At 38.5% G+C, this 121171-nt stretch overlaps 1 protein-coding gene and 1 non-coding gene across 4 annotated transcripts; both read right to left on the bottom strand.

Annotated features, from left to right (window-relative positions):
- Positions 1–5200: 5200 nt before the first annotated feature.
- MAP3K1 (mitogen-activated protein kinase kinase kinase 1) lies at positions 5201–86625 on the bottom strand. Of its 3 annotated transcripts, none has more exons than XM_012457288.2 (20): positions 86119–86625; positions 43351–43501; positions 39980–40180; positions 34893–35093; positions 34381–34497; positions 33858–34006; positions 28632–28753; positions 27950–28031; positions 27657–27840; positions 25398–25676; positions 21775–21896; positions 20059–20150; positions 19594–19783; positions 18011–19292; positions 17193–17345; positions 16085–16247; positions 14846–14977; positions 12679–12821; positions 11860–11991; positions 5201–7767 (listed from the first exon to the last, which is right to left on the bottom strand). In XM_012457288.2, exons 1-20 carry the CDS (start codon positions 86598–86600, stop codon positions 7618–7620), a joined length of 4527 nt encoding a protein of 1508 aa, XP_012312711.2. In that variant the 5' UTR covers positions 86601–86625; the 3' UTR covers positions 5201–7617. The 3 variants fall into 3 exon arrangements, with proteins under 3 accessions (XP_012312711.2, XP_012312713.2, XP_012312712.2); XM_012457290.2 differs by lacking the exon at positions 86119–86625 and adding an exon at positions 85056–85105; XM_012457289.3 differs by lacking the exon at positions 86119–86625 and adding an exon at positions 45375–46817.
- LOC135275050 (small nucleolar RNA U13) lies at positions 42841–42948 on the bottom strand. Its single transcript, XR_010342768.1, has one exon. It is a non-coding gene; the product is annotated as a small nucleolar RNA U13 (small nucleolar RNA).
- Positions 86626–121171: the final 34546 nt, after the last annotated feature.

Raw genomic sequence — 121171 nt, 5'->3', positions numbered from 1 at the left:
TCCATCAATAAACAGGATGGATGGTGCATGTTCTTCAGCAACTTTAAACAGTTCCCATATGAGTTTGGGCCCCTCACCTAGGTACTTCTGAATGAGTTCAGAGCCAACCACTCTCAAGAAAGTGGCTGAGGTTTAGTTTGCTACTGCTTTGGCTAACAAGGTTTTACCTGTGCCAGGTGGACCATAGAGAATGATCCTCTTAGGAGGCTTTATACCTATCTCTTTGTAATATTCAGGATGGGTGAGAGGAAGCTCCACAGACTCCTTAATTTCCTGAATTTGGTTGTCCAACCCCCCAATATTGGCATAGGTTTTCTTCTTTTTCTCCACTCTAGTTTCTTGTCCTTGTCATCCTCCTTGCCACCTCCAGGACCATGACTACCACTCTTTGACCCATCTTGCCTTGGCACAAAGTAGGTTATGCACATCATCTCCATGACCATGCTTGCCCAGCTGCGATCATGTTTCCTTCCAGTCTGCTTCACTGGAATGCTCCTTGCCATTCACCTTCTGAGACTTCAGTTCTTATCCTACCTGATGTTTGTGGCTTTTAAAATCACTGACTTTTCTTTAAAACATTCCCCTCTCTTGCTCTCCCTGACGCTGTGCATTTCTAGTTTCTGAAGATGAGCTCTTGTCTCCTTTATCTATTTTGCTTCTTGTCTATGCCTTAAATCTTGGTGTTCATTGGGGCTCTGGTCTTGGTTATATTTTCTCACTAAACAAGAATTCTCCTGAGTATTCTTCCCGTTAGCCTTGTTACTCATTGTGGTAGATGCTATAAAGTTGCCTGCTTGATGTCCATTCTTCTCAGACTTCCTTACAGCTAGGGAGTTCTAGCCAAATGAGATGTGAGTGAAAATTTCCTAAGGATTTTTAGGAAAGTTTGTGTCTTCCTGATATAGGCAATGCCTTTTGATTCTCCTTTTTCTTTCCCTGATTGTAGATTGGAGACCAGAGTTGGAGCCTGAGGATAAAAGCCTCGTGCTAAGAAGAGTGAAGTGGAAAGGTAAAGCATGACAACATTGATGATACCCTAGGCCTAATACACTGGCCCTGACCTGCTTACTTTCTCTCATTTGTAGACTATGTAGTTCAGTCACTTTTACATGCAGCTGAGTACAACCCTACATGATATATCAGTGGCTTCAATTACCATTTATATGTCGATAGCTTCCACATTTATTATTTGCAACCAAAGTACCTCTGGAGGTACTGATGTGCATATACAATATTACTGGAAACTTCTACTTGGCTATCCTCCAGGCAACTGAAATTTAACATGTCCAAAGCACATTTTGTCCTCCAATCTACTCCACCTGTGATTTCCTGTATCAGTAACAGCACCAGCATTCACACAGGTGACCAAGCCTGGATAGCAGACACATCCTCGATGTTATTCTCCATCCTCCTCATACCCTTCCTCCAAGATCATTTCTACAGTCTTTAAGTTCTGCTGTTTAATATCACTCAGATTCATCTCTTCCTCCTCATTCCCATAATGCTACCTTTACCTAGGCCCTCATAATTTCTCATCTGGATACTGCAATTGCCTTTTGACTTTCTCCCTGCCTTTTGTATTGCCCCATGCAAGTTTTCTTCAAGATGCTGTAAGGGTGCTCTTTCTAACGTACAAATATAGTCATGCCACTTTCTGCCAAAGATTTTTCAGTATCTCCCCATCTCTTATTTTTTCTCCTCCTATCCTTTCTCTCCATTTCACTCTAGCTACAATCCTCATCCTCTCAGTATGTCTACATAGGTGTTGAGAAATCTTATTAAGCAAATTGAACTTAAGGGAAGTGATCGCTTAGTTATCTCAAAAATAAACTCTAACAGGAATCTCAGCATTGTGGGAAAAAGAATTTTGGGGCATGAAGGATTTGTCTTTGCCATTTCAGCTTAGGCTAGTTTTACTTCTACAGATCTGATAAAAGCTATGAACTGAGAGCCATGAGGCATGGGGTATAGGGATGTCAGGTTGCATACTAACTAATGAAACTGGCTTCAGTCATTGATGGAGTTCTTTTGGTAACAGATTTTGCACACAGTTATCTATTGCAAAATAAAACCTACAAAGTTAACTCTAACACTGACAGCATATTTGAATGCTACATATGCATATTAATATTTTGTAGCATGATACTTAAGCTGTAGTGGTAAGCATTTCACATTAGTGGGTACAGTTAAGACATTAATTTTCTCTTCAGAGGTAAGCTCTCTAGCATCTGTAATCAGCATCTCCAATGTCATTCATCTCATATCTTAGAAGACAAAAGTTTTGGCTAGGCACGGTGGCTCACACCTATAATCCCAGGATTTTAGGGGGCCGAGGCAGACAGATCATGAGGTTAGGTGATTGAGACCATCCTGGCCAACATGGTGAAACTCTGTCTCTACTAAAAATACAAAAAATTTAGCTGGCCATAGTGGTGCGTGCCTGATATCCCAGCTACTTGAGAGGCTGAGGCAGGAGAATCACTTGATCCAGGGAGTCAGAGGTTGCCGTGAGCCGAGATCATGCCACTGCATTCCAGCCTGGCAAGAGAGCGAGACTCCGTCTCAAAAAAAAAGATGACAAAAGTCTTACATCCAATTTCCCAAAGCTGAGATTCCCCTCTAATTTTCTACTTCTTTCGTTTTCTAAGCCTGGACACAGGTCAGAGGTCAAAAGGTAGTCAGCCACAGGCCAGTCTAAGGAATTTTGTTTACAGTTCTTAATAAGGATTTAGTTTTTAATGTTTAAACATCAGGAAATTGCACCTAAAATCCAGATTTCCAGCTTTTCTTGAAAATTTAGAGGATTTGACAATACAGGGCTTTCATTCTGACATGGTAACTGTGGCCTCCCTTGTACATGAAATTGACACAAACTTTTAGATTTGCCACAAGCCTTCCTGGGGATCTAGTCCCATGGGTGTTTTGAGTCTGTGACCTTTGGGTCATTCATTCATAATAACACGTATCGTGCATTCACTACATGCCAGGTACTATTCTAGGCCATTTAAATAGGTTCTCTTCTCACAACACTGTCATTTTCATTTCATAGATGCAGAAATGGAGGTTCAGAAAGTCAAAATGGGGGTTACATAGCAGGTAAGTGGCAGAACCAGACTTAACCCAGGTTGTATCTCAGGTCCTGTAGTCACCACATCCATCATTACCTACTTTAAGAGGCCCATCCTTTCCTTTATGCCAACTTAACCTGGCATTTATGCTTATAGCATAATTTAAAACGGACAAACCATGTCATGACATAGAAAGACAGCTATTTGTGTAAGTTTCTGTTTGTCACTGTTTTCCTTGATGACTGTAGTTATTCATGCACTGTCTTGTAACAAATGACTTACATCAGCTCATAAATGCAAGCATCGGCATTTCCATATGAGCACAATACCCCAACATTTTTCTGGATTATGACCCGAAGACATTTTATAAAATTATCAGTATCATTTAAATAGAACTAAGGAGCAATAGAATTGATTCTATTCATCTGAAGCAAAAACTTTTCTTCAAGTTAATATTTTTCTGAAGTGACAGAAATGTACCCTTTTGCAAAAATATCCAGAACCTATTTAAAAGATGTACATTTAAAATCAAATTATACTTAGGGAGGCCAAGGCGGGTGGTTCACCTGAGGTCAGGAGTTCGAGACCAGCCTGGCCAACATGGTGAAACCTCGTCTCTACTAAAAATACAAAAATTAGCCAGGCATGGTGGTGTCCTCCTGTAATCCCAGCTACTCAGGAGGCTGAGACAGGAGAATTCTTTGAACCTGGGAGATGGAGGCTGTAGTGGGTTGAGATTATGCCACTGCACTTCAGCCTGGGCAACAGAGCGAGACTGTCTCTAAAAAAAAAAAAATTATACAGAAACAACTTGAAACCAATGTAGAGGAACAAAATGGCTTCTGAACTCAGCAACATTAACCATCTTGCACAGAGATTGGTTACATGGGGGAGGGAGGTGGGGAAGAATTAAGCAAGTAAGTCATTATATTGGGAATAATCGGAGCCACGATTCTCACTGCCTGAGAAGGAAGTTACAAATTTGGAAAGAGGGAAAGCTTGCATGAACCCTGTTGGTGTTAGATTGCAATTGGAAGGTTGGTTTGAGCTCATGGTTTTTGTAAGTGTATGTATGTAGGTATATGTATGCATATTTTGCAAGTGTGTGCCAAACTGTGTATTCTAGCTCTACCAAGCAGCAGTTGATACCCAGTAGCATTCAGCCTATCTAGCAGCTAGATCTTGGTTTTAAAATACCATTCTCCATCAAAGGAATCAGGGCTGTTTGGGAAAATGGCTGGCCCTTACATCGCACAAGATGGGGCTCAAAGTATGGAAGCGTTCAAAGAATAATGGTGGCTTGCCTATGATATAGAATCTAGCTCTCAGACATTCCCACTGAGCAAATCTGCAACAAGTTGAACAAATGTATGATAATACATGATAAATAAATGGGAGGGAAATAGACAAATAGAAGGGAAAGCTCTTCTTTGCAGCAAAATACTGCAAAGAAAAAAGTGAAGGCACTAGATCACCATTTGGCAACCATCAGAGTAATATATTCAAGCAAAAAAGCTAAGAGCAGAGTGTTAAAATTGGGCAAGAAACATCACATTTATGTAGTCTCAAATATTGCCCCCAAAGAATACTTCTTTTAATTATAAAAAAGTAACTATAGTGCTACTATCACAGTTATCACCAGTGATGGGACAAACCACCTCTGTGCCTCCTGACATGATACATCAAGAGGAGCACTGCATTACCTCTGTGATGTTCCTGCAAAAAGTGCATATTCTGAATCTAATCAAGAGGCAGCATCAGACAAACTCAATTTGAGGGGCTTCTATAAAACAATAATCTGAAATCTTTTAAAAAATTAAGGCCATTAAGGTCAAGGAAGAACTAAGGAATGGCCCTGGATTGAATGAGACTGAAGAAACATGACAACTGAGAGCAACTCGTGATCCTGGTTTGGATCGTCTTGCTATATAAAGGACATAAATAGGCACCTGGTAAAACCTGACTGGGGTCTTCGTGTGAAGGGTATACAGAAGTTCTCTGTGGTATTCTTGCAACTTTTATATGAGTATGAAATTATTTCAAAATAAATAAAAGTAACAACATTTGTTTAAAAACTTTTATTTACTATAAAGACAAAAACATCAAAATAGGTACAAATACTATAAAATCGGTTCAATGGGGTAAAAATTTTAATTAAAATATCTCAATATATTTAAAATAACAAAGGATACATTTAAGCCAAATTTTCTTAACCCAGAGATTTTTTTTTTCCTTTTTTTTTTTTTTTTGTAACATTTGCTTACACAGTAAGGTGCTAATAGAAGTTAGCCCTTAAGCCCTGGAAATCTTAGGAATCATAGTCACACAGCAAATATAATTTCATTGTGAAAGTGAACTTTGGTAGAAGAAAAATCTATAGGACACCTGAGGTAGTAGAAACTGGAATAAACAGTAGTAGACGTTATTTACAACTTGAGTACCAAATAACATTAAGAACACAAAAATAATTACATGATACAATTTCCAGTCCAGCTTTGATCCAAAGAAAATAAGAATATTACATCACATTTGCATTGAAAACAAAACAAAAGACAAAACACCACAATTACCAGCAAGCTGAGGGAACTGCAAACAAACTCAAACACAATGGATTTTGACATCTACAGATAGTTTGAGTTTGAAATGTGGTGGGCATGGTGATCTACAAAGTAATACTGATTAGCTGAGGTTCCTCAGTTTATACAGTTTACGTTTCTGTCAGACACAGTATTCATCTGACCAATGATCTTCCAGTACATAAAATGGCAAGAGTGCATCCTTTAAAGCTTGCACATGAGAGACTTGGAAACAATCTTATTAGAATTGTGAAAATTCTAAGTAGTCCAAAAAAAAAAAAAAACAAAAAACAAAAAAGAAAGTCAAGTACAACACATTTAGAGCTACCAAACTTCACATTTCTGTACTATTTTTAACTCTTCAAATATCGCCAATCTTCCAAAACAAAGGAATGTAAAATTTCACTAAGAAACATATTCACATAAAAAAACAAACTGCCTTTTAAAAATTATAAGCAATATACCCCTGTAAACTTATCTTGTAACTTATTTTATTTCCAATTTGTGTTGTACATTTTAAATGTACTCTATATAGCTTATTTAGTTTATCCTGAGTCTTTGAGAATAACCAATTCTATTTCACACTGGCTTCTGAAGAGTTAAAACTAAAAATCTCAAAGTTGTATTTAATAATCAGTACTTGATTTAAAAGACTCACACATACACAAAAAGATTTTTAAAAAGCTACCATTTTCCTTCAAGATTCCATGCATCTGAATTTAACTCCAGACTAAAACTGTTAGATAACTGTGCAAAATCCAAGGAATTAGTATATAAGCGAAATTCAATTCCACTTTTCTTTCTGAACACATTTTCCAAGTTCAAAGCAAATGTATTGTTTAAAAACATTATTGACTGGTAGTTGAGTAATTAAATTAATTTTTGTAAAAAAAAAATTGATCTGCTAGGCCTACTGTAAAGAGATGATGCATGGTAAAAGGAAAATGGCAGCTATATGTTATTACCAGTGGTGAAGGAGAATGGATTGTTACATGCAGAATAAGACTTAAATGTTGTGAAATGTCCTACAGTTTGACAAAAGAAACCAAAACATCTAAAAAAATCAAATAAATTTTAAGGTAATCTTGATCTTGGTTGTGAGCTTCATCACAGAGAACAGTTAATTTTTATTTAACTTATATTTAACCTGCACAATAAGAGTGGTGACTGTAAATGTAGGTAGCACTTTATTGTATTCCAATTTAAAAAACAAAATTAAGTCTGTACTTTAAAAAACTCTTACAATAGCAAGATATTTAATGAACTCTAGTTCACATCTAGTTTTTTTTTTTCTGGTTTGAAAAGATCACCTTTCCCTGAATATTAAACAAAAATAATTGTAAAAATGAAAATACAGAACCATAATTTCCAAAAACGAAATGAATGGGCCAACAGTAAAATGCACAATGAGCCACAATTGTCCAAGTATTTAAAAATAAAGGCCAACTGTGAGTCATAAAGAAGTTATCAACTTTTAAAAATATATGTATGTACTGCTACTCATAGCATACACTGACCTAAAAGAGGCAGATACTGATTTTATAGCCAGTGACAAAAAATTTGAACGGAATTGCAGAACCCCCTGCTTATGATCACTATATGAAATGGAAGAATAATCGAAATATTAAAATAGATCCTGAGCCCCTCAGCTGCTAATATTGCTGAAAAAGTGCTCCAAAAAAATAAAATTATGCTTCTGCCATTTAGTCATGCAAACTTGTTTTCCTGTTCACGTAGGGCCAGTTCTTTGAAAGGCACGGTTTATAGTTTCTGCACTAGTTGTGGGCTTTTGCATACTGAGCTTAGGTACAGATCATGATTTGTCAATCACATACTTAGGTAAGGGTTCCCCACTGGCCTTGTTCATAGCTGTTCAGTGGCATCATGGCCAGTAGAATATCGACGTGGTACCCCACAAGTTTTTTTCTCTTGTTGAGCATCCTGTTTCTACTGTAGTTGATTTGTGTAATTGGCTACCATGTAGTACGAAAGACTGGGTGCTTCAGTAGCTCTCTTGATGGAGGTCTGTCCTGAGGTTGAAGTTCTAAACAACGAAGAGCCACATCTCGTAAACCAGGAGACAGATGTGATGGGATCGATGGAGCAGTAGTTGCACTAGCAATCTGTGGAGAAAGAGCCAGAGTGTTAAAGCTTTGTGCAACTGGAACTTCTGATACAGAAACACATGTGCATATACCTCATCATCCTTATATTCATATCCTGAACAGAGAGGAATTGAAGCAGAAGTGGGAGGACTTTCTGCTATCAATGTTCAGGTAGAGAAAGTATTCACTCCTATGAATTCTGTTTTCATATTTGGCCTCCAAGATGGTTTGTTCTTATTGCACGTTTTCTATTTCTTCAGCATAGACAGCTATTTAGATTAAGAAAGACTAAACCTGAATAGCCAGTTTGTTACATAGAAAACACAAATGCATTGATTTTTTTTTCCTTCAATGTTGGACAAATTCTTAGTATCAAATGCACTATGAAGAATGACTTTTTAATAAATTTTACGTCTGAATACTTTAAACCCACCTACCCACTCCTAATCACAAGAAAACTCTTTCCTTTCCCTACCCCAATAATTTCATAAATGCTTTGGGTTAAAAAATGCAAAGTAATATAAAGAAAAATCCTATAAGGTCTGTGATCCTCTATGAAGATATACTCAGTTGATACATACACATCTTACACACCACAAAAAGGAAAAATACAAAACAAAAAATGAAATCCCTTTTCCTTTTCCCCAAATATAACCACTTAATGCTGACAATTTGTGTTTTTGGTTTTTTTGTGTATGTGGAGAAAAAAAGGCCAATATATTTCACAGACTTTAGATTTTCTAAAATGTCTACAAAAGAGAAAACTTAATTTAGAGACAGGTTCTCTCTCACTGTCACCCAAGCTGAAGTGCAGTGGTGTGAACATGGCTCACTGCAGCTTTGACCTCCTGGGCTCAAACGATCCTTCCACCTCATAGCCTCCTGAGTACCTGGGAACACAGGCAGGTGCTACTGTCCTCAGCTAATTTTTTTTTTTTTTTTTTTTTTGTAGAGACAGGGTCTCGCTATGCCCAGGCTGGTCTCCAACTCCTGGGCTCAAGCTATGTTCTCACTTCAGCCTCCCAAAGTGCTGGGATCACAGGCATGAGCCACTGTGCCTGGCCAGGATCACTTTATGTATCTTGCTCTTTTCACTTATTAATGTATCTTGTAGCACTTTCTAAACACCAACAGCTTTACACTCATTTAATTTCTGTATAGTTTTACATTGTGTGGATAATTTAATTACTTTCTTGAGTAGAGTGAATAATCCTGAACTTGGCACTTGGTACTTCTAGAGGTAATCTAGAGTAAATCCCTAACAATGGGCATAGCTGAGTCAAAGAATAAGTGCATTTAAATTCTCGCACTTATTTTTTTTGGGATTTTGCCAAAATCCAAATTTGGATTTGGATATTGCCAAATCATTCTCTTAAAAAAAATGTGCTATAGCAATTTTTACTACTATAAACAGGGTATGTAAGTGTTTGAGAAAGCCGTTTTTCTGTCTCTTTGGGGTGCTTCCAAAGACCTCAAAGTATTTACTCCAAATTAAGAAAACGGAGGCCGGGCGCGGTGGCTCATGCCTGTAATCCCAGCACTTTGGGAGGCCGAGGCGGGTGAATCACGAGGTCAAGAGATCGAGACCATCCTGGTCAACATGGTGAAACCCCGTCTCTACTAAAAATACAAAAAAAAAATTAGCTGGGCACAGTGGCACGTGCCTGTAATCCCAGCTACTCAGGAGGCTGAGGCAGGAGAATTGCCTGAACCCAGGAGGCGGAGGTTGCCATGAGCCGAGATCGCGCCATTGCGCTCCAGCCTGGGTAACAAGAGCGAAACTCCGTCTCAAAAAAAAAAAAAAAAAGAAAACGGAAAATATTGCAGTACAATTCTCTTTAAACTCTACCTATGAAGGAGAATGCAATGAAATCTGTTAAAATATGAATGGTGCCAATTTTAAAATCATTTCCATTTGTTTCCAGGGGCTCACCAAAACTCTGAAAATGACATCAAACTTTCAAATTGATCCTAGTTATGAGTATTTATTGAGCAACTTCTGTTTAAGACTCTGGAAGGAAAAAAATGAGGCAGATGTGAATGGACCTCAAGGAGACTTACTTTGAAAAAGGAGGCAATATAGGAACCTAACTAGGATACAAGAAACAAAGTGTCAGAAACAAGTACCTACTAAAGTGCTACAAGAATCTGTGGAAGGAGTAAGAGGGGGGTGGGTGCCCAAGCAGGAGGAGCACAGATGTGGGCCTTAAAGAGATTAAGAATTTGATCCATGTGGAAAAGGGACATGGGGAGTCTGAAAGAATAGAGGAAATGAGGTTATAAAACAAAACAGGTATTGTCAGAGAGGTGACTGAGGAGGTTACAGTAAGTGTGAGGAGGACTGGAGGAGGTGATGGCAGGTGGAGTTGACTATGTAGGCTGAGTGACTAAGGGTAGGCATAGTTTTGTTTATCTTCATGGTAATCCTATGAAGTATGTGCTTCATAGGATTCTTGCAGCAGTTTTACATATGAGAAAATGGAGGGTAGGCACAAAAAAAAAAATTTCCCTATGATCACACGGCCATTAAGGGGTAAATCCAGGGTTTAAAACTAGGTCAGGGTGACTCCAAAGCCCATGATTTCAACTATCACATGTCTACTGAAAAGCTAAAAATCTCAACCATTACCTATTCTATGGTGGAAAAGCAGAGAGTGGATTTGTGAGTTATAAAAAGGTAGGTAGAACAGGATTTGGCAACTGAACTGACTTGGGTGTGAATTTTAGGCCAGGTGCAGTCCCAGTACTTTGGGAGGCTGAGGTGGGCAGATCACTTGAGGTCAGGAGTTCAAGACCAACCTGGCCAATATGGTGAAACTCTGTTTCTACTATAATACAAAAATTAGCTGGGCGTGGTGGTGCGTGCCTGTAGTCCCAGCTACCTGGGAGGCTGAGGCAGGAGAATCACCTGAACTAGGGAAGCGGAGGCTGCAGTGAGCTAAGACTGCGTCATTGCACTCCAGCCTGGGCATTGTAGCAAGACTCTGTCTCAAAAACAAAACAAAAAACAAACAAACAAAAAGAAAATAGTAAATTAGATTTAAAAATTTTTGAATTATGTAAAAAAGAATTTCACTTTTTTTTTTTGAGATGGAGTCTCACTCTGTTGCCCAGTCTGGAGTACAATGGCATGTTCTTGGCTCACTGCAACCTCCGCCTCCTGGGTTCAAGCAATTCTCTGCCTCAGCCTCCTGAGTAGCTAGGATTACAGGTGCCTGCCACCATGCCTGGCTAATTTTTGTATTTTTAGAAGAGACACGGTTTCACCATATTGCCCAGGCTGGTCTTGAACTCCTGACCTCATGATCCACCCACCTTGGCCTCCCAAAGTGCTGGGATTACAGGCGTGAGCCACTGCACCCGGCCGAATCTCACGTTTTTAAAGTGATGGATGTATGTGTGTACACACACACATATAAATATATGCACTACATATTTCTTCTAGTACTGTTATAGTATTTGCTAATTAAGTGTTTATAGCAACTTAACAAAGCATAACTACCTCAAATAACAAGAAGTGACTATATATGTCACTAACATTGATAACACCATTGACAATACCAACTCCTGGAAATATACATATACACAGATACTCTTCCACTTATGCTGAGGTTATGTCATGATAAACCCCTTTTAAGTTGATGATATCATAAGTTGAAAATGCAGTTAATACACCTAACCTACCAAACATTATAGCTTAGTCTGGCCTACTTCAAATGTGCTTGTAATACCTACATTAGCCTACTGTTGAGCAAAATCATCTAACAGCACAGTACACTATAGAGTATTGGTTGTTTACTCTTGTGATTTTGTGGCTGACTGGGAGCTGTGGCTCACTGCCACTGCCTGGCATCATCAGAGTATATCATACCACATACTGCTAGCTCAGAAAAAAATCAAAATTCAACGTATGGTTTTTACTGAATTTGTATTGCTTTCATACCATCTTAAAATAAAAAAATTGTGTATCAAACCCTCTCTGAATAAATATACAGACTATTTATTTACCTTCATGCTAGACTGTTAGGGAGAACCCATCAGAATTTGCCTCCTGCTAAATTCTGCTGTACTCCTTTTAGCACAAAGAAGTAATTTTTATCTCACAATTACCTTAAATATCAAAGCAAGATGATTGGAGTGTTTTTCTGCATTCCATGGTGGTTTTGCACAAGCCATTTCTATAATAGCACAGCCAACACTCCATACATCACAGCTCCTTCCATACTGTTGACCTCTTAGTACCTAAAATAAATCAGAGTTAATTTGGAAATATGACTCATTTGAAAAAGAGAAGGCCATTTTGTAGTTACAGATTATACTTTTTTCACTTTAGGGATAAAACTGGTACAAAGAGCAATTATGTGGATTACCTAATATCTAATTTATTTCATCAATGAGCTTAATTTTCCAGGTAGCACAAAACTATTTTGGAGAATTGTGAGATTCTGAAGGAGAGTCACGTCACAGAATTTTGCTCTTAGTAAATGACAGGGCAAGAAGACAATAAATCATTACTACATATGAATACAACAATTAGAAGAGCAACATTTAAACTTCTTCTACTACTGACAGGACCTCTCTCTGTGTTTATCTCCTTTCAGAATAGAGAGACAGCATTTTTAAAAAGTTCTGTTATGTGCACTTTGAGTTTACTACAAAACAACTGCTATAAATTACCCCAAAATTCTTTATTAGGAACAGCCCTTAAGCAAATCTATTAAAAGCTATTTTTTGCATTTTGTCAAGACAAAGAAACGTCAGGAGTAAGGGTCTGAAATGAAAGATATTATTATTAAAACCATATTTTAAGGGCCATGGACTTCTAATTGGCAACTATATACTGGATACTACTGCAAGATAATTTAGTATAATGCTGTCACACAGAACTCCAAAATACTTTTTTTCATCATACTCAAAGCTGCTTCTCACCTCAGGTGCCATAAACGCAATTGTCCCCAGTAACTGTCCCTGAAACTCTCCTGCACCAGTTCCTTTTGAGGCCAACCTGGCTGCAGCTCCAAAATCTGCAATTCTTAGTCTCTGACCAGTGCTGTCAATTAGTAAATTGGCACCTGTCAACAAACACAGCAAATGACCTTGTATGTTAAAAACAAAAAAACACATTAAAAATATAGTAAAATACTAATGAAAGAGGACAATGACGAAAGAAAGAAGTGAACTACATGTCAGAGGTTCAGACGGTTATTCTCTTTTCCTTTCACTTCATTCTTGCTAAAGGTACACAGCTCTCTCTAGTGTAAGTAAAATCTAAAGCCTCAAAGGGAAAGTCTGAAACACAAGTATTAAAGCACAAGGGGATCAAAAAAGAGATTTAGTGAAACTTTAAAGAATAAGTGTTGAAAACCTTTAATATGGTTTCCAACAAAATCTTTCTCCAAAATTTACATTTTAGCCTAATTTACATTTGAAGACAGTTTTGTTGAAACATACTGATCTGGACCGATTCAAAGCATATGTGCTGAACTCATAATTACAGCTTAATAAAAAAAGTTATAAAATTACTTCAATACATTATGTCAAATACTAGCTAAAAAAACTGATGACAGAAAACCAAATTTCATCGAGAAAAATAAACTGAAGCCAGGCACAGTGGCTTGCGCCTGTAATCTCAGCACTGTGGGAGGCTGAGGCGAGAGGATTGCTTGAGCCCAGGAGTTCAAGATCAGTCTGGAGGCAACACGGCAAAACCCCATCTCTACAAAAAATATAAAAAATTAGCTAGGCATGGTGGTGCACACCAGTAGTCCTAGCTACTTGGGAGGCTGAGGTGGGAGGATCACATGAGCCCACGAAGCAAAGGTTGCAGTAAGCCAGGTTTGCAACAGTACACTCCATCCTGAGCAACAGAGACCCTGTCTCAAAAAAAAGAAAAGGAAAAGAAAAAGAAAGGGTACTACAAAAGACTTGAAGGAATTTTTCTTAAAAGAAGTTTATGATATCCCAATACCCCAATTATTCTAAATAAAACCAGGAAAAGGAACTTTGTGGGAGTCAGTGTATCATGAGGCCAAGAAAGGGAATCTGGAGACCTGCACCGCGTTCTTTTGTGCCATAGGTGGCTGGAACATGAGGTTAAGAGATCAAGACCATCCTGGCAAATATGATGAAATCCCAACTCTACTAAAAAAAATACAACAATTAGCTGGGTGTGGTGGTGCATGCCTGTAGTCCCAGCTACTTGGGAGGCTGAGGCAGGAGAACCTTGAACCCAGGAGGCAGAGGTTGCAGTGAGCCGAGATTGCGCCACTGCACTCCAGCCTGTTGACAGAGTGAGACTCCGTCTCAAAAAAAAGAAGAAAAGGCACAGGCTCTCTTGTATTCAATATACTTTTTTTTTTTTTGAGATGGAATTTTGCTCTTGTTACCCAGGCTGGAGTGCAATGGCGCGATCTCGGCTCACTGCAACCTCCGCCTCCTGGGTTCAGGCAATTCTCCTGCCTCAGCCTCTTGAGTAGCTGGGATTACAGGCACGTGCCACCATGTCCAGCTAATTTTTTGTATTTTTAGTAGAGACGGGGTTTCACCATGTTGACCAGGATGGTCTCGATCTCTTGACCTCGTGATCCACCTGCCTCGGCCTCCCAAAGTTCAATATACTTTTAGATTAAATGAGGAAGGCAGATTAAATGACCTCTAAGGCTTCTTTCACTTCTAATATTCTGAATTACTCAGAAGAAAAAAAAAATCCCATAGTTAGAAACTATCAACAAAGGTCCATTTTTTCTTTTTTTGAGACAGAGTCTCGCCCTGTCACCCAGGCTGGAGTGCAGTGGTATGATCTCAGCTCACTACAACCTCTGCCTTCTGGGTTGAAGCCACTGTCCTGCCTCAGCCTCCCAAATAGCCAGGAATATAGGCATGCACCACCTCACCCTGTTAATTTTTGTATTTTTAGTAGGGATGGGGTTTCACCATGTTGGCCAGGCTGATCTTGAACTCCTGACCTCGAGCAATCTGCCTGCCTTGGCCTACCCAATTACTGGAATTACAGGTTGAGCCACTTTGCCTTGCCCCAAATTTTAAAGTTACATTAATTTTTTTATTGTCACTAGATAATAATGAAAAGAATTCCTACCTTTGACATCTCTGTGAATGATCTGGTTTTCATGGAGATACGAAAGGCCACGAAGTAATTGTTCAGTATAGTTAATAACTACTGATTCTTTGAAAGCTCCATATTTACTCAGCAAATGAGCCACAGATCCCCCTATAAGACAATAGAAATAATTATCACAAACTTAAGCCAGAATTGGAAGTATTTATTACACAAAATTGTCTCTAAAGTTATCACTGCATGAATTCACATTCGCATCTGAAATAGAAGAAAAACACTTCAAAACTAACATGTTCCTGTATCATCTCAAAGACCTATTAATTAGGAGACATTTTCATGGAATCCTTGGGGAACTAGTTTACTGAAGGGCCAAGATTTCAGAAAGCTGTAAAAGTTAACAATTTTGGATGAAACTATTTCTGAAATGTACAATTCACTTCTCTGTCTTCTCAAAATATACAAAACTACTTTAATAATGACTAAAGTATACAATGTTAACATTATTTAGCAGATGGAGAATGCTAAATGGAGGAGGAACAGAAGAGTTAGGCTTCATATCCTACCATCTACTAGCTCTGACCTGAACATGTCACAAATCTAGCCTCTTTCAAAAGTGTTTATAAGTCAACCTATCTACTGCAGTGTAAATCTTTATGAAGACCAACAACAGATAACGTACTTAAGAACTGATTGTTAAACAGAAATGCACTCTTAAATACACACCCAAATTTAAGAAGTTAAACCAAACACTTAATCTGCTCAGCACATCAGGTCATTCATTTTATTGTATACATTTTATAATACAAAATAAAACTGTCTTCATTTATTTCAGCAGATGACAAGGTTCAACTTTATGCTTCCATGCTAGTTTACTTGTAGTAAGTTTTCAAGTTATATGTTAATTTTGTTTTTATATTATGTTAAAACACTTCCTCATCTGTCCAGTTTATCATGGCCACCTGGAAATATATAGATCTTATACATATCCGGTATTTTAAAAAAAACAAAAATGCTACAATATCATTTAAAAACACACTGGAAAAATTTAAAAGGTAGAGGTAGTTAATATTTCATTTATATTAAATGAAAGACAAAACAAAGTATTTGTGGTTCATAAAATATATTAGGGGTGATTTGTCTTTAGAAACCAACCCAAACTATTTGATAAAAATAAATGTTAACTAAAACAGCTTTTCCTAAATTTAATTGGAGAAAGTTAAATCCATGTACTAATATTTGTAATTTAAAACATTAACATACCTGCCATCCATTCGATAAAGAGATTGTAATTGCTCTTCTCACATGTGGCTCCCAACATCCTAATAATGTTTGGATGATTCAGATGGCTCATCATTCTTATCTCTTCTCTTAATGCTTCTACCACTTCTTCTTGCTCAGAAGATGTGTTTCTGACATACGTCACCTGTTTCAAATAAACATGTTCACAAAGTTTTGCATATTTTCACTAGCAATCTGATCTAAAATGAACAAATGCAAACTAGCATATATATTAGATGGCATTTATGCTCATGGATGCAGTGTACTTAAAAAAAAACAAGTCAAACTCTTTTAAACATTAAGAATCTAGCTTAAGCAGCAGTAAACATCAGAAAAATGATAAAAATGCTGGGATATAGTCAATATTCCAGTAGTCTCAGAATAAAAATGAGAAAAGCTCAAATATGGAAGAATCAACATGATTTAAAAATGAAAGTTAGGATAAGTATGCCCATTATAAAAAGTAAACCAATGAACCCCCAAGATGGCACTCTACCAGTACACAGCTGAAAGAAGTACCTGAAAACCACATCTCTAATACCTACAAAAAGCAAAACCAAAAAACATTTGTAAGGCCATCTTGATATTATAGTCTTACAATAATCATACTTCAACTTTTATTTATTTTTTTTGAGACAGAGTCTTGCTCTGTCGCTGAGGCTAGAGTACAGTGGTGCAATCTTGGCCCAATGCAACCTTCACCTCTCGGGTTCAAGCGATTCTCCTGCCTCAGCCTTCTGAATAGCTGTGACTACAGGCGCCCACCACCATGCCTGGCCAATTTTTGTATTTTTAGTAGAGGCAGGGTTTCACCATGTTGGCCAGACTGGTCCTGAACTGACCTCAAACGATGCAACCACCTTCGGCCTCCCAAAGTGCTGGCATTAGAGGCGTGAGCCACTGCGCCCGGCCTCAACTTTTAATAACAGAATTCATGATGTTTCTGGTACTTTGGAAACATCTACTTTGAAATTCAAGTTTCTCAAACTTTAAAGAACTGAAGTACACACACATGTGGACATATTTTTTGTTCCTTTTATTGAACATGCTTCATTTCATGATTTCATTTATATGCTCACTAGATATTTACCTGTTTAACAGCCATTAAAGTTCCAGTTCCCACATCTTGAGCCTGATAACAAGAAGAAAATGCTCCAAGGCCTATCTGCTGACCTTTCAGCCATTCAGTGTCTTCTCTATATGGTTGTTTTGCTTTGGTATGTCCTGGTAGAGTCTCTGGTGTCTACATATTAAATGAAAGCAATCTTTTTACTGTTAAAGGAGTAAGATTTTGTGAAATTAGTCTGGCAAGATATTATTATTGTTCAGTTTGGCCTCCCAAACCACCTATAAATGTGACCACTGAATAGAAAGTACTGGTGACCAATGCCAAATGCAAAAATGATCACCATTATAGAGTTAACTGTAAATGCCTTTTATATAGGCAAGATGTATTGCTAAACAGTACAAATGTTATTGTTGTATAATTAATAATTTTACGTGGAAAAACCTGCTTGCAATGATTAACTCATGTTAGAAGCAACATTTCTGAATTTGATTTTAGCATGGTCCAGGGAAACTCTCTTTTTGAGAGTTTGTTGCTCTGTCATTTAGGCTGGAGTACAGTGGTGTAATCACAGCTCACTGCAGCCTCAAATTCCCAAGTTCAAGTGACCCTCCCACCTCAGCCTCCTGAGTAGCTGGGACACCAGGCGTGCACTATCATGCCTAATTATTAAAACAATTTTTTTGTAGAGACAGGGTCTTGCTTTGTCACCCAGGCTGGTCTTAAACTCCTGTGCTCAAGCAATCCTTCCACCTTAGCCTCCCAAAGTGCTGGAATTACAGGTGTGAGTCACTGCCCAGCCCCAAGTAAGCTTTCTAACCTCTTAAAGAATCTATACTTACATCCTGTTGAATAATGATGATATCTTCTCCATTTTCAACCTGCAGCTGAGGAACTATGGGGAGGGCATCCTGAGACGCTGACATTGCCATGGCAATTGCTAAAGCTTCTTCTTCTTCAGCTTCCATCTTTTCTTTGCACTTTTGATTATGATTCACATCATCTTTGTAGGTATCATCATTTTCAGCCTTTTCAGGAGAGAGGACAGCAACTTCTGACTTAAAAGTTACTGTTGTATCACTTGAAGGCATAGATGCTTCAAGAAGGTCCTCAATACTGGAGTTGAGCTCTGTATTGACATCTAATCTGCATTTCTCCTCTACTGGGGTGAACACTGTCCCGTCACTGGGTATAACAGCATTACTACTATTGCTGCTACAGCCAAAGCTGTCATCACATTTGGAACTACTGTTCAGATCAAGTGTCATGCTATTTTTTGAGGGATCTCCCTGTTTACTTGTATTACCTGGGGTAGGTCGAGATGGCTTTGGCCTGTGTATGTTACTGGAGGGCAAGGGTCTTGACTGAGTAAAGACTGGGGAAAGTTTATCTGAGTCTTTGTTTTCAGGACAGTTTCTCTGGAACTGTAGAGAAAACTTGCGCTGTGTTTGAGGAGATGCAGAAGGTATTTTGCAGGGAACGAATCCCTGAAGTCTATGCTTAGAGACATCTGTTGCAGTGCCAGCTGGTACAGATGGGGCTGAAGAAGAAGGGGTTGACAAGGCTGGGAACATTAATTGGGAATGATGAGATAAAGGAGAGGAGTTCAAACACTGACTGTGGGGTCTGCCTTTTGTTTGAACCATTGGCTTTGGTTGCTCTGTTGTTGTTGAACTAGGAGGTCCCACTGAAATGCTGGCCAGTCTGTCAGAAATGTTCTCTGAACTGGCACTCAATTTTGTAGCACATAATCCTTTTCCAGTTTTGTCTAAATGGACTGTGCACTCAGGGGAACTGTTCTCTGTGGTTTCCGGATAGTTGTTGGGGACAGATGCCTGCAAAAAGCCATCCTGTTGACTATCCAAAGTGTCTTCTACGCCCAACTGGATGGCTTCAGCAATTTCCACCTCATCTGCAATAGCCATCAAACGACGACGCATCCTAGTGAAGTGAGTGGAACTGGAAACACTCAGCATTTCTAACAGTTTTGAAAACACATGGGGTACTGCAGTGACCATTCTTGCAGAACTCAAGTAGATCCTTCTGGAAAGTTTACCAACCATTGAGTGAGAATTATCAATGGACTGTAAAGCAAAGGTTAAGAGGGACAGCAGCTTCTTATACCTGAAAGAAAAAAACATTTATTACCATTTAAGTTCTGAATACTGAAAAGTATATGGAAACTTAAAAAACGGTAGTAATTTATAGGGTGTATACTTCAAAAACCATTTCAGCATAAAGTATCTATAAATTTTAAATACCTTAGACTTCAGGGTTTCATATGTCAACCAAATATTAAGGTATCAGCAACCTACTTATGCTCTGTAGTTTCTGAGTCTTTCATAAATCTAAAATGTCTCATTCTTGAGGAGGATGTAGGAAGGGTAGGAAGATACAAGTAATACATTTTCAGAAGAAAAATTACCTGATTTCAACAGGCTCAGCTTGTGAAACATCAGTACTGACAATATGAGGATAAAATTCAGCAGGAAATTCCAACAACAGTCTATCTATAAGACAAAGGCGGCCAAGGAGTTCTTGCCAGTTGTTTGATTCAGTTTGGTTTCCAAGAATACAATTTAAGACATAATCAACACCACCAATACCAATGGATCCTACAAAAAGGAGAGTAAAAATAAATGATTAAAAAATAGTGATATTAAAATCTAAAACAAGACACAAATGGTATAAAGCCAACAAAAATATTCTAAACTATTTTAAAGAATTTCTGTCTCAGATTAATTCACATATCTAACTGGAACACAATGAATCAATTTATAAAATTACTTCAAAAGCCTGTAACTGCCTCATGAGACATTATGAGATTAGACAAAGCTCCTCAGGAACATGATAAAATAAGTTATATTTATTTTAAGTGAAAAGTTATTACCAGCTTTTAGTATTTCTCTACCAACTGCCAACTCTCCTGCTTGGCCTTTGCACAACTCCAACAGTGTTGATATGGACAGCTGACTTGTGCGGCTAAAAGCAAAAGAAAAGCAATATCAATCCTGGATCTTGGATAAAATACTACTCAGTATTAGAGGAGTAATGCAGTGCCTTGTGAAAAAGTGGAGAAATAATGTTTTCAGAAGTGTTTACTTTTCCACCACTGAAATCACATTAACAGTGTCACCATAAATAGTAATATTCATTCATTAGGTCTAATTTCATAAATTTAACATATATCTACGTTAAGCACAGAATCTTCAACAATGGTTCTAAGTATTGATTTAAATACCAAATCAGATAAAAGTCTTATCATATTTTGTTTAAAAAAAAGGAAAAGAAAAAGGACCCTGACATTTTGATTTCTAAACTTTCACTAAGAATTTCTTGAATTAAAAACAAAATCTTCCCATCCGAAAATCTTACATTCCCTTATATTGCCAGAATGAGGTTCTGAATATTAGAAAATCTCTCTACAGTACTTCCTATGTTCAGTCATTCAGGTGACCAGGTAAACAACCAAACTTTGGAATTTCAGAAAGTGAGCAGCACAACAAACACCATGAGATCACTGAATTCTCAGAAAAATACCTATTCTAATATTGAAAACTGACATTTTCCTATGCACTTAGCAAATTGCTTGTTAATTTGCCCATTTTTTTTTATATTTACAATGTTTTCCCTAAGCGAAAAGAAAACATCCAACATTTTTAATCTATAGAGAAAACAACAGAGGCAAAAGACAGACTTCATTAGATGAGAAATTAGTTAAACGTAGGTACCTAATTTTGGAGATCCTGTGCAAACTAAGTCATTATGACTTGAAGAGGAAGAGAAAGGTACTGAGAGAACTCAAAATGGGTGAAATGGAAGAGGCAACATAAGGGAGATTCAACACTTCCTGCTAACCAAGATCTGCTGGGCTAGAAAGAAACAGGAACTACCAAACGACTGTTCATGGGAGCTGTGATTATTACATGAAAAGTGATCTTTTCTTCCTATTTTATGGAAGGGAAAAATAAAAGAGAACCATTGGTCTAAAAAAAGCATGGCTTGTACTCATTTTTACTGTCACTGTATCTCACTTCTCTACTTCATATTTTTCTTTCCAGTTAGGGTTATTCTTGATCCCTGACAATTTTCAAGGATATTGCAGGAATATAAAAAAAAATCCAAAAATTTTTTTGACAAAAACTGTCATAATTTAGAATAAAATTCCATTACACTGAAAATAATAAGATGCATTTGTTAATTTTTTTATCCTGATATTGAGGCATATGCAGCTGTAATGATCTTACTGGTTCCTATCCTGTGTAACCCATACTCTAAAATGAGATTATACCTTATGAATACAAATGTCGACTATCCTTCTTATCAACTGGACTTCAGATTATGAATGTTATTTAAGAGAATAAATCACAATACAATAATGTGGAGATCCATGCAGTTTGTCTGCCTGGCTTCTACTTGCTGGCAGTTCTTTTCCCCAGTCCTTAAGAGCTTTAAGTGCTGCATTTTCATTTTAAATCTTGGATTAAAATACGATATTCAAAGACTCATTTAATAAAATGTATCAGACATTCACTAGGTGTGAGGCTTGCTGCAAGGCACTTTTAAAGACAAGATGGTTTGAAGTGGTTCATCAACAAAGCCTTACCTATTGGCATCTGCACATTTGACTAGGATGGTGTCTACAACTGGCCGGAGAAGTCTCTGAAGTTTGATTCTTTCTGCTAAACTGTGGCAAGGAGTATATACCAGCATGGCTCTCAATGTTTTCTGAGGAAAAAAATCTGAAGGTCAGTTTATGTACACTTAAAAAGCACCAGAGATAATGGCCTAATTTGAGACAATTTGAGCAACAAAATAAGTGAAGATAGGAATGAATTATAACCCACAGAATAAGAATCCTATGCGTCTGTAATGATACAAACAACTAACTAAATAAATGAATGGGGTAGGAAGGAATTTTCTGAACTCTTTTCTCTGCAATTTTTAAAAGTCTGAATTCATTTCAAGATGAAAAGTTACAAAATTATTTTTAAAAAGAAAATGAGAACAGGAGCCAACCTGAAAGAGCTCCCAATGGTCAAGGCTGGAATAATTAGAGCTACAACACAAACGATGGTAGTACTGGGTTGCAACCCACAGAACAAAATGAATACCCAGGAGCCTACGCTGATGTAAATTAAAAATTGAATAGTACATAAACAGAGAAGCTCTTCTTTATAGCATAATTTCAATTAATTAATGTAGAAGGAATGAGGAAAACAGAAAATCACCATTAGAACACCATTTTTAATGGTGTAGTAATAAATGCTGCAGGTAAGATCCACAAATGCTTTCAAAATCAGTGGACAGAACTTTGAGGTGAAATAGGACATCTGCATAATCTCAAAGTATCTCTCACAAGATATTTATGAATATTAACTTTACAGCAGGGAAACTTGGTAGACATTCCCTTAACTGACAGCATCACCAATAATAAAAAGCCATGGACATATGTACCCACTGATATGAGGCACCAAGAAGGGCCTACCACCTCTGTGGCATTCTTGTGATAAATATGTATCTTCCACCTAATCATGAGAAAACATCAGATAAACCCAAATTGAGGGATATTCTACAAAGTAACTGGCCAGTACACTTCGAAAGTATCTGTCAAGGTCATGAAAAACTAGGACAGTCTGAGGAACAGTCATGGATGAGAAGACATTAAGGGGACATGCTTACTAAATGCAATGTGGGATCCTGGATTGGATCCTGGAACAGAAAAAAAGACAACAGCAGAAAAACTGGTGGAATCTGAATAAAGTCTGCAGTTTAGTTATAAAGGGCACTGTTGGGCAATTGGAGAAATTTGAGTATAACCTTTATAGTACAAAACAATATTGTAATTAATGTTAATCACAGTTTTCCACTGTGCTGACTACATATAGAAGAATATATGGAAGAATGTATTTGGTTTTGAGAAACACATGTTTACATGTTTAAGTACTTGAGGAGAAAGTGTCATGATGCCTGCAAAATACTCTCAAATGGTTCAGCAAAAAAAAAAAAAAAAAAAAAAAATTACATATGGAAAGTGGGGAAGAGGAAAAACAAAGAGAAAGGAAGGAGAGATAGGTGAGAAGAAAGGGAAAGGGTAAGCTTTAACAGCAGGAGACATTTCTGTCTCCATGGAGCCTGGTATCTTTCATGTGGTCCTTGTGCTCTAGGAACTCATAAGCTAGTTGGGAAACAGTCTGAACTTAAGAAGAAACAACCATGACAGTGAGGCAGTTACGGTGTGTACAAAAAAGAGTTAACATGGCAAAGCCTTTGCAGGAAAGGAACTGGCAAAAAGAGGATTATATTTAGTCAAGTATGCCTGAAGGTTTGTGTTGGAAAATAGTAAGAGGCAAAATGTTGGGCCAATTGGTCTTTATTCTATAGTATGTTGGTCCCTCCAGATACTACATGAAAAAACAGGTCGTAGCAAAATAACTCTGGGAAACAATGCATTCTACCCTGATCTTTTAGGTTCACAATGTACACTAGCTTAGTGAAGGATGCTAGAAGCCTTTAAGTCAACAGACCTAGTTATCCTTGTGTCATCCAGTGTTCACCAATCTTAAGTGAATACAGGATTCTTTCTTCAGGGAACTTTTCAAACCCTGCCAAACGTCCACAGAATATGCTTTAGGAATGCAGCTGAAGAAACAGAAACCTCTAATGGTTTTTAAAGGAGTTAAGGGATAGTCAAACTTGTGTTTAAGAAATAGTAACTATTACATAATATTCAATGTTCTTACAATGTGCCAGGCATATGGTTGAAAGTTTCTACATAATCTCATTTCAAATCTAAGAGGTATTTTCCTTATTTTATGGGTGAGAAAAATGAAGTTTATTTAAGAGAGGTTAAGTAACCTTTGTAAAGTCACCGTGCTAACAATAAAGAGAACCGTAATTTGAATCAAGGTCTCTCTCTACAATCTTGATGTGTTGGGATTGCCTAGGCTAGTCCCACTTTAACCAGCACATTACGCAAGCATTGTAGTTGAAATGATAAATTATGAGATCACTCAATTGTGACTCCAAACCCATGTTCATAACTGTCAAGCTGTATTATCTCTCAAGAAGAAGATTCATTAGGCCCAACTGTTAGAGGATGGATTAGAAAAAGACTGAGGGAGGAACCTTACAGACTAATGACTTTAAAAAACAGACTAGGTAAGAATTATTTTAAAGTAGTGGTTCTGAATTGGGGGCAGTTTGGACCCCTGGACACATCTGGCAATGCCTGGAAGCATTCTTGGCTGTCATGACTGGGGGCATAAATGTGTGGGGGTGGGTTTGCTCCTGGTGATCTAATGGGTAGAGGCCAGGGATGCTGCCACAATACACACAGGACAACATCCCTGGCTCTCCCCTGATCATCCAACACGTAATTATCTAACAAATGTTAATAGTACTGAGGTTGAGAAGCCCTATTCTAAAGAGACATGCACTCAGAAAGGAGAAAGTCCAATTAGTCTCCTAAATTACCTCCTCATCACTCTAGCCCACCCATGAAAGAACTTTTAACAGGTTAAACTGGAAAAGCAACTCATGGAACCTTTTTCTTTGAAAAGGTTTTGAATCTCCACACAACAATGTTTATTAAAAATCAAGGAAAATGTTTATTAAAAACAAATCTTCCTGAATATCTGATAATTTTTTTTTTTAACAATCAGAATAACGTTGATGACTTTGCGCCATCCCCAAAAGCATTTTTAATTTGGTCATATACAAGGTATCTGCTCAGAAAAATGTAAAGATACGAACAGCAAAACATTAAAACTGTCTTTACAAATCAGCAAGCTGGTCCAACTCGCTTTATTTGTTGTTGTTCTGTTTTGTTTTAGGCTTTTAGCAGCCTGAAGTCATGGTTTTTAGTTTCTGTTTCTAGTGATAAGTGGAAAAGAAGGATGAGGAAGGAGCTTTACTGGTCCAACCAGAAACAGAAACTAAGAAACCATGACTGTATTCTCTCCCTTGGATACCCCTTCAAAGTCTTCAAAACATTAAAACTAAAAAAGTAAAACAGTACACTGGAAACCCTGAATATAATGAAATCAGCAACATTCAAATAAACAGAATAAAAGAAAAACTAATTTCCTGCGATTATGGAATAAAAATAAAATCTGGATTTCCCAAAAGTAGGTAAAGTAGCTTTACTGTGTCTTAAAAACACTATCTACTAACCGTCAAAAAAACCCTAAACCCATAATGATATGATTATGGAGTAAAGCTACTTACTAAAGCAGCAACGTACACTTTGTAGACAGGGTCGGCACAGACCATTGACAGAACGTTGCAGCACGCCTCCACCACATCTCCTGAGATACTGGTCTGGGAAGACCCACTGGTGGCTCCCCCGCTCGGGCTGCTTCCACTGCTGCCCCCAGAGTTTCCAGTGCTCTCCCCATTTGCCAACAGCAGGGCCCCACTGACATCATGGGAAAGACGCCTGAGGGCCATCTCTCTCACATTCCAGTTTCTAGAAAATAAGCAGCCAACGAGTTCCATTCCAAACACCTGTATCAAACACACACAGTGAATTCAATGTAAAGAAAAGTTCACGTATGCAGTTTTGAGTTAAGCATCATTTTGGATTACTACATAAAAACTAGACATTTCTTAAATCTTTACCATACTACACAATTTCAATTATGTCCAGCCACTTAAACATCATAAGGAAGAATTTTATACTCAAGTTTAACTGGTAATTATCCAAAGTCTTAAATACTTATTAGTTCAGGTAAAATTAATAAAAAATTCCATCAAGTCATTAGAGGGTTATACATACATTCTATGCCTGTATCATCCCCCATGCTTACCAAAAACCCAAAAAACTGAAAATCTCAACTCTAGATTCATATTAAAGTATTTAAAGAGAAAAACTGGAGCAAGATTAAGAAAAAAAAAAAAATCAAGAAAGGTACCAGGAGAAGGTTTCAAGAGATAACAGAGTATTTCCCTTACAGACAACAGCAATAAGCAAAAAGCATTTAATTGGTTTTTGTCTGTACAAAAAGGTTTAAAAAGCTAGACAAAACAGGTAGGACTGTAATGAATGAACTGAACAAATTAAACAACTGAAGAAAAAAATCCTTGTGTTAGAGGTAAGCAAAGTATAATGGTAGACCTAGAATTATGGTATATACTGTTACAGTTGTCAATATCATGCCAATGTGGCTTTTAGAGCCACAGAATCCCTATAGTAAGGAAAGGGTGAATGGTCTTGACATGGGCCAAAGCTAAAAGTAAGCTTAATACACAAGATAATTCATCATGTGAAAAATGTCTAAATATTAAAAATGAATAAACACAATTTTTGGAAAAACAGATCATGACATACTTATTTACATGTGTTTTGTTATAAAGGGATATTATGGGAGAATGAACCAACTAGAATATAGTGAGTTTCTGGTACTGTTAAGTAGTGTACCACTACCTGTGTTTTAATTCTGTCTTACCTAATATGCTTAATAAAAAACTAGGAATATAGAGCCTAGTCCAATCTAAAGCTTATGCAAAACAAACTCGACCATATCCTTGAAAGAATGGCATCTAATTGCTCAGAATCAACTTGAGAGTTCTTTGATGGGTCATGAACAGGCAGGTGAGGGCCTATTAACAGTTTACTAAATTTCATTAATGAACTAGATACAAGAATATGTGTTTAATTTTTTGCAGATTTTATTAGATTCATAAATGGGTTGTTAACATGCTAAGAGAATTCCAAAGCTGCAGGGCTGTAATGGTCACAAAAGAAAAAGGAAACAAATCCTAACGATATATAAGCTCAATGTGTTAATGCATCTGTTCACAAATTTAATAGTACTCAGTGGAATTTAACAGATTATTGAAAATAATTATTTTACTTCACTATTGTCTACTGGAGACCTGTCTGGTTTTAGATCCTACATTTAAAAAATAATAGACTAAGCATTCCACAACCAAGAATATCATTAAAAACCAACTGACAAAAAAGCCCTACTTACTGAGGACCACTCAAAAGAGATGGTAAAGGAATGGAAACTGTTCTCACAAATAAAAATGATGAACTCAAAGTAAACACCACTTTTTTTCTTATTCATCTGCTCAGCAGTTATTTATAACATTATGATATGGAAAGGAGTAACTGATTTTAAACGGTAGCAAATAAATATAAAAATTCTTGGCAGGAATGGGGATTAAACATTGGGAAAAGTTAGCATTGAAGGGCTCTGGTTTCCATTCTTCTATCCTTGAATAACCCTGTATGTCTGTTAGTTCAGAAAGAGATGTTTCTAGATAAGTGAAGTGAAACCATAAAGACTTTTTGAAGTTGAAGCTGTACAATAAGCAGTATAGTATTAATACTAAAAGTAACATTAAAATTTCCAACGGAATAGGGGTCATGATGGGAGCAAGCAAAAGTATTTTCTTAAATTATAAACAACTGAGGGAAGGGGACAAACACATTAACTGATCTACAAATATTTCTTTGAGAAATGAAAAATAACTACTTACCTGAATCCATGGCTCAGCTAAATCTTTGTAAGCAGGAGGGATTTGCTGAGTTCCATAATGAGTAAGGTTAAAATTGCTCTCTTGATTCCTTCTCTGTGATCCAGCCAAAGGCTGCTGCTGTAAGGTTTGCTGCTGTGCAGCTCTGAGGGAAGAAGGGGAATCCACAGGACTTGACAACTCATGGCTAAAATGAAAAATAACAAAACTTGCTTTAAAAAAATTAACAGACTTAAACCACACTTTGAGAATTTTTAAAAAATTAAACAGACATATCATTATTTCAAAATTATTACCTGTAGAAATCATGAGATCTCCACTTAGATCTACAAAGGGGACATATTAAAGGTTCTCTATTTCTTCTACACTCTTCTGCCCCTGAAAAATTATACAAACAAAATCTTAACAAAAACATAAATGCTTAACATTGTTTATATGTCATAATTACTGATAATAATTACTATAGGATTTATATAGAAGGAACCTCAAAAATGATCTGATTATTTATCTGAAAGCAAGTAAACACAGCAGGTCAAATCATTTTGATACACAAATGTTATTTTATTTGTTCTGATAACACATACTCTGCTTACTATTTTTCAAAATGTTCTCCCCTATTTGATTACCAGGTAAAGTCCTTCCAAACCTTACTGTGATGCTAGCCTTTCTGTAATGCCTGCCCAGGTCCTCTTTCATCTCCTTCCCTTCATGTATACCTTCCAGATTGAAACTGTTTCTAATTCTATGCACTTCTCCCATTATCACAGATATCATACTTTATTGCATTTCTTTGCTCACACAGCTCATCTCCTAAAGATCCTACATTCCCATTTGTGGAAAACTTTTCACATACTTAGATATACTTTTTAAAAATTCTCTCACCAATCTCCCCTCAAGCAATGTTACAATCTTAAATAACACAGTTAGCTCAGAGAGCAACTGCGTTGAGTAAGCATAGGAAGCAAAAGAGCCACATACAAATTGACATGCAGTGATGGTGCAGCTTGTTCCTGCAGCCGTCTTCACACACTGTAAGACTTTCTTCATCGAGCATGCCCAATAAACAAATAGGACACATCTGTTCCTCTTCATCCTTTATGCTACAGAAAAGGGGAAGAAAAAGTATTAAGCATAAAAGAAAAAAAAAAAGCAGAATATGCTAAAAACACTCTCTGCTTGTTTAGAATATAAATAAATTAATTAGAAATTCTTGTTTAAGAGCATCTTATGTAACTAAGAGATATTTATGCTATATATACACTAATTTAAAATCAGATCAACACATAAGTATTTATAGATTGTAGGTATGAGTTACCTTCTTTGTTATGAAAACAATTCAATACGCAGACTGCAATCTTAGAAAGAACATTTGTATCCCTCAAATTCTGCTATTCTACCTTTTGAATAAACGAACAGGTTTGATTATGTACAAAAATATACTACATGGTACCAGTTTCAAAATTTTAAGTACTGGAGGACCTTAGACTCATCTATTCCACATCCTAAATTTAAATGCCTATTTCAGAAATTTCTGGTGGCAGTATGAACTGGTCCAACTTTCCTAGAAATGAATCTAGAAACATGTTACATTTTAAGTGTACACAATCTTTCACCTAGACCTCTAGGAATGTATCATAAGAAAACAGAAAGAGAAATTTAGAGAGATATATGTATGAAAATGTCCACCGCAGTACTATTTAGAATAATGAAAAAAATCAAAACAACCAAATGAAAAGCAAGAAGAGGTTTAACAAATTATGGCAAACCCAGGCACCTGTTAGTATTTCTTAAAATACTACAGGTATATATTCATGACCTAAAAATCCTATTTTCTAGGATGCTATCCCTACATATTTTAAGTATGTAAACCAAAATTTCAAGTGTACTTAATGTACATTAATTAAGGCAATGGCTAAATAAATTATGCTGTATCAATAAAATCTTATACAGCCATGAAAAGAAAAAAGTACGTGATTTGGTAATGACTTGGAAAAATATGCTAGATATATAAACTAAAAATAAAACAAAACTGCACACCAGAACATATGGTATGACTTTATATTTGTTTAAAAACAGAAAGTTGAGAGAAAGACGGATGGGGGAATTTGTGTGCATGTGTTTGTCTGCCAAAGTATGGATTGTGCAAAGAAGAGTTTCATTCCTTGATTTATATAATTTTTAAAAGTTGTATTAAATAGTTAACAGTAGTTATTTTGTGTGCAGCCAGGCTAGAAAAAGAGGGCTTCAGTTTTCTATTTCACAAATGTTTTTGTTTAAATCTTCGTGATTTGAGAAATGGCTTTTAAAATCAGTAACTGTATTTCCATTACAATATAAAGACAAGGCTCTGGGATGTTAAATAAGTTGCCTCAAATCATGATATCAGTTTGTGGCAGATCTATCATTATACTTTTATCCAACAAGAATATGCCATAACTTACAAAGTCTATAAATTCCAGAGTCCGCTAAGCTAGGCTTGCCCTTGGGCCCAATGCTGTACTTCTACTACCTTAAACTATTAGGCTGGTGCAAAAGTAGTTGCGGTTTTTGCCATTCTAATTTTTCCATTAGAAGTAATGGCAAAAACTGCAATTACTTTTCCTTGAAAAACAGATCTGAGTAACTAGCAGCAAAATAACAAGTTCCTCAAATGCACAAAAAGCTTTCCAAAAAGCTAATCAAACAAGTCAGCAAAGTCATAATGCGTGATTCCTGAGATGAAGGCGCATTTACTAGCCTCTCCCTCCTGATGGACCTGCCTCACCTCTTTTCCTAGTTATGGAGCTACTTAGGATGGGGAAAAACTGTCAGAATATGCATGCATTAGTAACAAAAAATTAACAGAAGCATTACAGAAATGACATATAGAACAATCTATAATACAAATGTTCATGGCAAAAATAATCCAAGGTCGACTAACTCTTCCAATAATTACACCAAAGTTAGCTTATTCATAAGAGGAAAATAAAGTTTCACAATTTAGTCAAATTATAAGTGAAACATTATTTTTCTTTTTGTAACTGGCTTATTTTGCTTAGTATAATATCCTAATGGTTCATCCACATTGTATCACATTTCCTTCCTTTGTAAAGCTGAATAATATTTCACCATGTGTATATACCACTTTTGTTTACCCATTCATCCGCTAATGGACACTTGTGTTGCTTCCACCACATAATTTTTAACGCCGTCATAATTTTCTATTGACCAGATAGATCATAACTGTTTTAAGCATCCATTAATGTTGGACATATGAGCTATTTCCATATTTTTACATCTTAAGAAACCACTACAAACATCTTTATTCTCATTTTTTTTTGACATTTCAGATTTTTTTTTTTTGCTCTGTCACCCAGGCTGGAGTGCAGTAGCATGACCTCAGCTCACTGTAGCCTCTGCCTCCTGGGTTCCAGCGATTCTCTTGCCTCAGCCTCCTGGGTATCTAGGATGACAGGCGCATGCCACCACACCCAGCTAATTTTTGTATTTTTAGTAGAGACAGTGTTTCACGATGTTGATTGACCAGGCTGGTCTGGAACTCCTGATCTCAGGTGATCCGCCCGGTCTGGCCTCCCAAAGTGCTGGAATTACAGGCATGAGCCACCGTGCCCAGTCTCAGGTATTTTTTTTTAGCACAGTTTCATTTTTTTCTGAAGTAAAATCACATGAGTATAGAGCAGGGAGTAACATACTTATAAGGAAAACAAATCAGCTTGTGGACTGCTCGTGTAAATACAGTTTTACTGGAACATGGCCATGTCCATTCACTTATATATTGTCTATGGCTATTTTCAGGCTCTAATGGCAGAGCTGAGTAGTTTCAACAGAGACCCAATTGCCCACAAAAGTTTTTAAAAAGTTACCTATAATAACACCTCCTATTAATAACATTAAAGTTTTTATTCCTTCCAATTTTTACATACCTGTAATACATTTTCGATGTAAAACTGGGTTCCTGCATAATATATTATGACCTAGATTTGGTTTCACTTATCAACATTTTCCCAGGCTATTCAATGTTCTCCAAAAACATAATTTTAATGCCCAGATGACATTCATAACATGGGCATACTCTAATTTAAACATTCACTTCCTATTGGATACTTAAATTGTTTCTAATTTTTCACCATAATACTATAAGAAAGTTATATATGTAAGGCTTGTGCATTTCTCAAATTAAACTTAAGAAGAACATTTACTGGATCAATGAATGTAAATATTTTTAAAAGGCATATTACTTTTTTCTTCAAAAGGCTATACTGCTTTATATACAATCAAGCACATTCTTACAATAACTGAATTACATAATTTAAAAAGTCTCCATTATTTTGGTAAAAAAAAATTGGTATCTTTTTTAAAAAATGAGCCTTCTTTGGTTATTAGGTTGACTGAACAGTTTTCATGTTTGTTAGCCCCTTAAATTTCTTTTTTGGTGAATATTCTCTGTCTGCCTTTCATTTTCAATTTGTTTACCCTAATTGTTTTATTATTATTTCTGGCATACCATTTAAAATTGTATGTAATCAGTTCTCCAGATAAATTTCCTCTGTATTTTCTTTTTACTGACTATAGATATAAAAATATGTGGTTATAATGAAACAAAAATCTACCTATCTATATAGTACAATCTCAGTAATCAAGGCAACTTTTGTGGTTCCCCCCAGGGACATGAAAATCAAAATAAATCTTTTTTTTTTTTTTTTAACCTCAGAGAGAAACTTTTTAACTTTGGCTACTTAGTTTTAAACATTTGTTATTTTACTCCACAATAAAGTTACAGAATTGTCACTCAAAAGGAAAAAGGGGCCGGGTGTGGTGGCTCACACTTGTAATCCCAGCACTTTTGGACGCTGAGGTGGGAGGAATGAATGCTTGGGGCTAGGAGTTCCAGACCAGTCTGGGCAACACAGCAAGACTCTGTCTCTACAAAAACTAAAAACAATTAGGTGGGTGTGGTGGTGCCTGCAGTCTTGGCTCTTGGGAGATTGAAGCAGGATCGCTTATGCCCAGGAGTTCAAGGTTACAGTGAGCTATGATCACACCACTACACTCCAGCCTGGGCAACAGATCAAGGTTCTGTTTCTTTAAAAAAAAAAAAAAAAAAAAGGAGAACAGCTCTAGAATAAGTTTGGGTCGGGAAGCTGGAGAAATAAAGCTCATTTTTTTTTTCATTTTATTTAGAAGAGATAAGGGGTAAGAAAAAGATACCTAAGGTAATGTCTTTCTTCAAATAAGCTGCATAATCTCTTGGCTTCACTTACCACTGTGTCACTCAACCATGTAAATTAGAAAATCTTCAATGTCCCAAAACTCATAAAACTCTAAGATTCTAAAATTAATTCATTTAATCAAAATTAAGAAAATTCACACATTTACTTTTTCCACAGATGAAGAAAACCTCTCTTCTCCTCAATGGACCCTTGTTACAACCCCATCACTTTTCCATTTTTCATGAATTTTGAGGTAGTTACAATACTTAACAGATTGACAGGAAGAAGACAGGATTTAACCACTTTGACCAGTGCTTCTCAAAATGGGCACTTGGAGAATAATATAGGAAGTGCCCTGGTAAGAGGAGCAGTACTCCTTTCTGGAGTAATTTTTAAAAATCTAATTTTTACACTAAAACCAACAAAGAAACATATAGAAAGAAGATTCACATGAATACTGTAGTTTTTAGCACAAAATGTCTATATACATGCACACACTCTCATATAACCTTTAACAAGATACACACACACACACCCATACACACACACGCACACATTTTTTAAGAGAGAGGGTCTTGCTCTGTCATCCAGGCTGTAGTACAGTGGTGCGATCACAGCTCACTGGGGCCCTGAACTCCTGGGCTCAAGTGATCCTCCTGTCTTGGCCTCTCGAGTAGTTGGGACTACAGGTGTCACCACACCCAGCTAATTATTTTAATTCTGTAGAGATGGGATATCCTTATGTTGCCCAGGCTGGTCCTGAACTCCTGGGCTCAATCGATCTTTCTGCCTTGGTCTCCCAAGGTGCTGGGATTTTAGGCATGAGCCACCATGCTCAGAACTTTTAATATCTTCACCTTTGATTTTAACTTGAAAGTCAAGATTCAATAATTAAATCATTTTAGAGCAACTTAACAAGTAGATATAAAAAAATTACCCCTAAACTTAAAAGTAACACTGGATTAATGGTTTGAAATCCTTCGAAAGTACTAACCTGTTTTCTGAACTAGATGTAGAAGTACTAGATGATGACAATGTATGAGAATTTGACATGCGTGAAACAAACTTCTGGATGGTGTTACGAGATGGAGCTTTGATCCTTGAGCTACGCCTACTGTGATATTTCTGGAACAAACTCTCAACCTAACATTGGAAAAAGACAGTAACAATGATATTTGTGCAATAGTCATACATAAGAAGAGTTCTAGAGGCTGAATTATTTATCTTTTATTTGCATTTTTTTTCATAAAGAGCTTCAAAAATAAGAACACATTATATAATTCACTAAGGACAACATTCTTACAGCAGGTTAATTTTATTGTTTTTTTTTCCCAACCTGGAAGCAAAAGTTTAGTAAATATCTCATATGAGAACTATTTATAAGCATCAACTAATTTTTACATACCTTCACACCTTTAAAATGGTCACTGCCTAAATTTAACGCTGAAGGAGAAATTTTAAGAATATATCATAAGGATATGCTGACAATTTTACTCTAAGCATTTATTAAAAACTACCTCAAAATTCTTTAAAGTTTTTCTCCATAACATTGGGTCTGAAGGTTCTAGCTGAAACACCCGGAGCATCACAAATAGCAGATGAATACAGAATGTTCCACGCCCACAGCTGCAGTTCTGAAGAGTTAAAAAGAAAACCAATGGGTAAATAAGTCTGTGGTTCATTAGAACTGCTAAATTTATCACTTTTACAATATTTCCAACTTTTAAAAGTTTCTTCTAATTCATATTCTTCATTATTTTTGTATGTAAGAAAAATCTACAGCTATCTTCTCCATGATTTAATCTTTCATTTTCATTGAACTTATTAAACAGATCAAATTTCTATTCTATAGTATATTAAGACAGTCAAAACCTCATAAATATATTAAACAAAAACCTTAGTCTAAAATACATTTTAAGTTTTCTTTACTAAAGGGAATTGATCTAAATTTAAGAATATTATAATATATAAATTTGAAATAGTACCATTTACTACTAATAACAACATATAAAATGGAGACGAATCCTACCTGAGGTCCAATAAACACCCGGTATTTATTGTCTGGGCTATCTCCTCCAATCAGGAAAGAGTTGGGCCCTATCTGCTGCAGTAAGTACAATCTGGCCCGCATCACTTTGTTAACACGGCGATTTGTTTCCTCAGGGCTGTATGGTGAGAAGCCATCTGGTGAAGGGGCTCTTCGGGGTGGTGTGATTCTGCCACTCTGAAACTTCACAACATTTTTCTTTTATTAGGTATGTTTCTTATTTCTTAATTAGGAAACTATTATCCAAAAAAGGTCATACAAGACAGTTATGTGACAGATTATATTCTGAAAAAATGCCATATTTAAAACATTATGGGATAAAGGCTAAATGATTTTGTCTGACATAGTCATCTCAGGTAAACTTTTAAAATCTCAGTCATCTCCATAAATGATGATAAATATCTGGCTGACAGAGATAACCATGTGATAATTTTATAAATTATTCTATAAACATCTGAGTTCTTTGAAACATCTTATGTAAACCAAAACAAAAAGCATAAAAAGTACACATCATAAGCAGGCGGAATGCTGTGTCTAGTAATAAAAATTAAACATCCAACTTCCTGACATCTATTTAAGGCTTTATTAATCTTCTATAACTGGTAATTTACAAACACTGCCACAGAATGTCTCCCAAGGTACATTCTGCAGACTCTTCCTCAATGAAAACAAATTAGTGGAAGCTGACAAAAACTCTCCTATGGTGAGGGTAATATATAACACTCTCACTATACTAATTTTCCTAGAACTTGGTCTTTCCATCAATGTCCAGTGGAAATTCCAGGTTTTTTGGATCCCTAATAAAATAGTTAAAGGTAATAAATGTTGGTAAGACCACAAAGTAATTAGAATTCTCATATAGTGCTGGCAAGAATGTAAAACGTGCAGCTGCTTTGGAAAACAGTATAGCAGTTCCTCAAAATGTTACACATATTACCCACCAATTCCATTCCTAGGTATAAACTCCAGAGAAATGAGAACTTATGTCCACATAAAAACTTGTACACAAATGTTCACAATAGCATTATTCATAATAGCCAAAAAGTAGAAGCAGCTCAAATGTCCATCAACTGACAAACAGATAAAATGTGGTATATTCATACAATATTGTTCTGCAATTAAAAATGGAGTACTAACACATGCTACAGCATGGATGGACCTTGAAAATATGGTACTAAGCAAAAGAAGCCAGTCATAAAAAATCACCTATTAAATGATACCATTTATATGAAATGTCCAGTATAGGCAAGTTATGTATATAGAGAAAATAGATTAGTGGTTGCTTAGGGTTGGGAAAGACTATTGTTAAATGGAAAACTTCAGACAAAATAAATTTAACAGAGTTTATTTAAGTAAAGGATAATTCATGAACCAAGTGGTACTCATAACCACAAGAAGTTCAGAGATCTCTGATCTAGCACCTTGAATAGCCAGCTTTTATAGGCCGAACACAAAGCAAAGCAAAGCAATTGGCTGACTGGCTACAGCTAGGTGTTTGCCTTATTTGGGCATGGTGTTATGATAAGTCCCTAGTTATACAACAAACAGGCTGGTGGGCTGTTTGTGATTGGCTAAAGCTTGGTTTCAGTTCCAGGTGTAGAAACAATCCCAGGCTAATGGCCTCCTACCTATTTTGCTTTAATACTGCTAATAGGTCTGGAATTTCTTGTTAGAGTGATAAAGATGTTTAAAAACTGAGTATAATAATCGCTACACAACCCCGTGAATATACTAGAAAACACTGAATTCTACAATCTAAACAGGATTGTATACATTAATTATATGTCAATAAAGTCATTATTCTTTTAAAAAGCAGTTACAAAAGAGTAAAAATAAAAAAGCCAGTCATACACACATGTCATTTTGACCTGCTAGGTATCCAGCCTATGGATATGTTCACAGATAACAGGCTCACAGATGTACAAGATGATGTATGTATAAAAATACTTTTGAAGCACTGTTTTTAGTAACAAAAGATTAAAAGGATTATAAATGTTCATTAGTATATCATTCATTAAATAAACCATGATTTATCCAGCTAATGAAAGGCTATGTAACAGTTGTTAAAAAAGAATGAGGGGGTAACTTTGTCTAGCATATATGCCCAAAGTGGGTTTTTGGGTGGGGTGTGGGGAGGGAAGACACAGTTCTGTTCTGTTTATATTTGCAGTAAACTTTCACTTTGATGGCCCTCATGTATCATGCCACCCAGTATTTACATGACTGTGTAGTTCCTTATCACATCAATTCTGGGACTGAACATGTAATAACCAGCTTCGGGCAATAAGGCATTACCAAACACGATGCAAGTGGAGGCTTGAGAAGAGCTTGCATGTTGCGACCTCCTGAAACAATTCTTGTTGCGACTCAGCCTTCACTCTAGGAAGAGATGCCAACAGCCCCCCAAGTGTTCTAGTATCCCAGCTGAAGCAATAATGCTTGTGAGTGAAGAAGTAGTTTTGGGCAATCCAGCTTCAGCACATGTATGGAGAACAGAGATAAGCCACCCCTACTAACCCCTGACCAATCTGCAGATTCATGAGCTAACAACTGATTATTAAGTTTTAAAAAAATTAATAGCTAATTTAAAGGTGTTTCAACATAGAGCCAACAACTATTGTTGGGAATCAGGTTTTACTGTAAAATGTTTTTGCTTTAAATGTACTTTTCAATGTATTTATGTACCTTAATAACTCCAGATCTTAAAACCCAACTTTCCCTTGTGGTCACTATCTCTACCATTTTTCCATTCAATCATTTGTTCTTCAAAGTTAGAAAGTGAGTCTTAATATGCATTTCCACCACTAGAAGTCTCTCTCTCATATGAATTTACCACCTATCTTTTTGCAAATTTCTTTGATGTTTAGCTTAATATAGAAGACAGCTGGATTCTCATAGCTGTTTCTTCATTCTATCTACTGTGATATGATGTTCTGATAAGAAAGTTTGGCCTCACACAGATACGTATCTGTAAAAGAAAAATGTATTTTAATAGCCTTTTTTTTTTTTTTGAGAGGAGTCTCACTCTGTCACCCAGGCTGGGGTGCAGTGGCGTTATCTTGACTCAGTGCAACCTTGGCCTCCCTGCAACCTCTGCCTCCAGGGTTCAAGCAATTTCTCCCTGCCTCAGCCTCCCAAGTAGCTGGAATTACAGGTGCCTGCCACCATGCCTGGACAATTTTTATATTCTTAGTAGAGATGGGGTTTCACCATGTTGGCCAGGATGGTCTTGAACTCCTGACTTCAAGTGATCTGCCTGCCTCGGCTTCCCAAAGTGCTGGAATTACAGGTGTGAGCCATGGTGCCTGGTCGCCTTTTCAAAGAATGATGAATATTCTTTGGTACTATACCAAAGCTCGAAAAACAGTTTCTTAAAGGCAGCTGTAATATGGAATCTGAAACCATATAAACAAACTTTTCCTACTGGCACATTAAAAATCCAAATGGTGGGTCAGCCATGATGGCTCACGCCTGTAATCCTAGCACTTTGGAAGGCCAAGGTGGGTGGATCACCAGGTTAAGAGATTGAGACTAGCTTGGCCAACATGGTGAAACCTGTATCCACTAAAGATACAAAAATCAGCTGGGGGTGTTGGCACATAGGTGGATGATGAGGTCAAGAGACTGAGACCATCTGGCCAACATGGTAAAACTCTGTCTCTACTAAAATACAAAAAATTAGCCGGGCGTGGTAGTGTGTACCTGTAATCCCAGCTACTCGCAAGGCTGAGGCAGGGGAATAACTTGAACCCGGGAGGAAGAGGTTGCAGTGAGCTGAGATGGTGCCACTGCACTCCAGCCCGGCGACAGAGCAAGGCTCCATCTCAAAAACAAACCAAAAAGCTAAATGGTGTATTTTACACTTTGAATGGATCTTTTATCTATAAATGATTTTGTTATTATCATGCACTAATCATTTGGAAAATATTGGTTCTCTAACTTATACATATCTTCCAAATGTTCACATATTTCACTATATAACATGAAAAGAATCACATCTGTTGCCACCAATCTGATTAGAAAAGTCTAAGCACTGAGAAGCTGTTGAGCTCATAGTGGAGGATAATAGCTTTTGAAACTTCTAATTTTTGCTTTGACATCTCAACTTTTAACACTGCTGAAAAAATACTTAAGTTGCTTTTCTTTTCTTTTTATTTTTTTTTAAGATGGAGCTTTGCTGTTGTCGCCCAGGCTGGCGTTCAATGGCACAATCTCGGCTCACTGCAACCTCCGCTTCCCGGGTTCAAGCAATTCTCCTGCCTCAGCCTCCCGAGTAGTCTGGCTAATTTTTGTATTTTTAGAAGAGATTGGGTTTCACCATGTTAGCCAAGCTGTTCTTGAACTCCTGACCTCAGGTGATCCACCTGCCCCAGCCTCCCAAAGTGCTAGGATTATAGGTGCGAGGCACCACACTCAGCCTTAAATTGTTTTTCTTGAAGTGACAGTCTCATTTAATTCATCTTAAGAAAAATGTCTGCCAAATACTCAAATCTAAATAATCATAGTTTGTTGGTCACGCACTTCATGTTCCACGAAAAAAATGACTAGTTTGGCTTGCAACTCTTAACAATTGCACAAATACTTCTCCTTGAGAAACAATTGCATTTTGGTATGTAGAAATGCTTTATGCATGCAACCCATTTCATCACACACAATATTACAAAGGCATGCATTTAATAAAAGTCAAGATTTAATAAAATCAATTTCTATTTCCTTGTCAAAGGCATTATCAAGTGTAATTGGCATTTTTTTCTTTAATGGCTGATACATAGCAATAAAGAATACAGTTTCTACAGTCATAGCCTTAAACTGGGAAAAGGCACCAGCAGCTTTACTCACCATTCCAGATATCAATGCAGGGAAAGAGACAAACAACATCCAAGTTTTATTACAAAATTAGTTTGGACCTAATAGACCAAAGAAAGGGTCTCAGGAAACACCTCCCACCCTCAGGGGTCTGCAGATCGTATTTTGAAAACTGATGTTCTAACAGATGGCTGGCCAGTCTTTTCTTTGTTATAAATGAATCTAAAAATTATAAAAACATATTCATTGTAACATTAACTTACAGGCACTGGGGAAACTCTTTTTCGCCTTACTCCCGGAGATTCAGATTTCACTGGGCGACCTGATGGGGAGTTGCCAGGAGAAGGACTGCGTCGGCCTTTGGAAGCTGGTGAAGCCGCACTCGCCTGGGCCTCTCCTGGAGACTCAGCTGCCAAGTGATTCATTTCAGATCCATCTCCTTTAACTGGGATTGGTTTTACCACCTGAATCAAAGTATTCCGACATTTGATTACTTAAAAATATAAAAGGTAAGTCAATGTAAATATCATAGACTAGGAAATAAACAATGAGTTTTCATTGTGAAATACTGTACCAGTATACAAGACAACATATCAATTTTTATTTAGTATTACTTTAAGCTATTAATGTAAAAGACTGTTTTTACCTACATAAATTTCCGCCATTTAGGATTTAACACTAGTTAAAATGCAACCTCCTCCATTACAATTTTGTACTGCATAAAAAACTGTAGAAAGGGTATTATTTGTTATTATATACCCTAACTCATTTAATACTCAAAACCAATAGTCAAGGTTATTAAACAAATGTGAAAAATAAGCACTCATAACTTCTATAGTTTACTTATTCAACTACTAGACCAAAGATCTAGATATTTTCTTTTTTATTTGTTTTGACAAAATGTAGGATCTTGAAACAACACTGGGCGTAATTTCAAATAGTTTGGTGACTATGCAATCATTTTGCCCTGCTTTTGTGTGTGTGTGTGTGTGTGTGTGTGTGTGTGTGTGTGTGTGTGTTTTCACAATGTTATATTACAATAGGTCAGACATATATCTCAAAAAACTAAAAGAGGCTAGAAGTTTAAAGACCAATTTCTCAAGCAGAAATGCAGTTTACAAGACCTGCCTCTTTTTTTTTTTTTTTTTTTTTTTAATTAGGGCTCTCAGACCTAATCTAGCCACGACCAAAGGCCAAATTCCACAGCCTTGTACAACTGAAGCTCAGCAGACCTCTCTGGACTTTCTCCCACTGCTCCTGTTCCACAGCCAGTTGCTGTGTTCACCAAACTTGTCTGACCCTTCCTCCTCCTGTGTTTTCACTTACTCTCCTCCTAATTTAATACTAATCTCCAGCCTACAGCACTTCAGGCAGTATACCTTCACATGAGGAAAACTTACTCATCTTTTAAGGCTCAGTTAAAATTCTTCCTTTTATGAAACTTCCCTGAAGCCTACCAGCCTGACATTCTTTCTCTTTCCTAAGTCCCTATTGCTCTTCTGTCCATCCCACACATTTGGCACACCTGGTCACAAGTTGCTTTGTGATACTGCATATATTACTCTACTTATTATGTATAAGTCTTATTGTCCCATTTGGAGATATTTACACTTTATGTTTCAAGAAGGATTTGATGCAACTTACTTAAAGCATAAACACAAACAAAATCAGACCTTCCAAGTAGACTGTAAACTTCTTAAGGATAATATGAAATCTTTAAACCATAAAATGTAGGGTGGCATAAATAAGCTTAAGGACTGTGTTATGCATCTTATTCCACACATCTCCTCCCTCTTCACTCATGTCTATATACAGACAAGGCACTTAGGTATTTGCTAGAAAGTGAACAGTGAAAAAACCAAAATTTTGTCTTAGAGAACTAGATATTCTTAGCTCATATGTAACAAAGAACAAATGGCTGGCCCATTTTTAAAACATTGTGATTTATGCTCTATGGTATTCTCAAAAGATTTAGGCTCTGTTTGAACACCTCCAGCTCAAGGAGCTCAGAAAGCAGCACATTCAAATCTCAGATGGCTCTGCTTGTTCAAAGGTTCTTTATATTGATCGGGTAGAAATATGCCCTTTTAACTGCCAACCTTCTACAAGATGTTTCAATAGCACTTTCTCTTCTCTAAGATATATCCTTAATTTCTTCATATTTATCTTTTGGCATGAATAGCTAAAATGGAGAGGGGTTCCCACCATACCACCTCATGTGAGTAATAAATGGAAGAAATGTGGAAACTTAGCTGTAAAGACAGGACCCACAGCAACTTAAAGTACTGGTATGTAAAGGAACAATTTGATTTATTCTGTTTAATTTCATGGGTTAGAATTAGAACCAGTGGGTAGAATATTCCTGACAGACTGCAGCTCAGGGATGAGGATATCCAAAGCCGCAGGAATTATTAAGTCAGGGATTATTTAAGTCAGACATGAGTCAGTACTACACATCTAAGAGAGCTTTCTGAGGCAATGGAAATGTGCCAAACCTGCACTGCCCAAAAGGTAGCCATTGGCCACATGTGGTTAATGAGCATTTGAAATGTGCTTGGTGAGACTGAGGAACTACATTTTTACTTTTATTTACATCTAATTAATTTAAATGTAAACTTAAATAGGTATATGGGCAGACAATGATTTGGCAGGGGTGTACTTTAGACCCTTGCCAAAGTTTCAATAAATTTTAAGTTGCCATATCTGTTTTACAAGAACAAAATAAACAAAAACTTGCTTGTAGAGATTAGTGCTAGGATACTGTAATATTTCTTCCTTTTTGAGAATGAAGACACACATTTTATGATGGTATTCTTATAAGAATATATATTCTTGGTCGGGGCAGTGGCTCATTCCTGTAATCCCAGCTACTTGGGAGGCTGAGGCAGGAGAATCACTTGAAACAGGGAGGCAGAGGTTGCAGTGAGCCGAGATCGTGCCATTGTACTCCAGCCTGGGCTACAGAGTGAGACTCTGTCTCAAAAAAAAAAAAGTATTCGTATACCTATAGCAAAGGATGGAGTATCCCTGTTTTTTAAAATCTAGGATTCTAGATTTTCTTTCATCAAACCCCATACATTTTTAATTTATCTTAATCCCCATGGGTCTATTAAACTTTTTTTCATGTCAGATGAGGGTAATGTGCTGACATTGTAACAAAGCTGGGGAAAGGCACATCTCACGCATGCATGTGAAACCCCAATCATTATACTTATGAATTACTCTGCAGGATCAAGGGTCAATTGTTTTTTTCCTAGAAGATTTCTGAAATTAAGATCCTTAGATCCTGTCTTAGAGATAAACATCTAAAATAAACTGGAAAAATTCTTTTTTAAATTTACAAAGTACAGTATAAAATTCCAATGAAAGGATTTCAGTTACTGACGTGAGAGGGCAGTCTTGGTTTAAGCATTTACGCTTCCACCAAACACAACAGTTAAGTTCCCAGAACAGTTTAAGCTGTATAGTGAGCACAGTTTTAATTATGGTTTGTTCCAAATGACCATAATATCAAGTAAATAAAATACTACATTTAAAATGAAGAAGAAACGCTTACAAGAGGATCTATTTATGCTTAATTTTCCATTTCCTCCTATGCTTTCTTCCTTACAGCTGGTAACCCATAGCCACTTACCACAGGGCCTCGCCTATTTCTCCTTTCCAACCATTCGTGCTTCCAGGCTGGCATACAGGTTGCCTTCAGTTTCTCCCTGATCATTCGTTCCTCTGGGCGATCGTCCATCTTGTGCAACCCTTTGAGAGTTTCTTTATTCTCCATCTCACGACTAAAATGGAGGGAGAAGCAAAGAAAATGAGAAATGTATGTATGAAAAATAATTTCCAAGAACAAACAGAACGGATAGCTGTATTTTATACTTCCAATGGACATGTAATAAAAAAAGACAACTGCTGAAAACCCCAAATGACTTAAAGCATGAAAATATTCTGAATTATATACTACTGGCATATATAAAGCAGACCTTTGTTCCAATGTAGTTAACAAAATGAAAGCCAAGACATTAAGCACTGTATTAACAAATATATTCACTGAGACTGCATTGTTTTTAATTCTACCACCCAAGTATATAACAAATATTTAGAAGGGTGTATCACTACACTTTATCCCAGGATTTCCAATAACTTAAGTCAATACAGATAGAATCTGGTGGATATGCTCATTTTTCTGAAATAAGCTCAATATATATTTAATAAGTGAAGTGAAACTTAACTACATTGTCTATGATCCCAAAACAATTTTTCAAAGCCTACATGATTAAATTTGTATTTTCACAGAACAGTAATTTCATGACAAAGCACTTGGGGTACTCTACACTTAAAGAATAAAAATTATCCAGTACAAACATTTGATCTTTACTTCATAAAATGATGTGGATTTGCCAGAAGAAAACAATCTCTAAACTAAGAACTTTTGAGAATTAACTAGATCTACAGAGTCTAACAGGCAATGTATCAAGCTCACAAAAATCACTAATTTTAAAATATATCCACATCCACTTGAGCATACATGAACACAGGATACGCATAGATTTGAAAACCTGATTCATAAGAATGCAGTTAAAGCAACTACACCTTGGGATTAGTAACAACTTAAAAAATATGAGGCAAATTTGAATGACTATTTTGAAAAGTCTACAAAGCTAGAGAACAGTAGTTTTTATACACTCATAGGAAAAGGAAATACTCAAGGAAATACCAGAGACAACAACCTCAAGTTTACTAAAAAGACAAATTCAAACTCTTCTAGGAATTTTCCAGCTTAAAAAAAAAAAAAAAAAAAAAAGGAAAAGAAGAAACTATGAAACTACTTAAAAATAAATATTTACTAGAAAGAAAATGGTTAACTGGTTTCACTGAAGCATCAAGACTGTGAGGGAAGTAGAAACCAACATATTAACACCTCTGTATCAGGGACTGGCCTAGATATTTTTAGAAATACAAAGAATACATAACATTTGGTTTTAAACTTGCAAATGGGTATTAAGACCACAGAGTAGGGCGAGAGTGCTGGCTGACACCTATAATCCCAACACTTTGGGAGACCAAGGCAGGAGGATCATGAGGTCAAGAGATTGAGACCATCTGGCCAACATGGTGAAACCCTGTCTCTACTAAAATACAAAAAATCAGCCAGAAGTGGTGGTGCACGGCTGTAGTCCCAGCTACTTGGGAGGCTGAGGCAGGAGGATCACTTGAACCCAGGAGGTGGAGGCTGCAGTGAGCCAAGATCACGCCACTGCACTCCAGCCTGGTGACAGAGTGAACTTCCATCTCAAAAAATAAATAAAATATTTCCAACACACACACGCACACATACATAAATACTGTTACACAGAAGCAATACGAGATTTTTTAAAAGTGTGAAAAAAAGGAGGATTATCTCATCTACTTCTATGTGTTTGGCTGCTTTTAATGCTCTGATTATAAAATATAAATATTGGGGTATTTGTAGAAGAAAGAGTAAGAGGGAAGAAGGAGAAAGAAGGAAAGAGGAAGGGGATGGAGGGAAGGGAAGAAGGCAGAGAAGAAAGGAGGATAAAAAGGAGGAAGGAGACGAAGGCAGAAAAAAAGAGGTAGGAGTGAAGAACACAGGGGATAACGTGTCTTCCAAAAAATCCATCCTGCTCAGTTGGTACTTACTCCAGGAGGCTCAGCTTTGTAGGGCAACTGAATTTATGTGGTGACTGCATATCAAAAATTCACTTCCAAGTCTTTAGTATGAAAAGTCCTTTCCCCTTCCAGTAACAATGTTGCAAGAGGTGGTTTGGTTCCCAGGCTAGTACTCAAAACAATGAGCTTCAGAGTGGAACTGCAGTGCATTTTTATACCAGAAACTCCTGCACTCTCAGACCAAGGTGCTTGATTGTCTTTAAGTCTCTCTCTTCCCTCAAATCTGTTTCAGGAGTATCTCTTCTCTGTTATGCATTTTCAGTTTCTGTTCCTGGTCCCTAGTCAAACAAACAAAGGACGTTTCTTGTCTAAACAAATCTTCCTGGATGGCGTGGCCTCCCTAAAGTCTAATTTGTCTCTTTCCATTTGTTTGAAAATACTATAATCTTTTTGACCAATTTTTATTAAAAATAACAGGGATGAGCATTCTAGTACCTGAACTTTAATACACATCTGAGATTTTTAAAATTTCTTTTTACCTTATTAATGTTTAAGTACTACGAGATTTCTTTTTTCTTTTGAGATGGAGTTTCACTCTTGTTCCCCAGGCTGGAGTGCAATGGTGCAATTGGCCCACTTTAACCTCTGCCTCCCAGGTTCAAGTGATTCTCCTGCCTTCCAAGTAGCTGGGATTACAGGCATGTGCCACCACACCTAGCTAACTTTGTGCTTTTAGTAGAGATGAGCGTTCACCATGTTGGTCAGGCTGGTCTCAAACTCCTGACCTCAGGTGATCCACCCACCTCAGCCTCCCAAAGTGCTGAGATTACAGGCATGAGCCACGATATCCGGCTGAGATTATTTCTTTAGAATAAACACCCAGAAATGGAAATGCTTGGTTAAAAAATGTAGACAAATTAAGACTTCTGATAATATTGGCAAATAATCTTCTAAAAAACATGTCTTCTATCCACACCCCCACCCAGGTCAAGGTGCTAACTTAACCTGGTCTGAACTAGCAACAGGCTCCTAACTGAGCTTCTTCAACTTTGAATCTTACCCAGATTTCACAGTGTAGCCAGGGTTACTTCCTCCATTAAAATCCTCTAGTGGTTTCCACCTGAGCTTAGACTAAAATCCAAAATGTTTAGCCCAGCCTAAGTGGCCCTGTATTATGTGGTCTCACCTCAATTCCTGTCACCAGACCTGCACCTCCCCTTCTTCACTGCCTCAATAACCCCAAGATCTTTCCTACTCAGGGCTTCTGAACAGGCTGCTTCCTTTCCTGCTTACTTTTTACCTAATTTCTACCCTCTCTCTATGTTTTCCTCAATTTCTCAGAGACTTTCCCAATTTCTTTTTTTTTTTTTTTTTTATTGCATTTTAGGTTTTGGGGTACATGTGAAAAACATGCAAAGTTATTGCATAGGTGCATTCATGGCAGTGTGATTTGCTGCCTCCCTCCCCCTCACCCATATCTGGCATTTCTCCCCATGCTATCCCTCCCCAACTCCCCCCCCGCTGTCCCCCCAACTCCCCCGCAACAGACCCCCGTGTATAGTGCTCCCCTCCCTGTGTCCATGTGTTCGAACTCCCAGTTCCATTCTTTCACAGCACTTGTATTTTTCCTTTAACATGGTTAATGCAGTTTGCTAACTGTTCCTCTCTTATGAACTGTAAGCTCCATGAGTGAGGGGACTACATGTTATATCCATCTATATATTGAATATCTAACCATGTCTGGCTCATAAGTATGAACATATATTAAGTGAATGAGTATTTATTAACTCTGGCAGTGCTACAGCCTTCCTACCTTTACATTTTAACGACTAGTCTTGTTATTAACTTTTTTAATAACTGTTTTTAAGACTAAATTTGCAATTTAGATGTTATTCAGAACAATTTTCAGTGTTCCTAAATTAATCTGCAAATATAAGCCGAAGTATTTTTCCTAGTCTCTTTGTAATAATTATATCATTAATTCTAGAATGTGTATTTTTTTCACATTTTAATATCTGAAATCTGAATGCCTTTTGTAATCAAATGTTACTGTAATTTAACTGGCAGGTTTTTTTACCTTCATAGTATATAAAATGATGTTACAACTTATAACTACTGGGATCTTAGAATCAATGAAATATACAGTAAATCCTATTCTATTTGCCAGGAATAAATCATATCTACTCTGTTTAATTTCTCTCTGAAATGGAAACCAAAGTGTGAAATTTTTTTTTACATACTTGTTTTTGTTATAATCCTAACATATACTCTTCCATAAACCAGGCATATTTAGGGTTTTTATTTTTACCAGATGAGTGTGTGTATGTATGTATGTATACAGCAGTGATTTGTCATCCAGTTAAATATCACAGCCATAGCAGGAAAAAAATATTTTTTTAACCGAAGCTAATTTAAACAGATAGCTATGAAGTCACTGGGAAAGCCATCTCCAATTCATGTTAGTTAAACATGAATGCTTTGAGGAGTTATTTTTGCCAAATCCATCACCTAGAAATATACCTATTTTAAATAAAATAATGGCTTATATACTTTTGACCTTAAAAGAAAATAGATTTTAGCAAAACAATGTATTTTGAGAAACTACCTTGAAGACTTAAACAAAACTGTGGTCAGAAAAATATGAGAAATTTAAGCATTGTTGCAGATCAAGCTTTTATCTTCATTTCCAGTTTATTTAGGAAACATGAGGTTTCTTGGTTTTGGTTTCTAGATTCCTAACAATGAATTTGTGACTGACACAGAACTTCAAAGAACCCTTACTCCCTGACGTTAGGTTTCTAGTCCTACAAAACTCACCTGCTAAAAACCAAGATGCTTCAAGGGTCCTTTCTCAGGGAAACTTGAGTCAGTCCTCCCTTTATAATGTGGTGTCAGCCACTGTTGATTGTGCTCTGTGGTAGATCTCTCCTCTAGTTTTGTGTCTAATCATCTTCATCAGTACTGTAAATTAGACCTTCTTCCTGGAGCCTCTTAAATGCCAACTATGGCCCTCTTCTCATAGCACAAAAAAACTTCATAAATACACTAAGATATATATATTTTTTTGAGATGGAGTTTTGCTCTGTCGCCCAGGCTGGAGTGCGGTGGCGCGATCTCAGCTCACTGCAACCTCTACCGCCCAGGTTCAAGCAATTCCCCCGCCTCAGACTCCTGAGTAGCTGGGACTACAGGTGCCCACCACCACGCCCGGCTAATTTTTTGCATTTTAGTAGAGACAGGGTTTCACCATGTTGGCCAGAATGGTCTTGATCTTCTGACCTCGTGATCCGTCCACCTCGACCTCCCAAAGTGCTGGGATTACAGGCGTGAGCCACCGCACTAGGCACACTAAGATATTTTATACCTGTCTCTGCAGATGATTTTTTTTTCCTTCCAGGAATACCCTTTGCTATCTCAATATGGCTTCAATGAAGTATTTCCTACCACCATTCTATGGCAGTTAGCTGCTCTCTCCCTACATCATAAATATTAATTATATCATAAAATTCCCTACATGGTAAATATTAATTATATCATATCATAAAATTAAGTATATATTTAAGTATCTGCTTCCCTCTCCACACAGTGAGCTCTTCCAGGACAGGTTACCTCTTATTCATTGTTCTATCACACTGCCCAATGTCCTGGATGGGCCACAAAAGGTACCTGACACACTGCTCCTTCTGGGAAGCCAGAGGGTCTGCCCAGCCCTAAGGGTGGTGGCTAATGCTCAAGGTGCTTTATACATCTGAATCCATCCCGCAGTTCACAGCTGCCTAGTCCAGGAATGTTCCTTGGTCCAAAGACCCTCTATACTGAATGGTATTGTATGCCTGAGTCAGATCTCTCTCTCTGAGAGTGTGAAAGTAAAACACAAATAATGTCACTGCAGGAAGAGTGGCACTTATTGAGAAACAGAGCAAGGTAATAAGTAGAAACACTGAGACAGAAATAAGGGAGAGAGAAATTAGAAGAAAGACAAGGATGGAGAAGCAACAAAAGTTAACATAACAGTAGTATCTGGGTCCCTTGATAAGCTGTTAGATATGACAGCCACTTTGATACCACCCTGGATAATGAATGACTAATTCTCTAGGGGCCAAGTGTACATGCTGCAATGGAGGAAACTTCTTGGTGGATTCTTTCATTTGGAATGAAATAAATTTTAACCCATCTCTGTTCCCTGCAACCTCAAAGAGTCTGATTAAAACACTAGTTCTGCACAATGCCTGGCACACAGGGGACATTTAATAAACACTCAAAAGTATAATCCTACCAGTCTACTATAATGTTTAAGTTATTGAATAAATGGCTCATCTTTAGGAAGGAAATATTATGTCTGTCAACAACTAGTGATATGGAAAAATAACTGCCAGACTGTCATCACAGAAAAATTACATTGCATGCTGGACAATGCATTAGGTATGCTTTACACATATGAATTTACTGCACCCTTCCAGCAACCCTGTGGAGGTCTTTTCCATCGGAGGCTTGGGGAGGCTGGGTTATGCCCAAGGTGACACAGTTTATAACTGAGTAGCAGGGCCAGATTCAAACCCCCACAGGCTTGATTCAAGAGCCTGTGCTCTTCACTGCTGAGTGTTCACTGCCCAATCTGAGTTTGTTTTTACAAGAATTCAGCACCTGTGCTGACACCTATTTGATAATAATACAAACAAGTTTTATAATTTTTCACAACCGTGACTATTTGATTATAATGATTAACAAAGCATATAAAGCATATTAATTATCTTCATTATTAGAGCATTTCACTGCAATTGAGGCAATTAAGATTAATGATCGTAGAAAACCTTTCTAGAAATTAATGAGATTTAACTTTAAAATAATAAAGATTTTCATATCTTGATTCTCTTGGTGTCCAAGGAACATCAAAGAACCCTAGAAAATACATTAGATTATTTGGGACAGGTACAATTTAGAGCTACCTAATTAAGGTCCACTTGTGAAGCCTTCATAGCAGCAGAAATTCACACACTACCAAACTCATAAGCCATATTACTGAGGATAGAGGAGAGCAAGGGAGGAACCACCTTCCAAAACGATCTTGGTCCGCTGTGGGACCCTTAAAATGTAAGATTCCAGGTAAAGGACAAGAGCAGGAATGACTTAGGGGAGAACAGGGAGAGCCTAATGAAACAGAATGGCTGACAATTCCTTCCCACGGTTAGGGCTAACAGCCACATGGGTTACTCAATTCTCATGGGACACGGCTCTTACTACCCCATTTTACAGATGAGAAAAAGGATAAGAAGGGAGGATCAGTTACATGTTCAAGGTGATAAAGTCTAAATATAAAAAATACTATGACTTACACTCAGATGAGTGATTTCATAGTCTGTGTCTTCCAAGAACCAAAGGAAAATGAATATTTACAAGTACTTTTAATCTGTTGACCTAGATGTGAGACACTTGCAAACAAAACCAAAATATTTTTATCTTAATACTAGGACAATTCTAATTTTCAGTAAGCTAGTTTCTCCAGAGATATAAAGTCTTTGCCAACTGTTGGCCTACCCCTTCTTCTATGCAAGGAGGATTAAACAAAGATGGAAGGGCAAACTTTCCATCTTTATATAATGCAACATTTATAACATAGGTAGGTTGACATAAGAAGTAACAATGCATAAAATGGCTCACATTCTGAAAATTAGTTTCCACAAGATTTTATTTCAGGTTTGATTCAGTAAAGTTTGACCCTGAGAACTAAAGATGGCAAAACTTCTATTTATTTATAACCAGAAACAGGCACTACTACTCTTATCTCCCCATAGGGTAAATATCTTCTTTTTAGCACAACAAAGGATTCTTTCTTTTCTTTCTCTTTTTTTTTCCCCCCACAGGGAGGATTTGGCTCTGATGCCCACGCTGGACTGCAGTGGCAAAATCTTGCTGCAACCTCCACTTCCCAGTTCACGCAATCCTCCAGCCTCAGCCTCCCAAGTAGCTGGGACCACAGGCACAAGCCACCATGCCTGGCTCATTTTTTTGTATTTTTTGTAGGGATGGGGTTTCTCCATGTTGTCCAGGCTGGTCTTGAACTCCTGAGCTCAAAGCAATCCTCCCGCCATGGCCTTCCAAAGCGCTAGAATTACAGGCATGAGTCGTCGCACCCAGCTGATTATTTCTTAATATGGGTATGGCCATGGTCTAATCAGTTTTATAATTTGTTGAATCTGTATCAGAAACCTTTACCAGTGGAAAAACTATTTCAAGTATTGTGTGCAAACCTTCCTATTTAGGCCTTTGAAAGATATGTGCACAGAATTCACCCTCAAAAAGCTCATGTTCTGATTAACCACATCAACAGTTTAGTAATATGACAGTCAAGTAACAAAGACAATAATACAACTAATTATAAACAATGAATATAAGCAGTCTAATACCACCTTAGTGATTCTGACTGACTCATATTTATAAAATATTCTACATGGTCATGCACAGTAAATCCATTTACCTGAAATCATGGATTAGTTTCCATTAAAATACCACTCCCTTTGAGTTTTAAAAGTATTCTTCAGCATAAATTACAGGATTTTGAAAACTAGAACACAGTATAGAAACATAAATAACATGTATAAAATTAACCAAAATTAAAATAAGACAATGTATTAATAGATAATCATACTGTAAACACACCTTAACTAGACAAGGAAAGGGTAAATTCTTTGAGGGCAGGGCCTTTTCCCTGTCCTGCAGCTAGCAACAAAGAACTCAGAACAGATGTCATGGGCTTGATAAACACTCCCTGATTCAGAGTCAAGAATAGCTGGTTATCACTTCTAATTAACAAAGATCTAAGAAGTAACACCATGCAGATGTTATAACATCACTCATAATGGACACACATAGCCCTTAACAACTTCTACCATAAATTAGTGCCGCTAGGAACATGTAAATAACTTCAAAGAGAAAAGGTAAACAACTTCAATGAGAAAAGGAAGAATATTCAAAAGTTTTTACTACTTCCAAATTAGTACATTTGTAAGAGACTGGTTTAACAATCATCAGGCAACTATAATAACAGGGAATTTACAAAAGGCAGAGAGCTACTAGTCAGCATCAATTCATTCTTAAAAGTGACAACTCCATATGAATTTCTTTTGCAGTTGATTACCTTTGACTTAGTCTATGAAGTAAAGTACAAGCCCAAATCTCCCTTTAGACAAGTGAACTAAAAAGAAAAAATGTATATTAACTGTACAGTTCTCCTACATGAAAATGTTCTTATATGCTCAAAATGTATGCATATATTTAAAGCAACTGATCCTCTATGTAATACTGAATAAACTTGAAGGGATTTCTAAGTAAATTATTACTGGTAACTAAAACTCAGTGTACGATAAAATTTCAGACACCACTGGAACATATAAAATAATGTCTGCATAAAACACTAACAACTGTAGACCAGTTGTCACTATTATGAGTAGACAATACATTATTAAGTGAAAAAAGATTCTCATTTGTCTTCTGGCATGAGTACATTTTTTAAAACTCTACTCAAGATTATTTTATGATTAAAAGGCATCTTTCTTGACCACAAATAGTCATAAAAATATTCAAATATGAATTTGAGAAACTGCCTTGCAGGAAAAGTAAGTCTTTTTTACTTTTTTATTTGTTTTTTTGAGATAGAGTCTCATTCTGTCACCCAGGCTGGAGTGCAGTGACAGGATCTTGGCTCACTGCAACATCTGCCTCCCAGGTTGTTCAAGCTTCTCCAGCCTCAGCCTCCTGAGTATCTGGGATTACAGATGTCCACCACCATGCCTAGCTAATTTTTGTATTTTTAGTAGAGACAGGATTTCACCATGTTGGCCAGGCTGGTCTCGAACACTTGACCTCAAGTGATCCGCCCACCTTGGCCTCCCGAAGTACTGGGGTTATAGGCATGAACCACCATGCCTGGCCAAGTCCCTTTTAGGTTTAAGTTAACATACAAACATTTTGGATATGCTTCAACAGCCTCTGCAGTCATTGACATATTTAAGGTAAAACATTACGGCTAAACTTTCAGGTGGACATGTTTAAATATGGATAAGTATCATCAAATAAAAGGGGCTATATTCCCTTCAGCTGAAACCCAGATAAACACTAAGAAAAAGATACAATACAAAAAGATTTTCTAAATCATCTCTTTACACCTACCTAGTCCCAGACAGTAAATAAGGCAGCAGTGCAAAAGCTTAGTTATGGTGTTTCTTTGGTACACTCCTGTCTCTCAGAAATGTAGCTGGCAGATTCCATTAAAAGCTACCACATTCAAGTTACTAATGTACCACACACAATAAATCAATCCAATACACATTACTGATTATATCACTCAATAACAGAATTGAGATGTTCAATCCAAATTTGGAAAAAGAACAGTTCTTCCTTCTAAATGTATTAATAGATGAACAGAAAATCAACAAATGTATGTAATAATGACACTAAATACGTACATTTTGTTAAGCCATGGAAACAATCGTGAGCATTGACAAGTCAAGAAAATGTCAAACTGCAACAGAAGTCAAAACTTGCCAGGAGGAAATATAATCCAGACAAGATAGATAAATATACAACAGATTTTGGAGAAGGGGATGGTGGAGAAATAGCTGTGCAGAAACAATCAAGATTATGTAACGACTCTTAAAATTGATAAAGATTTTAAAGAAAACTAAAAGAGTTAAGACAAATCAAGTTAGTAAGCAAATTTACTTGGTAGCAAATGAAAATCCTAGACGACTAGCAATTTGAGTCAGGTACAATTATTTTTTAAAGAGCAGCTGAAGAGAAACTGCAGGAGGTGAAGGAAGGCATGTTTTCTAGCAAACACCCTTGGTGTGTAGGCATAAAAGAAAACAAATGGGACTAGAGTGAAATCAATATGTTGTTAGTTCCATTTCAACCTAAGACTCAAGTTCAATGAAATCCGCTGACATATCACAAATTATTAACTATAATGTATGGGTAATATTTACATAGACAAGTGAAAACTGTAAAAATAGTCAGATCTGAACAGAAATATGAGTTTGGTGATTCTGTATGATTCATCATCTAAGTAAATATATAAAAACCTTAGTGACAGAAAAACAACATTGTTTTGCAATTTAAGATAGACAAACTGTAAAGTTACTGGCTGTCTTGGGAATATTTACTACTTAGTCTAAATATTTATTAAAAACACTTCTATCACTCATCGGAGTAATCAGCTTTGTAACAGTACTTCTAAATACCATGACTCTTCCACCCATTTTCTTGGGGGAAGGAACTCAGAACATCAATCAGGCTTAATGTAAACTATTTTCTAAGCACCCAGTAGAGTGAGTTTAAGATCAATATGGTCCCATTTCTCATTTGTTCATTTCTAACAAAAACCCACAAAAGCTTGTATTCTTTTGATATTCTGTGCTAAAAATTCCATTGTTTATTCTTTCCTTTGTTGTGTCCTTGGTACTTGAGGAAAAACCTTTAGAAACCTTTGTTAAAAAAATGAAACACTGTGAGTACCCTCCTTCCTAATTGTTAAACACAGATCAGCAAGTAAGAAAAAGTATGTTTTTTTAAAAAAAAACAGTTTTTGGCTACATGTATATTTCAAGAACTCCCCCTTGCTACTTGACAAATAAGAGGGCTGGGAATGTCTACAAGACAAATGATGCATAAACCTAGAGAGATGTTACACTACACTAGAGAAATAAGTTGGAACTTCCTACACTACTACTGTGGAGGAGTTCTCAGCAAAGCAGTGGATCTTGCCCTTATCTGAGGACAGTGGTACAGAATCCATGACACAATGAAATGAAAACTTCTGTTCTTTCACCATTTGGGTTTTTGTCAAAAAGATCCCAAGTCAGTGTTACATGAAGGCTACAGTGTACGTTTCTCCTATGTTTACTAATTATCTTTGAGGAAATGTGACAGAGCAGTTTGAGTATACTTCTAAGTGGTCAACTGAACAGGGCTAGTACATACTTAGGAAAGTGGTCTGTTAGTATATGTAGGTTATGGCATAATACAACTTACTATAATTCTTAGCCCACTAACAAAATTTATAGCTTCTGTATTTTAAGAAGAGGTTTTAGATATGTAATATTTTGAGTGAATACCTTATATTTTTAAAAAGCCCTTAATTGGTTTTAATGCTCTGAGATTAATGGAGAAGAGGGGATAACCCGGAATTAGCACACAAAGCCCTCTTACAGTGCTTGCTAGGAGAAGGATTTCTTTCAGAATTCCACAGAACGGCTAGTACTATACTACTTCCTTCCAGCTGGTGGAAAGGCATGTTAACTGGGATGCTCAGAATGAGGACGAATGACTTCCTGACAAATGCAGCTTTTCTTCTTTATGCTTTGAATGCTAGCAAACCACTCCATTCAATGAATGTTGGCACACCTATCACGTGTAAGCACTGGCCAGGCAACAGAGAAGAAAAATTAAAAAACAAATCAATAAAACAGGATCTGTGTTCCTCCAATCATTTTGTCTTGCAGAAGCAAGAAAACACAGTGATCTCTGGTGTAATAAAAGTATTTAACATCTCATAAATAGTTCCAAGGGTGGAGTGATCTCTATCCTTAATTTTATCTAGGAGAGTCCTGAAAAGATCCACAAAGGAGGTGATGCCCAAATAATTTTAAAGAACAGAACTGGCAGGCATAGTTGGTGAAGGCCGAAAGATATTTTAAACAGAAGACATAGCTTTGGCAAAAATAATATCCTATAATACTAAACATCTCATGATTCTGCAGATTAGGGAATACTTGATAAAATGAAGTTAGTTGGCTTTATCACAGGATAGCACAGAGCCTCTACTAAGACCTCCATGTGTCACGAATCTCCTAGGTGAAAAAGAAGGTATGCAGCATTCATCATGTTCACTTGGCATAGAAGTCTTTTTTAGTAGAGCATCGCTGATAGCGCAGTGTTCCTTGAAACATACTCTAAGAAACCTGTACTGGGACATCCCTATAGAGCCTCTGGTTCCAGTAAGTCAGTATTTCTAAGAAGAAAATTGCAGAGAAAAAACACCAGCTATTTTAATGTCTTAATACTTCTTAAGCTATTACAAAATTTAGCATGTCTGTAGTGCAATTAAGGCTCCAAGAATGCAAAATTAATATGGGGAGAAAAGATTATTCGACAGCCAGTGAGATGGGTAGTCTCTTTGTATGAACCTACCCTAAGAGAAGGGAGCATCAGACATTCAAGCCTGGCCCAATCCAACCACTAGCAGAGGCCAGAGTCTGTCACAAAGATTTGCCCCTGGCACAGTCCACTCACTCTCTGACAAGCTCTCAGGTCTGGAGTGAAGGCAAAAAAGCCATGAGCAGAGCAAAACACACAACAGAACACAACACAACACAACACAACTAAGAAATCTTGATAATTTAATACTCTAAAGGTCTCTATATGGTTACAAGTAAGTCTCAAAATACAAAATAAAATAAATGGGCCTGGGGAATGGTTCTCATTTTATTGCAAGGACCCTGGAGCTCTGCAAAGTGGGAATGTTATGCATCTTCAGCACTGATGGTGGGGTTACTGGCAGGACTGGTGGGTGAAGCAGGTTAAGAGGGTATGAGGCCAATGTGGCTGAAGAAGGTGATGGCAATGGCCAGAAAGCAGTGCTGACCAAAGATGGCTACTGGGTAACTGGCCAAATTCAGCCTATAAGACCTACATTGGGCACTTCAGGAAGAATTGGTGGGTAGGGGGTGAAGAGCCTGTTAAAGGTACTTATGGAGCAATAGCCACCCAAATCAATCCAATCTGGGTAGCTTCTATCAAAATGACCCCATTTTAACAGGGTGGGGTCACATGAGGAAACATGTTGCATCCACAACAAAACCAGGAAGGATTTCTTAGTCAATAGAGTTCATACCACCTGAAAGATACATTCCTGGGATCGGGCAGAGAAGGACTTCTTACCTTTAAGAAGTCATACCACATATACAAGAAGTATGGCACAGCGATCAGGGGCATGAGCTCTGAAGCGTGACTACCTGGGTTCAGATGAGCTCTAATTAATTAACTGTGCAATCTTGGTAGAAGTGCTTCTTTGTGCCTCAATTTACTCACTATAAAATGGGGATAATAGTATCTACCATATAAAATGGCTATTAAGATTAAATGAAATTAATACATATGTAAAGTACTTAGAAGAAAGTTAACTTCTTAGAGTTCCTCCCATTAATTTATTCCACTGTAAAACAGGGACAACAATAATAGCTAATACTTATGATTCACCTATCTGCCATACTCTGTTCTAAGTCTTTCACATATAGTTAATTCTTACCTCGGTTTTTAAATGAAGATGAAGTACTTACGATGGCACCAAGTGCATGGTAGCACACAATAAACTGAATTACTAACATCGCTGCTGCTACTACTACTACTGCTATTAAAGCTAGCCGCTGCAGTGCCTCCTGTTCTAAGTACTATGCTAGGTATTGTCCATACGGTGGTTTTACATCTCATCAAGGCTAAAAGGTAAGACTCCTCATCTTCATAGGGCAGATAAAGAAACTTGCAGAAAGATTAAGGAGTTTACTAAGTGACAATTCTGAGTTTCAAAACCAGTTCTCTCTGGCTTCAAAGACCTGTCTTCCTCCTCCACTATGCTGTTTCATAACTTCTTTTAACAAGTTATTTGAAAAAAAGACAGTAGCAAAATAAAACTACTTTTTCTGGCTTCAGAATATGAAGATGGCTGTATAAGGCTGCTTCTGCTGGCAGGGAGGAAGGGAAGAAGGTCTAGCTGGAAGACAAAGGAGGCTTCAACTAGTTTCTTTAATATTGGTTCCTTTAAAAAATACACATCCAACTGCATTGCAGCAGGTACACTAAAATATTAACATTTACTAAATACAGGTGAAGGTTTTATGGCTGTTTATTATACTACTATCTAATATATTCCCTCTGTATTTTTCTGCATGCTTGAAATCTTTCCTTAAAAATAAACATGTACCACTGAACTACTACTATAAACTGTGGGAAGCTTCATGGAACTAAAGGAAAATGACAGGATTCAGGGGTTTAGAAATTCATAATCAAGTCCCGATTATGTCATTAGCATGACATGCTCTTAAGAAATTCACAACCATTTTGGAACTCAAGAACCTAGGAAATCAGATCACACTACAAGATGAGATAGCTCAGGGTCATTCCGTGTGAACATTACAACTCATTAATACTGATACACCACTGCTATATCAATATTACTCCTGTCAGGTAGACGGATACCATCAGTAGACAGAAAGCTGAATAGGACTCACAGACCGTTTTAACTGTTAAATCTGGAGAGTACCTTTCAACAGTTTTTTGAGTAAAACATTCTTTGTTTTTCTATAATCCAGTGGCTCTCAATGTTTTCAAATGTGAAAATCCTTCCTTAAGGTATCATCACCATCTACGCAGTAGATATGTAGATCAGCAGACCCCTTGTAACTAACTCAGGCAGTGTATCAGTATGGGGGACATACATCAGTATGGGGGACATACTGTTACGAACTTTTAGACTGCTTCAATATTCACTATCAGAGCAATTCAAACTTTACTGAGGGGCAGGTATTATGTAAAAGACTCTATCAAAGCTCTCAGAAAGTTCAGACAACTGTCAAGTAGAATGTTTGAGAAAGAGAAAGTAGAGGGCACAAAGATTTTAAGATTGTTTTACATGAAAAATATTAATCCCTCTAGTTTTTTTTTTGTTTTTGTTTTTGTTTTGTTTTGTTTTGTTTTTTAATGAATAAGCTACAAACTTCTCTTTCTTAAAAGACTTAACAATTCTGACCTCAGATGATCGGCCTGCCTTGGCCTTCCAAAGTGCTGGGATTACAGGCGTCAGACAGCATGCCTGGTCAACATGGTGGAAGCCCATCTCTACTAAAAATACAAAAATTAGCTGGGTGTGGTGGTGCATGCCTGTAATCCCAGCTACTCAGGAGGCTGGCGCAGAAGAATTGCTTGAACTTGGGAGGCAGAGGTTACAGTGAGCTGAGAACGTGCCATCAAGAAAAAAAAAAAAGACTTACCAATTTTGCATATTTAACTGCTGTAAGTCCAAAGGACGCAATGCAGTAGCCTGAAATCAGACATGAACATGGCGGCTCTGAGACCAAGTTTCAGTTCCAGTTGTTCTGATATCCCAATCTGAATTCTATTAATAACTACTTCAGACCAGAGCTCTCTGTAGTCACACAGCTGACTTTTCTCATAATGTGGAATAATGGTATCAGAAATGCTTAATCTGGATCAAGTTATAGAAGTTAGGGTTTTGTGTTTTTAAGAAGGAGAAAAGCTGCGACACAATATTAAAAGTCTTAATAGTTTTTTTGAGTGCTAATCTGAAAACACAGTTACTGCTAAAATATTTTTGCTTTTGTATTATTAAAAGATGTAATGTTTTCAGAGAATACTTGCTATTCAGCCAATTAACAGTCATTATTTGGCTGGGTGCGGTGGCTCACCCCTATAATCCCAGCACTTTAGGAGGCCGAGGTGGGTGGATCACCTGAAGTCAGGAGTTCGAGACCAGCCTGGCCAACATGGTAAAACCCTGTCTCTACTAAAAATACAAAAATTAGCTGTATGTGGTGGCACGTGCCTGTAATCCCAGCTATCTGGGAGGCTGAGGCAGAAAAATCACTTGAACTTGGGAGGCAGAGGTTGTAGTGAGCTGAGATCAGGCCACTGTACTCCAAGCCTGGGTGACAGAGCAAGACACTATCTCAAAAAAAACCCAACCAAACAAACAAAATCCCTAAAAACAAAAACAAACCTTATTATTTAAGTAACATGAGTAGATGCCAATGGCAAGTTACAAGAGAAACTCTGACTCTTTATAACTTGCCATTGACATCTACTCATGTGGCATATTTCTAGTAACAAAAACATTACCAAACTTCTAAAGACCCAAAACACTTCTAATGCTATACACTGAAAAAATGTGAGGTGTTACATACATTTTAGAAACATTCATTAACAAGTAAGATAATTACTTCCCTACTTAGTCCAGTTCAGGGTCACAGGTGTCCAGAGCCTGTCCCAACAGTTCAGGGTGCCAGACTTGAACCAGCCCTGGCTAGGATGCCATCCCATTGCAGGGTGCACTACCACACACCCACTTTCTCTCAGTCTGGGTCTGTGCAGACATGCTGATGAACCTAATGTGTGCATCTTTGGGATGTCGGGGGGAAACCGGAATACTTGGAGAAAATCCACCCAGACATGGGGGGAATGTACAAACTCCATACAGACAGTAGCCCCTGCTAGAGAGATTTTTTTTTCCCTCATCAACTTTTTAGCAATTGTTCAAAATGCTGAATTAAATAATGTTATTGAAGGACCTGCTATCCTTTTAACTAGGAAAAAAAAAGGCAACTAACCATTGGTTAATAACATCCAGTGTTCAGGACACAAACTTGATCTATTTGGCTTAGAAAGCATAAAATACTTCACATGGAATAAATGCTAATATCTGATACTATATTTTTTCACTTCAGGGTCTTAATATATCATCCCTCAGGGATTATAAAATTAATTGCTACACATAAGCAAGAATAAATCAATTTAGCATATAGTCCGCCTCCTTCAAATTTCACTCATTACTTGCACAATCCAATCTATAAGTGGAAAAAGCTGCAGATGACTGATGTCTTGCAGTAAATAAAGCCACATCATCAAAAATGTGCCAATATACAAAAACTTATGACTATATGAAATTCTCAAATGATGTCCTTTAATTCTGATACTGGTGTGTTTGCTGCTGTTCATGTTCTCAACCTTTCACTGATGAGATACTATGTTACTGTTGGGAACTACCAAAAGAGAACCATATGGATTACTCTGAGGAAGGCCTTTGGATTTGCAACTTGACCTCAGGAATCTCTCCACTGACCTACGGCCAAGTCGTGATCAAGCAATTTCTGTATTAATATTATCCCCTAGGCAAATGAAGTCTCCCCAGAAGATCTCGACCAATGTCATATGCTCCTCAATCAACTTCAATTATTTTTTGGAATAGTTCATTTCCTCCCAGCCATTTGCTCCTAGCTCAAAACAAAACCAAAAAAAAAAAAAAAAAAACTTTTGGCCCAGTGAGTACATTAACATGATGGGAAGGTTTTGAGACTTGCCAAGTACTGAATCATGTTTATGCTTAGGTTGTGTTTCTACACCTGGTTTGGGGGGCATAAACTCCCTCTAAGAATCCTAGCTACCTTAGTCAATCCACTGGAACATGGGATCACTGCCCAGCAAATGCCACCTACTAAGTATTCAAAGTCAAACAATATTCTTGGAACTGAATGGGAGAAAACAAAAGCTCTTCATTCAGTAGGTGGCACTCTTTCCTTAAAAATGTTAACTCAGGCAACTATTAATATCAAAGATGTCATCTGCCCACTAATCACTTGAAAGAGAAGGCACATTAACTCTAACATCCTGTCCTAAATATAGTCTGAATCATTAATGTCTTCCTAAATAATGTCGTCCTCATTTCAATGAGATCCTGAAGTTGTTCATAAATATGCCAATTTCTTTTCACTATAGCAAAAGCTACAATTTCATAGAACCAAATAATTGCATTTATTTTAAACTGGCAGGTTTTGACTTATGACTTTTCTTAGTATATGCTTCAAAAGACATTCATCATAACTGTTTTCTAATTTTAATGATTTCAGAGATAAAAGACAATTTGAACGGAAATGGGGCAAAGAACTGTACTTATAATACAGAAACTGTATTACTCCATTTTAAAACAAGACAGTAGCTCTTTTTTCATAAGCATGCATATGTATATTCTTTTTAAAAGCAGCTTTGACTCAATTTGTTATCACTCTGACTGATACTGGACTAAAGTTATCAACCTGAAAACTTTTAAACTGAAAAATGAAAACAAGACAGACAGCTAATAAAATGTGAGTTTGCTATTTTATTTGCTGTATAAAATGTGAGTCAATAAATATGTACCAAATAAAACCAAACACCAAAATTTGACTGGCTTCTAGTCAGGTGCACATGCTGACCAAGTTGAAATGCGATGCCTAGCCTACAGAAGAAGCAAAAAATAAAAATAAAACCTCCGATTTATCTAGTTTTCCTTAGGCATATTTCTTGGTGTCAGTACTCCGTAGGGTCCACCTCATTACTGAAGCTCTAGGTACCTCCTTGGAGAAACCATCCCAGGTGCTGCCTTCACCCTCTCCCACTGGCCACGTCCCCTAAAACTCAGTGTCAAGAAGTCTTCCTCAGTCCTCACTCAGCAAAGAGCACTGCTATAATAGCCTCTTATCTGTTTCCCATTCTTGACTGTGAGATCCTTGAGGACGGAAATGGGTTTCAAGTTTATGTCTCCTGCCGTAGCAGAAAGCTCGGCACAAGGGTGGTAGTCAATAAATATGTACTGAATAAAAGAATGGATTGATCTTTTCCCCTTGGACTTTTACTTGAGAACAAGGCCTTTGTCTTACTCATCTTTCATCCAGCCATACCGACTCCCAAATGCCCAGTATTGTACATAGAAGGCTGTGAGGAAGCAATGCCTTTCCAGTATGAGCCTAGATCTACACCAGAAAGATCTCCAAGATGTAAATAAGCTTCACTGAGGTCTTTTTGTATGCCAAGTATCTACTGTTAGTCCTGGGGCACTGCAGAAAGAGAGAATAGCTCTCACACCACTCTTGGGAAAAATGACAGCTTTCAACCCCAGGAAAAGACTAAGAGATGGTCAGTAAAGAAGCTAAGAACCGTGAGTCTAGATTCATACATATTTCAGTGAAAACATAACTTAGGAACTTACCCACGTCTATAATTTTGTTAATGGCTGTTGATTTTCCTGTGTTTAGTAGCAATAAAATGCCTTGAAAAAAACCCTTAGATTCAAAGATTTTGTGGCTGGGAGGGGAGACTCAGAAGCCATGAAGGGCATCCTATCAGGGAAGCAATCTGAGAGGAAGAAAGGGAATTAGCTGAGGGGGGTCAGTGAATGGGTATGTCTGGGAGGCAGTGCTGGAACTCTGAATCCAGATTCCTAACACACAGATTCTCCTAGCTTGGGGTGGGGGAATACTGCTGGCAGGATACATGTGAAACCAGAGCATAAGCATGAAAAATGGGGCATCTATTTTCTAGACTGGCAATTTTATTCCAAGATTTGTGAGAGGGGTACCCCGTGATGGTTTTATGCTAAAGATACAAAGGTGGCTAAAACACAAAATTCAAATGGATTAAGGTAAATCAAAAGACTTGAGACATGAATCAATTTTGTTCACTGTTCCAAGTAAGCATTACTAGGATGACAGTCTGCACAGACACTCCTGGGTCCCTTTCCTTCAGTCCTCTAAATGAAGTGTGCTGGGTGGCTGGGGCTAAAATGTTTGACAATAGGCTGAAGCAGTTGTTCTCGGCAACTCTGCCATCATAATATGACAGTCACATACACAAGACAAAACTTCAGTAAACTGTTTAGGGAGTGCCACAACAACTAGTCATATATAAGTAATGAGTCACCCCTAACCCAAAGCAGAAGCAAGATAAACTGCAAAAATGCCAAAGTATTAATCACATATCTACCACTTTCCATCCAAGAAAGCCTATCAGTATGCAAGAGAATAAGTAACATCTATATGGGTATTTCTAAATAGGTCTGAAATTAATTTTTCTAAAAACTAATCACTTTTAAAACTTTGACATTTCATTATTACCAAAAAAGTACTCTTCAATTACCTCCCCCAGTGCACTGCCACACCTATGTCATCAACACCAAAATCTGACTGGCTGCTAGTCAGGTACACATGCTGACCAAGTTGAAATATGGAGAGAGAGTATTTATGAGGCATTTAAAAGCAACAATTAGGAAGAGGGTAGATGAACACAAGAGCCACTCAGAGGGCTCGGACAGAAAACAATTCTCAGAACAACTCGCGATAGGGATGGTCTCTTAGAGGAACTGCTCACATCAACCTTGTAGTCGAGTCCACAAACCAAGCAGAAACCATGAAATGGGTTCTGAGCACACTTATAAACACGTTTTTGTTAAAATGCTATCTCTTTGAGAGCAGGGATTTTTGTCTGTTTCATCACTGCCATCTTCCTAGTGTCCTGCATATAGCCAATTCTTTATAAAATTTGTTGAATGTTTTGCTATATCACAAGCTATTCCTATCACAAACATTCCTATCAATAAATTTCCTATTTCAAAAGCATAGCAAGCTTTTCATTACAGACTGGCTTCCTATTAACCATCAATCAACCCCCTCCAAGCTGCCTTCTCCTTGAGAAATGACGACGACATTTCAGAAAACCATGCTCACTACTTAAACCACAAATAAAACTTTTTCCTCTCTGTGCCATCTCTTCAGCTTGTAAAATTCCCCCCCTTTTCACCTTAAAACAAAAAACCACCAAACCCCAAAATGCTTCATCTTTGCAAACACTCTGGCTTCTACTTCTCTCCCATCTCCCTCTTCCTCCAGGTTTCTCCAGAGTTGCCTATGCTTCCGCACCTCCCCTTCATCCCTTAATGAAGTACATCCTGCTCCCAGCATTTTACTAACCTGTCCTCTGTAGCCCTCAGCCAGCAGCATTGCTACTGCGGACCACTGGTTCCTTGGAAAAAGCCCTCTTCCCATCTTCCTGTCTCCTAACCAGCAGTGTCTCAGGCTCCTCTGTGGGATCCACTTCAGGTCTTTTCCAGGAAATACTGGCACTCCTCAGGGAGGAAGCTGAGCTAATATTTCCCTGCTACCCTTTCTAAGGTATGGATATGAGCCTGGACCTACCTATCAAGGAGTTAAGATTGCCAATAGAACTATCATTCACTTCTCAATCTTTAACATTCGTCCCAGATTCTAAGCCATCTAAGGTTCAACGGAGCAAAGGTATCACTGGAGAGAAACAATAGAGGTCATGAAATTTCAAGCCTGCACGCAGAATTACCATTAATAATTAACTTGTATAAAATAACTAAAATAATTACTTATAAGTATTATTACTTAGTATTACTTATAAGTAATAAGATATAAAATTAAGTATCTTAAAAGCTATAAATAAATAAAATATACATAACAAAATCATTTTCAGGAGTGCGACACCATCACCCTTGGTATTCTGGCTGGGGTGTCAACTCACGTTTTAATTTAAAAGGCTTTTATTAAAGCACAACAATATTTCTCTCATCTTTTTTCTTCTTCTTTTTTTTTTTTCTGAGACAGAGTCTCCACTCTGTTGCCCAGGCTGGAGTGCAGTGGCGCCATCTTGGCTCACTGCAACCTCCGCCTCCCAGGTTCAAGCCATTCTCCTGCCTCAGCCTCCGGAGTAGCTGGGATTACAGGTACCTGCCACCATGCCCGGCTAATTTTTTGTATTTTTAGTATAGATGGGGTTTAACCATGTTGGCCAGGCTGGTCTCAAACTCCTGACCTGATGATGATCTGCCCACAAGCACAATTAATAGGCACTATTCACCAAGCTGTCCTCATATCCAGCATACACATAGAATCCTGTCAAATCCAGGTAGAACCTACAACTACCCTTCAGTTTCCTCCAAGAGTTTCTTATGAAATTAGCTACAAGTAATTAATAACTAGCTACAGAACACAACAATTTAACTCTCTTTTTACCTTCCCTGGCTCCAGCATTTACCTGGGGCTCACTCAGTTCCTAGCACAGTACATACACATAGGAAAGTATGTCAGTAAACACATATTGAGCTGAAGTGATAGTGTTTTAAGTTTCCATCCATAAGCAGCTCACATAAAAGACTTGTGAGATAGCAAACTATGATTATTGAAGAAAAAATAATGGCTGGTCAGAGACACAGGTAAGGATAAAGATATTTATCTTGCCTTGAAGGAGATTTCAGTTTTACCTGAGTGACCTTTCTATAAACTAAAAGATAATCTCCTTTGTTGAGAAGGCATAGGAGTTAGGCAGATTACTGAATTCTCTCAGAGCCACTAAGCTCTTTTAATAATTATCAAAGAAGGTACCTGCTGAACCCAAAATAAAGGCCCCACATGTGACAGACAGGCATTTGTTAACTTATTTCACTAGTAAAGAACAACAACTAGTGAGACAATAAATGAACAGAAGTCCATCTAGTCATAACTTAATACTAGATGCTAGCCTTAGAGATCATCTTTACTCAAATTAATAAAAGGGCATTTTACCAACCAAGAATAATTACCAGGAATAATTATTTTAATTAAAACGCATTAATTAAAAGAATGCCGAAGTATGAAATAAGACTAAATTTAAAATAACTGGAAATGAAAACTAGCTCCCCGCCCAGACCCATTTGTAAAGAGCTTTAAGAAGTATGTCTTGTTGTAAAGACATACATTTCAAAATGCCCAAGGTACTGCAGGAAGCTCCCTGGAGGCATACACAGAGGTACTCAGGTGTGAGCTGAGGCGCTGAGGAGGAGGGAGTGTGTGCATAGACAGTAGCAGAAGTGTTTGCTCTCCCCTTACCACTGTGCAAGGCTACATAGGCCGCCTCAGTTTCTGAGATATTCCCACCAACTGTGAAGCAGGTAAGACAGTTTGGGCAGGCACTCTGTGAAGTACTCCAAAACTTAACAATTACTGCTTTTAATGAACGTGCACACCAAGCATATCTCCAATTTTGCTGGCAAAAAATGTATGTATTAACAAAATTCAACCATATTTTTGCCTGGAGCCTCATCTCTCCCCTGGCACAGTAAAAACACTGAAATTTAAATGTATTTGTGTTTGTAACTTGCCTTATTTTATATGAACTTCATATAAAAACAAAAGAATGCTAAAATGCTTCACTAATGTTTTCTATACTTTTGGAAGACCTAAAGAGATAATTTAAAAAGTCATCACAAGATATGATTTTGACTTCATCATACGCTATGTAAAGAATGAATAAAAGTTAAGACAAAGAAATATTTCCTCCAAGATAATAAAATTTGTGTTCTGATTAAACAAACATCTCTTAGTTTAAAAAAATGATTTAAAAATTATGCAAAGATAATCATAAAGAACACAGGCTTGAAGTCAAACTGCTAAGGTTCAGTTTCAGGCTTCACCGCCCACTAGCTGTGCTACCACCTTGCCAGGATACCTCACCTCTCATAATCTCTGACTTCTCATATGTAAAATGGGAATCAAAATTCACAAGGATGATGTAAGACTTAAATGAGACAACCCATATAAGGCATCCAGTGTACCAAGCACAGAGGAAGTTAACTATCATTGCTATTTCAGATAAGTACAGTAGGAGAGTGACAATGAACTAGGATGATTGAGGCTGGGTCCCAGACCTGGCACGGTACTGAAGCAGGAAACCTCTTCAGAATGGCTGATCCTCTTTTTCATGCCACTTGCATTGCTTAGAGTCAGGAGGCTGTCCTTTTGAATTCTAAAATATTATGACCATAAATCCTAGTATTCTACTTTCACCCTTCTGAAAGGGTAGGTTTATATATTCATCATCTCATTTGCTTTTCCCAAATTCTGTAAGTGGGAAGGGTATCATTATTTCTAATTTATAGATGAAGTAAAACTCAAAAGAGGTTAAATAAAGTAACTTTATTCAAAATCTTGCCAAAGTGTTAAGACAGTAATGGGGAAAGGTCTCACAAGCCTGAGCCAGTGCTAACACTTCATCTACCACAATAAGCAGGAGAGCAGGTTGAATATCTTTCCACTAAAGACACCTGGCAATTCTCTCTCCAAGAGCTAAAAGGGGAAAGAGGAAATCAAATCTGCCCACAAGGAATGTCTAGACTCTTGAATTTGAACTGCAATTCAATTAGGCTTTTCACTTTAACAGACACAGTAAACTGTTAGTATCAGAGTAATTTTGGTTTTCAAAGTATCATCTACAAAAACCTCACACACAGTAGGTCTCTTTAACTACTGTGAAGTCAAAAAAGAATTTTCGTGGAATTCATTTAATTTTTGCATTAGTCCTACATAAGCAATCATAAAGATCTTGACGTAAATGAGAATATTGAAAAGGACTGTTTAATGTTTAATGTTCTAAAAGAAAAAGGAAATGACTCTGAATATCATTTAATAAACACGTAAGTTTCCGTTTTCGAAAGTACAAACTAAATGCCTGCCTGATAGTTGGTCTGATTAAACTCGAATTACAAAGTGAACAAAGAGATCAACATTAGAAATCATGTAAAAAAATTAGGGCTAGGTATTCTGTGGTCTGTCTTCCTTCCTCAGAGTCTGCCTAGAAAGAAGCCTGATTAGGTTCTGGAGTTCACTGGTTTGAGATGGATTCTGTCACCTTCCCTCTTCTCCCCCAGTGCTCTCCCTTCCCATTCCTAATCCTGCAGGTGAGAATCGCAGGGGACACATATAATCACAGAGGAGAGATGTAGATGGCTTTCAGGTCTCGGCAGTGACTGCAGTCTCTGAACCTCAAATTCACACACATGATCCTAAAAAAATCCTACATTTTAACCCATTTTCATGGGTCAAAAAAAAAGAGGCTATTTTAATGCAAGAATACTGTACTTGAAGAGACCTGACACACATAGCTGCCTAAGCATATGGGAAAGAATGAATTAACATTTTAAATATATGATACTCCTTAAGCAGAAACTTCTTACAAAACATTTAAGTGCTGTTACCAATGCTTTTAATGTAGGCAATCTCTCATAGTGTATTACCAAAAAAAAAAAAAAAAAAAAAAAAAAAAAAAAAATCAATCCTAGATTAGGTATTAAAAAAAACCAGTAAATGACAGCATAAAATTTTCTGTGTCTTTGGGCTAAATTTTGTGACAGATTTTCAAACTCTTCGGCCAATATAAAATTTAACTTATGTGCTCTAAATACCCAATAGTGTGAGGACAGGAAGTCAGATTAGGAGTAAAAGGTACAGTACAGGTAATCCAAAGTATAAAGCAGATGGGTAATGTTCGATTATAAACACAAACCCTAGGCTCAATAAATGATTTATAAAATGTTTATTTTTAAATAAAGAACTGAGAAATTTACAGGAAAATGTGTGTGTACCAGCACTATAGCAACTTTTCTATAGCACAGAACCCAGTGTAAGTGGCTTATGGAAGATCCTGGAATACCAAGTCCCAAAACAGCTTGGCCATGTGGAATGAAAAGACAGTAATTTAGCAAGGCCTGTATACGTGTGGGGGTGGGAGAGGTAGTACGTCTATGTGTTTAAGACAGAAGCAGAGTGCTACGGGAAACAGAGACAGAACCTGGGAAAAAAACAATTTCATTTTGGATTAGGGTATGGCCAACCGAGTCTTCTACTTAGATAAGAAATGCCTACTAATTTATTTTTAGTAATTAAAATTTATGACATTTTAAATTTTAAATTCACAATTTAAATATGTAAAATCTGTGACATCTATCAGTATTTTGGGGGAATCTTCAACAAAAAGAAAGCATATTACACAATATAATTCTGATCACATTTCTTTAGAAGGCTGCTGGATTCAGAGGTACTTCAGACACTAATGGTTTTATATCTTATCATCAAAACTTGGTCCAAGAAGTAAGAGGAAGAAGAAAAAGCGAAACGTTCTTGAGCATAAATCACCTTTTCTCTATAATGCCAAAACTGGTTTTTTGGACCTTAGCCCAAAAACAGAGGCTTTGTTCTGATGTGTCTTCAGCACTATTTAAAACTCTCCCAGCAAATCCTCTTGCAGAGGAGGGAATGCCCTACTGTCCACTTAAAAAACTGCAGGAAGATTTGAGTTTGCATTGTGCAGATGACAGCCTAGCTGCCTTACATACTGATGATAAAACCTATGGCCAGTTATCACCATCAGTCACAACTAGCTAGAGAATGGTGCTGAGGTGACCAAGATTCAAAAGACTTTGCTCTATTCCTGACCACAGCCTTATCTGGAAATCACAGGCTAGCAGCACATAGTAAGTGCCCCAAATAAATATCTAATAACTCATCACAACGGTAAGAACTAGCATGGGTTGGGGTAGAAGGAGGTCAAGTATTCTTTACTACCAAGAATCTAAGACGGAAAGTAATTACTGCTGAATGTCTGTGTGTTCTGCAATGAATTATGAGCAGTTTCAGTTCTGTGTATAAAAAACAGCAATGGGGGCTTGGCATGGTGGCTCACACCTGTAATCCCAGCATTCTAGGAGGCCAAGGCGAGTGGATCGTTTGAGCCCAGGAGTTGGAGACTGGTCTGGGCAATATGGTGAAACCCCATCTCTACAAAAAAAAAAAAAAAATTAGGTGGGCATGGTGGCATGCGCCTGTGGTCCCAGCTACTCTGGAGGCAGAAGTGGGAAGATTACCTGAGCCCAGAAAGGCTGAAGCTGCAGTGAGTCATGACCATGCTACTGCACTTCAGCCTGAGTAAAGGAGTGAGACCTTGTTTCAAAAAAGAAAAGAAAAGAGAAAAGACAGCAATAGGCAAGAAGGTTTGTGTGACAATGCTTCAAGTTGGTCTAATTACAATGATTACATCAGTTAAAAGGTCTTATTCCAAGTCTATTTGAAAGTCATAATTTTTTAGAACTTGAGCCCAAAATTATTAAAGAAGAAAAACAAAAAGATTAATAGTGAAATGTATTTGCATTTTCCAGCAGCTGTCAACTCTGTCCAGATTATGTGAAAAGAGCCCCCAAAATATAATTAAATGTGAATTTTCACAATTAGGAAGCAATGTGATTGTTACCAAGAGATGCATTTTTAACTTAAAAAAAGATGCATATATATGTTTATTTACGAAAAAGTCTCTATAAACAAAGGAAGAAGTAAAAGGACTGTTTTTTTAAGAGGTTATATCCCAGAATGTCCCTTCTTTACACAATTAACGGTGAGAAGAAAAAGACAGCTTTTAATAGCAGTTGTCAAAAATTAAAGTTATTTTCAAAACTGCCCCAAGTAGTATTTGCTAAACACAAACATGCTAATGACTTTGATCTAATTTATTTTCTCCAATTTGCAAAATTATATTCTCCTGGCAGTTATAAACTTTTTTAAAAACATATTTTCTCATCACTTAATGTTGCTTAACAAATATGATTTCTTTTTTCTGAGCCTTTGTCGCTTTTCATTTGCATTTCTCTTTATAGTTGCTACCCAGGATTAAATTTTTAAGGGTTTGTAAGTTCAAAAACTAATTGTTATTTCAATAATTACAGCTAAATTCAGCCACAAGAAATAATTCCCAAGTTAAATCTTTGGAGAGTTGCTAGAGCTTGAAGGGAACCGAGAGATTATGTAAACCAACCTTTTCTTTTCACAGATGAGAAAACAAGACCAAGAAACCTGCATTAGGTTATAGAGATCATAACCCTAATGAGATGCTTTATCCCATATCACAGAATTTTGAAAGTTGCCATTTTCTATTTTTCTAGTAAATCGTTTCAAAATAACAGGGGAAAATGTATTGTTATCAAGATGATGCATAATCTACACAAACTGCTTTTGCTAACCTAGTGGTAAGTAGCATGGCAACCTTGAGGAAGGCTCTTAACCTCATCCTCATCTGTACAGTTAAAGGTTTAAGTAGTGAGCACAGATAATTACTTGCAGGTGTATTATCCATAGTTAGTATTCACTGAATACTTTTCTGGAACAAGACTGGTGCTTCATTATACCACAACAACCCCATTTTAGAGACAAGAAATTCAAGGTTCAGAGTAGTGACTTCCCGGGAGTCCAAGCAGCTAACAGATCTGATTTCTAGGGCCCATGTTTTCTTTTTTTTTTTTTGGAGACAGAATTTTGCTCTTGTCACTCAGGCTGGAGTACAGTGGGGCAATCTCAGCTTACTGCAACCTCCACCTTCCAGTTTCAAGCGATTCTCCTGCCTCGGCCTCCCGGGTAGCTGGGATTACAGGCACCCACCACTATGCTTGGCTAATTTTTGTATTTTTAATAGAAACAGGCTTTCAACATGGTTTCACCATGTAGGCCAGTCTGGTCTCGAACTCCTGACCTTGTGATCCGCCCACCTTGGCCTCCCAAAGTACTGGGATTACAGGCGTGAGCCACCGTGCCTGGCCGGGTCCAGGTTCTTAACACTACAGTGTACGATCTGAAATGGAAACATGCAGTTCCAAAACCAAATTCAGGACCACAGTGGATGGGATTCATTTTGCCATGAGGACACTTTCCAATCTGTGAACCTGTGAAACTACATGGAGCTAGTGAAGTGCAACAGCCACAGCTCCCAGACTTGTGACCCCAGACTGTCTTGTCCCAGCTCTGTTGGGGCCTCCTGACCCACTTCTTAATGTTCTGTGGTTACCTGTCAAATTACAAAGGCTTTTTTATTTTGTCCTAAGTGCTGAGATCCAAGGATTGGCCAGTGGGGGCAATACAAGGCAGAGAGCTCTTCCTGTCTCTCTGGCCACAGCCAGAAATCGTGTCCCAGCTTGGTCCCTGCACCCTGCCTCCACTCTAACTAAGTTACCTGAACTATACTTGCAGTTATCCATGCCGTTCCAAGACTCCTGATTTCTAGGTCTGTGTGTTCTCCACCCACCCTTAGGCCACAAAACCTCCTTGCAAGCTCCTTTCACCTGGTTTACTCCTCCACATTTATCGCAACTTAGCCTGGTGCTCCACCTCACATTTACCAGAAAAGCCTGCTAATGCCTCCCCTACTTACCAGAAAAGCCTGCTGATGCCTCCCCTACTCCCAGTGGACTGGGGCCTGCACTGTCTTTGTCATCAGGTAAGCTCCTCCACCGACAGTGACCGCAGGATGGAGATTTCCTTCCTGTTGTGTCCCCAGCATCTCAGTGCCTGGTTCACAGCTCGTACTGGGAGTGTTTCCTGAAGGCATGGACGTCTCCTCCTCAGAACTGATAGAAGGACTGAAGACACTCGCTCTAGCATGCTTACTACTCTGTCCTTTCATTTCTCAAGAAAGAACATCCATAGATTCAACAAAAAGGGATGTGAGTAACCTGCACATATAATATGCATGCTCACCTATAACCTGTCAGCTTGCTGGGACCCTGTCCCTGGAGGCTCATCATAAACCTTGTGATGCCTACACTGTAGGCAGAGAAGTATCTCTGTGAAGCAGAGATACTTCAAGCTCTCTGAGCATATCTGTTGTCTGACCTGTGAAGGCCTTGGATTATTCTCAAGGACAGCAATATGTGGGTTGCAGCAACATTTTTTTCCTGAGACCACACCTCTGAGCTTTTAACACAAAATAAGAAAATCTGATTCACTTTACAATAATGTGTGCTTTACAAACATCTCTTTGTAAACATCATTGTTCAGAAAGACCTGACTACATGTACAATGATACAAAAAAAACTAAAAAGGCTTAAAAGTAGCAAATCTAGCTCAGATAACGAGGAACACTGTAAACCAGAGTTCAGAATTCACAGTATAGCACTGACTTCTACAGAGCCACATTTATTTTTTAGTGGAATACCAATAATTCTTTATTACAAAGGGAATAAAAACAAAACTTCACCACGGAGATAGAAGGAGTATTTTAAGATAGAGGTAAGAGCACTGGGCACGCTGAGAAAGAAGGGTCAGCTGCAGGACGGAGGTGGAATTCAACTGGTCAAGAGTCCAACCAGAGACACCATTTCAAATGCCTTATCTATGCATTAATGCCAATACTTAAAAAAAATTGTTTTCTTTAAAAAGAAGGGTCAGTTGGGGAACTAAAACTATGAGCACGATACCAAATGACTGGAGCAGGCTGTTCTGAGGGGCTGCTGAGAGTCAGCAGAGGCCTGAGCGCTAGGGGTTTCTGAACTGCGTTTCGGAGTCTGGACTTTATTCTGAGGGTAAAGAAAAGGTTGACAGTGGCCTGACTTTGGGTTAGCAGCCATGGCAGTGGAGAAAGGTGGGTGTATTCTCAGGCTAGTAGGAGAGTGGTAACAAGAACTGGTGACTGACTGGAAGCTCAAGGTGTGAAAGCCCAAGAGTAAGAGCACAGCAATGAGAGACAGTGGAAGTATCTACCCTGACAGGCACCCTCCACCACATGGGGATCTGGATGCAAGGACAGAGAGGCTGAGCAGGGCTGGGATGCAGTTTGGACATTTGGTTGCCACGGTGCCTGGCAAGAGGGGTCCCTCCTGGAGGAACTATCCTGGAGAAAGTTGGATGCAGGATTCTGTCAGAAAACCAAGACGTCCTAGGCACCAAAATATCAATGAGTCAGCAAAGATACAGCTGATGATAATCTCCTGACAAATCCTTTTCTTTCTGGTTAAAGACTAGCTTTCCTCTAATCTTTGTACAAAACTTGGAATTTGGTTAAGAATCTAGACCCTTGGAGCATGAATAATATCTAAAATAAATGCATTTGAGAATTTTCAAATATATTGAAAATTTTGTATATGATAAATATTTTAACTCAATAAACAGTGCTGGGTTACCAAGCCAATCTGCTGAAGAAAATAAAATATGATCCCTAAGTCACCCCTTAAACTTCAGATGGACTTGAGATGAAAATACCTGTAAAAAAATGTAACAATACTATACAGTATTCTTATATAGTGTTTGGTATTTACCAAGCACTGTTTTAAGAACCACACAAACATGAATTCTTTCAGTCTTCACAACAACTCTAAAGTAGGTATTATAATTATCTTCATTTTACAGTCAAAGAAACCAAGGTGCAAGGAAGTTAAGTAACTACCCAGTTAGATGTCTTAATTATGGTGAAACTCTGAACAGAACCCAGGTACCTGCTCTCTTAATCACTACACAGCACTGTCTCTCTGGAAGGCCTTTCCATCTGACCTAAACACAGGAGTTGTAAAAGAAAGAACTGAAATTTGAAAACAAAAAATTAAAGCTTTTTAATGGAAAAAAATACTATAATCAAAGTCATAAATCATAACATAAAAGTGGAGGAAAATAACTGCAACAAATGTCATAACTTGTTCCTACTATACAAAGAGTTGTTTATATATCAATAAGGAAAAAACCTCTCCCATGTGTGGAAGGAAATACACAAAAGTAGTATGAAATCGTCAATAAATGTAAGATGCCCAACAATACTAAAAAACAAACAAACAAAAAAAAACAAAACCAAAAACTAAGAAACGCAAATTCAAATGAGAAACCATCTTCCATCCACCAGATTGGCAAAAATGAAAGACTGATGATATACAATGTTGGCAAGAATGTGGGCAATGGCACTCTCACATATTGTGAGATAAATGTCAACTGACACGGCGTTTTCCAGGGCAATTTGGCTATATGGTCAAATTTTAAAATATACATGCCCTTTGACTCAGCAATTTCACTTCTGAACATTTATTTTACAGAATTACACGCACGACTATATGAAAATCTACCAGAGCAGTCACTGAAGCATAATATAACAACCAAAAAGCAAACAATGTAAATGTCTACAAATAGAAAACTGGTTCATTAAAATTGTTTGCTTTCAAAAGGACTGTTCAATCATTTTATTAATGAAGTTTAATTCTGTAAATTCTGAATACCAGAAATACCCTGAGGACCTTGTAACAATATTGTCTAATAGCCTAGAGATGCCAGTGTACAGGAATACTTGAAACATATTTTTCAAAACTCAAAATAAATTTAGATTAAAACATTAAAACTTTTTCAGGAATATTAATATTTACATTAATCTGTCACTTAAAAAAAAAAAACAAACAAGATTCAATGAAAATAATCTGGCTTATTACCCAAGATGATTTTTTTTTTCTTGAGACAGAGTCTCGCTCTATTGCCCAGGCTGGAGTGCAGTGGCACAATCTCAGCTCATTGCAACCTCTGCCTCCTGTTACCCAAGAAGATTTTAAAAGTACCAACAGAAATCCATGAAGTATTTACATAACAGATATAGTCTTGATCCTTGAAGTGGTAAACTTCTAACTTACCTGTAAGATGTAGTTCTGTAACCTTGATGATACTGAATAAATAAGATGTATTTTAGAATTATATAAAATTAGATGCTGCAATTCTTTTAAATAAAAGAACAATCTTTAAAAATAAGAACAATCTCATTGCTTCCTAATTATGAAACTTGCTTCCTAACAAGTATCTTCATCACATCAAAGTATCTTGATGAAGATAAAGATACTTCCTAACAAATATCTTCATCAAAGTGTCTTGATGAAGATCAAAGTATCTTGATGAAGACATTTTGAGGGGGGAAAGAAAAGAATAAACTGTGAAATGCCTGTTTCAAAACACAAGTAAGTATCATCTAAGAACATGTAGACATTAAGAATGTTTTCCCAAGTAACTATCTCATTAAACCAAAAATCTTGCTGTAATTAAGTGACTTGGTCAATGCTACAAATGCTGGAGCTTAGTGCCCAGCTACCTGCAACATAAGAAAAAGTACCTCACACCTGTAATCCCAGCACTTTGGGAGGCTGAGGCAGGTGGATCACCTGAGGTCAGGTGTTCAAGACCAGCCTGGCCAACATGGCAAAATCCCATCTCTACTAAAAATATAAAAATTAGCCAGGCATGGTGGCAGATGCCTGTAATCCCAGGTACTCAGGAGGCTGAGGCAGGAGAATGGCTTGAACCCAGGAGGCGGAGGTTGCAATGAGCCAAGATGGCACCACTGCACTCCAGCCTAGGCAACAGAGCAAGACTCTGTCTCAAAAATAAAACAAAAAAAGGTAAAGATAAGTATATTTTAGTGGTAGTTGTGATTATTAAGCATTTTAAAGCAACTGCAGGGTATAAAGTGACTCAGGTCAACAATAACAAGAAAGATTTTTACACACAGATAATTGATAAGACTTGGTAAGCAGCATCTAGTTTTATGTAATTCTAAAGTACATATTTATTCAGTATCATCAAGGCTACAGAACTACATCTTACAGAAAAGTTAGAGGTTTACCACTTCAAAGATCAAGACACTTTCTATAACTACATTGGATAGTAATTTTCCTTAATCTGTATTACAAGCTTTCCAACTTTGCTTCACTGAGTATATTTTTAACTGGTAGAGGCTACCCAGTTGGAACTAATTGTACCAATGCCAGGTGGACCCCGATTGCAATGTTTTGACGTCCTCTTCTCCCTTTCTCCTCTGTCAGGTCTGCCAACACTGCAGCCTTTTGGCCACCTGCCTCTTGCAGGACTCATGCTGCCACACCTTCTAACTGGATGCTTCTAACTGCTGCATGTCAAGGACACCACATGAACAAGACTGCAAGAACAACATCTTAAGTGTCAGTGCTGAGCAAATGTCCTGGGAACTCTTCTAAGTGTAAAGTCAAAGAGCTTCAAAAGCACATATTTTGTTACAGGGCCTTTGGCTGCTTAGAGCATTTTTTCTTACTTCTTAGTGCTAACCCATGTTCTAGATAAGAGAGGCTGCTGGGTTTAGTTACCAACAGTAAACTTTAAAACGTTATCAGTTACACGGGTTCTTGGCTTCTGCAATCTCATGGAGTACTTGCCTAACAAATATTTTCTTCAATGCAAATGTGAACCTGTATTTATGCCAAGTTGAATTATGATCAAATTAATGAATTTTGGATGAAGTAGGGCTATCGAGACAAGAATTCTAAAAGTGGTATCTTAAGTTTAGATGACATTCTAAGAAATTTAAAAATAAGATTAACGCATGACACCTTTATATGTATATTACTCACACAGATGTGTGTGTGTATATATATATATAAATGCATATATATACACACACATTCTTAATTCCCTAGTAAGTACAGAATAATTATGTATACCTAGCAGACTCTTCTTCCCTATAACATTGTCATGCAGTATAGCTGTTTGCTGTCTACTACATTAAGCTGTCCTATTTCACTCGAGGTACTAGGCATGTCTACAAGTCCAGATAGCTCTCAATGAGTCTACCACAAATTTACAATGTGGAAACACCAATAATCTGGACTTTTGCCATTTAACATCTTTTCCAACTATGTCCTAAACTATGTCTGACTAAACAAGAAAAACTGTGAATCCACTAATTTGAACATGCCCATCCCATTATCCCTCTCGTTAATTTATTCAACAAACATTTACAGTGTCTACTCTATGTCAGGCATTTTGCTGGGTGCTAGGTCCCTACCCAACCACAAGCCCTGCCCACTCAGTCTTCGGTCTTCTGGGGGAAGGCAATCATTCATCAAATGAGGTAACACATGTAAAAGCACAACACTGACAGTAGAGACACTCTGCTACAAGGCCAATCTGGGCGATCAGGGAAAGCTTCCCCTAAGGAAGTGTCAATGAGTTAAGATTTTAACAATGAGGAGCTGACTTTATGGAGAAACAGTGTTCCTGGCAGAGGGAGCATGCAAGAACCCTATAGCAGGAGGCAGTGAGTGAGTCTGAGGAAATGAAAGCAGGCAACCCTGCCATGGAACAAGGGCAGGTGTGAGCTGAGACAGGCCTGGAGAAGCAGGCAGGGGTCTGACCAGGCAGGGGCTCGGTCAGGCATGTTAAAGATTTCCTGGTCTTTATCCAAATGGAAGGCATGTGAACATTTTAAAATTAAATTAAATTTAGTTTTCTGGAGGGAAGAAGTTATGATCAGATTTACATTCTGAAATGCTCACTCTGGCCACCTAATATAGAGAACAGATTGCAAAGGAGAAAGGACACAGGGAGCAGGCAAGGAGGCTACTCGATTAGAGGAAAGGAGAGACAGTGGGCACCTGGCTAGGGGTGTGGTAACAGGTCAAATCGCTAGCACCTAAGAATGGACCGAATTTGAGGAGGTGAAAGGAGGAGGTGTCAAAGGTGACTCCTGGGTTCTAGTTCTGCCATTTAATGAGCAGGGAACATGTTAAGAGAAGGTTTAGGGAAGGTCATGAATTTGGTTTTAGACACCTGACTGTGCAGGTGTCATGTAGCCAGGTATAGGTCTGCACTTTAGGAGAGGTCACGGTCAGTACAATAAACTCTGCAATCATTTGTAAATGGTCCATAACTGATCTAAGGGCATTAATGAGACGGGGGTGGGGGTGGAGGAGACAGAATGAAGGCCTAGGATCACCCTGGGAATCTTCTAGCATCAATGTTCAACAGGATGAAGACTGGCCGTCACAGAAGTGTCATGGTTAAGAAGAAAATCGGGAGGGCTTACCAATTAACTCAAATAACTAGACACTTTCAAATATCAGGAATTCAATTTTCTCAATATCTGACAGTTTGAGCATGGCTCCAATTATTTTGTAACTACACTTAGTCATTAAAACACGAATTATTACAATGCTCACATTATATATAATTGGTCAATATTATCAATGACTGCTTGCTAAATGCCAACTACTGCTACTAAACATCAAGCAATCGTCTGGGCACGGTGGCTCATTCCTGTAATCCCAGCACTTTGGGAAGTCAAGGTGGGTGGATCACTTGAGGTCAGGAGTTCAAGACCAGCATGGCCAACATGGTGAAACCTCTTCTCTACAAAAAAAAAAAAAAAAAAAAAAAAATTATATGGGAATGATGGTACATGCTGGATCTCAGCTACTAAGGAGGCTAGACAGAATTGCCTGAACCCAGGAGGCAGTGACTGCAGTGAGCAGAGATTGCACCACTGCACTCCAGCCTGAGCAACAGAGCAAGACTCCATTTCAAAAATACATAAATACATACATACATATATACATACATACCAAATGATGTACAAAAACTCCTAAAAAACAGCTCTTGCCTTCAAAATTTGTCTTAAGCCAGATCATGATTTAAATCACACTATAGTAAGTTATTTTAATCTTCAGATATGCTAATTTAACCACTTTGGGAAAATTAATTCATGTTAACCTTTCTGGGCACCTAATATTCATGGTTCCCAGACCCTAGTCTAGATGCTGGGAGATGGTGTAAAGAATCAGATAAAATTCCTGGTCTGTTAACAACTGATATTTAGTATTCAGAATACCGTAAGACCAGTTTGAAGATTATTTGACAACATATCACTTAAATTATTGTTTAGGCAATGAAGAAAAGTGAAGCCAGACACAGTGGCTTGCACCATAGTCTCAGCTATGTGGAAGGATCATCTGAGCCCAGGAGTTTGATCCAGCCTGGGTAACACAGTGAGAACCCATTTCTAATTTAAAAATAAAAAAAGAAAAGTAATGATAACATCTGTCCACAGCAAACCTTCCACCTACACCCCAGTATCGACCCTCTCCTCACTCCACATCTATCCATCATCATTATGCTTACATGATAAACTTAGTTAATGCACTAACTATAGTACCGTGTAGGCTGTACCATGTGGCTCCAGGGCCTGTTTCCCGTCTTCAAGAGGTCCGATGGCTTGCTTAGTAATTCCCAGGTAACAGATATATACTTTCAGAAATACATACTTGATAAGTTTTAACAATTCTACATCTCAGTCAAATTAACCAGCCTGGTTTTCCAAAGGACTCAATTACTAACAATACGGAACCTTCCATACCAAACATACCTAAATCAACTATGACACACCATAGAGTAAATAAAAACAAGGCTATCTTCTTGATCTCTTACGCCCCAGAGCATATTTTACATTTCCCCAGCTGTTTTCGTCACTAGTAGAGTTGCTGTTACTAATAATAAAGATTGAATTTTAAAACTAGCTATTAGCAGATGTTGAATTTCTTGCTCCCTCATCTCCTTTTTAATTTTCTCTTGCAAGAAAAAGAAATAATGCCTGAACATGCAGTTTTGTATATATTCCTCTTAGTAGGCAGAAATAGTTTGAAACTAATAGGCTGTATCCCTTCTGCATCCCATCTCTTACAGCACTTAACATGATATTGTGAAACATGTTCATACTACAACCTACAAACAAAAACAGCCTGTGTACTCATGATCTTTTTCTTCACCACCCAGACTACCACCTTGCATAAGTTCATAAATGTTGAATGGATGAAATCTAAAACAATAACAAGGGGTAGGGTCTAGCAATACTAAAAGTTTCTCTTCTGGGTGATTACCATGAATGAACCATGTTAATTTCAGCTTCTTTATCTCCTTTCACTTATCACTTAATACAACACAAATCAATAAATTTAAGAAATATTCAACACTAATGATTAATCCTCTTTGGCTGACATGATAGGGTGATCTAAATACAGTTTACTTGTATTACACATAGAAAGACAGGTTACAGAAACATACCTATTATACATATTAGCAGGAAAACGTAGCACAGGGTACAGACCTAGCTCATGGTCTATTAGAATGCCTGCAGAACAACTTTCTCCTTAAAAATAATCAATTAATTTGATTATTAATTTGAAAAAGAAAATGGAAGAAGCATAAAGCAGTGTAAAGAAATGGACTCTGCGGAGTCAGACTGACTGGGGATTGAATCCTAGCTCTGTCTTCTAGTTGTGTGATCATGAGGCTTTACCATCTCAGATGAGTTTGCCTCCACCAAACAGAAATTACACTATCTTAGGGAGCTGCAGTGATGATTAAATGAGATTATATATAAAGATGTATAATATACATATTATACACACAGAGAAGGCAAAAAAGTTGATTATATAAAAGGTATCTAGGCACATCTATACGCTCAATGAATATGTTTTAAGCCACAGATAAAATCCTAATACATTGGCAGGATACAGCGGCTCATGCCTGTAATCCCAGTACTTTGGGAGACCAAGGCAGGTGGATCACGAGGTCAGGAGTTCAAGACCAGCCTGGTCAAGATGGTGAAATGCTGTTTCTACTAAAAATACAAAAAGTTAGCCGGGCATGGTGGTGGGCACCATGTAATCTCAGTTACTTGGGAGGCTGAGGCAGAGAACTGCTTGAACTCGGGAGGAGGAGGCTGCAGGGAGCTGAGATCACACACTGCCCTTCTGCCTGGGTGAAGCAGTGAAACTGCATCTCAAAAAAATTAAATTAAATAATCCTAATACATTTTTGCAATTTGAAAAGAGTACCTGACTAATCTCATGCTTTGCAATGAACCATTTACTAATTCTGGCCCTGATTATTTATTTTGTGATGAAACATGTTCTTAAATATTAGAAAGACAATTTTGGGTTATTCCTAATCTTACACATTTCCTCACATTAATATTCTACCATTTGCATGTTTAAGTTGCTTTAGCTTTTGACTTAAGATATAAAAAGAGGCCAGAACTAAGGAAAACAAATAAGGAATATACTTGATATATCCGATAGCAGCAAAGAATTCCAAGATTGGAGGTGTAATTGCAGTTCCCAAGCAGCCACTAGAGACTATTACTCTTCCATGACACATTTCCCCATTGCCATCTGTGTAAGAGATAGCCCTCAACCCAAGAAGGTAACTTGGGCAAAAAATGCAAAAGTGGGAGAGCACTTCTGAATGCCCCATACTTTTCCTCAAGGTAATCCATCCCCCATTAACTACCTTGCCACCCCATCATTTCTACCTTTGGAATGCACACTGCCAGTGTCAAGGACTGATTAGCCAACCAGCCTAGGCAAGCTGTAGCTGGTTTTTTTTTGCTCTTGTTGAAAGCAAAAGAACACTCCTTTCTTCCCACATTTTGAAATCCGCAAGTTGACAAGTCAGTGGCCATTTCTAAAACATGCAACATGTTATGCTTGAGGTGCCATGGAAGTCATAAAAGAATATCAATGAACAGGGCTACTTCCTGTTTTTCGTATCTAACAAAATGGAGTTATTACAGTGTATTGGAAATCATATATTAAGGAATGTTGGTTAACCAGTCACTCTTGCCAAAATCAGATATGAAAAGAAAAGTTGGCAACAATTCTAGCTCTGATATTTCCCTTCTAGAATATTTAATAAGGTTAATCTTTGAAGAATGCATTAATTTTCTTACCTGATTTAAAATGAAACGGAGACCATTCCTAACTAAAAATGTACAAAATCATGGAAGACTAACTTATGTGACCACCTCTATTTTTTTTTTATAAAGTCACTAACTTAATATTTTAAGAATAATTTTTAGGTAATAATGCTCTTATACTTCCTCTTTAGTAAAAGGTTACTTAATTATATTTTTAGCCTATTAGTTTTAAAAAGGAAGTGAAATCTGAGAGTTATATGAGGATATAAAAGCAGCCTGTGAAATATCTTTAGTTTTAAACAAAAACTAACATTAACAAGTACAGCAAATCTTGTCCCTTCATGGGACCAGCAAATTGATAGTTTGGTTTTTTAAGTTACAAAAATAGGATGGGGTAATTATATCTACCAAACTCACAATAGCCTGTTCAATGGAGAGTAACACTGTAATTTTTCTTCAAAGTCAGTAAATAGGAAGAAAAAGCCCCTAAATTCTGTAATATAAGGAAAAATTCCAAACCCTTGGGCGCCACTTACAGTGATTTCAGCTATTAACCTGAACAAGAGGGACAAACTTAAAATCTTCCATTTTAATATGAGTATTATTTATATTACTTCTAATTCACAAGTGTATTTTCCACACCCAAATATCAGAAGGAAATTCTAAAATTAAAAAAAAATCACAGTACTCTCAATTATTTCAAAATCTCAGATTTTCCTCTTAGAAGTATGAATGTAACTTAACAACTGTTAAAAAAAAAAAAAAAGGAAAACATAAAATTCAACTGATATTTTATTGAGTTGGCTATAATCAATGTTTTTTTTCTAAAGTTTTAATTTGGAGGTAATTATGTATCATAAACAACATGCAGCATAAAATACACACACACAAATAAGATACAAGCCCTTTCCCCACAGTTTTATACCAACAGATTCAAATGAATTTCAACTCCACTGTTAAGGAAAAAAAAAAATTCACTGTATTTCATAACGTTAGAGAATCAACATTTTACTATAAATGAAATCTTTACATATAACATTTGGGATAAGCCAACAGCATTCTGGCTAGTAAAAATAATTTAAAAAAAAAGATTATCCTTACTAGCCCTTTATTTTCTTATACTGTGCAATTATAATCCACACCTTAAGCAAAGGGGAAAAAACCTCGGTTATAAAACGCAAATATTAAGCATGGATTACTTAGTCCCTAAATTCTACCTGCCTCCACCTTAGTCCTCTTATTTTGTGTCAAGAGACAACACTAAACAATTTATGTATATTATTTTTACAGTGCATGCTCTTCTATATTCACAGCTCATTAACAGGACTAGACTGCTGACATTTGCTAAATCATTTATTGTATCCACAAAGTTAGGTCTCATAAGGATACAATTAACTTCTCAAAATTGGGGTTAAAAATTTTTATCCAGTTCATTTGAAGTTCAGTTCAGTATCCTTCAAATAATTATTCTAGTTAAGTTTTAATACAATCTGCACAGAAACAGGAAACTGTAGAGGTACACAACTCTAGTAAGAATAAATTACATGTACAAGTCCACACAAAACTATTATCAGTCACAAATCTCCTTTTCTATTAGTAGTGCCATGGTACAGTTTGGAGCATATTTTTTAGTTCTTGCTGGGGGAGGAAGGGGACTTCCAAATAATAAATGGTTCGTGATTGTAAGCAAATAACCAAGTGCACAAAAAATGCCAGATCACTTCAGATAATTAATTCAAACCAAGGACTCCTGTCAAATTCATCTCACAAAATGACACACTTTATTCCCATATTAAAGGTCAGGGAATTCTACAGGGCAACAAGGGACTATCACAAAAACATTTCCAGCAACTCAAAATACCATCAAGACTTTGTGCTTTGCATATGTTAATCAGATGTTTAAAAAAAAAAAAAAAGACGTAGCTGTCACACTTAAAAAAATTTCCTTTAACATAAAAATTTCCAGTAGCCAAAAACGGGCGAGGTCAATGACCTGCTGGTCTAAATTACCTTACACATACTGTGTACTTCATATGCACCAGAAGACGAATCTGAGCTGAAGCCCACCGCGCTGTGTGGCCCCTGGAATTCAGCGGGCGGCCCGCGCCGCGGCACCGAGCAGGAAGCACCGCACCCGCGCCGCGGTCCCAGGGCCAAGCCGGAGGGGCTGCGGGGAGCAGCCACCACTGCTTTGAAACTGAATGGCTGACACATCCGGTCCTGGCTCTTACACCACTCCGCCAAATGCAAACTTCAAAGGCCAAATTCAAACTCCAAACAGAAGTCACTCAAGTCTTAGCAGTGCAGTTCGTATTCCCAGGAACACTCGGAGCCCCTTGGGGGCCGCAATTAGGCAAACCGAACTTCCTAAAAGCCTGCAAGCCCCCGCGAGAGTGAAGCCTCCTGCCGCACCGCTTTGACAGGCGTTACGGAGCTGTCTGCCCCGAGCCCTGCAGCCGGCGCTGGGGGCGCGCCGCCTGCGTCCGGGCCCGACCCCCGGTACCTGCCTAGGAACTCGAGCCACGGGCGGGCAGAGGGGCTCTGCCTGTCACGGCCGCGGGGACCTGCTGCTTTCTCTTCGGCCCTCTCCGTCCCCTACCCGACCTCGGGCTCCCCATCCACCCCGCCCCTTTTCCGACCACCGCCCGCCGCAGGCTCGGGCCTCGCCCCCCAGTGCCCCGACCCCGGGGACACCCGTCCGGGGGCGCCGCCGCAGGGCCGTGCCCCGCCCCCGGGCTCCTCGGAGAGCCCCGATTCCGGGAGTCCCACAAAGCTAGCCGTGGCCCCCAACACCTTTTCGCCACGGGTCCCCGCAGCGCGGCTCACACGCCTGTCACATGTCTACAAACAATAACAAACTCTTCTGCACGTCCCCGTCCGGTCCCCCAGGCTGGGTCCGGGGCGCCGCCCGACTCCGGAGGAGTCGGGGGGTGCTCAGGGGCGCGGGTCCCGGCGAGCAGCGCGTAGTCTCGCCGCGCTGAGCCCCGGGACGCCGTGCACGGAGGCCGGTATTCATTCATTGCCCTCTGCCCGCCCCCGAAGTCCCCGTCGCGCCCCCGGCCGCGCTGCTCACCCGGCGGGGGCCGCTACAGGAGGTGGCTCGGCGGCGGGCGACCGCTTCTCCCCGGGCTCGGCCGCTGCGGGACTCGAGGCTCCGCTGTCCGGCGCGGCCACCGGCTCGGCAGAGTGGGCGCCGCCGCGGCTAGCGGCTCCGTGGGGCGGCGGCACCGCCACAGGCTGGAAGCCGGTCCCACTCCCCGCTGCGTCCGCGGGCTCCGGCGACGGGGAAGTCGAGGAGGACGGCGGCGAGGCGGCGAGGAAGAGCGGCGGCTCCGGCAGCTGGTCCAGCTCCACACTCCGCACTTTGCGCAGCTGCCGCCGCCTCCAGTCTGCCCGCTCGCGGTCCCCGCTGCCCGCCTCCCGCAGCAGTCCTGCGGCCGCCGCGGGGGCGCTGCTCGCCTTGAGGGCCCCTCCGCTGCCGCCTGCTTCAGGGCTTGCAGCCCCTGCGCCCGGGAATCCCGACGACGAGGCGCGATTCCCCGCCGCCGCCGCCATTTTCTCTCGCGGGCTACATTCGCTCGGCCCCTGCGAGGGAGGGAGGGGGCGGGGAGAGCGCAGGGGGCGGGCACTGCGCCGCCAGCGTAAGGCCTCCTGCGCCAACTGCGTGAGCGCGGCCCGCCGGGCGCCTGGCCTGGACCCACCGACGGCGGGGCGCGGTGGGTCCGGCCTGCGGCGGAGGCGTGAGCGGAGGGCGGTCAGGGGGCCGCAGGTGGGAGGCAGGGGGCTGTGCTGTCGGCCTGGAGGGGTGGACTGGGAGGTGGCGGGCGCGGGGGCGCTCTGGACTCCGCGCTGCACGCGCCGCGCCGCCAGGTAGTCCCGGCCGCACCGGCGAAAGGAGGAGCCTCGCCGGCAGCGCTGCGCTGCTTCCTCTCCGCAATCTCGGCCCGGCTCCGCGGGAGCTCGCCGGAGGGGTGTTGCCGCTTCTGAAAGAAAGAATTAGTTCCAACTTGGGTTTCTGGTGCCTGAAGGGGACGCAGGCGAGAGGTTTACTGTCTGTCATTCGCACTGCCCTTTGCAGCGGGCGTCGGGGGACCCGGGCGCGGACCAGCAGCCTCCCACCAACGCGCAGGTGGCGCCCGGGACCGTCGCCTGCAGCAAACCGAAAGCAAGTGAACGTTCAGCAGACAGGCTGCCGCAGAGCAGAAAAATAAAGTTTTGTTTTTGTTTTCTTTTGAAAAGAAAACATTCCTTCTCTGTTGTCCCACCCCATCCCTGTGCTGCGAATAACAAAACTTCAAAGTTTTCTGTAATACCTTACATTCTGAAGCTGTTGATTAGGGACAGCTACCCCCTGCCGGCACCAAGTCCCCACAGCCTCTGAAAAACCGTGGGGGCGAGGAAGGGAGGCGGGCGTCCCCTTCGAGCTAGAGTTTTTCTTTGGCTGATTTTGGGAAAGACAGTCCGGTACAGGATTACATAGAGCGCGATTGGGGAGGGAACCAGCGCTGTGCCTGGAAGTGCTCGGTAATGTCACCCTCGGCCAGGTCCTGGCCCTCCCCGAATCCGATGCTTCACGCCGCACGTCCTCGTTTCCCGCACGGTCGGGCCACCAGCCGGGTTCCCTCTGTCCCCACCCCTGCAGGGCCTGGCTGCCCCTCGCGGCGTCCTGAGTCCTCCTGTACATCTCCCTGTACTCCTACGTGAGATGGTGCTTTGGGATGGAAAAAGCAACATTTACACGTTACTGATTTTCGACCTTTTGTGAACCGAGGAGAGCTTCTGTGTTGTGTTAATTTCTTCCTTCCTTTCCTCCAGCCGGTTTGTTTAGGATTCGGAATCTCCCAAAACCCAGGAACAGCGTCTATACATTTACTTTGTGAAACCTGATTAAGGAGAGGGGAGGCTTGGGGAGGGGTGCGGATTCTCACGGAGATAATCTTGTCAGTCTTCACATACTTAGACAAAAGCCTGAACTATTTACAGAATAATTCCATTGACTTCTTGAGACTAGGTAAAATGAAAGCCCCTTTGCCACATATAATGTTAACTGCGTAACCAGGTTAGACTAGAGAGGTTTTTAAAAGTCCAGATTTCATATCAGCTCAATATTTTGAAAACTGCTGTAACATCTCCCATAAGATAGTTTTAGATCGTTACACCCAACGGTACAAATTTTGAAAGTTCAGATAAATCTGTTAAAAATTTAAGTCTACATTTAGGCTATAATTATATGCTCTTTTAATGGCAGTCAAATGTATCATCCAAACCAAACAGTTATTTCCCAGGTCTTCCCGGATTGCCACATCCACCAAATCCTAAACTGAAAGGGATCAACTTTCCTTGTTCCTATTTTGATCTAAAGACTTTTAAAAATTTGCACACACATATTCAGGTACCTGTAAGTGAGAAAAGTAAGTGGAAGACTTTAGCCAGAGTAGCAAAGTAAAAACGAGATTCCAGCAAAACTTTGATTTTTGACTCTGTACAGTGGTCAAAACTGGGGATCAAAGTGAGAGGACTACCCAGTGTAACACTATCAACTAGCTACAATCCTCTAACTTCCTCCATTCACCACATATTACCATGGAGAAACTTAAGTGTTGGTCTTTCCCCATAGTTTTTGGTGTTTTGAATCATATTTTTTCTTTAATTGTTTATGTAAATATTCAGGTTGTCATTATGCATCTGCATATGGACACACTGATTTCTTAAAGAGAATCAAAGGACATGCTTAACTGAAAAGGGTATTCTCCTTCTGCCATATGTTAATGGAAGTTTTGAGGAGCATTTAACTCTATGGGATTGCTACCAAAGTTTCTGAGTCTTAAGCGTGATTAAGACTCTAACTCTGGTTTTGGTGCTGTTCAATCCTGCTTTATGTTACTGCAGAGAGGTGGATGTCAAGTATCAAGTACTATTGGCTCTGAATTGTCTAAATATGATTTCTTTAATGACATACAGGAGATTTGTATTCCTTCCAAGGTTGTTTCTAGACGGAAAGCTCCAGTTCCTATTTCCAAGCTCTTTATTTCTATCCTCACTGGGATATAAACCTTGCAATGATTTCACACCTGCAATTTCATGACAATTTCAGTAACCTTTTTACTGGTGCATTACAGATCAGTACCTCCACATAGTGCTTCTGGGAACTGCCTACATCACACTTCAGCTCCTACACCATATTCACGTTGAAGATCCACTTTGATACTGGGCATTTCCTTGCTGTGCATAAATATCACAAATATTAGAATGAGCAGACATAATATACATTGGGAGAAATATTTCAGTCTGTACATCATTCATCATAAATTTATTAAGCACCTACTGTGCACATGCTGGAATTTTTCTCCTCTGAGGATATTGTTTGTTGTTTTCCATTTCTACAAAAATGAATAAGTAAAATATTCCAACCTACAAATATTTTTTGCGTGGGTATTTATCAGGCTGATTGGTAGAATTTCATATCTATCAGTATGTGAATCTATTCACACATTCATAGCTGTTTGTGAGATCTATGTCTTAGATAAACATAAAAGAATAGTGTAACCTTGAGAATAGGATAAAAGCTGGTGTTCTTTCAAGCTTATAAATATTTATTGTGGAATACTTGCAGGAGTGCTGGGGCTATAATTTGGTTATGCATGCTCTTTCCAGACAGCACACTTCCTAGGTGTTTCCAGATGTTCTAAGTCAGAAAATTCTGTCATCAGTGGGATAATTGGCCCCTTACAAGGACACTGAAAATGATGTTATAGTAGAAGTTCTCTTAACCAGCCTCTGTTTAGCTGACTCATCCAGTAAGAGATACCGGCCATTACTGTGTGGTGTACAACATGCAGAGGGATAGCACAGCACAGTAAATGCTCAGGCCAGCGGCTGGTGTACACCTGCATACTTCTGTTCTCAGTAGGTGAATTATGGGTCCCATGAGAATCCATTGTACTTGTTCCCAAACTTGATTCCACCTGTTACAGTGTTCCTTGTAAAATTTAATTAAATATGACACAATTGATTATTAAATTAATAAAACATGAGTATGTGTGTGCAAAAAGAAAGTTGTTCCAGTGGAAGTGAAGTGAAATGCTTTGAGAGAAAATGAAACTGGATCAAAGTGAGGCAGTACCCAGTGCAACACTATCAACTAGTTACGTACAATTCTCTAACTTCTTCCCAGCCACCACACATCACCACAGGGAAACCTAAGTGCTGGTCTTTCCAATAGTTTTTGATGCTTTAAGTCATTTTTATTTTAATCACCTATGCGAATATTCAAGTTGTCATTATGTATTTGCATATGGACATACTGATTTTTTAAGAGAAAAATAATCAAAGGACATGTTTAACTGAAAAGGGTGTTCTTCCTTTACCATATGTTAATAGTAAGTCTTTGAGGCAAGGCACTGAAAAAAATCTATCAGATTAGTTGTGGATATGACCACTGTGAAAGATTGGGAAGAAAGCATTCAAGCCTAGAATTTGCTTTGCAGCTATCTATCAGTACTCACTTTGCTTTAAAGAAACTAAAACTGAAAATTGGTGACAGTGCTAAAGATACATGGAACTCTATATGGGCCCACATTCTAAAGACTAAGGCCCTACAACCAAATATTGGGCAAAAAACCCCCAAACCAACCAAAACAAAATACTGTTGTTTATATGTTTTAAACTAAGGTAAAATACTTAAGAGATATATGTGATTCCCTTTAATTAATAAACCTTCTAAAAATTTTGCATGTCTTTGCATGTTCCTAAAATCAAAAACTAGATTTTGTAATAAACAATGAAAAGTACTTGAATTGGGATTTTATATTTAAGAATACAGCTATAACTTATTAAATTTAATCTGCCTAAGAGTTAGCAAAATTCTTCTCACTTTACAATCCTGCACTGATTCTTTGAATTCTTTGAATGGCCATCGTAGTTGCTGTTTTTTGATGCATGCTGAGATATTCTTTTTCCATTTGACCTTTGTGGCTTAGTCAGGGCTATCATCTTTGCAAAAAGTATTTGAAGGGTTCATACGTTTTCCCAAGGTCCTCCTGTAATCCTCAATTACTTTCTTTAGACTAGTGTCCTTGTCAGTTTTTTTTCCTTTTACCAACTTCCTGGTCCAACTCTGCTGAATCCTGCATTCACAAGGCTTTGCCTGTGACCTGAGCAGTTCAGGACCATTTTCATTGGCTCTGTTCACTTCTGCATCCTTTGCAACATTTGCACCTTCACTTTGCAATCAGTTTCCATTGTTTTGGGGCCAAAGCTGCCATAAAGAGGTATAAAAAGTTGCATGGGGTTGGGCATGTGGCTCACGCCTGTAATCCCAGTACTTTAGAAGGCCAAGACAGGAGGATTGCTTGAGGCCTGGAGTTTGAGGCCAGCCTGGGTGACATAGTGAGACCTTCATCTCTACAAAAATTAAAAAAAAAAAAATTAACTGGGCATGGTGGCACATACCTGTAGTCCCAGCTACTCGGGAGGCTGAGATGGGAAGACGGATTATGCCCAGGAGATTGAGACTGCAATGAGCCATAATCACAAACCCTGCACTTCCAGCCTGGGAAGTCTGTCTCTAAAAATAAATAACTAATAAATAAAAATTTTCAAAAATTGTCATGCACTAGAGGAATGCTGTCTAACAAAATATGATGCAAGCCACGTACAGAATTCTAAATTTTCTAGTAGACACATTAGAAACCAGGTGAAACTAATTTCAATAATTTGTTTTATTTTATGTAACATATCCAAAAATTATTTCCATGGGTAATCAATCAATGCATAACTATTACGAATGAGATAGTTTCTCTTTTATGGTACTAGATCTTTGAAATCTGGTGTGTATTTTCCACTTGCAGAACATTTCTAACATCTTAATTCAGACTAGCCACATTTCAAGTGCTCAAAGGCCACAGGTAGCTAGTGTATTGGACAATGCAGAGCTAGAACTATAGTACCTAAAACCAATGAGTTTTATGGATAGTTAAATGCTTGATTAGGTCAGAATTAGTATATAAGAAAAATAATCCACATGTGTATGTTTAGGAAATAAAGAAAAACACGATGTAAATTATAGCCATACGCTACATAATGATATTTCAGTCCATGACCACCCAGAAGATTATAATGCCATATTTTTACTGTACATTTTCTATGTTTACATATGTTTGGATACACAAATACCTACCATTGTGTTACACTGCCTACAGTATTCAGTACAGTCACATGCTATATAGGTTTGTAGCCTAGGAGCAATAGGCTATACCATATAGCTTATGTGTGTAGTAGGCTATACTATCTAGATTTGTGTACATACACTCTATGATGTTCACAAAATCACTTAATGATGCATTTCTCAGAATGTATCCCAGTCATTAAGTGATGCATGACTGTAGCAACACATAACTAAGAAAATTATTCTTTTCACCTCTAGTGGTTACCTTTCCAAATACATTTTAGCCATCGTTGTTGGAGTTACCTTTCTCAACTACAGTTCTGATTCTGTCCTGTCTCCTCAAACCCTTTGATGGTTCCACATTGCATAGAGTATGGGATCCACGTTCTTTGATTAATTCAACAAACATCAAGTGCATTACCTCCTATGTGCTAGACACTTGCATGCATACCCTAGAGATCAAAGTAGGTATGATTCCTACCCTCATGGAACTCCCAGTCTATCACCTCCCTTACTTTTCACCATTGACAGTTCAGTTCTCACCATAGTACATCCTGTCCTGAGGGCCCGGGCTCCAGCCACAAATATCTGTTCCCCTTAGTTAGGAATATATCGTGCTCTCTTTCCTCTTCTCCTGAAAAACACTTCCTTAAATCCACTTCACCTGCAAAACCCTCACTACCGCCACCCCTGCGCTAACTCCTTTCCTAACCTTTGCAGGGCCAGGGTGATAATACGGATGGAGGCCCCTTACAACATTTTTAATTATTTAAAAGTTAAAATGTAAGCCAACAGTAAGTAAAATATGTTCTAAGTTCCTACTTTGATAAGTATACTTTTATGAAGATAAAATTGAATATTATATGTAAAGTTATGGCTTTTATATGACTGCTATGACAAAATATCAAGGACAGTTGTGTTTAATTGCAGCACATTGATGGGCTGACAAAGTTTGGATAAGGAATAAAGACACACGTAATTTGCAAATATTTTTTATGAAATTAATTTTCTAGCTTTAATTTTAACTAAATTATTAATTCTGTTGTTTATAATGAGATATTTCACAGAATTTGTGGTCAGTCACTTGAAACAATCCAAAAGCCAAGGATCAATTATTATCAAAAGCTAAGGATCAATTCAAAATACAAATTTGACAAACATCAAAATTTTAAATAAAAATGATTCAAATAAAGCTGAACTTTAAAAACTTGCAAATTTGATTATTAGCAAATATTTTATTAAAATAAAACTATTTGAACTTCTAGCATTCAAGATCAACATAGTTGCTAATGGATGGACAACATACTTTAAATGTTTTGTCAAATCTATATAAATACAAATCTAAGTCATATATATTGCTTAATATTGCAAAATATTACTTAGTGTTTGTGCACAATGTCGTTAATATTGCTCATATATTGTGAGTAGTTAGGGATCCATGAAATGGAACACAAAGGGAAACAAGAACGTGGACTCTCAGACAACCAGGATGTGCCGTGTTATTCAGGAATCCATTGCGTTTCTGTTACGTGAGGGAAGAGATTTGACAAGTTAGTGCATTTGTCTCTGCTCTTACTGAATGCTTCTGCCAGTGAGGTCTTCCCTGCGTCCAGTGATGTTGTTTCCAACATCAGTGGCAGCATCAACATCTACAAAACTTCTTGACATTTGAAGGCCCTGGGGCAAGGCACATGAAGCTGCGCTTCCCTGGGGCTCAATGGTGTTGTTCGCCAGAGCAGATGTTTGCAGAGCCACCACTGTGCATTAGATCCCAGTGATCAGGGCAGCTGTGAGTTCTTGAGTCAATTTCTTTTTACAAATTTGTGACACAAAATCTAAAACACAGGGCCAGAGGTAGTCTCCTGCCCAGGTCCAAGGGAGGTACTTGCTAAGCACCTGCTAAGGGGCTGGCCCTATTCTGGGAGAAATAAGAGGTGCTGGGAGTAGAGAAAACAAGACACAATGCCCTTTTCCTCTGGAAATTTACAAAGCCTGCTTTGCGTTGGAGCCATTTGCGTCTGTGTGCACGTTTCCCACTTCCTATGAGACCCTGGAGCAGAGACTATTTCATTTTCATCATCTCACCTCCCAGGGTCCCTATCCGAGTGCCTTGCATGTAGTAGATGCTCAGTGAACAGGAGTTGATTTAGATGGTTACGAGACTCCAACTGTCTAAGAGTTCTTAGGATTTGACCTTTAATCACAAAACTCCCTCCCTAACAGGGAGTTCCCCTTCCTTGAAATGAAACCATCTCATCTGTGAATTTAATTGTGCATTCATTTTAGAAAAAGGTAAGAAGTTATCCCTTTATATATATTCTAATCACTGAGTCTCTTACTGGGAGCAATTGGCAAGGATGGGGGATCAAGGAAACTGGGAATCTAAAAGGCAGAAAAATAGAATGGCAGAAAAGAAGCAGAAAGTTTTGCAATGAAGACTCAGGAAAGTTTAAGGAAAATGAGGGGTAGTAGACTCAGGCCTTAGAAGTGCACTTCAGGGGACTGTGTGAGGAGAAGGGATTGTTGGTAGACTGAGGGAGGAGGTGGAACCTTGAGAAGCAGACTGTGGGGGTCATACAATCAAAAGGCATTGAATATGTGGATAGAAGCCCTTGAAAGGAAAGAAAAATGTCTCTAAGTGTGTGTACCACCTGCAACACAAAACTTACCTCAAAGGTTTGGAGAAGAGGATTCTGGAAGTTTCTGGAGAGCAAAAAAAGTTTAAAATGATCATTAAATATAAACATGTATTAAACATTTACTATGCGCCAATACAGTAATAAGTGCTTCCCATATGTTAACTTATTTAATCTACACAATAACCCTGTGAGGTAGGCACTGTCGTCATCTCTATTTTCCAGATGAAGAAGCTGAAGCAGAGAGGTTAAGTAACTTAACCAAGACTATTCAGAAGCAGTGGGGGTGAGATTTGAACTTAGATACTCTGGGCCCACTGCCCATTCTTATAACCTCAAAGCTGCAATGTGTATCCATTATGATAACGTAATATATGTAAAATATCTTTGTTGTTTTTCTATGGTTAGCTGCTGTTTTCTTAGTGAGAAACATATTTATGAGATCTTTCAGTGTTCTTGTTTCAATACAGCTTTCATTTTCTAATGCCTTAAGCTTCTCAAGTGAAAATGTTACCATGAAGATCTTCACCAGTACACACCCCTTTGAATGGAGAAAGGGATACCACACTCTGCATTATTTTTTTAACCCAAAGTGCCAAGCTGTTTCAAATCTTATTTTTGAAAATTCTTTGTAAACTAGACAACAAATTTACCTTTTAATTACTATAGATATTAAATTCATTATACAAAGAAATGGAAAACGATAGTAGCCTAAAGACTCTATGGGAAACTGTGATAGAGAGGGTTAGCTGCCAACCAAAGTCCTTCTCCCCAGCCATTGCCACACAGCTGTAGTGGGGAAGCACTTGCCTAGCCAGTGGCTAAGTTTTCCAGCCTGCCTTGCAGCTAGGTATGGCTGTGCGACTAGTTCTTATCAACAACATGTGATCCACAGATTTCAAGAAATGGCACAGCTGAATGCAGATGGCTATCATGGCCCAGAGGATGGCAAAGCAACAGAACGAAAGGGTCCCTGAATGACTGGATAAAGGACAGTCCCCTAGACAACTCGAGTTCTCACCCAGGAATATAATTCCTTTGTCTTGAGCCATTTCATATTTAGATCTACTTGTTAGAGCAGACTAATCGACCCTAAGTAATACAGTACAGTTTTATTTGTTCACTAAGGCATTGTGAGATGTACAGTTTTCTATAGGAGGAACAGCGCAACACAGACCAGGAGGCTCTGCTATCAGCCAGGTCTGTGTTTAAATCTCAACTTGTCCATGACTGTGTGATCTTTGGCAAGCTGTACACGCTTTAATCATCATTAATACAGTGATATAGTATTCACTGTTGGGGCCTCACCCTTTTCCTCTCACCGTACCACTACTTTGGTGCACATAAGCTAGATTTCAATGGTAGCACTTGTATCTGTCTGGCCTGTGAAGCTCAATTTGCTGAGTATATAGCTGGCTGGAAGTGGCTCTGCTCCTGATCCTAAGCAGTCCTTAGCCAATGACGCGAATTGCAGATGGCGTGCTGGAGGTGGCTTGCATCAACTTGAGAGCCTAGAGTGCGTGCCTCTTCTCAACTCTAAGTTCAGTGATATCACATTGGTAGCTTCAAATTGGCCATAATGGGAGCATTTACACCACAGAAATTGGCAAATGCTACAAATCAAAACTCTCCCATTCTCCCAGAGCTGGCTGCTAAACTCTGACCAACCTACTAACTCTCTTGCCCTCTGGGTAGGATAACTCGGGTATGTTCTAAATGATTTCTGGATTTTATTTTCCAGAAGGGTTAAGCTCTAATCGCCCACAGTAGTAGGCAGTTTGGAAAAACACCTTTATTGGGCGCCTTTTCTGTCTCACTTTTCCACTCCCTTGTAGTGTTTCCTTCTCCTTCTGAATCAACTAACTGAATTGGAATCCCATCTCAAGGTCCTCTTTTGGAGGAACTCAAAGTAGGACAGGGGATAGCAATAAATAAATTTGAAATTATCTAAAATGCATAGAATTTAGTAGGTTCCAGATACTTCTCAAAAGAAGACATTTATGTAGCCAACAAATATATGAAAAAAAGCTCATCATCACTGGTCATTAGAGAAATGCAAGTCAAAACCACATTGAGATACCATCTCAAGCCAGTTAGAATGGTGATTATTAAAAAATCAGTAGACAACAGATGCTGGAGAGGATGTAGAGAAATCGGAATGCTTTTACACTGTTGGTGGGAGTGTAAATTAGTTCAATCATTGTGGAAGACAGTGTGGTGATTCCTCAGGGATCTAGAACTGGAAATACCATTTGACCCAGCAATCCCATTACTGGGTGTATACCCAAAGGATTATAAGTCATTCTATCACAAAGACACATACACACGTATGTTTATTGTTGCACTGTTCACAATAGCAAAGACTGGGAACCAACCCAAATGCCCATGAATGATAGATGATAAAGAAAATGCGACACATGGACACCTTGGAATACTATGCAGCCAAAAAAAGGATGATTTCATGTCCTTTGCAGGGACATGGATAAAGCTGGAAACCATCATTTTTAGTAAACTGACATAAGAACAGAAAACCAAACGCCGCATGTTCTCACTTATAAGTGGATGTTGAGTGATGAGAACACATGGACACAGGGAGGAGTATGGGGCTAGCGGAGGGACAGCATTAGGAGAAATACCTAATGTAGATGATGGGGTGATGGATGCAGCAAACCTTCGTGGCATGTGTATACCTATGTAAGAAACCTGCATATTCTGCACATGAACCCCAGAACTTAATGTATAACAACAACAATAATAATAAAGAATTTAGTAGGTTCCTTGCAAATGTTAGTTTCAGCTAGGGAAATAATATATGGCTGAAACAAACCAACAGAGTTTATTATAGGTTAACTAACCATAAAAGGATTTAAATTATGCATTTAAAAGTCACTTGTCCTAAATATACGAATCACCTTTAATGACTTTTAACTTTCATTATTTTAAATAGTTTTATTATAATACATAAAAACTATACATGTAAAAACTTAAGGTAAATCTCTAACATATTCAAAGAGATGAAGTTAACTCTGGAATGTAGTCTTGTGAGAGCTAGATCTCCAGGCTCCCTTATGCTGGTGGGTACAGGCTTCTAAAAACTTTAAGATCTCTGACACTTTTATTAATTGTTTTTTTTGTCTGTTTGTTTTGAGACAGAGTCTCACTGTGTCACCCAGGCTGGAATGCAGTGGGAGGATTTTGGCTCACTGCAATCTCTGCCTCCTGAGTTCAAGCTTTTCTCATGCCTCAGTCTTCCATGTAGTTGGGATTACAAGCATGCGCCACCACACCCAGCTAATTTTTGTATTTTTAGTAGAGATGGGGTTTTACCATGTTGGCCAAGCTGGTCTTGAACTCCTGATCTCAAGTGATCTGCCACCTCAGCCTCCCAAAGTGCTGGGATTACAGGCGTGAGCCACTGCACCCAGCCTATTTATTGGTCTTGATTTTGCATTAGCAATTCTCAGTTTTGTTTTGTGTAGCTTAGATACTCATGCTGACCTCATATGCTTTGTCACTTTTGAACTAGGATCCTAGTATTCCAGTAATAAATTGCAGTTTGGGACACTTCAGAAAGCTCTCTCTGGAACTCACCATTATAACGTTTCCTACAAAGATATCATGTCTCTGAATATTTTTTTAAAAAATAGTTCTTTGTGATGCCTTTATAGTGAAATTACAACATTTCTTATTTCAATAGTAAATGTGATTTATAAGACACCATGAAGGAGGATGTTTTGGGAAAGCCAAATTATCAATTTCTGAAGAAAGGGCAGCATGATTTAGCAGGAAAAGTACCAAAGTAAGAGCCACCAGTTCCAGGCCGGGGCTACCCCCGTCTGTGTCACAGGTGGTGAGTTTCTCCATTACGTCTCTTCACTGGGTCTTAGTGTCTCCATTTTCTTTCTTTCTTTTAATATATATATATATATATATATATATATATGTGTGTATATATATATATATATGTGTGTGTATATATATATATGTGTGTGTATATATATATATATAAAATTGCACTTTAGGTTCTGGGGTACATGTGCAAAACATGCGGGATTGTTGCATAGGTACATACATGGCAATGTGGTTTGTTGCCTCCACCCCCCATCACCTATATCTGGCATTTCTCCCCCTGTTATCCCTCCCCAGCATCCCTACATCCCTACCCACTGCTGTCCCTCCCCTATTTCCCCTCAACAGACCCCAGTGTGTGATGCTCCCCTCCCTGTGTCCATGTGTTCTCATTGTTCAACACCTGCCTATGAGTGAGAACATGTGGTGTTTGATTTTCTGTTCTTGTGTCAGTTTGCTGAGAATGATGGTTTCTACATTCATCCACGTCCCTGCAAAGGACACAACTCATAATTTTTTATGGCTGCATAGTATTCCATGGTGTATATGTGCCACATTTTCCTTGTTCAGTCTATCATTGATGGGCATTTGGGTTGGTTCCATGTCCTTGCTATTGTGAACAGTGCTGCAATGAATGTATATGTGCATGTGTCTTTATATAAGAATGATTTATAATCCTTTGGATATATATCCAGTAATGGGATTGCTGGGTCAAATGGAATTTCTGTTTCTAGGTCCTTGAGGAATCGCCACACTGTCTTCCACAATGGTTGAACTAATTTATACTTCCACCAACAGTGTAAAAGTGTTCCTATTTCTCCACACCCTCTCCAGCATCTGTTGTTTCCAGATTTTTTAATAATCGCCATTCTAACTGGCATGAGATGGTATCTCAATGTGGTTTTGATTTGCATTTCTCTAATGACCAGTAATGATGAGCATTTTGTCATATGTTTGTTGGCCTCATATATGTCTTCTTTTGAAAAGTGTCTGTTCATGTCCTTTGCCCACTTTTGAATGGGCTTGTTTGTTTTTTTTCTTGTAAATATGTTTTAGTTCTTTGTAGATTCTGGATATTAGCCCTTTGTCAGATGGGTAGATTGCAAAAATTTTTTCCCATTCTGTTGGTTGCCAGTTCACTCTAATGATTGTTTCTTTTGTTGTACAGAAGCTCTGGAGTTTAATTAGATCCCATTTGTCTATTTTGGCTTTTGTTGCCAATGCTTTTGGTGTTTTAGTCATGAAGTCCTTGCCTACGCCTATGTCCTGGATGGTTTTGCCTAGGTTTTCTTCTAGGGTTTTTATGGTGTTAGGCCTTATGTTTAAGTCTTTAATCCATCTGGATTAATTGTAGTGTAAGGTGTCAGAAAGGGGTCTAGTTTCTGCTTACTACACATGGCTAGCCAGTTTTCCCAACACCATTTATTAAACAGGGAATCCTTTCCCCATTGCTCGTTTTTGTCAGGTTTGTCAAAGATCAGATGGTTGTAGATATGTGGCGTTGCCTCCAAGACCTCTGTTCTGTTCCATTGGTCTATATCTCTGTTTTGGTACCAGTACCATGCTGTTTTGATTACTGTAGCCTTGTAATATGAAGTCAGGTAGCATGATGCCTCCAGCTTTGTTCTTTTTGCTTAGAATTGACTTGGCTATGCAGGCTTTCTTCTGGTTCCATAGGAAGTTGAAGGTGGTTTTTTCCAGTTCTGTGAAGAGGGTCATAGGTAGCTTCAGGGAATAGCGTTGAATCTGTAAATTACTTTGGGCAGTGTGGCCATTTTCACAATATTGGTTCTTCCTAACCATAAGCATGGAATGTTTTTCCATCTGTTTGTGTCCTCTCTTATTTCCTTGAGCAGTGGTTTGTAGTTCTCCTCAAAGAGGTCCTTTACATCCTTTGTTAGTTGTATTCCTAGGTATTTTATTCTCTTGGTAGCAATTGTGAATGGCAGTTCGTTCTTGATTGGGCTCTACGTCTGTTATTGGTGTATAGGAATGCTTGTGATTTCTGTACATTGATTTTGTATCCTGAGACTTTGCTGAAGTTGCTTATCAGTTTCAGGAGATTTTGCGCTGAGATGATGGGGTCTTCTAAATATACAGTCATGTTGTCTGCAAGTAGAGACAATTTGACTTCCTCCTTTCCTAATTGAATACCCTTTATTTCTTTTTCTTGCCTGATTGCTCTAGCTAGAACTTCCAATACTATATTAAATAGGAGTGGTGAGAGAGGGCATCCTTGTCTAGTGCCAGATTTTAAAGGGAATGCTTCTAGTTTTTGCCCATTCAGTATGATATTGGCTGTGGGTTTGTCATAAACAGCTTTTATTAGTTTGAGATATGTTCTGTTGATACCTAGTTTATTCAGAGTTTTTAGCATAAAGGGCTGTTGAATTTTGTCGAAGGCCTTCTCTGCATCTGTTGAGATAATCATGTGGTTTTTATCTTTGATTCTGTTTATGTGGTGGATTATGTTTATAGACTTACATATGTTGAACCAGCCTTGCATCCCCGGGATGAAACCTACTTGATCATGATGAATAAGCTTTTTGATGTGCTGTTGCAATCAGTTTGCCAGTATTTTGTTGAAGATTTTTGCATCTATGTTCATCATGGATATTGGCCTGAAGTTTTCATTTTTTGTTTAGTCTTTGCCAGGTTTTGGTATCAGGATGCTGTTGGTCTCATAAAATGATTTGCGAAGAATTCCCTCTTTTTGGATTGTTTGGAATAGTTTCAGAAGGAGTGATAGCAGCTCCTCTTTGTATGTCTGGTAGAATTGGGCTGTGAACCCATCTGGACCTGGACTTCTTTTGGTTGGTAGGCTATTAATTGCTGCCTCAACTTCAGCCCTTGTTATTGGTCTGTTCAGGGTTTCGACTTCTTCCTGGTTTAGGCTTGGGAGGGTGCAAGTGTCCAGGAATTTATCCATTTCTTCCAGGTTTACTGGTTTGTGTGCATAGAGTTGTTTGTAGTAATCTCTGATGGTAGTTTGTATTTCTGTGCAATCAGTGGTGATACCCCCTTTATCTTTTTTTTTATTGCCTTTTGATTCTTCTCCCTTTTCTTTTTTATTAATCCAGCTGGTGGTCTGTCCATTTTGTTGATCTTTTCAAAAAACCAGCTCCTGGATTTATTGAGTTTTTGAAGGGTTTTTTTTTTTGTCTCTATCTCTTTAAGTTCTGCTCTGATCTTAGTTATTTCTTGTCCTCTGCTGGCTTTTGAGTTTTTTTGATTTTGCTCCTCTAGCTCTTTCAATTTTGTTGATAGGGTATTGATTTTAGATCTTTCCTTGCTTCTCATGTGGGCATTTATTGCTATAATTTTTTTTCTCGACACTGCTTTAAATGTGTCCCAGAGATTCTGGTACATTGTGTCTCCATTCTCACTGGTTTCGAAGAACATCTTTATTTCTGCCTTCATTTCATTGTTTATCCAGTCAACATTCAAGAGTCAGTTGTTCAGCTTCCATGAAGTTTTCTGGTTCTGAGTTAATTTCTTAATCCTGAGTTCTAATTTGATTGCACTGTGGTCTGAGAGACAGTTTGTTATGATTTCTATTCTTTTGCATTTGCTGAGGAGTGATTTACTTCCAATTATGTGGTCAATTTTAGAGTAGGTGTGATGTGGTGCTGAGAAGAATATATTCTGTGGATTTGGGGTGGAGAGTTCTGTATATATCTATTAGGTTTGCTTGGTCCAGATCTGAGTTAAAGTCCTGGATATCCTTGTTAATTTTCTGTCTTGATCTGTCTAATACTGACAGTGGAGTGTTAAGGTCTCCCACTATTATTATGTGGGAGTCTAAGTCTCTTTGTAGGTCATTAAGTACTTGCTTTATGTATCTGGGTGCTCCTGTGTTGGGTGTGTATATATTTAGGATCGTTAGCTCTTCTTGTTGCATTGATCCTTTTACCATTATGTAATGTCCTTCTTTGTCTCCTTTGATCTTTGTTAGTTTAAAGTCTATTTTATCAGAGACCAGGATTGCACCTCCTGCTTTTATTTTTGCTCTCGATTTGCTCGGTAAATCTTCCTCCATCCCTTTGTTTTGAGCCTATGTGTGTCCTTGCATGCGAGTGGGTTTCCGGATACAGCACAGATGGGTTTTGACTTTTCATCCAATTTGCCAGTCTGTGACTTTTGATTGGGGCATTTATCCCATTTACATTTAAGGTTAAAATTGTTATGTGTGAATTTGATCCTGCCATTTTGACACTAGCTGGTTGTTTTATCCATTAGTTGACACAGTTTCTTCATTGTTTCAATGCTTTTTACCATTTGGTACGTTTTTGGAGTGGCTGGTACTGGTTGTTCCTTTCTGTTTAGTGCTTCTTTCAGGAGCTCTTGTAAGGCAGGCCTGGTGGTGACAGAATCTCTCAGCAATTGCTTGTTCATAAAGGATTTTATTTCTCCTTCACTTATGAAGCTTAGCTTGGCTGGATATGAAATTCTAGGTTGAAAGTTCTTTTCTTTAAGGATGCTGAATATTGGCCCCCGCTGTCTTCTTGCTTGTAGGGTTTCTGCTGAGAGATCTGCTATGAGTCTAATGGGCTTCCCTTCGTGAGTAATCCGACCTTTCTCTCTGGCTGCCCTTAGCATTTTTCCCTTCATTTCAACTCTGGTCAATCTGATGATTATGTGCCTTGAGGTTGCTCTTCTTGACGAATATCTTTGTGGTGTTTTCCATATTTCCTGGACTTGAATATTGGCCTGCCTTGCTAAGTAGGGGAAGTCCTCCTGGATAATGTCCTGAAGAGTGTTTTCCAGCTCAGATTCATTCTCCCCGTCACATTCAGATACACCTATCAAATGTAGATTGGGTCTTTTCACATAATTCCATATTTCTTGGAGGCTTTGTTCATTTCTTTTCACACGTTTTTCTCTAATCTTGCCTTCTCATTTTATTTCATTGAGTTAATCTTCAATCTCTGATATCCTTTCTTATGCTTGGTCAATTTGGCTATTGAAACTTGTGTATGCTTCTCAAAGTTCTTGTGTTTTTCAGCTCCATTAAGTCATTTATATTCTTCTCTAAGCTGTTTATTCTCGTTAGCATTTCATCAAACATTTTTTCAAGGTTCTTAGTTTCTTTGCATTGGGTTAGAACATATTCTTTTAGCTCAGAGAAGTTTGTTATTATCCACCTTCTGAAGCCTGTTTCTGTCAATTCATCAGACTCATTCTCCATCCAACTTTGTTCCCTTGCAGGTGAGGAGTTGTGATCCCTTGGAGGAGGAGAGGCATTCTGGTTTTGGGTGTTTTCATCCTTTTTGCAGTGCCTTCTTCCCATCTTTGTGGATTTATCTACCTGTGGTCTTTGTAGTTGGTGATTTTGGATGGGATCGCTGAGTGGATGTCCTTTTTGTTGATGATGAAGTTATTTCTTTCTGCTTTTTAGTTTTCCTTTTAACAGTCAGGCCCCTCTGCAGTAGGACTGCTGGAGGTCCACTCCAGGCCCTGCTTGCCTGGGGATCACCTGCAGCAGCTGCAGAACAGTAAGGGTTGTTACCAGTTTCTTCTTCTGTTATCTTTGTCCCAGAAGGATACCTGCCAGATGTCAGCCTGAGCTCTCCTTTATGAGGTGACTCTTTGGATATATGGGGGTCAGGGAGCTGCTTGAGGAGACAGTCTGTCCCTTATAGGAGCTCAAATGCTGAGCCATGAGCTCCGTTGTTCTGTTCAGAGCTGCTGGGCAGGTCCATTTTAGTCAGCTGCAGTGGAACTCATAACTGCCTTTTTCCCCAGGTGCTCTGTCCTGGGAAGGTGGGGCTTTATTTATAAGTTCCTGACATGCTGCTGCCTTTTTTCAGAGCTGCCCTGCCCAGCAAGGAGGTAGCCTAGTCACAGTCTGCCAGCAGAGGTGTTGCTGAGCTGCCGTGTGCTCTGCCCAGCTGCTGTGTGAACTTCCTTGTGGTTTTGTTTATAGAGGTATAGTTAGAACTGCCTCAGTAATGGTCTGCCTCTGTAATGGCAGACTGCCTCAGTAATGGCAGATTGCCTCAGTAATGGTGGACTGCCTTGGTAATGGCTGACGCCCTTCCCCCAACAGAGCTGGACCGTGCCGGGTCCAGCTGCACTTGCTGCAAAATTCTCAATCCACAGCAGTTCAGATTACTGGTCTTTGGGGGCTGGGGCCCGCCAAGCCAGATCACCTGGCTCCCTGTTTTAGTCCCCTTTTTTTCAGTTGAATGGGTGGTTCTGTCTCCCAGGCATTCCAGGCGCCAGTTGAAACAGCTGCCCTGATTTGTGTGAGTTTTTGCATGGAGACCCACTGCACCACTGAAACAGCCATGCTGGAAACTTGTAGTGCTTTTCAGCCCAGGACTCTCCTGGTCTGTGGGCAGTAATAACTCACTTGCAAATGTGGTGTTCACTCACCCTCTGCATTATTCTCACTGGGAACTGCACTCCAGAGCTGTTCCTATCTGGCCATCTTGGAGCTAGAGTCAGTGTCTCCATTTTCTAAGTCAGGATAGTCCTCTTGGTAATATTTAGCACCTAGTCCAGTTCTATCCATTTATGAAAGTCTGTCACATATAGACAAAGGCCCCAATTCAAATAATATCCATCATTTTCTGGTTCTGTCTTAACATTTCAAGAGCTATAAGGTAGTAGGAAAAGGCTTCTGGTATGTTGTTTCCTTGCCATCATATTTGTGGTGTGAAATCAGAAAGTAATACCTTCATCTGGGGAGGGAGGGTCGAAGAGGCATCAAAGTGCTGGTTTTAATTTTTGTTTTGTTTTGTTTTAATTTTAAGAGAAACTACTGATTTTTTTTATTGTGGTTTACTTGTGATTTTTAAAAGTGTGATTTCTCTTTAACTTACTAATAATCACACGTGCAAATTAAAACAGTGAGATTTATTTCCTGACAGACTGAAAACATTTTAAAAAGTGGGTAATGTCTGGTATTGCTGAGGACAAAAAGAAACAGTCACCATTGGTAGGAGTTCAATCTGTGCCCCTTGAAAGCAGACTCTGAGTTGGGGAAACAGGAATGAGGGAGGCGGAAAGCCAGGCCTGGGGGGCCTTATCCAGTTGATTTCCACTGTCGTGGATTGTTGGGGCTTGGTCCCTTTGGGCCCTTCTGGGGAGCTGTGTGGAAGGTGCCTTGCATTATACCTTCCACATAGAGATGTGGGCGAGGGTAGGGTCGCATTTACCCACCAACTCATGGCTTCACTGGACAAGTGCTGGGCCAGGAGATGTTACCCTTCCACGTTTCAAGTTTTGCGCCTGTGCAGAAGGTAATCGGCTTGCCACCAGCACCCTCGCCTGGGGCAGAAGTGAGAGGTAACAGGGTGGGGCTGGAGTGACATGCCATGGGGCCATAGAGAGCTGTAGCCAGAGAAGAAGTAAAAGGTAGACCAAGATGTGAGATGCTAAGCTCAAAAAAACAAACTGAAAACAACTCAGGAGATAAGAGAATCTTGGTGTTTAGACTTAGTTTAGTACTGCTCTGCACATCCTGAGACGATTCTCATCATTGACTTCCATCTCAAATCACAAAGAAAAATAATTTCTAAGATAAACAACGAAAAGTGTCATTGTAGCAAAAGCTCTAAAACACAGGAAATCTCTGCAGAGAGCCTCCCCCTTTCACAAATATTTATTGGCAATTGTGGGACCCATCTGTTGCTTCAGATGATTTACTGGGCAGAGAATCTGCTGGGCCAACTGTAGTAGAACATGGTAATCTGTGGAAGCTGAGACAAGCTCTTCCCTCTGTTTTGTGGACTACAGAGCAAGTCATATTCCATCCCAGTCTGAGAGAGGCAAAATAAACTAAGAATGATTTTTCTTTGTGGAGTGCTTCAAATGCTGGTAAAATCATAAGGCTACCTTCTTTATTTCTAAACAGATTAGTATAAAATACATGAATATTGCTGTTAGCTCATTAGTATATGTGAAACCATTGGTATGCTAACTCATTTAAAGGGAAGAAACCATGGATTAGGCAAAGTAAGACCACGGAAATATAATTGTTCATGTTATTTTAAATCGCTTTTGATATCTCAGAGGTTCCCAAAATTTTGTCTTAATGATTCACCTTCTCCTTTAGCAGTAAGATACTGACAAAATGAGTAGAACCTAATTCCAGGAAGATTTAGGTTTTTAAATTTTTTTCAAATATAAAAATGTTCAGGGGTGATATTCTATAGGAATGTTATTGGAAATAAAAAAAAATCTTCTGAAATATAAGAACAATGCTAAGCTGATTTTTAGATGGCTTTTTCTCAAAGTAATTCTTTATCTTCCTGAAACGGCTGACTATATACTGGTACTTAGATTCTGAATTGATGGCTGGGCAGACCCAGGACATTTGCATTTTTCTATTCTCCAACTGCTTTGCAGGCTTGTTGGCTGGGACCAATGCCCCTCCCTGCAGTTTCAGGCCCAGGCCCAGCTATTCCTATTCATATGTCAGTTGCTAATCATCATCTGGTCTGGCAGAAGGAAGGGGCAGCTCCCAAACTGGCTGGCCTATCACATACAGGGGAGCTGTCAGTCTCCTGAGAGGCTGAGCATCTGTTTAAAGTGGCCCCTGCTAACTCAGCTGATTTTTGGCCCCTTTGCTTGTATTTCTTCCTTATTCCTTGGACGCCGTTTTCATCTTATTTGAAGGGAAGTATCTCAGCACGTTTCATATTTCTCATATTAATTTAATCAAGGATGATACTATGAGCTTAGGTAACTGTCAAGAGGCCATTCTTAATAAGAGGATGACATAAAATTACAATGGGTTGGGTTCTCTGTGAAAATCTGCAATTGCCCTTACATAGGGAAGTTATTAACATTATTGGATTCACTGCCTTCATTAACAATGTACATCAAAGAGCCTGGACTGCTCTGTGAGCTTATTCATATCACAAAGATTTTAATTGTTTTTATTGCCATTGCAATATTTAATATTCCTTTTATTCTTACTTGCTTCTGTACTTTGCCCAAAATGAGTTGATTATTTTTGAAGGGAGGAGGACTACTCAATAATCCAGAGAACAAAATAAACGTATCAAACTTATTGGTGGAAAAACTAAAATTAGAGACGAGCTCCTTCCAGAGAATGAGAAATCTAGAATTCAATTCAACTAGCATTTGCTGAAACCCCTGTGTGTCAGGCATTTTGCATACTGTCACCCCATTTAATTCTCCCAAACCCTTCTTCAAGGTAAACATAATTCTTCCCATTTTACAGACTTGAAAATAGAACCTTAGATTTTAAAAATATTTTCCCAAATCACTTAGCTGGCAAATTGGTAGGATTGGCTTCTAACTCTAAATTCAGTATTTTTTCCACTACACACTGCTGCTTCCAGGAGGAATAAATATATTCTTTGTACTACAGTCAGGCATCGCTTAATCAGTCAATAAATATTTATCAAGTGCCTATCAGGTACCATGCAATTGAAGGGCTTCTGCATAGCAATAGTGTAATAATCACTCACTGTCCCCAACCAGTCCTATTTCGAGCAGTAGCACAACATTTCCCAGCAGTTTGCTAGGGTTAAAAGGTTAGTTGGTGGCAAAAGTGAATTTCTTTGAATGATGCTGAATAACTCAAACAGGGTCCATAACTGCCATCCCTTCTCATTAGCATTATGTTTTAACAGTGTACTGGAGTTTTAGCACAGATTTTTACCTATTTTACCAGAATTATCCGACATGCATAGTAGGTATTTAGGGTACTCAAACAATGATATACTACTTTCACTTTGATATTTTCTCAGCTTTGCAAACTGAGTTCTTTACATTCACCTTCTTAGTAAGTCTGTTTCAAAGTTTGGCTCCATCCTTTCCTCCTCCTTCTTCTAAAAATACTTGCATGGATAAGGAAGGAAAAAAAAATCTAACAAAGGTGCCAAGAAAACACTTTGCTTTATAAAGGCCTCGTAACTGAAGGAATGTTAATCAAACTTTCTCCCTAAATTAAATTTTGGGCTGACTCCAATATGGAAAGCTCCAGCTGCAAAGGATATAATCACAGAAATTGTGAATACCTGAAAACAGGCAAGGGTTTTACTTATTCTTTGGTTTTGATGCTAATCTTTGCTATTACTTTCCAGTAGGGCTGATACAAGTCCATTGGAGATAGACAAATGGAGATGGTCAAAACTGAAAAAATATGAGTACAAAATGAGCTCATAAAAAAGCATTGTTTCATCATTAGTGAACAGTAGCAGATGAAAATCTCATTGTTCTTCAACTCTTAATTTTGGAAAAATCCTTGGTGAAATGGCACCTCTCCTTTCCCATGTGCCTCCTTTTACTGAGTAATTAAAAATTTAATTGAGCTCAAAAGGAGAGAATAGGCCTTCAGCATTTTATACTTGAAGTATAATCAGTATCTAATTTGTTTAAATGCATGGTGAAATGAAGAGATATACAATAGCACTTGGCATATGGTTTTTTAAAATAATTTTCCCCTTTGACACCTAACATGTCACTGAATTAGAAATTACATCATAAAATAGTGGTTTTAGCCAGATGACCCGAAAGCCAAGTCAGTATAGCCCAAGTCTGGCTTTTTTTTGAAATGATGAATCAACTTTATAGCACTTGAAAACCCACCACCAGAACTCATGTGCAATTCTGTATTTTCCTCCAGGGTCCCGAGGGGGGAAAAAAAGAGGATAATGCAAATACTGCAAAAAATTTAAGAAACCTCAAAGGATTGGTGACTTGATTTCAGGACAGGAGAGGAAGTGAGATGCTTAAGATGGTGTTTGGTTTATTAGTCCAATAAGGAAAAGAGCAGCTCCTAAAAGTGGCAGATGGCAAGTTCTAGCCATGGAGAGTGAAACAGGCAGATTTGGTAGAAAGGAAGGGACAATTAGTGAGCATCTTAGGATCAAGTTATGTCCCTCCTGGCCTCTTAACCAGCCACCCGTCGGGCCATGGCAGACATACCAGGGCTCTGGAGCTACAAGATCTCCCCACGATCCCACAGCAGATTTAGAGCAGCACAGCCCATTGCAGTGGAGAATTGTATCACAGAACACGAAGCTGGAATGACAATCATTATTTTCTCCAAATATGTTAAACATATTTGTTTGGTTCTATAGGAATATTGGCCTTCCACTATATAATCAAAGTTAAACAGGTTTGCTGTTACAAGGTTTTCTAAACTTCAGGGTTAAGCCAGCATTTTTTTTTTTAAGAAAAGAAATACAATAGAAAATAAATCAGAGTGGATTGTCTGAGTAAGGACAATGTGAGTCTTTTGTTTCATGTGTGTGTGTGTGCATGTGTGTGTAGTGATGGTGTAAAGTGTATTCCTTACTGCAGGTTGCAATAAAAAAGGATTCAAGATCATTGGGTTGGGGTTGCAGAATGGAATCAATATTTGCACATTTCAGTTCTAGATGCTGAAGCAGGCCCACACAGCAAAAATCAATTCATTAGCAATGAGTTTGCCACAAGCCAGTTCACCAAAAATCGATTCCAAAAACTGATTTGCTGAGGCATCAATTTATCGCATTAACTGGAGACTGTGCCCACATTTTAGTTTCCTTAAAGCTGTACTGTAGCACTGTAGCTAGAGATTTGTTAGAGTTGTCAAATATCTATCAATTTGGGCTGCCAATCTCAGAGTTCAGATACCCGTGTCCCTTTCTGCTCCTGTTTATGTGGATGTCTCTTGGGGTGACATAGCTGCAAATGAATTTTCTGACAAATTTTAGCAAATTTGTCATTTGGCAAATTGATTATTTGGTAAATTGTTATAACAAACAGACGCATTGCCTGCTCATATTCTCTTTCCTTTGGAATTATTTCCCAGCCATTTTCATTCATAATGCCTTCCCTCTTTTCTAATCCCATTCACATTCTCTCTCTGAACTGCACTGTCCATTGTGGAATGCTGTGCTAGTCGCCAATTATGGACACTACATAATGATCATGTTTATGATGCAATTCATGAAAATGATAGCCCTGTACAGATAAAGTGCTGAATTCTACAGTTACACAATTAGAAATCAATGTAGTATATACTGCACTAATTGCATGAGATTGACAATGTGTGCAATATATTAGTTTATTTTTCTCTAAGTATCTCCTACACTCCCAGTACACTGGCTTGAGACTTCAACCATCTCAGTATCAGTATCTCAGTATCCTCCACATTCAAGCACTAAACTTTTTCCATGTTTCCTAAGAAACTCCTTTCAATTCCATTTTCCCCATTTCCATCCTTTTACCACAGTTTAATTGTTCCTGGATTATTGAGACAGTTTACTCATTTATTGTCTCAACTTCTCTCCCTTCTCCTCTTGTTCTTTTGCCTCCTCTTTTTAAAAAGTTTTATCAGTGTAAGTGGTTTAAGAACGCAAATAGTTCTGTAAGTTTTGTTATAAAAAGTAGTGGTCTTCAGCTTCCCTTCCCACATTCCCGCCCCACACCCTACTAAAGAGATAACTGCTGTCATCTCCTCTCCTTTGGCTGCTTGTTTTTATGTTTATCTTTACATATGTATTAACGTACTGTGTCACCACTTATTATTTCATTCCAGACATTCTCCGTTGTCTTCTCACTAGAGTAGAAGAGGATCTAGTCCCCTTTTCTTCCTCCCTCCTCAAGATACACCCCCCATCCTCCCAGTAGAATTAATTGTAATTTGAGTTGTGTAAGGAATCAGCGTTTACATGTTTATGGGCACTATTCACCCATTGAAACAATTTTGTTTCCTCTAAAGTGTTAGCTCTCATATTGCTGTTTTCAATTTCTAAATGTCGTCAACAAGTTCTGCTCCTCTGTGGTTATGAATTCACTCCTTGGAAGCTCAGGGTTTATTCCTAACCCCTCTATACACAGCAGGAGTTTTGTTCTTGGGAATGTGTATTTATCAAGATTACCCCTGTATCATAACATCTCCTTTCCAATATTAATGACTGGTGCTTTGCACTGTTCTAAAGTGTCAAGTAGGTTAGTGACTTCATCTGTGCATTTGCACGCTCAAAATTCCCAGGTGGTCTGTATCTGTAAATGTCATCTTTTGTCCACTGGTGAAACCTGTGGGGTGGATAGCGAATCACAATGGCCCTGACGTCAGACAACCCCTTGAACGTGCTCTTGTTGGCCCTTCTATAAACCTGGAACAACTGCTCTCCACGACAGTGGCCATTCTGAAAATCTCAGCTTCTGTTCATACCAGCCCTCCAACCAAACTTCCTCAGACCCTTTTGCAACTCCTCTGATGGGAGATGGAAAATTGGCGTAAGGTTATCTTGGATTGAAATGTGTGGGATTCTCAGGCAGGCTAATAATTCAGCATTTTCCCAACAGGTATTATCTAAAAATTTGGTCAATATTCATCTAGTGAGCGTGTAAAAAATATCAATGTTATACTTATAAAAACCAAATACCTCAATTTATGTCCAAAATACTAAGAAGGCATTCATAAGTGGTATAAAGCCAGTGATTTATTATGGGCATAAATAGCATGCTCTCTTGTTCGGGCTGTTTGTCATGTCATGTAGGTTTCTGTCACTGTTACCTAAAGAGCCTTGGCCACTCCCATTCAGCCATGATAGATGTGACTTGCATGGACATTGTAACTCTGTTCAAAATAGGCAGAGGGCTCCTCTCCAAACACCATGATTTTTATGTGAGCAAAATGTTACTCACTTTTTTCAGCCTTTTGGAAAGTTATTTTTTTACTGTTTTTTAAAATATAATTTCTTGAGATATATAATGGACAGTTTAAAATTTTAGAAAATAGCAAAGTCTCTCATTCCGGGTAAATCCACTCACTACACATTACTTTGCTTTCAGAATTTGAGCTGACAGTCACAAATGGCACCAGGCAATAGCTGGCCACTAGTCTCAGGGTTAGTGGCACAGCCCTTGTGGTGGCACCAGGGAACCTGTGCTCCACAAGACACAAAAATAGTCAACAGAGATAGCCTAGTGCCAAAAAACTGGTAAGAGACTGTTTGTAATTAAAATATACAGTCTGTGGGGGATCCAAATCAAATTTACATTTTGCCAGTTACGAAAGGAGTTGTATGTGTAAACTTATGTGAAAAACAGATATGCACACATATATATGTTTATGTCTCTCACAATATTATTTGCATAAATTAAATATATATGTACATAGCAATATCATTATAATTTGTGCTCTTGTCTCTGTGTGCATGTATTTTTTTTTTTTTTTGGAGACTGAGTCTCTCTCTGTCACCCAGGCTGGAGTGCAGTGATGTGATCTCAGCTCACTGCAACCTCCATCTCCTGGGTTCAAGCAATTCTCGTGCCTCAGCCTCCCCAGTAGCTGGGATTACAGGTGAGCACCATCATGCCTGGCTAATTTTTGTATTTTTAGTAAGATGGGGTTTCGCCATGTTGCCCATCCTGGTCTCAAACTCCTGGCCTCAAGTGATTTGCCCGCCTCAGCCTCCCAAAGTGCTGGGATTGCAGTCATAAGCCACCATGCCTGGCCATATATACATATAATTTTAATATATTCCAAAAAAGTCTATTATTAAGGCATTCACTGAGTTTCAGTTTGAGCAGTTCAAATGGACTGATCAGAGACAGAGCAGTTGTCCCAAAGATCTTAAGAGGTTTAACAAAATTCTAAGATTCAAAAAAATTAAAAATAAAGAAACCAAAACCAATGTCAAGAGAAGGGACCCGGTCTAAGAATAGACTTTGAGGAAGAAGGAAAAATTGCCACCGTCACAGAAAGGGCTTTGTTCAAGAGGGTTGCCTCAGTCAGTTCTGGCAAGTGGGCCTTTGGGTCTATGTTAATCCCAAAAAGAAAATGAGCAGAATACCTCTAAAAAGAGGAAGAAGCAGTTTTTATATACAATTATTACTGGGACTTTGATTTGAATCAACTATAAAAAAGACGTGATTAAAAAATGAAATATGTCAACATGGTGAAACCCCTGTCTCTACTAAAGATACAAAAAATTAGCTGAGTGTGGTGGTGTGCGCCTGTATCCCAGCTACTTGGGAGTCTGAGGCAGGAGAATTGCTTGAACCCGGGAGGCAGAGGTTGCAGTGAGCCAAGATCGCACCATTGCACTCCAGCCTGGGCAACAGGGTGAGACTCTGTATCAAAAAAAGAAATATGTTAGAAATAAAAATATATGCACCCAAACCATCTTGAAAAAGAGGACAAAAGTGGAAGACTCACACTTTCTGATTTCAAATCTTACAATCTTTCGAAGCAGTAATTAAGACAGTTGGTATTTGGCATCAAAACAGACATATAGATCAATAGAATTGGGAATCCAGAATTAAACCTATGTATGACACTAAAGCCACAAGCAACAACAAAACAGACAAATTAGACATCATCAAAATTTTAATAATTGTGAATTAAGTAGTATGTAAATGATATCTCAATGAAGCCGCTACAAAAAATACAGGCAAACTATAATATGCATTTTGTAAGAACACATGGAAATGTCACCATACACATTAAACATGACCGAATGGCTGTCTCTGAGGGAAGGGGGAAAGGTGAGTGACGCATGGGGATAAAAGGGAGTAAGTAATGAATACAGAGAGAAACAGGGCTCTTCCACAGTCTGAGGACTGTGCAGTGAGCTGAGGTGCATGATAAGCTCAGCTCTTGACACCTGTATTTAAAAAGTGAGGAAATAAATTTTAAACATTGAGTTCAATGCACCCTATTATCCATATTTCAAATGATAGATATTTTAAGTCTCCCCAGAAGCTGATCCTCTGATCCACCCCTTAATCTGCTCCAGGTTTTCATCTCTGTTGTTCTTCCTCCCATTTCCTCTTCTCAGGATGGTGTGCAAGGTACTCTCTGCATTCTGGTTTTTCAAGCACAGCTTGTTTACCCAGATCATTAATTCACTATCTTAATTCACTATCTTAATTCACTATCTGAAAGACATGTAAATAACCAATCGTTTTGACCTACAAATTTGGCACAAGGGAAGGCTTGGAGCAAAGGAAGACTCTTGCCAGAGTGTTGTGAGGCTGCTGTGTTTGGCTCTTTTAGTGTTTCTTGGTTAAATAATGAAACTTTCACATACACGATTTTGTTCTGCAATGATTTCTTTTCTGAAAGCATTATTATTTTTGTTTCTTTGTTTTTGAGACAGGGTCTTACTCTGTCACCCATGCTGGAGTGCAGAGGCACAATCTCTGCTCACTGCAGCCTCGACCTCCTGGGCTCAAGCAATCCTCCCAACTCAACCTCCCAAGTAGCTGGGACTATAGGCGCATACCACCATGCCCAGCTAATTTTTGTATTTTTTGTAGAAATGGGGTTTTGTCATGTTGCCCGGCCTGGTCTTAAACTTCTGAACTCAAGAGATCTGCCTGCCTCGGCTTCCCAAAGTGCTGGGATTATAGGCCTGAGCCACCGTGCCCAGCCACATTACATTTTCTTAGTGTTTATATTACTGATTTGACCGCTGGTCATCCATTTCTTCTGTCTGTTTTTGTGTTGATTTTCTATGCTGCAATTTATGTTTTAAGGTACGTAAGCATTTCTTCCTCACCAAATTATAAATCTAAGGGCAAAACCTATAGCTTATGCTTTTTGATATTCCCCTTAGTAAGCATCATGATTCTTTTCATATACAGTAGTTCCTTCTCATCTGTGCTTTTGATTTCTGTTTTTTATTCACAGTAAACTGCAGTACAAAAATATTAAATGAAAAATACCAGAAACCATTCATAAATTTTCACTTGCACGCCATTCTGAGCTGCATGATGGAATCTCAAGCTATCCTGCTCTATCTTATGTGGGACATTTCGCTCTATAGAGGCCCACCTGTCAGTCACTTAGTAGCTGTCTCATTGATCAGATCGGCTGTTTCAGTATTACAGTGCTTCTTGTGTTCAAGTCACCTTTATTTTACTTCATAATGGCCCCAAAGCACAAGACTTAGTAATGCTGACATATTCTCATAATTGCTTTATTTCATTATTACTGTTGTCAATCTCTAACTGTGCCTGATTTATAAGTTAAACTTTATCATAGGTATGTACGTATAGGAAAAACAGTATATACTGCATAGGGTACTATTTGGTATTATCCATGGTTTCAGGAATTTATTGGGGGTCTTGAAATGCACCCCTCAAGGATATGGGGGGACTAATGCAATGAGGAGTGATAACACAGGTTGATAAATTGATTGATTGATTGACAGTTTATGGATTTACCAAACCATCTTGGAGTCTCAAAGAAAATGCTTTTTTAAAAAAGGCCTCAGTGAGTATTTCTCAATTAGTATCGTGTGATTCTTTTCTTAAAAATCAGCATATTGACCTTTTAGAATTATATAATTTTAACTGATATACTTTTTTTCCCCCTGAAGACAGAGTTTCACTCTTGTTGCCTAGGCTGGAGTTCGGTGGCACAATCTTGGCTCACACTGCAACTTCTGCCTCCCAAGTTCAAGCGATTCTCCTGCCTCAGCCTCCCGAGTAGCTGGGATTACAGGCATGCACCACCACGCCCGACTAATTTTGTATTTTTAGTAGAGTCAGGGTTTCTCCATGTTGGTCAGGCTGGTCTCAAACTCCCAACCTCAGGTGATCCACCGCCTTGGCCTCCCAAAGTGCTGGGATTACAGGTATGAGCCACCATGCCTGGCCAACTCATATACTTTTAAACGTTTTTACCTGACTTGAAAACAGGTGACTTGTTATGATGTGCAATGTAACAACCCAATATTTTTCTCACCACCTCCTTGGGTTCTATCTTAATGTAAAAATACATTCCTATTCTTTATAAATTACCTAGTCTCCGGTATGCTACAACAACATACCTGAGACTAGGTAATTTATAAAGAATAGGAATGTATTTTTCAGTTCTGGAGAACGGGAAGTTCAAGATAAAGATGCCAGCATCTGGTGAGGGCCTTCTTACCACACCCTTCCATGCAGAAGGAGGGCTGAATGCTGTGTGAAGCCTCTTTTATAAGCACCTTGAGCCCATTCTTGAGGGAGGACCTATCACCTCTTAAAGGCCCCCCCTCTTTTTAAAAATAGGTTTTTGGGGAACAGGTGGCATTTGGTTACATGGATAAATTCTTTAGTGGTGATTTCTGAGATGTTGGTGTACCCATCACCTGAGCAGTGTACACTGTACCCAATGTGTAGTCTTTTACCCCTTGCCCCTTCCCACCCTCTCCACTGAGTACCCAAAGTCCATTGTATCACTCTTTTTCTTTTTAGAGACGAGGATTCACCATGTTGGCCAGGAGAGTCTCACTCTCTTGACTTAGTGATCTGCCTGCCTTGGCCTCCCAAAGAGCTGGGATTATGGGCGTGAGCCACTGCACCTGGCCCATTGTATCACTCTTACGCCTTTGTGTATCCATAGCTTAGCTCCCACTTCTAAGTGAGAACATACGATGTTTGGTTTTCCATTTCAGAGTTACTTCACTTAGAATAATGGTCTCCAATTCCATTCAGGTTGCTGTGAATGCCATTATTTCTTTCCTTTTCATGGAGGAGTAGTATTCCATGATGTATATATACACACATATGTATATATACACACCACATTTTCTTTATCCATTTATTAACTAATGGGCATTTGGGCTGGTTCCATATTTTTGTACTTGCAAATTGTGCTGCTATAAGCATGCATGGGCAAATACCTTTTTGGTATAATGACTTCTTTTCCTCTGGGTAGATACCCAGTAGTGGGATAGCTGGATCAAATGGTAGTTCTACTTTTAGTTCTTTAAGGAATCTCCACACTGTTTTCTGTAGTGGTTGTACTAGTTTACATTCCCATGAGCAGTGTAAAAGTGTTCCCTTTTCACCATATATTATTTTTTTATTTTAAATTATGATAAAGGCCCCATTTCTTCATGCTGTTACATTGGCAACACCTGAATTTTGGAGGGGACACATTCAAACCACAGCAAGTATTGCATAGAATATCATAGACAGTTTCCGCCTGCAACAAGTTTGCTAAAACAAGTTCATAAAACTAGAAAGCCCTTTGGTAAGATTGCATGGACTTAAAATTAATTGGTTTAAAGCTATACCCACTGGTACAATTAACCTTATTTCTGAAACATAAATGTTCATATTCTTACATGACCTTTATTTGCAAAGGTATTTCAGCAACCTTCTTTTTTTTTTTTTTTTTGAGACGGAGTTTCGCTCTTGTTACCCAGGCTGGAGTGCAATGGCGCGATCTCGGCTCACCGCAACCTCTGCCTCCTGTGTTCAGGCAATTCTCCTGCCTCAGCCTCCTGAGTAGCTGGAATTACAGGCACGCGCCACCATGCCCAGCTAATTTTTTGTATTTTCAGTAGAGATGGGGTTTCATCATGTTGACCAGGATGGTCTCGATCTCTTGACCTTGTGATCCACCCGCTTCAGCCTCCCAAAGTGCTGGGATTACAGGCGTGCGCCACCGCGCCCGGCTCAGCAACCTTCTTTTAGTGACTGCACTTTATGAAACACAACAAAGACAGTCCTGAGGCTGTATAGTCTCTTTTCAAAAAGGGTTCGTGTAGCATATTCAGAAGGTTGCAGTTCCAAATTCCACTGATGTCGGCAAGGTGCCGTGGCTCATGCCTGTAATCCCAGCACTTTGGAAGGCTGAGGTGGGTGGATCACCTGAGGTCAGGAGTTCAAGACCAGCCTGGTCAACATGGCAAAACCCTATCTCTACTAAAAATACAAAAATTAGCTGGGCATGGTGGCACATGCCTATAATTGCATCTACTCAGGAGGCTGAGGCAAGAGAATCGCTTGAACCTGGGAGGCGGAGGTTGCAATGAATCGAGAGTGTGCCACTGCACTCTAGCCTGGGCGACAGAGCAAGACTCCGTCTCAAACAAAACAAAACAAAACAAGACAAAACAAAACAAAACCCAAATTCCACTGATGTCTTGCCTTCTCGTCTTGTGACAAAGAGTGGAAGAATGTGAATGAAAATTTCAATGGTAGGCTTTAGCTGTGTAGTATTACACAATTACTTGGATGTTTGCTGCTTCAGATTAGAATCTGAGTCTTGAAAGCAGTGAGAAAACTTAACAACCTTTAGTAGTCTTCCCTAGTCACCTGGTAGATTTAAAATTATGGGTTGCTTTATAGAGACCTTTAGCTTCTTAATTGATAGCTGAGCCAGTGCAAGATACCCAATAGATTATGACAAGTTCAGAGCACCAGCAAAGCAGGGGCACCTCCACCCTAAAAACAAGTTAGCTTTGACAGATTTGTTCAGAACTTTGCACAAAAAATGTTAGAAGAAACTCTATTGATTTTAGCATGCATGGAAATTTTGCATCATAATAAAATGTTGAATCACCACCATTGGGGTGAGAGGACTCCACAATCTTTTCAACGTTTAGGGCCTCCCAAGGGTCTGGCTACAAGAAGCCACACACTATATGTATAAAGTCACATGAAAATTCTCTAACTCCCAATACACAAATTGAATCTAATTTTTGCAGGTATTATTTAAAATTGAGGTAATGTTTTAGAGGCTGAAGGGAACTATGAGAAGTGTACATGTGGACATCTTGTTCTTCTACCAGAAAGAAACCAATTGGAATTAAGGCCCCGATGTGTCTGAAAACTGAACAGTCACTTCTGTCTTTATTCAAGAAGTGCCTTCTATGTGGATTCTTGGGGGAATTAATTACTGACCTCTTTTGTTCATTTATAGCCTTTACATCCATTTCTACACCCCTCACCCCCCAGAAAAAATACAGGAAATCCTTTTCTTTTGTGTTTACCCTGCTCCATAGTCAACTAAAAGGTTTTGCTTGTACATTTTTTATGTTCATTTTCTTCATAATTTTATAGATATTCTCTGTCATAATGAAAGTTGAGAAAAATAAAGTTTTCTATTTTTTTATTAGTTTTTAAAGAATGCTTTTCTCGGTTGGGTGCAGTGGCTCACACCTGTAATCCCAGTACTTTGGGAGGCCAAGGTGGGCAGATACCTGAGGTTAGGAGTTCAAGACCAGCCTGGCCAACATGATGAAACCCCGTCTCTACCAAAAATACAAAAATTAGCTGTGTGTGGTGGCACACACCTGTACTCCCAGCTGTTTGGGAGGTTGAGAGGTGGGAGAATCGCTTGAACCTAGGAGGCTGAGGTTGCCATGAGCTGGGATCATGTCACTGCACTCCAGCCTGGGTGACAGAGCAAGTCTCTGTCAAAAAAAAAAAAAAAAAAACCTTTTCTCATACGTGCTTAAGGAAATGTAAATTTAGCTGACTACTTGAAACAAAATTTTAGAAACACAGAAATAAATGAAACACAATATTTTATTTTTAATATTTTAAAATTACATAAAATTACAAAAAGTGGTGGCAGTATTAGAGTTCGATACTTATCAATGAGTTTTATTTTCATTTTAGTTTTCCAACAAGTTTTAACATGATAATATTTTGCTACTCTTGCTTCAATTTTTTTTTAAATAAATAAAATAGATATAGATTGTTGGAAACAGATGCTTGGTGCTGCAAAGAAAAATTAGCACTGAGACAAAGGATATCTCAGCAAGCAATATTTACTTCCCGCCCTAGCCATCTTGCCACGTGAGTACAACGAATAAAGGAAAAGCAGACATATTTATCCCTTATGCATTTGGGGTTGTCCTTACTGCTGTGCCTGATCTCCATTGGTTGGAGCCAGACCTTACAATCTAAACTAAAACCCGATTGGCTGATAACTTAACACTTTTTTAAACAGGTAAGCAATGTTGAGCTGGGACATTCCTGTGAGCACATCCAGCACAGATATTTTGGTTAAAATACAAGGACATAGAATATACTACATTCCTGTAAGCATGGCATGTTTAACAGCTACATAGGATAGGGCTTAAGAAAGAGTTATTAGCGAATTTATTATTTAACAAGAAAGAAAACTTTGAAGAGGAACTTTTCTACTTCCCACATAGATGAAGGCCTCTCTTCCTTATTCTCTTCCCTCTTCCTTATTCTCTTCCCTGATACCCAATGGTTATCGCCAGCCTGAGGTTGGTGTATATCCTTCTTGTCCACATCTTTTGTGTTCTCACTACATATGATGCTCCCACTACAAAATATTGCTTTATGATTTGTATATATCTATCTTGAAACATTGATTCTGAGATTTAATCACGTTGATGCAAGCAGTACTAATCTCATGTTTTAAGACTCTATAGTGTTTCACTGTGTAAATGTACTTAATTTATCTGTTAACGTGTCAACAAACACTTGAATTATTTCCAATTTTTCCCTAAAACAAAATTGCTACTGGGGAAGAGCCTCAGATAGCTTTCCTATGAAGATGCCCACAGAGACTCTAGCTCAGTTCCTACAAGTAGAATTGCTAGTTTGTAGGGAATGTGAATTTATTTGTCTAGATATTGCCAAATCATACAATTGACAGTGGGGTGCTCATTGCTGTACATCCTTCTCCATTAGACTTTAATTTTTCTGCCAGTCGTTTATGTATGAAATACTGCTTCATGTTGTTTTCATCTGCATTTCCTTGATTGCCGATGAAAAACAGAATATTTTCA

The sequence above is a fragment of the Aotus nancymaae genome, unplaced genomic scaffold, assembly GCF_030222135.1.
Source record: "Aotus nancymaae isolate 86718 unplaced genomic scaffold, 86718_ANA_hifiasm-v0.15.2.pri h1tg000014l, whole genome shotgun sequence".
Taxonomy (NCBI): domain Eukaryota; kingdom Metazoa; phylum Chordata; class Mammalia; order Primates; family Aotidae; genus Aotus; species Aotus nancymaae.
The sequence above is the reverse complement of the archived record's forward strand: the minus strand, read 5'-3'. Positions and strand labels throughout refer to the sequence as shown.

Coding starts and splice junctions, on each gene's coding strand:
- MAP3K1 (XM_012457288.2), bottom strand. CDS start 86,600: ATGGCGGCGGCGGCGGGGAATCGCGCCTCGTCGTCGGGATTCCCGGGC. Junction 27,841..27,949: donor AGATCTCATGATTTCTACAG/GTAATAATTTTG, acceptor TTTTCATTTTAG/CCATGAGTTGTCAAGTCCTG. Junction 21,897..25,397: donor AAGTGTACGTTGCTGCTTTA/GTAAGTAGCTTT, acceptor TTTTTTCCTCAG/AAAACATTGAGAGCCATGCT.